At 41.9% G+C, this 104,955-nt stretch overlaps 3 protein-coding genes across 5 annotated transcripts; 2 read left to right on the top strand and 1 right to left on the bottom strand.

Annotated features, from left to right (window-relative positions):
* Positions 1-1,371: 1,371 nt before the first annotated feature.
* LOC146992184 (retinol dehydrogenase 8-like) lies at positions 1,372-8,399 on the bottom strand. The gene is made up of 6 exons (XM_085784336.1): positions 8,186-8,399; positions 4,309-4,470; positions 4,027-4,206; positions 3,683-3,776; positions 1,939-2,122; positions 1,372-1,832 (listed from the first exon to the last, which is right to left on the bottom strand). The coding sequence occupies exons 1-6, from the start codon at positions 8,289-8,291 to the stop codon at positions 1,605-1,607; spliced, it is 954 nt and encodes a 317-aa protein (XP_085640462.1). The 5' UTR covers positions 8,292-8,399; the 3' UTR covers positions 1,372-1,604.
* A 2,237-nt stretch (positions 8,400-10,636) lies between these two features.
* LOC146992183 (uncharacterized) lies at positions 10,637-59,250 on the top strand. 2 transcript variants are annotated; one of them, XM_085784301.1, is made up of 66 exons: positions 10,637-10,997; positions 23,431-23,598; positions 23,697-23,788; positions 24,536-24,657; positions 24,956-25,118; positions 26,158-26,280; positions 27,281-27,400; positions 27,897-28,025; positions 28,156-28,203; positions 29,696-29,737; positions 29,829-29,891; positions 29,992-30,066; positions 30,646-30,729; positions 30,863-30,919; positions 31,595-31,648; positions 31,747-31,800; positions 31,892-31,945; positions 32,038-32,091; positions 32,182-32,235; positions 32,326-32,370; positions 33,077-33,130; positions 34,070-34,114; positions 34,194-34,247; positions 35,154-35,198; positions 35,281-35,334; positions 35,462-35,506; positions 35,640-35,693; positions 36,270-36,314; positions 36,465-36,626; positions 37,341-37,394; positions 37,505-37,558; positions 37,651-37,695; positions 38,780-38,833; positions 38,938-38,982; positions 39,070-39,123; positions 40,017-40,070; positions 40,214-40,267; positions 40,406-40,513; positions 40,605-40,694; positions 40,777-40,830; positions 40,978-41,085; positions 41,240-41,347; positions 41,461-41,514; positions 41,608-41,661; positions 44,260-44,367; positions 44,482-44,535; positions 46,001-46,054; positions 46,138-46,191; positions 46,275-46,328; positions 46,463-46,570; positions 47,319-47,372; positions 48,466-48,519; positions 48,630-48,683; positions 48,917-48,970; positions 49,056-49,163; positions 49,272-49,325; positions 50,351-50,404; positions 50,488-50,595; positions 51,139-51,192; positions 51,282-51,317; positions 51,421-51,474; positions 52,617-52,950; positions 53,599-53,816; positions 54,043-54,111; positions 55,907-56,140; positions 58,286-59,250. In XM_085784301.1, exons 1-66 carry the CDS (start codon positions 10,919-10,921, stop codon positions 58,430-58,432), a joined length of 5,346 nt encoding a protein of 1,781 aa, XP_085640427.1. In that variant the 5' UTR covers positions 10,637-10,918; the 3' UTR covers positions 58,433-59,250. The 2 variants fall into 2 exon arrangements, with proteins under 2 accessions (XP_085640427.1, XP_085640438.1); XM_085784312.1 differs by having other exon boundaries at positions 10,639-10,997; positions 53,704-53,816; positions 58,286-59,249.
* Positions 59,251-62,439: 3,189 nt separating this feature from the next.
* On the top strand, positions 62,440-97,875 carry LOC146992182 (noelin-2-like). 2 transcript variants are annotated; one of them, XM_085784291.1, is made up of 8 exons: positions 62,440-62,798; positions 73,443-73,592; positions 77,446-77,601; positions 84,968-85,187; positions 86,749-86,855; positions 94,203-94,379; positions 95,433-95,606; positions 97,430-97,875. In XM_085784291.1, exons 1-8 carry the CDS (start codon positions 62,739-62,741, stop codon positions 97,748-97,750), a joined length of 1,365 nt encoding a protein of 454 aa, XP_085640417.1. In that variant the 5' UTR covers positions 62,440-62,738; the 3' UTR covers positions 97,751-97,875. The 2 variants fall into 2 exon arrangements, with proteins under 2 accessions (XP_085640417.1, XP_085640408.1); XM_085784282.1 differs by lacking the exon at positions 62,440-62,798 and adding an exon at positions 66,855-67,151.
* Positions 97,876-104,955: the final 7,080 nt, after the last annotated feature.

Below are 104,955 nucleotides of genomic sequence, written 5' to 3'. Positions count from 1 at the left end.
TTTTAGTAGTTTTTAAGAAAAGAAAGTCAAAATTCTCTGATTTCAGCTTCTTAAATGTGAATATTTCTGGTTTCTTTGTTGCTTTATGACAATATACTGAGTCTCTCTTTGGTTTGTGGACAAAACAAGACATTTGAGGACGTCGTCTGGTGGTCTGAGAAACTTTGATTGATATTTTTCAACATTTTCTAACATTTTATTGACCAAACAACTAATCGATTAATCGTTTAAATAATCGAAAGATTAATCGATAATGAAAATGATCGTTAGTTGCAGCCCTACATGGCAGCACTGTAAAGATCAAACAAGAAACATCCCAAGCCATACACAACACAAACAACAGATAAATAAACACGTGGTTAAGGTGCAGTAGTGCAAATAGCCAGTGCTGTGCTGGGTCAAGGGGGTGACTGTTTTGCTATAGAAGCTATTTCTAGTTTTGTTTTTTTATTGTTCTGTATCTCCTTCCATAGGGCAGAGGAGAGAACAGAGAAGGTCCAGGGTGAGCGTGTTTTAGCTTCCTGAGGAAATACAGGACTCCAGACTTGTATTGTGGTGGAAATCTTGTGAGCTGGATGAAGGAGTTTTTCAGGACCGAAAACAGATTTAAGTATTTATTACTTGATGTGAGGAGATAGATGGGCAATGCACAGTTACATTAACAGATAAAGTAGTTTACTGCCGTCTCAAATCTGAAGCTGCCCCTTGGAACAGTACAGGCTATATAAACCTACATTGTATAATTTTAAAACAATGAGTTACACTCACTAATAAGTCACATTGCATAATAAGGAATCTCTAAGGAGGACTGTGTTTGTCTGTATCAGTAGATAGATTAAAAATGATGTTTACAAGGGCTGACACTGGTGACCGGGCCTTCTCATAAGCTTAATACCAATTAAAGACAGAAAGTATGATGGTATTGCCTCTGACTGAAATCAAGTGCTGGACAGCATAGTAAATGTCAGGCACAGCGACAAGAGCCTTTACTACAGAAAGAAAAGTGAGGACACTTTTATTAAATATCACAAGTAATGCGTTCACAACCACATTTACTGCATAAACCACCAGAAGCACCAACACAACCCACAACACAAGGTGTAAATTAACATTTTAATGCCAAAATAGTTGTACCAACAATTTCACAGAGTTTGATAAATGTATAAATGGATGCAAATGAATAGACTACAAATTGAACAATGACATCAGGCTACAGTAGTTGTTTAATTGGTGCAAACCTTATTTGGCACGCTGGGTAATATGCTACGATACATTTTAAAACTGTTGTACTATTTCAAAGTGTTGTATTCTGTACAGTCATAAACTACAGTTTTCTACAGAAATATACAGATCAATACAGAGAAGACTGTTCATAACACAAAAATCAGGAAATATGGCAGGTCACAAAGCCCTTTGAAATTGTTGTATGGATTTGTTAATTAATTGTCTTTATTTGTAACAAATTGACTTTTGATGGTTGCCTTGGGCAGCTATATGTTTTTGTGAATCCTCTGACAGCCTAAGCAGAGGTAAATAAAGACCTCCCAGTCATTATTGTGGTCTGCAAACTTGGACAGGCTTACAGACAGTGCAAGAGTTTGTTTTTAGTTTGGTGAGATTGTCCTGCTCCTCAGACATCCACATGTGAGGTACTTCATGGCGGTCATGCTGATGTGCATGAGGGAGCCGAGGTTGAAGAGCATGTGGTAGAAGGCATGGACAGACAGGCCTCCGGTTTCATCAGCATATTTCAGAGCTACGATCGGCGTGTACATGGGGTTGGTCAGATTACGGAAACGCGGGCTGCTGGCTTCAATCACTTTCTTGGTGCACTGCAGGAAGATAGGACAGGAAAGACACAAGATTTTGCTGTCAGATTTACAGGTTAAAGCACAGTGGAGCTGAGCCACAGAGTCGACTGCTGCTGGAGAAACTTACCCTGGCGATGTCGTCAGGTGTTTGTCCCAGCACCTCAAAGATGTCAATAGAAGAAGGGAGGTAGACGTTCTTGAAGTAATGCACCGTGTCAGGATCGGCCCCAGGACACTCCCTCTGTTTCACCTCTTGAATCATCTTGGCCTCAAACTCTGTGTGCACTGGACCCGGCTCAATCAACGACAACCTGAGGAAGCAGACACCAGAGCTCAACAACACATTGTGGTCAGATGGAGAAGGTGTTTGCCGGGTTAATGGGTAACACTAGTGCTGAAATCAACCATTCAATTATTTGTTTTATGAGTTTTATGAGCCATTTTAATTTAGTCCTGCTCTCAAACTAAAGAATAAAAGCAACTTATCAACTTTCTCATCACTCCTAGTCCCCGAGATATTTAAGCCACCCTGAGTGGTGTCCTACAGTGGTCAGGACTGGCCAGTAGGGGACGGCACTGAGGCAAGAGAGGGACGTGCATGAATCTTCAACGTTGTGGCTTTGTTTGATGACGAGCAGTTGATCAAGCGATATTTTTTGGACAGATCAGGTATTATCCTTGTCACAAATTTAATAAGGGCCGTCATCTCACCAATAACCTCTCGCAGCAAAGCTTTCACAACAGAATTAAAGGTCATCACATCACAATGCTTTGATTTCTTGCCACTGGAAAAATGCAACAATGTAACACTGAATTATTGAACTGGAAAGATTAGGAAACATTTGTTTTTGATTGGCTTATATATTGCGATTATTATTTGGTAGATTCTTGTCAAAATAGAGATATTTCGGGGCGGTGCGTGGCGCAGTGGGTAGAGCGGCCGCCCCATGTAGAGGCTACAGTCCTCGCCGCAGGCGTCCCCGGTTCGAATCCCGCGTCGGGCAGACCTTTCCTGCGTGTCATTCCCCATTTCCTGTCTATCTCTACTGTCATCACTATCAAATAAAGGCAAAAAGCTGAAAAATATACTTTAAAAAAAAAAAAAAAAAAAAATAGAGATATTTCTACGTATTCATAGATAAGGGATTTCATTCAGCGATTGGTCATTCCTATGGACTTGGAATTGACGTCATCTAATATTCTATTTATGGCACATTCACCCCGTTTACATCTAGCATTAACATGTGTTCAGTGATCAGATTGCAATTGGATAGTGCTCGACCACTTGAAAGTACAGGTGTAAACACACCCAAGAAACATTGAGGACGGACTGCGATCCAATCAGCCAAACCACCTCAGAACATAGTCAGGGACGCACTGTGACCACATTGAACAGTGTAAATGGTAATGCATCCTGTATCTGCATACAACTTTTTTCTTTTTTAATTTACCTGTGCAAATATGTAATCGGATCTCAATCGGATCTCAATGTCGACACTGGAAGCGCATATTAATGCCAGGTGTAAATGCTATCCGGTCAAAGATACAATCTGGATACAAGAAGCATGTTAATGTCAGGTGTAAACGCGGTGATAGTAGCCTACTGTCGTAACTCAGCTCTGATACTGACACTTGAGATTCAGTCCTACACTTTGCTAAAAGTGTGAGTAAGACACTTGATAACTAACTTTTATGTGCAGCTTTCAGCAAGGATTTTTAAGTCAACTCTTGGTAGTGTTTTTTGGAGAAGCTTGATAAATACGGCCCCAGAACTGTAGCAGCGTTTGATTGGACTGAGACTGATTTTAGTTCCACCAAGTCAGAGTTTTGATTTGTCCACTTTCGATGAAATTTTCCCCAATGACACTTACGTGACGTTAAACTTCAGGAGTTGCACAGCCAGACTCTCACAGAAACCCTCCATGGCAAACTTGGAAGCTGCGTACACGTCATTAAACACGACACCTGCAGGGACAAAGTAAGTAAACGTTGGAATTCAAACCCCCGCTGACAGCACGAATAGAGACATGCAGCTGCTCTCCATTAGTCTGTCTTCGCCCCCTCCACCGCCATCTCTTCATCTCTCCGTCATCCACCCATCCATCCATCAAACCGAAGCAGACAAACCTGTACTTTCTCCCCTGTACCATTTACCGCCCCACCCCGCCTCCTCTCCTCTCCTCTCCACCTGCCACACCTCCCTTCCTGTGTTCACCTTGCAGTCCCATCACGCTGCTGACCACGATGATGTGTCCTCCTTTTCTTTTCTTCATGTCAGGCATCACCTCCTTTATCATGCGGATCACGCCAAACACGTTGGTCTCAAACACTTTCTTCATCTCTTCAATGGGGATGCTCTCCACTGGACCCACCAGGCCGATACCTGCGTTATTGACTGGTTGAGAGAAGACGAAGTGAGGAGGAAGACAGAGTCTAATTTCAGTCATTACAACAACCAGAATCACATCGTGTTAAGGATGCATTTATATTTACTCACTAAGGACGTCCACATGACGATCTTTGATGCCGTTGATACACTGTGTGACGGACTCATCGCTGCAGACGTCGAGCACAGCCAGAGACAGAGTTTTCCCATACGTTTCCCCCGCTGCTTCTACCAGCTTGTCTTTACGTTTCAGGTCCCGCATCGTGGCTATGACTGTGGACAATTGGAAAACAAAGGACAATGAATTACTGTTTGATATTACAGATATAGGCTAGACCACTTAAAGGGATAGTTCAACATTTTGGCTAATTGGCCCATTGCCATAATCCCTATAGTCATAGCAGTAGGTTCGTTACCTTTAATTGTCGGTGCAAGCTATTTTTAGAACAGCGGAGCAGAGCCGTGAGCTGCTCACAGCTACGCTACGGAGGCTCATGGGATTTCTTGGTTTCCCTCATCAAACTCATCAAATACACAATCCAACAACTCCAAAACACTCTTGTGGACAAGTTGTGACCTGCACAGTCACCACGCTATGAGATAATAACAGAACATTACTAGACATAGTTGTTTTCATAAATTCATGCAAAACCGCTGATGCGCGTTCCTGTTGGGGGCAGTTTTTCGACAAGCAGTCTCTGCATTTGCCTCGAAAACAACTCAGTTGAACTAACCTTTTAATATTGTACATGTATCATATTGTCTTGATTAATGCAAATTAATTCAAATTTTACTTTCCACAACATTAGTAGAAAGTTGCCCATTTAACTTATCAGTGGTTGTTTAACATGTTTATTTTCAGTCTCTGAACAAACTCCAACAAACTCTTCATCCAACACGGGAGGTTCAGTGAATGAATGATAAGGCAAGGCAAGGCAATTTTATGTGTATAGCCCGTTTTTACAAACAGTTTGTCTAAAAGGGCTTTACATGTCTCAAAGGGATAACAAGTCTGTCACACAAAATGCCCTTGAGCAAGGCACCAAACCACTAACTCCAGTGATTTTTGGTTTTTCATAGACAATTTCAGAGAAAGTGTGGCAGCTCCACGATGACCTTAAATCACAAAGTAGTTTCATTCCCAAACACATTATCTTAAAGACATCTTGACCCATGTGCAGAGTGGACTCTACTCTTTTCATGAGTGCTGTTTCCCAATAACTATGTATAATTCTGCTCCATGTGTTTCCATTGGCAGCCTCCATGTGTGAGTTTGTGATGGGATGTAAGTTACACTACTCCCTCTCTACATACGACTCTAGCTCTGTGCCTTCAGTCTGCTGTTGTTGAGTGATTATGTGATTAGGCAACCTGCCCAGGTAAATGCATTTCCAATAATCTATGGTTTTGTTTTTGGAGACTCATACAAGATAAACACAAATTTGATATGCCGAATAAGCTCCTGTGCCATGGTATGTGGTGTATTAAATGTTTTAGGAAGTTATGGCAACTGCAAGGAGTTTATTTTCCATCCTGAGTGATTCTGTCTTTGTGTTTAATCCTTGTTTTAGGAATAAAGGGAAAGAAAGGAATAAAAGTCACAGAGAACGGGGAAGGAGTTGTGACAAAAATATTGTCAACAAGGCAAAAAATGGCAAGTGAGAACAGAGGATGAAACACTTGACACACACACTGAGGAGTCTGTACCTTTTCCTGAATGAAACAATGAACTGTTTGTCTGGATAAACTGTTTGAGTACATTTCTTAAAGAGCACAAAAGTGGAACTGCAGCACTAAACGTAGTCATTCACGTAAAGACATTAAGACAACCCTAAGTAGCCTTAACATAGACTCTGTGGTCATAACCAGTCCTGTTACAGCCACCAGTTTACATATCAGTATTAACGCCTCATGGCACCTGCCTGCTCCAGGAAAAGCCCTTTTTCTAGCCTCTCATCCACAATGAAGCGGTACGAGCCGGGCTATAATAAGCCACACCAAGGCTGTGCCGTGGCTTTAGCTATTGTCTGGTGTCTTAAGAGTGATAAGGTTAAGTTGGGATCAGAGACATAACTATGTGTTGGAGGCACAGAGAGGTCAGAGGTTTATCAGAAGCTACGAAACTGCAGTGATCCCTAAACACCTCCTCCACCAAGGATGCACATAGTGATCCTACAGCTATGTGTTTACAAGTTAGTTAGTTTCCATTTGGAATGATAGCCAGATAGTTGGTTAGTCATAGATGATCATTATTTGACAATTCAGTAGTAGGTTGAGTTGCTCTACCTTCCTCATAATGATATGTAACTGACTCATATGAAAACAAAGGGAAACAAATTGAACAGCAGCTGAAATATATTCAGATATCTAAAACATTGGAGCATATTTCACCTCCATCCTCTCCTCCCAAACCCCACTCATCTCCCCTATCCTCCCTTCCCATCAGCCCCCTCTCCCTTCTAATGACACTTCTCACCCCCAACTACCGTTATACTTGTCTGCTTGTGTTGTCCTCTGTCCCTCTCCCTTGTCTGTCACTACCCTCCTCTTGTCTTTTGTAATGCGGCTTTGGGTCCTTGAAAAGCGCTATAAAAATCCAATGCATTATTATTATTATTATTATTATTATTATATTTTACTTAATGATTAAAAGTTTGAGTTTATGAAGTTTATTATCATATACACAGATGTGAAAAACCATGCAATTAAATTCTTACTTGTATGCATTGCCTCCCTTCACATTACAAAACAGATAAAATAGGATAAGAAATAAATAGAAGAGACAAAGAAGACAGAAAAACTGGTTAAGGAATATGAGTGGAGGTCAAATAAAAATAACTCAGTAAATAAGCTTAATAAGCTTGTATTCACTTTTTTTGGCCACCATCTTCATTATTTACTTCATATTGGGAAGCATGAAACTCACATATAAATGTTGTTGTGTGGGGATACGATTTGCAACAATATGAACTGTGCATCTGTTTTGGAAGATGATTTAGATTTGGATGTGACAGACGGGGAGTGGGAGCAGCAGACCTCTGGAGGACTGTACACAGCCTCTTTACAGTCTTAATACTGTATTGACTTAATTTCTCTGCAGTAAAAAAACAACAAAGACAAATTGTTTTAATATGGTCTCTATTTGTCTCTCTTGTAAGCTGCCTCCTGTCTTTCTTCCCAACACGTGTCTTTCATGAAGCCTTCAGTGCTGGAGATCTGTTTCCCATGCAGACATAACATTTTGTGTAAGTGGCACTGGCACAGCCTGATTAATTGATTACAGTAGTCTACAACTTCTGTAAGTCTATTAGTTCTCCTGAAATAGAAGAATCCACCCTGTCTCATTTTATGGCTCAGAGATGTGATGCAGTAATTACAGAATCTTGACATTTTCTTAATTATGCAGCATTTTTCCATAATTAGACATAGTTGCTATGAATTTGACATATAAAATCTACCAAAAAGATTGTCCTGAAAGTATGTGATCGCAAAAAACTTTAATATTTCAGTAGGAAACACAGCTTGAATTTGTCCTAGTCTCCATTAATCAATTTATTCCAGCTCATTTTCTTCTGATTTGAGTCTTGTTATTGCTTTTTGGTTAAGTCTGAATGTATTAATGTATTGCATATATTAAATATAGAAAACATTCATCAGTTGGTTGAAACTGTGCATAAACATGATTGTGGACTGTAATACTCTTATGTCAGCTACTCTCCAGTCCTGATGTAAGCATCTTATGTATAAACACTATAGCTGAAGTAGATGTGATGATGAAAGTATGTTTATGAAGATTTTAGCAAATTATGCTTTGAATAAAGTCAGAAGTTGTATTATTTTATCAAGTAATGTATCTGTTTATTGTGTTTATCACACTATATTCCTCCTCTGGATGCTTCAGTAACATCAATCTACTCTATTGCCATGCAATGCAAGTTAAGTTAGATAATAATTATCTTTCTCTCTCACAGACACAGAGTGGACCTACCATGGTAACGCTGCTGTTCATCCTTCGCCAGCATCACGGCCATCCTCAGGCCGATACCGGAGGAGCAGCCGGTGATCAGCACCACTTTCTGCCCGGGACTCGCCATGGCTCCTCTGCCTCTCTGTTATCACACACACACACACAACTGAAGCGCCAGCCTACGACCAGCTCTGCGGGATGAGTGGTGATTTGAGGTAAGAGCCACTGTAAGAGGATAAGAGAGACCGAGAAAGAGATGGAGTCACATGGTTCAGAGCCCACAGCCACAGTGCAGATCAGCTTATCTAAAGGGTCAGTCCCTCTTGTCTGTTGTCCACACATTTTCTTTACTTCATAACTGAAAATACCCACCAGGCACCACTGCAACACTTCATAAACCTTCTGATTCAGTTGTGTTTTGTTTTCAAACAGCTGATATCACACTGTAAAGGACAAAATCAATGAGAAACCAATGAAGTTACATATCAGCAGTGGTTTGGTGCCACCCAGTGGTCAATGATTGTTACTTCAGTTGAGTTCATTCTAACTGTGACTGAGTTGCCTTTGACTTTTACCACAGGATTTTTTTTTAAACACAGCAATGCTTGAGGATGTGTTGTTTCTTTCATTTTAATCAAAGTCAGAAAAGTTATTATTATGACTGACAGAAACAATCACTACAGACACAACACCGTAGGCACAAGTACAAATCTCTTTAACACACACACACACACACACACACACACACACACTTGAAAGCAAGAGTACAGCTGCCAGTCATAAGTTAAGGACAACCTACTCAAAGCTGGAGGCAGGACCATTGGAAATATGCCTGGAATCTATTTTCTTCTTGTTCTTCAGTGTCAGTATGTACGTACGTATGTCTGTATGAGTGCCAGGGTGCAACTTTCTTTTCTTTTTCTTTTACAGTTGATACCAAAATATAACCTGTAAAGATAATTGAAAACTACATTTACACATATCTTAAAACATACATTACATTTTTACCATCTGGACAATATGGTTGTTCCTAAATCATATCTCAGTATAATCACAAAGACATGAAAAAGAGTTTGCGTATCCATTCATGAGTTAAATGGCTGGAAGGCATTCATACCTTTGCTGTCATCACATAAAAACAATGCTATGGGCAATGTTATGCCTCCATAATAAAACAACACTTTTAATCCAGCACTCTTACTTTATGTGCACATTTCATAGTTTGTCATTTATTGATATGTCCCAAAACACTCATACAATACACAATTGAATGGCACATTTTGTTTCATTTTAAATCCATTTTCTGTCAATTATTTAGTTTATAAACAGCCTAAGTTTCTCTGTTGTGCAGTATCAGGTGCATTTTGACTTGTAGGCATGTTTACAGTAGCATATTACTATATAAACATATCGAGATTTGATTGGGTTTTATTTGATTGTGTTACCACCTTTTTCTGCTGTAAGTGATCTAAATGTCTAGACAATCAAGTCAAATGTAAATGGATGTTGCAGCTTGACAGGAGAGACCTGGCTCATATAGGTGCTCATGTAGGTGTAAGCATGTGTGTGCATGCACCGAGCTCAGATTGTCTCATCCTTTTTCAGCTATAAAAACTAAGAACTCCTAAGGTCCCTGAAACCTCCCAGTGAGCTGCTGCTGCTGCTGCTGCTGCTGCTGCTGCTGGCTTCCTTTGACTTTTCCACATCAGAGATAAAGAATGATAAAGCCTCGAAATAGACGCCAGGGAGTACATTTAGGTTTTTATTGTGCCTATAGGACGAATATAGTTTGTGTTTGAAGAAGAGTGGAGTGGGCAAAGACAGACAGGCACTGGAATTTGGAATCTGCAGCAGCATATTTTTATTAGCTGGGCAGCACCGTTGTCCTGTCCCAGCATGCTTTGTGTGCGTGTGCGTGCGTGTGTGTGTGTGTGTCTGAGACAGAGAGAGAAAGAGCACCTACCTAATTGAAACCCTGCACAAGCCTTCATTGTTCACGTTGAGTGTTTTGTATTAAAACTTTGCTGGCAGGCTTATATTATATTGAAGCCACTGAAAATGTGCAAAGTGTAGCTACGTGCGTGACAGTTGTGTTATTCTAAGTTTACCTTGCACGCGCTGGGACACACACACACACACACACACACACACACACACACACACACACACACACACACACACACACACACACACTCGCGCGCGTGCAAATGCGTGCTCGTGCGAGGGAAAAGAACAGTTCCCTATAAATCATTCAGACAATAATGATGTAAATAATGACACGCGCAGTAATTATGTTTCTGCAACAGCTCCACGAGCCTGAGGAGTCTCCGGGGAGGGAGGGGTCACCCCGGGGAGGAGGAGGAGGAGAGGAGTGGGAGTCAGGGAGGGGAGGAGGGAGGAGGGAGAGAAAGTGGAGAAAGTGAGGAAAGTTCTCTGTGGGTGAAGGAAGAGAGAGACCATCCAACACGAGTGGATTCTTTCCCCCCCGCCGGTCTCCGTTCTTCCTCCGTCCATCCAGAAGAACAACAACAACCGTGAAGACAGGAGCTCATGGGCCGCTGAAGATCAACTCAACTCTCAACTCTCATCCATTGCGCGCGCGCTCAATTGGCAGCTGGCGGAGTGCGCGAGACTCTTCCAACACCGGTAACGTTGTCGCGAGCGGAGCCGAAGTTCCTCTGACTGCAGGTGTCCCGCGGAGCGCGCAGGAGCCACGAGGAGAGAGATATTGGCATCGATAGCTTCAGATGCCACATGATGGATCGATGGAGACCAGTGCACGAGGCTTGGCTGTTGTTGCTGATTGTCGCGGTGGTTCACACCTCAAGGGCAGGTAGGCCGATTATAATAATATGATTCGTATTTGTAGCCTATGTCTTTATGCAAATTGTCAGCTTACACTTTATTTACAGAGTCTAGAGAGAGTTTTAGAGAGTTTGCAAGATGTTTGTGACGTTTGACCTCTCTGTTAATCTTTAATTAGCCTAATGTTCAACAATGCAAACCAACCATTTGGTTATGGTTTTTTTAGAGGGTAAAACTTTCAGAAATACTCTGAAAACTCTGTCGGCTGACTGTACAAGTAAAGTGTTGCCACTAATTGACTTCTGTAATTGGCCAAACTCAATTAACATTCTTTGTAGTGGTTGTAAAAAGCTGAAGTTTGTTCAGTCTGTGGTTCCTCCTTCTCTCTGTCCTTCTCTCCTCCTCTACTCTGCCTGTGTGACATCAGCTCCAGTCACTCACCTGCCCCGAGGCCTGATCTGATGAAAGCCAAGTTTAAACTCACCCTGAGCATCATTTTAATCCATCCTAGCAAACACACTCACTGATGGCCATTTGTGCATCTACCTTCATTTTGATTTGTTGATAGGAACTTCATTAGTTAAGCACAGGTCAGTGCCTAAGGACCCCCCTCCCCTCTCCCCACTAAAAGTCTCCGAGTTATTTTCCACTTAACATCCAGAAAACCAGACTTTGGTCTTCATTTTTGACAGATGATTTTGTCATGCCAGGTCATGCAGGCCTAAAGCTTACTGAACTGAACTGCCTCGTTCTGGGCTCCTTGAGCCCACTGCACATTTGCTAGACAGTGGAAAGGCATAGGCCTATATGTCTAGACTTGTTCTGCCATACCTGCTGCATCAGCCTGTGCTCTCATACAGCAGTATACAGGATATTTAACAGCTGGGTAATGGAGAACAGACTGAGGCGAATTAAAGTGAGCTGTACTGGGGATGCTTGGTTACTTATAGCAGACCCTGAAGCTGCACTGGAACCATGTGAGGAGACTTAATTCCTCTGAGGCTTTTAGAGCTTGGTGTCATTGATGTTTATCAAGATAAGCGCAAGTGCATCAATACATTACAGCAGGCAGGATGTCTGGTCTTATCATTTTTATAGAGTGGTAAATCTTCAGAAAATAAATCTCACAGTAGTTTATTTGTAGGGTCACTATCTTAAATCACCTCCACTGAGTTATCCTGCTGAAACACTGCCATGTCACCTTGTGGTAGTTGTTTTTCCACTTATGATCACACACACTGAGCTGCTAAGATCATTATTGACATTGGAAATAACATCAAACAACATAGTGTCACCTCAGTTAACATTTAGTAGCTGCTATGAGCTTTCAACCATGATACAAGATCTTCATCAGTAGATGGAGTTGGTTGGCTCTCCTGGCATTGTAGATGATTAGATTTTCTATGGGCACTTGAATGAATCCTGGTCCACATTAGCTTCAAGGAACAGTTCAACACTTTGGGAATTATACTTTTTTTTTGTTTTATCAATAAGAAAGACCAGTAACGCTTCACATCCTGCTTGATAAATACAAAGATGAAAACCAGCAGCAGAACTTAGCATTAGGCCAGAAAACAGAGGCGAAGGTAGCAAACTCCATCGACCAGTAGCACCTTTGAAGCTCTCTATTAACATGTCATATCTTGTTTGTTTCAGCTGTTGGGAAACAGGTAAAAAAGGACACTTTGTAGTCTCTTGGGGGTTTATGTACTGTACCATCCTATTTCTTGGCCTGGCACAGTAAATTCCTGCAGCCTTGCCATCACTGTGAGGTTGTTAGCAAAGAACTTCAAAGTTGAAACAGCAGCAAAGCAAAGTCAGGTCAATATGGCATCTGCTGAAGCTCATGTGATATGATTTAAAGGTTCAGAACAAGCACTAAAAAGATCCTTGAGCTGAGGGTATTTTATCAGTCACATATCAGGGCTCGTAAAAATTCAAGCAAACACACAAAAGCACGAGAAAAAAATCTCTTTAAAGGAACTAATTGCGAAAGCACACACCATATTAATTTTCTATACATCTGTTGTTTTCCTCATTTAATGGCCGTTTTATTTGCAAGTCAGCATAACACCGTGTTTGGGCACAAGACCACACCAACAATTCTCTGTGAAAAGAGTCAGAAGCCAGGTGACTTGGCAGCAGCTCCACCATGTTGCCTCCATCTGCTCCGTCTGAGAGGATGCTGAGAAAGCCAAAAAAAAAACTATTAATGTTTTGTCCCAATAACCTTTAAGCAGTTATGAACTATTTGCTTTGAATGAAAAAAAATGCCTGCAAGCCATAAACTATAGTTCAAGTAATGAGGCGTTAATGATACACTGAGATTTTGATTTAATAATTAAAAAAAAAGCTCTTCCAATAGTTGTCAGCCTCTTTCTCAGTATTATTACCCCCACATATAAAAAGTAAGTTACAGACATTCATGGTGAAACCTCATGCTGTCTGTGAAGGTCATTACTGAAGTGACTAATGTGACCTCTGGACCCTTGAGGTCATCTGGGATCAACCAAGGTTAGAGTGTGAACCCTGTAGCATCTCACACCTGGTGGGCAGAGAACACATTCTTGAAATCAAGAGTGTATTTGTGGATAATAACCCACCTGGTAACGAGTAACACGGATCCACGGAAAAAAAAGTGAAAACAACACAATTATACATAAACCGTTGCGCGTCCCGTTCCGCTTAAGTCCCCTGGACGAACTCTTTCATAACACCTATCATTAAACTGTCTTCACTTACATGTCTCTCTTGATTTTTTTCCTTCACTTACTGTCAAATCCCGCAACACACCTGGCTGTCAGCAAGTTGTCAGTAGTAGGGGTGTGAATTATGATCATAGACATCTGAGCAATGTGGTCAAGTTACGGTCAAGTCTGTTATAGTCTGGCCTTAGGTATTTCCGTCACTTACCTGGCTCACTGTTTGTATAGAGCTTGTGTGCTCAGGTAGCTAAACGTTGACCCGAGCTATTTATTGCTTCTGAAGAATTTCCTAAAACCGCCTAAAACTGAATCTAAAATCACTCGATTACCAGTGTCAAGTAGCTAAACCCCACATTAAAACCTTCCTGCCCCTTGTTCTCAGCAAGTTGCCTCCAGATCGACATTCATCAATGCTCGGGCATCGTTTCGTGATCAGATAGCAGAGTAAAAACATATATCAATGTCCTATGAATAGATCAGCCAGGAGGCACAAGTTACTGAGTCTGTTCACCTTTCCGTTGTGTGTGTATGTGTGTGTTTCTCATTTTTCATTGTCTGGCGCTCAACAGCGAACTTTCAACTAAGCTTTCCTCATAAACTTAGTGCAGCATAACAAGAGTTACTGAATACGTTGCAAATTCTACAAAAAATCCTCTCCTGGTCGCACCTCAATCGGTGATGTAACAGCGAGTGTTTTTGATTTGACAGACGATAGGAAACACCTGCTGTGACATCACAGATTGGGAATTGGCCAGAGGTGCAACACGTTTGAAATTTTCAACGGAGTAGTCGCTCACCTAGCACGTGTGGTTCAATGTGGAAATCATCTATTTTTTTAGATATTTTTAGCCACGTTTGCTCCATGACCCCCGGGGTTGGGGATGTTGATGTATCAGTCGGTACACCACTTCGTCTACATCTGTTGGATGGATTGCCATGAAATTTGCAGACATTCATGGTTCCCTCAAGATGCATTATAATAACTTAATTTGATCTCTTCAATTTAAAGGTCCAGGACTATCACATCATCCCAAACTGTGCACCTTAGACACTCTAAACGAATATATGGAAATCTTGTTTTGACTGAACACTAAGTGCAGAAGTCCATTAGTTACCATACGCCTACCCTGACCAATCAGGAGGAGTTTCTTGTGTGATGACATGTAAATGATCCCTCAATAAAGCCCCATCCACAGACATAATCAGTGTTTATCGTGGATCAACCGATTATCGGAATGACCGATAATATCATCCGATATTTGAGATTTTTACGATAATTGTTTTTTTTCACTGATATTGGATGAGATAAATCTATTTTAAAACAGGATTTGTGTTGGAGTTGGTGTTTTTCTACAAAACTTTAAGGTCTTTTTATCACAGATTTTCACAGTGTACAAAAACCAAACAAACAGTAAACTGTATTCAGTCTAATCCCAAGTGTGTTTTTCAAAAAATGACACCAAAATCATTTTATATTTACTGCAACTTAATATTAGTTCTAAGTATTGGTTATCAGTTTCCTTGATTACGAATCGGTATCAGCCCTAAAAAATCAGTCGATCCCTAGTGTTCAGACTCATTTTCTATTTTGTGGTGAAGGAGACCGTTAAATTGACCTTTGAGTTGAGACACAATGACAGTTCTTTTTGTTCATTTCCATAACCAAGATGGAGGCACCAATGCCTGAAATATAACCCCGGTCTTTATGTTGGTGCTCATACTTAAGCGTCTGCTTCCTCAAAGATTATAATATAGCGAAATGTCTGTTGATGAGTGAAGTACAGTGTTTATGGTACATATGTTTTGGAGTTGTTTTTCCTTTTTTGGCAGAATTACCAGAGTTGAAGCCAAACCACAGCGATCTAAAGTTCCTGTTTAATCCCCCCCCAAGATGTGTTGGTTTCTTTAAACAACTACAATGGCACACTGGGGGGGAAGAATCTGAAATCTGAGATTAAAATTAAACATAAAAGACATAAAAACATCAACAGTAAATCAAGAGTTGTATATTTTAATAATTGGATGTATCAGTTTTCTTGCAGTTCAAGTAGTCTGGAAGCATTGTGATTGACGAGGGCATTGTTTCTGTTTTGTTTGTTTTTTTCCTTGTGTTTAGGAAAGAGCACATGTGTTTGATTTCTTGTTAGGTTGAACTGTAGCAGGGGGGGACAATCCTTCTCTCAGCTTTAGCTAAACAACATGTGTGGAGTTGCTTCCTCGAATGACAGATTTGGAAAATGTCTGGTCTGGTGTGGTGATTGATGAGAGGTGCCTTTGTAATTGGCTGAGCAGAATTGTTTAAATGAGGTGATTTAGGTCAGTTACAGCAGTGAGGAATGTCTGAAGGCGTTTCTCCACAACACACTTTTACAACAGGCGTGACAAGCTGATAATGACATGGAGACGTTTGAGCTCCAGTGATACGTACGTACGCATCGGTGCAGCTGGATGCTTTTGTCATTGTGCTGACAAAATTGAGTGGCAGCAATATTTCAGCCCAATGGTACTAAAAGATGATGGAGAAGAACCTATGAGCACAAACAGGGCTTATTGATTTAGCCATAAGATTAGCACTGTAACTTACAATTATTTTCTTTTCTCTATTCATCGGTCGTTGTCCATCTCAATTTCCCCCAAGTCGACATCTTCAGTTGTCTTGTTTTGTCCAACAGCTGGTGCTGGAGGCATGATGTTTCCGAGTTCTCCATCAATCCCCGTTCTCATGAATAGGATTTCTCAGGAAGGCCTTGAGGGAACTTTGCACCCAAGGATGAACTGCTTAAAAATGTTGTGGTCAAAGATCAGAGTTCAAGGTCACTGTGAGTCTGTGACCTCACAAAACACATTTTTAGCCCACGACTCCATAATTCCTATGGACACAATTTATCCCACGTTTCTTATGATATAATGGTGAAGTGATGGCTTGAGTAGTACAAAGTCAACAACATCATGATGTCCTGCAGTAGATACCTGCAGAGTTAGAGCCACACTAGAGGCATGGCTGTAGGGATAGCAGTGATGGACTCTTTATAGGGTTAGGGTCCACCCTGGCTGGAAGTCCACCACTTTTATCCAGCCTCAAATATCAGAAAAACTATTTCATAGATTGCCATTACATTTTCTACAGGCATTTATGACGCCCAGAAGCCGAAGCCTAATGACTCCAGTAATCCACTGACTCTTCCTCCTGTGTAACCATAATCATAATTTGTAGTTTTGAATGAGATGTTTCAGCAGCTACATGGATTATCATGAAATGTTTTACACATGTTCATCATGCCCCTTCACTAAAGACACTAAAGCATTCAGCTCAATGTACCAGTTCAACCTCATGGAGCTGTTTGCATTCACTTACACTTGTTTTGACACATTAGAGCTAGTGCCATTTATTAAACATTTTTTTCTTTATTATGCTAAAATTGAAGTCAGATTTGTCCTAGTTTGGAGCCAGTACAGTTGGTGTGTATTGTCAGTCTTTTCCCAGTCAGTGCTCAATATGTTTAGGACAAAAACAAGACCCACCAGTGAGAATAGAGTGATTAGAACCAGGTTTACCAGTGTCTGTAAAGATAATTGGAGCCAGGTTTAACACTGTCTGTATAAATAAGAGACTCAACTGACGTGAATATGTATAAAAGCCGTTAAATCAAAGGGGACACCTGGGCGTTTTTTCAGCTAATAATTTATTGACAATAACTGACCGGCAATTAGCAATAAAAGTCTGAGGTAGTCGAGCAGCAGCAGGAACTGGATGTATGGAACAATCAGCTTCACTTCTCAGTATGAACTGTTGTGTTATTGGTTCTTTGGTTGTTTCCACAAGGAACCCAAAGATTAATCTGGTTTGGTGCCCAGAGTCGAACCTTTTGAGGTCTGTGTTTTGTGTTCATTAAGTTTGATGAATAACACAATGAATGGCTGCAAAACACAACTGATTACTACACTTGCAACAACAAGAATGAAAAACGGCAGCTTTTTCCCCCCAGTTTGTGATTGGGTTGTACAAATTTGACTTGACATCAAGTATTTCTCTTTTGATTGATTTCTCTGATCAAATGAAAACACAGTTTTAACAGTAACATCGAGTCTTTCCTCACTGCTCTCTCTCTCTCTATTCATTTCTTTTCTTTTTTCACTCTCTTTCTTCTTCCTTCTTTGGCGAAGAAGTGTTACTTTTCATCATTTAGCACAGATTTTGCGATCTGGCATGGTCTGGTCCGTGTCCTGTAAATCTTTATGTTCAAAAATAGGCTCACTCTTTGTTCTCCAAAAAATCAAAGTCTACGTGTGATGCAACATCCAAGAATAATAAGAGGCACACGGAGCCACATCAAGCCCTGCGTAGCTGTCCGAGAAGTGCTGCAGGCCTGTGTGCTGCGCCTGACAAATATTGATGTACTTTGATCTGGTGTTGGAGAGGAAGACGGGACTTTGCGGGAACGACCGTGCGCGACGCCCTTCGTTGTTCATTCGAAGCGAGAGGAGAAGTGATTACAACCGAGAGGCTTAGACCAGAGATGAGCTGTGATTTCAATGCGAGTGCCACAGATTCCTCGAAGGTGATAAGAAGCACATGTGGTTCAGCCTGCAGGTTTCTTATCCCCTCTTCTCTTCAGCTGATATTTAGGATTCATTTAAGCAAATGCATGTGTGTGTGTGTGTGTGTGTGTGTGTGTACTGTACTGCACAGACTAGGCTGTTTGTGTGTGTGTCAGACAGCAGGAGAGACTATCCAGTGTGGTTCTTTGATCAGAGCCAGCTGAACAAGGAGGAAAGAAAACATATGGTCCCTCCATCCTATTGTCCTTCTAGCCTCTTCTTCTTTTCTTCTCTTCTCTGGTTTTCATCTCCCTCTTTTTATGATTGGTCAGGTTGAGTCTCTGAGGAGAGACACGTCTGATGTCTGAGAGGGACGCTTTTAGAAAAGAGAGAGTGAGCAGGAGAAAGAGGAAAAGGAGGTAAAAGGACTGTAATGACAGGCTCCTGGGGCAAATCCTCTGTGGGGGGATTTGAACCCCTGTGTGGTGTCTGTTTTATGTGTGTGTGTTTCCGTGCCGCGGCGTAGGCAGCTCGGCTAAACATTAGTTCTTGTTTCTGCAAGAGCCATGTTATTGCATTCTCAGCCATTATTGAGATAATGACAGACTCATCACAAACACACACACACATGTACACTAAAGAACCCCTACCCAGCTTTCAGTCATTCACAAACACACACACGTACACATGCAGAAACACACGAAAACAGACACACATCTGGTTTCCAGAAAATCCATAGTCTTTCCAATATGATGCCCATTAAGTTGTCTGACTGTGTATGTGTGTGTGTGTGTGTGTGTCAGTGTGTCGCTCCACATATTGCTGTGCCTTTTACTTATAAATGTGAAACCTTAACCCATTAAAACCAGATGCAACTTGGATGGATATCTGATGAAAGTCTCTGCCTCCACTTAGACTGCACCGCTTCACTTTTTTTTGTGTCAGTGAGCAATTTTTTAATAGACCTGTTTATCCGGCACTTGGATTGTCCGTCCTTAGGCGACAGTGGGGCTGCGATGATGATGATAATAACGCCATAACGGCAATTACACAGTCATGTGATGCCTACTGCAGGGTTGAGCTCATTACTGTCATTAGTGGGGTTTTTTTTCTTTTCTTTTTCCTGCTTTTTTGCTTTTCATGTTTTTGCAGGTGAAGGTTTCATGCAAGCACTTGCATGGTGTGGGAGGCGGGGGGGCGGGGGGGCGGGGGGGATTGTCCACTTGTAATATGATCACAGATTATGTTTTTCACTCGAGGGCTGGAGAGCATGGAGGGTTACAGTCAGACAGGTTATAAGCAAGCCCAGATTACCTTGTCTGCTTTTATTTGAAGGTAAAACTCAGAGTGAGTGAATCCTGAAGTACCTGCAGTAGCTACTAGCTAATCCCTCAAAGTGGAAGTCGACTCGAAGCAGGAGGCCTGGAAGTGACCTGTGATGGATGTTTACAATGGACAGTTTGGGGTCACAGTTTCAACAAACACCTTCATTTATTTTCTCTTCCGAGTAAATCAAAGAGCTGTCTACTCGACTGTCACAGTGAAATCTATACGTCTCAGTGGTGAAGTCGACTTCACTCTGGTGGATCTTTCTCTTCAAACTACGGTTGTTCTGCTTTATGTCGAAGGCTTTACATCTGACATACTCTGCATGTGTGTGCATGTTGATGGTAGTGCCCCCCCTCACGTTGAAGTTTAGAGCCTCAGGTTAAGAGCAGGAGCTGATAGAGACCAGAACATCCCCCCGGTGCATGTGCAACACTATATATACATATATATAGTGTGTGTGTGTTGTTATGTGTGTGTGTGTGTGTGTGCGTGCTCACATCCACATTATTCCATTGTCGTATTGTGCTTGGACATGCACATGGATCAACAGCGTGGCGAAACATTACCTGATGTGTTTCAGTCCATATAGAGTTTCCATGTCTCGTCTTGTCCTCTGCTGCATTCATGTGTCAGTGCTGCCGATCATCTCATGGTATGTGTGCGTATGAATGAAACCCTGCGTCCTGTACACACTCCTCGTACGTCTCTAACATGTGAGCACCAGGAGTGTGGATGTATTTAAGAAAAGCATGTTGGCAGCGTCTCGTGCTAATATGATATGGTAGAGGTAAAGGTAAAAGTTCTTTATTTGTCACATATACAGCTAGTACAGTGAGATTCTGAACTCCCATAGCAGCAAACATGTAACTCCTAACAAGGCGGCTGTGTTGTAGTGTTTTTGATATTGTATTGCATTACATGGCACATGTGTTTCTATTTTTCTGACCACTTTGCACATTTTTTGGTAACATATGACATCAACGCAGCGCACAAATCAAACAAGTCATTTCCTAAATGTCAGCTTTTTTCTTTGGAAGATGTTTCTCAGCCCTTAAAATTAAAAACAACGAAAAAAAAGGCACTCATGAGATATTTGCAGCCTGAGCAGGTCACACCAAATCTATTGAGTTTCTTTTCTTCTTTTTTTTCGCACATTATTAGCTGGATTAAGTAAATAATGTGATGGTGAGGTCATGACGGACTTTAGTTACAAGCTGACTGGAGGACAGCCAGACACGCTGGACAGATGGACAAACAGATTGACAAAAAAAAAAAGGGCAACAAATACATCTGGTGCTCAGACTCAGACGTTTGTGCCAACCTCGTGTGTGTGTGTGTGTGTGTGTGACTGCATGTGTGTGTGTTGAAAGGTGCAAAGCAGATGGAGGTTTACGTAAGTCTCAGAAATACGTGTGAAAAGAAGCAACACCAGTAGAGGCATGCCCTCCTCTCCCCTACCATCTATTATTTCTTCTATTTTCCCTCTTTACCCCTGTCTCTCTCTCTCTCTCCCTCTCTCTTTTCTTTTCCCTTTCAATATGCTACACATTTCTCTCCTCTTTTTTTCTTTCTCTCTCCCTCTTCCCCCAGTTTTCTCGCTTACATCCCATCTTTTACTGCTTAGTCCGTCTCACAGAGCTCTATGACCGTTGAGTCCCCGGTCGCCAGAGACATGTGTGTGTATGTGTGTGCAGTGTATGTGTATAAAGAATGTCGTGTGTGTGGTGCATATGTTGAGCATTTCTTTGCCAAACTACAATCTGCATCTGGAGTGTTTCAAATGTCTCTCAATGTGTTTCCTTGTGTGTGTGTGTGTGTGTGTGTGTGTGTGTGTGTGTGTGCCATTGGGCTGGGGCATTGTCAGAACACATGTATCCTTTATGGCCGCCTCTTGTACGAGTCTTTGTTGTGTGATACCGACTGTGTGTTGTGTCAGTGCCAAGAAGGGCGTTATCATGTGATTACAACAAGCTCCTGCAACAAAGTGTGTGTGTATGTGTGTGTATGTGTGTGTAGAGAGGCAGAGAGAGAGAGGCAAACAGACAAGGAGCACTTGATCTTACTGATAAAGGTCATATATTATAATATATCTGCAATTATACTGTAGAGGGTTGTTGTGACTTTATGTATTCAGATCATTGCCAAGTAATACACCTTTTGATCTTCATGAGCGGAGCAATTACTCTGTCTGCCTTTTTAGTGCTGGGTGGGAAATGCTTCATCGGTTCATCAGAGGCTGTTTGCTCAACAACAGCTGTCGTCTCTGCCTTTAACGGGTTCACATGAAAAAGGTTCTGAGTCATGAAAAAGGTAAAAGAGCCTGAAAATCTTTGCGTGTGTTTGGTCTGTTGTTGATATAAACACCAGGGATTAGAGCAGTTTTATAAACAGGACACACACTCACACAACAATGGTTTCCACCAGTTAACCCTCATCCTGTGGTGATCGTGTGTGAACGATCACCATTAACTGTGGTAAGATTCCTAAATACCATAACTTGCCAAAAAAGATTATGTCCAAACCATTGGTGGGAATTTAAATGTTAGTAGTGTGTCATTTGTAATAATAATAATAATAATAATAATAATAATAATAATAATAATAATAAAGAAATTGTATCTTCTCCCTGCTCCTTTCCAACCAATGAATAAGAAATATTGTGATTTGCCATGATATTGTCAAACTGTGAAATTTTCTTGGCTGGAATAAATAGAAAGAAAGAAAGAAAGAAAGAAAGAAAGAAAGAAAGAAAGAAAGAAAGAAAGAAAGAAAGAAAGAAAGAAAGAAAGAAAGAAAGAAAGAAAGAAAGAAAGAAAGAAAGAAAGAAAGAAAGAAAATAAATGCAAACATCCGGTATAGATGACACATAATGACTTGAATATTTCAAACATTTCCCCTGGGGGATTAATAATTCTTCCTATATTACATTTTTTGTGTGTATAATCAGTAATTTGAGTATATTTTGACTATATTTGATTTTACACATTCATAGTTTTGTGAAATTAATTCATGCATACTAATCGTAATGCCGTTATTATTGCTCTGACAATAATCGCACCAAGAAAATCTATAATCGTCACATTGTCAATGATAACAATGACGTGTGGCAGGAATGCAGAACAGCAAAACTTCTGTTTCAGTGTACTGTAAAAACAAAAGTAATGCAGAGAGGGATGGATGGTTTAAATAATACTATACTTTTCAGTGAAATTAGTATCTATACATCTCTCATCACCCAGACAACTCCGATCCTAAGCCTCTTTACTTTCTCTAAACCTTCACGCAGACATCCTCCCTGTGTGGTATGAAGTAAAGAAATACAGTGCAACAATATCGTTAAGCCACAACTGAAAACACACTTAGAGTCATTTTCTTTTCAACTGTTTCTTCTTTCTTGTCTGAATGCAGTTTGAAGTGTGCATGCCGATGGATTGTGTTGTTGAGTGAGTGCATCTTTTTCTTTTTTTGTTTTCTGTCGCTGCTTCCAGTCCTCCACAGAGGCAGTAATTGTTAAAAGTGTCTGTCAGACTGTGAAGTGGCAGCTCTGTGGCGGCGGTAGCTGTAGAAAATAAAAGAGGATGTAGCAGCAGCCGCCACGTTCTCATGAACAAGCACAGATAACTGCAGATGGAGGATGTTGAACGTCTGCCTCTTCCTTTTTTGTGGGAAGCAGAACAAGGTGCTCGCCAAACGTGTGATTGTGGACAGACGTGTGTAGGATACTGCTGGCCAGGAAAATGTTTTTGTTTCAGTTCTAAACGTTCATTGAAGTTGTTGGCAAAGTGAACGCCAACATCTTTATTCAAGGTTTACCCTGCTTTTTTTTCTTTTCACCAACTCGGCACCTGTCCTCTCCTCTCAGCTGTAACGTTGTTTACCTTTTGGCAGCCGACCCCGTGGACGTCCTGAAGGTCCTGGAGCTGTCGGAGGACATGGAGGGCGTGTCGCTGGAGGCCGGGCTGTGCACCAGCAGGACGGGCAGAGAAGAGACTGACCTCTCCTTTAAAATCGACAAGAAGATCCAGCTGAGCGCGCCCACCAAGCAACTCTTCCCTTGTAAGTTTCAAAGCAGTCAGAATAAACTGAGTGTGGGTAATGGATGTATTTGTCCTAATGTGTGTGTGTGTGTGTTTGTGTTTGTATAATCCCACCAGATTCTTCATTCCCTGTGAACTTCTCTGTGATGACGACAGTCAGAGCTGCGAAAGGCTCACAGGTCTTCCTCCTCTCCCTGTATGACTCACAGGTACGACTCAAACACACCACACTATCTCAGATAACATAAAGATTCAAGATTCAAGACTACTTTATTAATCCCTTAAAGGTCCAATTGCATTTGGTGGCTCGCAGTCGCACACCATGCTCATAGCACAGACACATAACAGCATAACAGCACAAACACACACATAACATAACAGAGAAACCAGGAAAGAAAGAGAGTTGGCAGCTGTGTGCAAAGTCTGCTAGTAAAGAGCCAGAATAACACTGAATAAAAATGTACGGTAACCCTTTAATTTACAGGCCGCTAATTACGTGATAATTACATGATAATGTCAAGAAATAGCCAAGAAATAACAAGTTATTGCGTAGTAATGTCAAGAAAAAAACCAGAAATAAAGGTCAATTTCATAGTAATGTCATGTTTTTCATTAAGGCAAAAGATTACACATGCTTTTCATGCTTTGAATTTTTTGGGAAAGGTCAGAATTTTTCTCCACCAACTCCTTGTAATTGACTGATATTTCTGGGCTATTTCTACGCAATCAATTGTTATTTTCTTGTCTATAATATTTCTCGACATTACTATGAAATTGACCTGTTTTTCTAGGCTATTTCTAGACATTATGACGCAATTAATTGTTATTTCTTGCCATTATCACACAATTAGCGGCCTGTAAGTTAAAGGGTTACCAAATTTACTGATTTATTTTTCCGTGATTGTTCTTCCCCTCATCCGTCTTTCCTTCCATCCTCTACTCTCTACGTCTCTCAGGGCACGCAGCAGCTCGGTCTGGAGATTGGCCGTTCTCCCGTCTTCCTGTATGAGGACCACGAGGGTCAGCCGCCTCCCGAGCTTTACCCCACCTTTAGGAAAATCAACCTGGCTGATGGCAAGTGGGTAACCACACACGCACACACACACACAGTTTCATACACACACTTTTGTGTTCGCCTTTGCATAAAAGACACTGAAATCATTTGAAGGCATCCGGAGCCATAATGACAAGGAGAAACAACATGCAGGGAATTATTATACGACACTGACAAGTGATATTTAGATCATGCAACACGTGCTGCAAAATTTCCCATGAGGGCGCGACAGGATCTTAGAAACACACCTTCTCAAAAAAGAACTGTCGTAAAATAAAGAAATAAAGATCCTTTCCTCCTTCTCTCTCTCTTTTCCTCCCAGGTGGCACAGAGTAGCCTACAGTATCGACGGCCAGTCTGTGACTCTCTACCTGGACTGTCACAAGCTGGACACCCTGGACCTTCTCAGAGGTCGCGACCCTCACATCAGCACCGACGGCGTCACCGTGTTTGGAACTCGCCTCCTGGACGAAGACGTGTTTGAAGTAAGAGCATCAATAAGTGCATTTATCTGTATCTGTGTGCGACTCAGGGCGTTATGTAATATGATGTGGATGTTGAAACTGTTGCAGTTTGTAGACACTTAATAAAGGGAAAAGCCAGACTCAATCACTTCCAAGTCAGTTTCTTTGTTAAGTGAAAAGTTTAGCTTTAGTAAAAACTAAACTAAAAAAAACTTGGCAAAAAGTACAAAGAATAAGACCACAGAGTGTGTTACTGCTGTGTGTGGTGAGGAAGTGTCTCTACTTGTTGCTGCTTGTTTGATTAATCCATCAATTTGTGAAGAATGGATCAAAGCTTTTCTCCCTACACTGCCATCCAGTGGCTGTTTGGGTGTAATGCATTTCCACCACTGCTCCAATACATTCAGTGCCAGAGCTGTGCAAGTTTTTTCAATGTTAGACTTGATTATTGTTATTTTTATTAGTGTTTGAGTTTTGCCACACGAAAAAAGGCGTATTAACTGCATAAAAATCACAAAATTGTGCAAATTATTGACAACAAGTGCAGGAAAAACTGAAGCAGTGTAAAATCTTTATGAGTTGTGTTTCTGCAGTGTGAGGTAATTTAGACAGATTTCAAGTGTGAACTCTGACCTGTGTTTTCAGTGTCAGGTGGTCCATCTGTTTAACTGAACCACTCCCTGCCCGTGTTTGGCTTTAGCTTCCCTTTCCATGTCTCTGAATGTGTGTGTGTGTGTGTTTGTGAAACAGAGTGAGAGGGAGAAAGAGCTTACGACTGTGTGTGGACTTAATGTGCTGGCACCACTCGAATCTGAGAGTCTGGAGCTGATTAACTGCACATTGAGGATTAAAACAGCCTGTTGTGTCACTTTGAACTGATTAAATGAACAAATATAGTAAAAAGATAAAGACTCAGGAGACACGTTGATGTGTGACAGGTCGTTCCTAGTTACGACATATTAACATCCATCACTGAGTGACACTTTATGTTCGTTCCTGCTGCTCATAAGGTTTCACTAACTCTGACTCTGTCTCATCTGTGTGTCTCGTTGCGACACAGGGAGACATCCAGCAGCTCCTGATCGTCGATGACCCCCGAGCAGCAGAGACCTACTGTCAGGACTACATCCCAGACTGTGACGCAGCTTTACCCTACGACAGTATATTAACAGAGGCTCAGGAGGTGAGTCTGCTTTGAAAAAAAAACATATATCACACTTGAAAACTTTTTTTTAATCAGCAAAATGGTCAGAAATCCCATCAGCCATGTGGTTATGTTGTAACCGCATCCCCATTCCTCACATAACCCTCACTGGGAGGCATCTCAGGTGCTGAATGTAATAAATCCAGACAGAGGAGGGGGGGTTGAAAAGTGAAGGAGCCCCGAAGGTCTCATTTGTGTGAGGGGAAAACTATTACAGGTATTTATGGACAGTTTAGAAGCAGATATGACAACAAGATGAATGGTTTGATTATTTTCAGTCGTATATATAGAAGCCTTCTGGGCACTTTGAAGAAACGTCTGCGATATTTGCATGTGCAGATTATGTCTTTTTTTCTTCTTCTTTTTTTCCTCAAATGCACGCACATATGAATGTCTTATAATGAGTTGCAGCATCCCACCACCACCGAGCTCTCACCCACTCCCTCTCTGTATCCCCTCTCGCTTTGTAGAGTAAAATACTCCACATAGCTCCATGATCCTGTCAGTTCCCTGAGCCAGGCTCTTTGTGCCAGTGCTCCACACTCCTGGGAAAAGTTTCAAATCCTCTTCCGCTACTTCTGTTTGATTCATCGTCTGGCTCGCTCCAGGATTTCTGCTTTATTGTGTTCAGAAACTGGATTTTTTTTTTTTCTTTTTTCTTTTTTTGTAACAATCAGCTTGAAGAAGTTAATTGAAAACATTGAGGACTGAGGCACAGATGAAGCTGTCAGGCTGAAATGTGCAAACCCTGGAAGAAGCCAGAATAAGATTGTTGAGCCACGTTCAGCTGTGGTTGTACAGGAAGAAAACCGTTTCACATTTGGATATTTCATGATATTCTTAAATCACTGCAGCCTGACAGTCTGGAAGAAAGTGTCTCTGGTTTCTCAGCGGTCGTCCGTTACGTCCCCACATGTTGTCTGATGCCTCATCATCTGTTGCTGGGCTCATGTGTTTCTGTTCTGTCTTGGTTTTTCAGGTGGAGAGAGCACCGAGGAAACACGTGGTCGAAGAGTTCGAGGAGTTCGATTACAGCGACCTCTACGACGACATGGCCGTCTCCACGGTGACCGCAGGCCCTAATGTCACAGAGTACGAGGTGAGGCTAGCGGCTAGCAGCTAAAGCTAAGCTAACGCTAACTGTATTTAAAAAACACATCTGAATCATTTCACACTAACTCACCTGCAGACGAACCCGACAGACCCGCAGCATCACGCCTGCACCGGAAATGTTACAGTACCGGCTGACCGTTAGTTAGCATTAGCATTAGCACGATGCCATTTCTCCACAGAGCTATCACGATCTGGGCCCTGAGCTCCGCCTCACGTGACATCAACATACTAATGCTGTTGACGCAGACTTTGGACCCGCCAAAATGTATAAAACAACTATTTATATGCTATAAAAATAAAATAAAAAAATGTCAGGAAAATGTACTACTTTTATTCTGCACCCTAGACGTTCTTTATATTTTTGAAAAATGTATCGTTTTGATGAAAAAGTTGTAGCTATAACCTTTAACTTTATGTCTGTGTGAGTTTGTATTTCCAAAGTTTTTTTTTTCCTGTCCCTCATCATGATGTCTTTTGAGCAGATTGTAGAGTATGAAGACTACGACAACACCACAGATTACTACCACGAGAAGGAGTATGAGTACGAGGAAGAGTACGACGGGCGTTACGGACCGGCTGAGAGGGAAGGGGAGTTCTCTCTTAACACACAGGTACCAACCAAAACATCATATACTAACGCTTTATTCAGCTTTAGATTAACTGGATCCTGTGTGGAGAATAGAAGACTTCTCCTCGTCTAAATTAATGCCTGGTTTGTGTCTGTCCATGTCCTCTCATTAGGATATACCAGAGAAAGGAGAGAAAGGAGAACCAGGCATTTTGGGAGTGGTGAGAAAAACAATATTCATATTTTAAGTGTTGTGCTGATATTTCCTGTTTTAAACCAGGAAATCAGATTCAGATTCATAATTTATTGTCATTTCCACTGTTTTTTAAAGACACCAACACACATACACCACCAAAGATTAACATAAAAAACAAAACATAACCAGGCAACGTACAGAATAGGTAAGACATAGAAGAAAAGAGCTGGCCAGTCATTATAAAGAGTACAGTTAATCACCATAATTGTTTAGGTAAAGTTTGAAGACAGACATGCATTGGGAAGTTTAGCAGACTTTTCCATTGTGAAGTGGGTTTTTGTAGAAGAACAAGTGTGTATTTCCTAACATTAGGTGTTGAAAAACTTACAGGTGAAACGCTAGATATTATCTGATGACAGATATCAGACATAGCAGATGTATAAATCCTACATGTCAGCAGACAATTAGAAAAATGCGTGACACTCGGTGAGTTATTCTGTTCACCACTGACGCATACAGATGGATGATATAATAACCTACCGGAATGAATGATTTTGTTATAGCGTATACTCTGGTAACTGTTCCTTTAATATCTCCGTGTCTCTGTGCTGTAAGTCAGTGATGAGGACAGTTTTATAGCAATGATGGATCAGATTTTTTTTTTCCGCATTAATGTGATTAAGCACTTGGATTTGTCCAGACAATTTAAAAAAATGTTTTATTCTCATCTGCAATAAAATGCCAATATTGTATTTCATATAATGAAAAACACTTGTGTTGTAGCATCAATAATTTTTTACAGATTAGTTTATTGCTCCACTGTTAAATATCCTCCTCTGTACATGCTCCAAATTCTACAATAACCAAATTAAAAGTCTCCTCTTCCAAAACGTTTATTTGCTAGCTTCATCTAATATGTTAGATCCTCTTTTTTAAAAGCTATAATAACAAAATTGATAATAAAAGTCCAGTATTTCTCTGGAACAGGGTTAAACTAAGACTAGAACTGAAACTAGCAGTGAAAAAATAATTTAGTAAACTGAAATAAAAATAGAAATAGATAATACAACTAAATAAAAACTGCAATGAACAATGCAAAACTAATTAAAACTAAACTGAATTGCAGATTTTAGTTTTAGAAAACGCCACAGCTCAATATGAGACGACAAGTTCCAGTACGACCCACAGGTAGATGAGAGTGAATGTTTAGTTTAGTGGGTTTATTTTGGTCTTGTAAAAACAAGTGCAATAGACAAATATAAAAGTATAGATACAAAACAAAACAAAAAACACACACAACAAAGCAATACAATGCACTTTGACCGAAAAGGTGTAGGCTGAAGCATCAGCTTATGTTGCCTACTCTTCTTAATGTAACGTGATGAGGACTGATGGGAACATTTAGGGGATGCAACTAAAAGGGAAAAATCCCACAAATAAAAATAAAAAATAAGAAAATTTTAAAACTATAACAACCTTGATCGACGCTGTGATCAAAATGTCCAAAATGTCTGCAGGGGACGCTGATTACGGGACCATACGGACCCCCAGGACCTCAGGTCAGTGAGTGCATTTTACCTGAATCCTCCTGTTTTGCACGTGAACATGAACTGACTATATATTTTTTTTTTTTTTTGCCTGTGCTTGCAGGGAGAGGCCGGTTCTCCAGGAATCACAGGACCGGTGGGACCTCGAGGAGACCCCGGGGAGCTGGTGAGGACCGTCCCCCCTTGTTTACAATTAGTCCGCCACCCGGTTGTTGTCGCCGTCTCTCTGTGTAACTGTCCGTGTCCTCTCTCCTCTGTCCTCTCAGGGCCCTCCGGGGCGGCCGGGCCTCAGTGGGGCCGATGGGATCCCAGGTCCCCCAGGCAACATCATGCTCATACCGGTAACACCAAGAGAGACACTTCTTCTTCTCCTTCTTCTTGTAGTTGCCCCAGGCCGCACAAACTGCAGTGTTGTTGCTGCTGTGTGGAAGTTATTTGGCCCTATTAACCCGTAACAGAGCCTCGGGGCAAACGGGGAGTGTTTGTATAGTCTCACTGAGAAACAGGCCGGCTCACATCGCATCACACAAATCAACCGTTACTTTGTCTTTGCTGATATCACCTGCTGCTCTTCCCAGTTTACCAAGAAACCTAACAAAGTGTGTATTCTGCACGGTTGTCAATCAAATGCAGCTCAGTGCATCAGGATTTAATTGTTTACTTTACAACAATCTGTTCACTGATAATTAGGCGTGGGTTGAGGCTGCAGCTTAAACAATGCTGTTAGTTTAGTTAACCCTCATGTTCTGCATATGTTTTGTTTCTCCACTGTTTTCTTTTAATTTCATCCATCTGCATGTTCTTATGCAACGTTCAAATAGCAATGCTGCATATCGGCCACTGGGTGGGGTATTGAGTTTGATACAATATCTGTGTGTGTGTGTGTGTTTGTGTTTGTGTGTGCGATTGTGTGTGTGCAGTTCCAGTCAGGTGGTGATCCGAAGACAGGTACTGTGGTTTCTGCCCAGGAGGCCCAGGCCCAGGCCATCCTGCAGCAGACCAAGGTTTTTAAATCACCTCTTTTACATCCTCATCAACACATAGAACAACGAGCTGATGTATAAATACTGCAGTTTGTGTGTGTGTCGGTGTCTGACTCCTTCCTCCTCCTCCTCCGTTTCCTCTTCCTACGTGTAGCTGGCTATGAAAGGACCTCCAGGACCACTCGGCCTCCGGGGACGACCTGGACCGTTGGTGAGTGAGGCCACATCAGGTTTTCACTTTAGTACGTTGCGCATGGACACCTGCTCCTCTGTGTTTCTCCTGAGTCAGAAGAAAGTGGAGTGGAAGGGTGAATAATCTGCTGCAGAACAGACTGCTCAGGGTTTTTCTCTTCAGGATGAAACATTATTTAATGATGTAGCGCTCGGTTCTCTAATACCTAATGAGATTATTAGAAAAAAACTCACTTACTCAATTACTCACTCATAAAAAATGCTACAAGACTTAAAAAAACTCACACATACACAAAGAAGTGTAACTGGGAAATATAACTGAACTGGCAGTGTCAGAAAAACTCACCTCTGATCCACTGAATCAGAATATCTCTTGGTTTAATGTTCATCTTTGCAGTGGCTAGTTAACCCTTAGAGGTTTGAGCCTGTTTTGTTTTTGAATACTTTTTATTTTGTCTTTACATACCACATAAAAAATGTTTCACATGCCCATGCTTGGTATCGTTTTTCAGCACAAATTCATCTCTTTGATCTGATTTTTGAATTGTTTTTTCACTTTAACCTACCTTATCAACACATTGGGTCCAAAAATACAGAGAATACACAGAAAGCATCAAATCCGGATTGATCTTATCTTATCTATTTATCTTTATTAGTTGTAGTGTTGCATTCACATACTGAATGTTTTTCCCAGGGTTTGCCAGGGTCTTCTGGACTGAAGGGGAGCAGCGGAGAAATGGGGCCACCGGTGAGTTACCTGGTCGTCCTGGCAACACAATCAAACAGCATCTCACAGATTTGAGGTCTATCTTCTCTCTTACCACCTGTTATTTTTCTATCCCCCAGGGTCCTCCAGGTCTGACAGGTCTCCCAGGTCAGAACGGGCGTTTGGGGAAAAGGGTGAGACTATTTACTGCAACATTTAGTTTATAAATAGCTTCTTGTAATCTACCGTGTCTAACCGTGTGTGTGTGTGTGTGTGTGTGTGTAGGGTCGATCCGGTACAGACGGAGGCCGCGGTGCAATAGGAGAGCTTGGAGCAAAGGTGAAAAAGGGCTGATGACATACTTTCACTCACTTACTGCTCTGTTATTTCAAAAAATATGAACCCATCTGTTTGTTCTTTCAAAATTTCAGGGGGATCGAGGGTTCGATGGCTTGCCCGGTCTCCCCGGAAACAAAGGACATAAAGTGAGTCAGTGGGGCTGAAGCCGTGAGTGCTGTTCAGCTCAGAAGTCATGGAAATAATGGCCAACAACATCTCTGTGTGCATTTTCTCAGGGGGAACGGGGGAAGCCAGGTCCTGTTGGTCCGTCAGGAGAGCCGGGAGAGAAGGTCAGAGGTCACGATGATGGCAGGTGCTCATGTTTATGCAGGTCTGTGTTTGTGTTTGTTGGTATTGACGCCTGAGTTCTTCACTCACAGGGCTCTGAGGGACCAGCTGGGCCAAGAGGACAACCAGGGGATGCTGTGAGTGTTTACTTGTATTCAAATGATATTCAAATCAGCTCTACACTACACTATATGTGAAGATCAGTTGAGTTGTCATTTTAATTTGGTCGTGGGTTGTGGGGCTCATCTTTATTTAATGAAAGATACTAAGTTACATAATGGTAAATGTAGGGTCCAGTGTGATTCATACTACAGACTCAATAGTCAGGATATCTGTGCATCTGCTACAGCCTCTTGTGAATCCTCCAACACTATGAAAAAACAACATTGTATCAAGTCTTCAGTGGTGCTTTAAATTCCCAATAAATCACTTTGTCATTATTTCATGATAAAAAACAAGTATAAGTTCAGATTTATTGTCTTCAAATATACCAAAACTCTACTCTTGGACTCTACGCACTACACTTCTTTATTTATAATCTAATCTTCTTACCTTTGCTATTCTTAACCTTCTTCCTTTAAGGTTAAGATGTGTTTAATGGAGCTCAGGCTGGGAAGTTAATATTACAGCGGCAAACATTAACACACGGTGCAAATAGAAACAATAAGAGAAGAATCAAATAGAAACAATTTGAGTAAAAATATTTTCATCATTTACAAATTGTACAAATGAAAACACCTGGAAACCAGATATTTGATCCTCAATTGACTCAATCTTCACATAAACACACACAAGCATGACTTCAGTTTATTCCATTTTATGTAACTGTGATTTGTGTTTCAGGGCTCCAGAGGTCTGAACGGTCCCAGAGGTCGTCCTGGTCCCCTAGGCCAGCCTGTGAGTGTGAACGTTACAGTTTGTTGCACAAACTTCTGCACACACACACACACACACACACACACACACACACACACAACATTCACAGCCGCACACATTCATCTCTGCCCCTCCCCTCAGTAAAAGACATAACATAATTATCCTGCTATCTTGCTTAAGTGCTTATCCATGCATTGAAAGTTAGCGCTCTTCTCTGCAATAACATAAATCCAACCACAGTGTCTCTATCAGATCATTTCATATGATAATTTCTTAATCACAATGTAACAGAGGTTCTGCATTTGTCAAACACGACGTTATGTAACTCTTATCTCCACTGAGAAAATGACAGTCGTTCTGGCAAATACATCACGTTTCCAAACACCTGAAGCAGATTCCTTCTAGTTTGCATAATTTATGTTCGCAGCGCCGCGGCAACACAAGCGCGCACTTGTCGGCATCTGATAACACGTCGAGGAAACTTTGTTTAAATTACACATTTATACCTGGATGTTGGTTTGTTCAACATCAAACACCAGAAGGAGTAAAGTGGTGGTAGCGCCAGCTCACGGCTGATGATTTCTAGTTCCACTTAGATTCAGTCCCAGGAGGCTCACGTAACGAGCCTCGGGGAAATTTCTGCTGAAGATATAAGTCATGTCTTCTCTTTAAAGTCAGACAGCGAAAAATGTTTTAGGAAAACATTCTTCATGTGACAGAAAAAGACACAGCCAGAAAAAGAAGCCTCGTATGGGGAAATTAAAACATGCATTATAAAGCTGGCAGCTTCACTGTCGGCTATTAAAACCCATACATCCTCCCACACTGTCCTGGCATTGTGTAATAAAAAGCTGCTGTCATTTCCTCAGTGTTTTAATACGGAGGCCGAACAAGTGCACTCAAGGACGCAGAAGAAAAATGAGTCCCTTCTATTAACCGTGCTCTTCTCTCTGCTAACAGGGCATTCGAGGAATTGATGGGGTTCAGGGCTCAAAGGGAAACATAGTGAGTATAATAAAGGTAGCAGACAGAAGAGCCTGATGACAAATCACTCCCCCGTGACATCATTTCCTTTATGCAACAGGGACAACCAGGAGACATCGGAGCACCTGGACAGCAAGGCAACCCCGGCATCGTGGTATGAGCAGATCGAGCGCAGATGCCGTAAATTCTCAAATAAAAGCAGAGTCTCAAATAGACTCCGGTCTCCCACAGGTTTGAGCAAATAAAAGCCGGTTTTAATTAGAAGCCGGGTCTATTTTTCTATTTTCTGCAGCTTCTTGTGAGTGTAGGAAACCTCTCAAAGAACCACGATCGCCTGTTAGAGCACTTTCTGAGCTGCTTTATTCGTGCTGTAGTTCTCAACGGGCCTGAAAATTAAGACCAACCGGTCCGACCCGCAGGTGTTGAAGCTTAGACCCGATGCGGTCGGACTCATGAGCATTAATATGCGGCCAAAAAAAGGAAGCCCGTTGTCCGGCTGACCCGAGGTAGCCTATGTTTTCGACCCAAGGAAGTTGGTGCTGATTAAACTAATAAATGAACGCGTTTTCTGGATCCACGTATTTCCCTCTATTCTCACAGGCAGGTTGCTCTAACTTAAATAAAAAGGAAGCGGATCAGCAAGCACTCTCCCAGGTAATATACGATGGTTGCACGGCTCGAACAGGCTTTAAAGAAGTTAAAGGGCTTTAATGTAACAGGTGATGAGGTACAAACGTTTCGACAGTAGTCCTCTTCAGTGTACCAAGAAGATGACACTGAAGAGGACTCCTGTCGAAGACGTTTGTACCTCGCCACCTGTTACATTAAAGCTACCTAAAGGACACTTTGCGAGTGCTGGCCCTTTAACTTCTTTCTAACTTACCGGTAAATAAAAGCCTGCCCCATATAGACGCCTGTCTCTAATATAAACCGGGTCAGTTGAAGCAAATAAAAACCCGCTCTTCTATTGGAGAATTTACGGTATTCACCAAAATAAACCTGCTGCATTAATTCACACAGAAATTTACACAGAAATACTGACGCTGCTCCTCCTCTACAGGGCTTCCCTGGTCCCCAGGGGCTTGTGGGGCTGCCAGGAGAGAAGGTAAGACACTCTCTGTTGTATTTTACACTTTGGGGCGCAGAGCACATGATCGATTGTCTGGTCTTTTTTCCGTCTGGTTTAGGGGCCTCAAGGGAAGAAAGGGATGCAGGGCTTACCTGGAAACGATGGGCCTTCAGTGAGTATTTCACTTCCATCTCTCAGAGGACTCTTATTGACATAATACATTCCCTAGTAGCACCTAATCCTCGGCTTAAAATTACAACTACATGCCTAACTGCAGTAATGCCCCCCCTCGTAAACAGGGTCATCCTGGGAGGGAGGGTACTCCAGGTGAAAAAGGGCTGCCGGTAAGTTTGCCGTACAACATTCATGAATCTGTGTGTACAGTGTGTGGATTTGTATGAGTTGCTGCTGCTGCTGTAGCTACAGTTACAGAGAAGGTGCCATCCATCTTAATGTGGAAGTGTTTTTCATTTGTAGGGTCCTCCAGGAGTACAGGGGCCTGTTGGATACCCAGGACAACGAGGAGTGAAGGTAGAAAATACAAATCACAGGATCTGGTTTGACACTGAACACTCGGTTACCACGTTAATATGTGTATATGTTTCAGGATATCAGAATCAGCCTTTATTGTCACTATACAGAAGTACAGCGAAATTACAGCAATATAGTATGATATCCAATAGGATGTGTTGTTTTTCATCAGCTATATTTCTGAAATGTATCCTTGAGCACCAGGAAATCCATGTTCAAGAAACATACTATTATATGAGTATGGAAATGTTCGCTGAAATGTATAAATGAACCTGATTTGAAACCATGAGGGGAGAAGCTGTGAGTACACACACAGTGCATCCCAGACTTTACATAATCTGACAGGAGAGGGAGATAATATCAAGGTCATAAACATGGCGTCCTCACCCAAGTGTTTAAATTTCAATTAGCTGCTTATCGTTGATAGAGATGAACTGATATGAAGGTATCTATCAGCATGCCAGCAGATTTATATACATGCAACCATCACGTGTCTTCTATTTTCTTGTTGAATCCAGTTTTGTATTTTATTTTCCTGTTGAATCCGTTGTTGTTGTATCTCTTCCTGTTTGTCAGGGAGCAGATGGAATCAGAGGATTAAAGGGAAGCAAAGGCGAGAAGGTGAGAGAGACGGGGAACAGTCTGTGCAACCTTCAGGATGTTTTGTTGTCTGTTTAACTACAGTGTCATGCAACGCTTTTCTTACTCCCATCTGTGTTTTTTATGTTGCCCTGTTAAACTCGGTTTTCCTCCGCTTTGTTCTCTCTGCAGGGGGAAGACGGTTTCCCAGGGGCCAAAGGAGAAATGGGAGGAAAGGGAGACAACGGAGACAACGGACCTGCAGGTTCCCGTGGAGAAGATGGGCCTGAGGGGCCCAAAGGCCTGATGGGTCCTCAAGGAGAAGCTGGCGGCTCTGGTACCGCTGGAGAAAAGGTAAGAAGCTGTATGTTAGCAGGTAAAATGATAGTTATGATGGATAATTGAAAAACTTCCACAGGAGAAGGCACACTGTCACGTTTACATGTGCATTTTTTCTACAATCTGATTATAATCATTCTGATCGGAAATTCCAAGTTTGTTTACATGGACGCAAAATAAATTGATCCAATTAAAACACGTGTGTACATGCATCAAGCAGTTAATCAGAATAAATTCACTGTGACATGCGCAGTGAAGTTTTGCCGGTCACATTTGTTGAAAACAGTCCAAGAAGAAGCTTTTCCTTCCGTAATCAAACGCCTGCCCCACCTCTCCCCGTGCTCACCTTCTCCCTCTATGTGCCTGTTGCTTCCTCTGATCAAATCCACACGATATGATCCAATGGATCTATATTACTGTATGTGCTGCAAATGTCACTTTTGTTTCAGGTTTTCTATTTAATTAAGCTGCAATCACAACAGTTTATACTTCTCCTGCAATCTATGCGAGAGGGTCGGCTACAGCAGGACCCTCACTTAACAGTTAACGGTTAATTGAAAAAAAAACCATCAACCGGGTTAAACCACCCATTTTGATCAGAAATAAATTTCTTTCTGAATGAACTCGTTCGGATTAAAATTTTCCAATCAATATGTTTACATGACGCAGTTTTATTCAGATTTTATTCCTATTTTATTCTGATTATTTGTTTCCATGTCACTTGTTTAGGGTAAACTGGGAGTTCCTGGGCTGCCAGGTTATCCAGGACGACAGGGGCCTAAGGTAAATAAATATGATGATCAACACTTGATCGAATGAATGTTACATATTTAGTTTGTATCCTTCATACAAAGTGAATAATTCCTCCTCCTCCTCCTCCTCCTCCTCCTCAGGGTTCGGATGGTTTCCCCGGTGCACTGGGAGATGCAGGAGAAAAAGGGAAAAAAGTGAGTGGGTTTAAAAATCACTGATGATGACCTGTGAGGAAATAAGTGCTTTGTCCACTAATGTCCTGTTCTTTTGTGCTTTTACCCACCAGGGTCCCACCGGACAACCAGGAACTGCAGGACAGAGGGGTCCAAACGTGAGTGCTGTGTCTCTAAACATTTCCCAGTTCAATAGGTAATGATCAGGTTGTCCTTGCCCCCCCCCCACCCCTTTTTTGTTTTTACCTTTCCTCTCTTCCATTAGCTGTTGTAACTCAAGGAGCTTCTTACTCAAGGTCTTTTTTAGTGTTTATTAAAAGCTGAAACATGTTTCCTCCATGTTGTCAGCTACAGTGCTTTTATACTGCACTGGTGAGTAAAAAACAACACATTTTTCATTTCAACAAAGATAAAAGGATTACCTCATTAGCATTCGGCTACGGCTTCAATGAAGATTTGACAATGTAACAAAGACTTATGGGACATGTCGTTGTTGAATGCTAATTGCCTTTTATCTAAGTTAAATGTGTTCAGCAGGAGGCATTACAACCCTGTTTAGATCAGATATGAACATTCATGCAGATTACAGAGTGGCCTCGATGCACTTCTGCTTCAATAAAACACCCACAAATGTGAACATTTTAATGGCCGTGTGTATTTAAGCCATGCCAGAGCCGTCTCTCTAGGGACGTTGGTATGATGGATATTGTTATTTTTGAATAACATTAAATATCTCAAACTATTGGATAGATCCTCCTGTGTTTTTACAGTTTCCCTCTGATTTACCAGTTCACACAATCACACCTAAATGCAGTGGTTCCCAACCTTTTTTGGCTCGTAACCCATCAAGATGCGCCAGCTCAGATATTTTTATATGCTGCATTTATGCAATTTTTGCTGCAACTTGATTTATATTCGAGAAAGTGAAAGTATAGAATATTGTTGTTTAAGATTGTGTGTGGTGTTATTAATCAGAATTTTAAAAAGAATAATAATTAGTTAGAAAAATACTTTTATCAGTAACTTTTTTTATCAATAACTAGACATTTCAGGCGACCCCATGTGGGGTCCCGACTCTCGACCCAAAGGTTGAAAAACTGCCTTAATGCCTCTGTGTTTATTAAACCAGTAACTCAAACCAGTGTCTGAACATTGACTTTATAAGGGGCTCAATACTTCCTGAACTGGGTTTGGATTGGTTTGAATCAACATCTCTGATTCATGTTTTTTCTTCCTCTGCAGGGTGCACGTGGTTCCAGAGGAGCAAGAGGGCCAACAGGAAAATCAGGAGAAAAGGTCACATGACTCTTCCTGTAGCCAATAGAAACACCCCATCCCATCAGCCTTTACTGAGGGACAACACTTACTCTATTATCTTCGTTCTGCTTATGTTTCCTTAGGGCACCTCCGGACATGATGGACCCCCAGGATCTCCTGGAGAGAGGGTAAGAAAAACAATGTCAATAATTACAGTAATTGATTGATTGACTGAGTGATTGTCCATTAAATTGGCCACATTGTGCTTTTATTAGGGACCTCAAGGGCCACAAGGGAGGAACGGAGAGCCAGGACCTAAAGGATCATCCGTGAGTGGCATAAACATAAACATCACAGATGAACTTATAGGGAAGAGAATCGTTCAGAACTGATCACATCAATAATACCAGTTCCTAATGATATTTTCTTAACATGTAAATGTATTTGTGTGAACAAACATTCAGTCGCCTACGTTGTTAAATCTTGGTCCAAGCATCCGGTGCACTTTTACTGTTTTCACTCCACCATTACACCCATTCAAGAAGATCATTACATCGTTAGTTTTATTCAAAGTAGGACCAAACAGGAACACATCATGTCCATAAATCAATCTAACATCTAACAAAGACACATTTAGTGAAGGCCAAAGACGTTAGCTAACAGATGTTTGTAAGCGAGTATCTGACATCCTCCAATCCCAAAATCATTCATATGATCCCACAATGGCCCGGAGCCAGTGTCTAAAACGAGGAGGGGGGTAGTGGGCACCGGTAGTTAATAAAACATTTGTCATTGTTTTCTGTTTCTGGCTTTGAGGGAGGTGATGATGTTGTGTTGCAGCGCTGGCTGCATGATACTAATATCTGACTGGGCCGCAGGTCATTCTTTCATCAGAATATTTCAATTCTTCTGTCTTAGTTTAAACATGATATGAATCCTCGTCATATGCTATGAGTCATCTACAGTGGCCTGCAGGGGCCAGTTCTTGTTTCTTTTGACAGCTCAATGAATAGAAAACAAGCAGCAGAAATACAGCAAGGTCCCTCTGATAGTTCAGACTGTGTTTTCTCCCTCAGCATTGACTTCACAGATGTTATTATGAACCCAGGGGCCCAGGTTTTTGTCCTGAAACATCATTAATTTCTCACCTTGGTTTTGGCGTGCATGTGTGTGTGTCTGTGTGTGTGTGTGTGTGCATGAATGTATGTGTGTGTGTGTATAGGGTCCAGCTGGGAAGGACGGACTCCCAGGTCACCCAGGTCAAAGAGGAGAGCCGGTGAGTGAGGTCACACAGGAGATCATCAGTTACTTAACTTTTTCTTCGAGATATGGTCTTCACCGAACACACACAGACACACACACACAGACACACACACACAGTGATATATTTCTCTGACTCTGACATCTCTGTGCCTGCAGGGTTTCCAAGGGAAGACGGGGCCTCCCGGACCCACAGGTGTTGTGGGGCCTCAGGTGAGTTCAACCATGTGAATCACTGTTGTTATGTAATATTTCTCTTACCTTGTCATTCATGTCTGTATCGGCGTCACTGACCAAATCTCTTGTGTGTGTGTGTGTGTGTGTGTGTGTGTGTGTGCGCGTGTGTTTCAGGGTAAATCAGGAGAGTCCGGCCCACCAGGCGACCGAGGTCATCCAGGGGCACCAGGTGTACCTGGGGAGCACGGTTTACCTGGCGCTGCTGGGAAGGAAGGTGGAAAGGTGGGTCCACACACGCTGACCATCATCATCGCATACGCAGGAGTTTGTGTAGTTTGTGTCGTGATTCAACAATGTTTTTTTTTGTTCGCAGGGTGACCCAGGTTTATTCGGGACGTCAGGGAAGAGCGGTCCTTCAGGACTTAAAGGGTTCAGGGGAAGCAGAGGAGCTCCAGGAATTATGGTAACACACAGAAACATAGACCACACGACAAAGGAATAACTTCACCTCTTAGGACTGTAAATGATATAAGTGATGTTTCCAGGGGCCTCCTGGTCTGAAAGGAGGATCAGGACCCACAGGAGCCACAGGAGCCATAGTGAGTACTTCTTCTAAAACCTGCTGTTTGTTTGTGAAATGAAAACATAGTATGTAAATTGCATCAGTATCTTGCCTTGTATTAGTGCTTTTATTTGGAGAAGATGAGGAGGTGCATGGGCTAATATGTTATAATCTCTGTCCACAGGGGGCATCAGGTGAGCGGGGTCCTTCAGGAACAGCCGGGGCCATAGGACAGCCTGGTCGGGCTGGAGCAATCGGAGGACCTGGACCGATGGGAGAGAAGGGGGAACCTGTAATTAACTATTCATCCTCCTATTAGACCTCACACCCATTTGGAAAAGAAATGCCACATCAAAGTTTTGTTTAGGAGCATTTTGTGTTTATTGTTTGCACAGAATACCATGTATCAAATGTGTGTGTGTGTGTGTGTGTGTGTTGTGTCTCAGGGAGAGAAAGGTCCTATTGGACCAGCAGGTCAGGATGGAGAGCAGGGACCTGTCGGGATGCTCGGAGCCACGGGTCCTGCAGGGCCTCCGGGAGACGATGGGGATAAGGTACATTTTCGTGTGTCTCTGAGAGTCTGATAGGCAAAGTGAAAGTATGCGCGTTTCTGCTTCGATAATTAAGAGTGTGTCCTCTGCGTGTGTGTGTGTTTGTGTGTCCACAGGGAGAGCAGGGAGGCCCCGGACAGAAAGGCAGCAAAGGAGACAAAGGAGAATCAGTGAGTTTACAGAAATACATCAGTGTGAATTGTACTCAGTGATCAGAGTAGCTCTTATCTGGTCTGAATCTCTCTCTCTCTCTCTCTCCACAGGGTCCTTCAGGTCCAACCGGCACTCAGGGGCCCATCGGTCAGCCTGGACTCCCCGTGAGTCTTCTGCTCTCTTTGTCTTCTCAGTGTCCTCATCCGTCCATTAGCTCTGCCACTCATTGTTCGATAGAGCCCGGGGGTGTAGCGAGCCCCAGGCGGATGATGATGATGATGATGCTTCAGTGTCCAGGTGTCATTATGTTCAGCCGATGGTTTTATTGAGCACTCCAGTTTCTGTGGTTACCTTTTCCTCCTCAACACAGTAAGAGCTGAAGAGCCAACCTCAGTACATCAAAGTGAAATAAAAGATAGGAAATCAGACATTAAAAACTGTGATTTTAACCGTTCAGGGTTCACCAGCCCCTGTTCTGGCTGTGTCACCTGTTGTCAGAGATAAACAACTATTCACACTCCCATCTATACCTGTGGGTCACCAGTTAACCTAACCTGCATGTCTTTGGACTGTGGGGGGAAGTCAAAAAACCTGGAGGAGAGACAAGGAGAACAAACAAATCCAAGTGAAAAGTCTTAAAAGTTAAAGGTAGAGTAAGGTTAAAGCAGGCTATACATTTTGAAAATACAATTCACTTCTCTCCGAAGCCTCCAGAGCAGAGGAACGCGCAACGCTTGTTCGTTTTCCTGCCATAACGTTGCTGTAACTTCTTGTTGAATTTAGCAAAGCTAGCATAAGCTCTGGCTCTGACATTTTCCGTATTGTAAATTGTTGAAGACTTACATGCGATTACGACGCATCACCATCCAGTGAATTTGTTCGTGGCGTTCACAATGACTGCTTTTACAGGACTGTCCGTTCCACTGGTGACTGACTTTTTTTTTATTTTTATGAAAAAGCGCTTGATTAATTGGTTGCAATCAGGGTGTGAAGAGGATTTCAAGCAATAACAGTAAAAAAAAAAAAACAATGCTCCAGAAACAGATCTCCTCCAGGACATTTAAATATCTGAAATGACACCACAGCACAGACGGTGACAGTGAAAGTTAAAATGTGATTGAAATTTATTTTTTTGGATAAACCCTATTGAGATGAATCATCTCGTTTTCGAGGGGGTCCAAACATATAGACAAACATGAACTCATCGTACAAACATGTTCTCAACAATACAAAAAAAAAAAAGAATAAACGAAAGAAAAAAAACAGTCTGCAACAATAAAACAAACAAATAAACAAAAAGAAAAAGGACAAACCACAGTTTACATAACGACATTGGAACAATACAACTGTAAGAAGGCCACAATGGCCAACACTGAGACTGAGATAACAGTATATAATGATTACTATCAATTCATCAAATAAAAAGAACATGCAGCTTCAATGAAAACAGGAGCAAGACAGAGCATGCTTGAAGATAGCAAGAAAGGAACTGGATCTGATATGAGCAGGAAGGTTATTCCAGTCTACTGGTGCTTTAAACATAAAATATCTTCTACCAAATGATTTATTGACATTCGAAACAGAAAAATAGAGCTGAGAAGAAAGTCTGATATAATAACTTGATGTATACTGTATGGTGTAAGATACTGCAACTAGACAGGATGGGTAATTAAAGTAAATGCATTTATATATCAGCTATAACCAGTGCATGTGTCTTCTCGTATCCAATGAGGGCCGATTGAGTCTATCATGTTATATATTAAAAGACTGAATTGTTTTCGGACACTCAGAAAGACCAAGGTACAGGTTAGTTGAGGACACGGTTTCATGCAGCGTAGTAACCCGGTTTAACCAGGTTACTGTAGTTACTGCTCAGCGTTCAGAACCTAATTCTGTAACAATGCCTTTCCTTACTTTTTGCAGTTTCCGTGATAGAGGCTCGCTCCTTCCTTTGAGTCTGAATTTAAAATGTCAAATGTTCAGAGGCAGAAACTGACCTATTTAACCCACCAGAGGCTGCTTTGTGTTCTGTTACAGTTTTTTAGCCGCATTTTGTGTGGAACAGTTTTAAATGCAAGAAAGTATCACTATGTGCGGTTATTGCTTCTTTTCATCCTCTGTTGTCATAGCAATAAGTTCTCTGCCTGAAGTGTCTGCGTTGCACACGTGTACTTTAAGCCGAATGAAAGCAACAAAAACATGAAGAAATCAGGTTCCTCTAATCCCTGACCCCAATTAAGGAAACATTGTGTTACATTTGCATGACATTTAAAAGATCAGATAGGACATAAAGAAAGTTAAAAAGCAATATTATAAGTAGAGCAACTACAGAGGCAAAGACATTAAACTCAAGTGTTGTATTGATTGTGTGGGAGACATTCAAGCCGACAGTGAGTGACCTCGATGGAGAAACATGGATGAAATAGTTTCTTGAAAATGCAGCGCAGCCACAATGCAGCTATTTCCTACAGGAAGAATGTATGACACAGATCAGCTCTGGACCCACATCTGGTCCACTTATAGGTGACAGCTGTGAGTCTGATCATTGTGTTGTTTTAGCTGTGACTCCAGACTTCAGTGTAGTTCAAAAGGCTTTTCTGATAAACCACAGAATTACGTTTATTCATGATCAAACCAATTATTTTTGCTTTATGTCTCCACATCTCTTATGTCTTTGACCACTGCTTCATTTAACCTTTAACCACGTCAAAGCTACAAAAAAAAAAACATTGTCTTTATCCTTCTCCTCCGCTGTGTCGTAGGGTGCGGATGGAGAGCCAGGTCCCCGGGGCCAGCAGGGCATGTACGGTCCCAAAGGAGACGAGGGACTCCGCGGCTTTAAGGGCTCTAGAGGACCAATAGGATTACAGGTGAGATTTGTTCACAAGTCGGGCCGCGGAGCATTGAAGTGATGTCTCTCTGAAAACGATGGAGTGACCTTGGAGCGCCACACTAATCCTTTAATCCTGTGTGTGTTTTCCAAGGGTATGCCAGGACTGCCAGGAGAGAAGGGTGAGAGTGGACACGTGGGACTAATGGTGAGTTTGTAGAAAACTGTAAATGTAAAAATCTACCTTTTATATATATACAATATACTATATACAATGCCATACAAAAGTTTGGGCACCCCTGGTCAACATTTCTGTGAACAGTTAAGCAAGTGGAAGATGAAATGATCTCCAAAAGGCATACAGTTACAGATGACAGATTCCCTTTATATTTCAAACAATATATATATTTTTTTATTTTCATTTTTTACATTTTGAAAATGACAGAAAAGGAAAAGGGCCTGAAACAAAGGTTTGAGCACCCTGCATAGTTAGTACCTACCTAGTAGCCTCCCCCTTTGGAAACTACCACAGCGTCTAAATCAGGGGTGTCAAACATGCGGCCCGCGGGCCAAAACTGGCCCGGCAGGGGGTCCAATCTGGCCCTCAGAATGAATTTGCCAAGTGTGAAAATTACATAGAAGGCAAAAGAGGCATAATATTGTTGAAGTTGCACATGTATTTTTATCAAGAAATTTCAGATTGTTCATAATTATGTTTTGTAAAAGAATAGTTCATTAACTGTAAACATCTTATAATACAAAGGGAAAAGTTCTTCTTTTTATTTATAGCTTATCATGCTATTATTTTAATGGTCCGGCCCACTTGAGATCCAATTGTGCTCTTTGTGGCCCCTGAACTAAAATGAGTTTGACCCCCCTGGTCTAAATAGTAAATATCTTGTCTGAAACCTTGGTCAAAGTTATCTGAGAGCTCAAGTCTCCTGGGTTTCCCATTATTTTTGCAGGCTGCTGCTTTGTTTCCATTTTTCACTCTAAAACTGTCGAAAACAAAAATAGTAGTAGTAGTAGTAGTAGTAATTTATTTGTCCCCGTAGGGAAATTGAGTTGCAGCAGATCACTTGACATTTCATCTAAAAAAACAACAACAACACAGATAAAAACAGCACAGTACAACTTTCACACAGATTAACACTCATCATTAACACTCGTCATCAGTGGGTCAGCTTTATGTTTATCGCAGCCTTAACCTGGTCAGACTTAAGGCTGCGATAAACATAAAGCTAATAATACACTGATATTGCTTAAAATATTGCAAAAGAGTGTTTCATGTTTAACTTTATGCCTTTTGGAGATCATTTCATCTTCCACTTGCTGAACTGTTCACATTAACAGAAATTTTGACATTGGGTGCCCAAACTTTTGCATGATGCCGCTGTTTATTATTTATTATTTTTATTTTCCTTCATTTGCACACAGACACATTAGTTAGAGAATCACTCGTCAACATGTTGATGGACCGAGTGCTCACCGTCTTTGAACGCCTGTAAAGTTTCACGGCTGCTTCTTGCTCAGTTGTGTTGCTGTCCTCACACAGACAGACGTGTGAACACCTGCCAAAGCACTAAAACTGCCTCTGTGCAGCAGCAGGTGTCTCACTCTGCCTGCAATGACTCACTGTTATTTCTCTCCCTCCTTCACATACCTGTTTTTAGGGTCCACCTGGACAACTAGGGCCCTCTGGACCTCAAGGACCTGTTGGGGGACAGGTAAGTCTGACAGATGCATCCTCACTCAGTAAAAGCACTTGTTTTGACTTTTGGAGAAACATTATGATGTGTTTGCTGTGCAGGGTCCGAGTGGGCGAATAGGAATGATCGGACAGCCAGGTGTTGTTGGAGAGAAGGTAAAAAAATAAAGACTGCACATTACAATGTTCAAATAATTCATCTTTCTGCATTAAATAAACTCCATTTATTTCTATATTAGGGGGAGGACGGTGAGGCAGGTGACCCTGGGCCGGTTGGTTTGGCCGGAAGAGCTGTGAGTTTGTTTGATTTCTTTTTTCTTTTTAAATCAAAGAGCCCTTTTAACTGTTCTACCCTCAATCACCAGTTCTATCATTGTCTACCCATGGCTTCGTTATGACTCACACTGCTGCTCCGTTATTACCTCAGGGACTAAAAGGAGAGCAGGGGGAGAAGGGAGATACGGGAGCTCCGGGGGCAGCTGGTCCTCCGGGAGCGAGAGGGACCCCAGGAGAGGACGGAGCCAAGGGCAACGCTGTGAGAAACACACACGATATCAAAAGCAATAACAGTCTTCATTACCATGCTGTTATCGACGATGCAATACAATGCAACACAAAGCACTTAACTTTTGTACAGTCTATGGTAGAATAACTCAAATGCCTCCGAGTGAACACCCAGCTGCACTGCAGTCAGATAAAGACAAAGCAACAGAGCTGTAACAAGTGGAGGATAGTGGGTTTCATGGCGGCTACAGCTTCTTTAAATCTAAATGTACTAGTGGTTTTTCCCACTAAGCTCTTTACTAGCATGAATGAAAAATATCTATTTTGCTGAACTGATGTCTGGTCTTAAGTGCTACCATTTCAATTGTATATAACTTTTTATATTGATTTGACTACACAATAAATGTTAATAGTGGACAATCAGACAGACACTTAGTAAATAGAGAAATGCTGAATCACTGTAAGCAGAAAATAATCAAAATAGAAAAAAAACTCTCAAATAAAGTAGTAAAATGGACATGAGAGGTGAAAGAACATATTTTCTGAGCAGATTTCCTCTTCATCTTTTTTTCTTCAATGAAGATTATCCAATTTAGAAAATAGTCAGCCTCAAAAAAGGCACAAAATAAATGAAGAAACAAACTTTATGTCTGTTTGTTCCTGCTCTACTTCTTCTGCAGTTCGTTTTCTCTGCCTTTGTAGAGTGGTACATGATTCACTACTTTTATAGCCTGTTCTGTCGCACACTATTAGTAACTCCAGTCTTTTTGCTCCCTCAGGGTCCCCCAGGCCTCACTGGGGACCTTGGACAGCAGGGAGAAGCCGGACCCAATGTGAGTGCCCTCTCTTTTTATTCATCCTCCTTTTTCCCCTTCCTAATCCTTGTCTTCTAATTAAAAGTCTTTTGGTAGTTATTGAACTGCCGTGTCCAATTGCCAGAGCAAAGGCTGATCAAAAAGATCCTTAACTGGGATTTCCCTTCATCTCAGGAATGTCATACTTGGTGTGTAATATAAAATCCATAAGGATTTATAGGAAACCCTGGTTTGAGAAAATGAGCAAAAAGCCAGACTTCAAAATGAATGTATATCAAAGATGTGCACATAGAACTTCTATACTGTATATTCAACTTAGTTTGGAGAGAAGGCAAAGTCTTGTGCAAAGTTTGGGTGAAGTAGAAATTCAATTTTTCGTTTTAACTTGCACTTGAACAGATAATGAGTCAGTATTTGGAAGTTTTTAGTTACAACGTCTCCTGATTTTGTTTTAGTTTGTCATATTTTGAATTAACCTTTAAAAAATGAGATGAGATGTTTTGTGAGTATCTTGTCATGGAGCTGTACATCTCAACTTACATGATGCTACATAATGGCCTGGTTGCTGTTGTTTTCTACACAGGTCAATCAAGAAAATCTCCATCTCTACTCATTTTACCTTTAAAACTCCCTTAACTGTATTTTCTGTTCGAGGATGTGTTTTTTATTTATCCATACGGCCCTACTTGGGAAGCTTCCATCGTATTCAACCTCGCTTTTAAATCTCAGCTTTACTGGTCTCCATACACGCTTACAGTCCCATATCAGTCTGAATATTCACCTTCTATGCACCACACCGCTGGAATAAACCACAGGACTCAGTGAAACTTAACAAACTCATTTAAATAGAGGCTTTCAAAGCTCTGCTTAATGTTGCGGTCCCGAATATTCAGCCTTGTTCTTGTTATTCTTCGTCTGGTTCTCTATTATATTTTGCACTTTATATTCCTGTACTCATGTATTGCATTGACGTATTGTGATCTGCAGGAACGTCCTTGAAAAAGAGAGCTTGCTCTCAATGGACCTCCCTTTTAAAATAAAGGTTAATTGAAAAAAATGAAAAATGTGTGTAGTTTTCCTCTGCCCACCTTTTTTTTTTGTCTCTCCTCAGGGTGTGGATGGTTTGGCCGGGACTAAAGGAGACACAGGAGATCCTGGAAATGCTGTGAGATCCTCTCCTCTAACATCATACACTCTAAATATTTCCAATTACTAATTGATTATTCCTTATTTATATCAAATATATGATGTAACCTACTTCCTTAAATTCCTTAGGGACCACCGGGAGCAACAGGGGAACCTGGACCATCTGGACCTCCAGGGCGACGGGTGTGTGTTTAGTTGTGTTTGTTAATTTCTGTAAACACCTCTGATGCACTTGTTTCTGTTTCCTGTGAGATTAAGTAAAAAAAGTGAAACCCTCTTCTCCTGGCTGTTTGAGGTCGGGACTATTTTTCTTAATGCATTTCCACAGTGTTTGTTTGTGTGTGTCTGTGTGTGTGTATTTGTGTGTATTTCTATGACAGATTCAGGTTAAAATGTTTTACAATGTTGTTCTTCAGGGCCACTTGGGTAAACCAGGGAAGGAAGGGAAGGCGGGCCTGAAAGGAGTGAAGGTGAGCGTCAGGAAACAGCTCTTTGAATCATAACTTCTGAGTCATAACAGTGTCTGAAGGTCATCCTGCTCTCTCTTCGTTCCAGGGGGCTCCCGGTTTCGAGGGTCCCATCGGGAAAACGGGGCCTGTGGGCGCCCAGGGGCATCCTGGCAAATTCGGCCCCCAGGGTCTAAGAGGAATCCCTGGCCCTGCAGTACGTTGGCGTAATAATAAAAGCAACAGAATGAATCAGAGAAGCACAGAAGAAGACGGCGGTTAATACTAAATCATTTCTGTCTGTGTGTGTGTGTCTTCATCTCAGGGTGAGCAGGGTTTAAATGGACCACCTGGACAGACAGGACCACCAGGCCCCATGGTGAGATGACATTGTCAGACATCAAAATTTCAAAGGTTTTTCATTACACAATGGAGAAATGGGAAGAGTACTGATGTCAGCTACAGTATCCAGTTAACTTAGCTTAGCACAAACACAGTTACAGGGAACAGTTACAGTACATTTAGAAAGTGAGTGATGTTTAATAAGTTAGTTAGTTAGTTAGTTAGTTAGATACTTTAATAATCCTTCACAGGAAATGTTGGTAGTTACAGCAGCAGCATTCACATGTCATTCATTGCATCAATAATAAAAAATAAGAAAGATAACAGCTCTATCTAGAGAATTGCAGACCTGAGTATAAAATTAAGCTAAGCTATAACTCCCAATAACCTAATAAACCTACAAGTAGAAATGCCAATGCAATACATATAAATAAATACATCAGAGGTAAAAGACTAAAACTAGTTAATTATAATTTAAAACAACAAGTTCTGTTTTAAAAGGAAAGTAGTAGTAGTGCTGGAGTGCTGGAGTATTACACATTAGGCTGAGCTATTGCACATTGAAGAGTTTTATGGCGGCAGGGAGGAAAGACTTCCTGTAGCGTTCTGTCTCTGGGTGGAATCAGCCTGCCACTGAAGCTGCTCTGCCGAAACACCTCCAGAGCATGAAGTGGGTGCATGTCGTTGTTCATAATGGTTTACATTTATATAACGCTTTACTACTGATACCTGATACCCAAAGCGCATACAGAAACCATCATTCATTCATACCACATTCACACCGGTGGTGGTGGTGGTGGTGGTACATGCCTATGTAGCTCACAATATTGAGTCTGTTTCCAAATATATAGAACTATTAAAGAGAAGAGATTAAGATTTTATTGTTGTTTGTTTTCTTATTGAAATTATGACAAAATTGCTCTGCTCATTTCCTTCGCCATAACAATAAAAATAGGTGGGGTGATGATGTTATATCTCTGACAGAGTAGACGATGAATGTTTGTTTTTATGTGCATTGTTGTGCATGTTTTTGACCTCGTTATAACTTCATCTTCTTCTCAGGGTCCACCGGGATTACCAGGGTTTAAGGGAGACCCCGGCAAGAAGGGAGACAAGGTGTGTGTGTACACATAAATATCTGCTCTGCCTTCTTTACTGTGACTGTAGCCATGATGATCTCATCAGTGACGTCTGTGCAGGGTCACGGTGGACTCATCGGTCTGATCGGACCTCCAGGAGACATCGGAGAGAAGGGCGACAGGGGACTGCCAGGAAACCAGGGATTATCAGGCCCGAAAGGAGATGAGGTACGGTAAACGCACACGCACACACACATACACACAAAAGGAGTACCAACCAGGCGATATATAGATGGTCCTTTCATGTTAGCTGGTTCATGACAGTTTAATTTCATGCCTTTATTAGAGCTCCGCCTTTCTGTTCCTGCCGCTGTACGTGAAATTGAGTTCCCTTTATACCACGGCACAAACATGAAATACAATTTCTTTGATCAATGAAATTTTACTATAACATTTCACAATGTTATCCCAGCCGCTGCTCGCAGGTTAATCCATGTTTAAAAGATGAGGCTGCCGATATTATCTGTCTTTGTAATGTTCCTCAGATCCCAATGCAAAGATCAAGAAGAACATTTTCCTATTAAGTGTTTCCTTGGATCTTGACACTAAGTGTAATAGTCGAGGTAGAGAAGTCGGAAAGTTTTGAGAGACAGTTTAGAGATAGTTTGTTTTGGTCTTTTCATAGATTTTGTCAATGATAGACAACAATCTCACTCTAGAAAGTAATGTCTAAGAGTCACAACTTTGTTTTGTCTTTGTGTTTTCTATCAGGGCCCAGTCGGCCCAGCAGGTCCCCACGGTCCTCCCGGCCCCTCTGGCCTGTCTGTGAGTACACAGGATTATATTGGATACACATTAACATGTAATATTGTTGTTGAAGTATCATTGATCCCACCTTTGTGTCGCTCTCTCAGGGTGCGATTGGTCTGAAGGGCTCCAAAGGAAACCTGGTGAATATGACGCTCGTTGTTTTATTCGATTTTGTTTTTTTGTTTTTTTTTCATTACACGACAGCACAAAACTGATCACGTTGCTCTGTGTGTTTATATTTAGGGTCCGATCGGCCCCAGAGGAGACACCGGGCCTGCAGGACCTCCAGGACCACCAGTGAGTAAAACCACCACCTCAACAAGACTCATTTATTCACATTTATCTGTCTGACACCTCCTTTCCTCCCTTCTCCTCCCGTTTCTTCCTGTTTCCTTTCCTGTCCTGTCCTCTCCTCTCCTCTCCACTTCTCTCCTCCTCTCTCTCATCTCCTCTCCTATTGTTTCCTTTCCTCTCCTCTCCTCTTGTTTCCTCTCCTCTCATCTCCTTTCGTTTCCTCTCCTCTCCATTCCTTCTCTCTCCTCTCCTTTCGTTTCCTCTCCTCTCCATTCCTTCTCTCTCCTCTCCTCTCATCTTCTCTCTTCCCCTCTCCTCTTCTCCCCTGTCCTCTCCTCTCCTCTCCTCTTGTTTCCTATCATCTCTTTTCCTCTCCTCTCCTCTCCTCTCATCTTCTCTCTTCCCCTCTCCTCTTCTCCCCTGTCCTCTCCTCTCCTCTTGTTTCCTATCATCTCTTTTCCTCTCCTCTCCTCTCCTCTCCTCTCCTCTCCTCTCCTCTCCTCTCCTCTCCTCTCATCTCCTCTCCTCTTGTTTCCTCTCCTCTCCTCTTGTTTCCTATCATCTCATTTCCTCTCCTCCCTTCTCCTCTCCTCCCTTCTCCTCTCCTCTCCTCTCCTCTCCTCTCCTCTCCTCTCCTCTCCTCTCCTCTCCTCTCCTCTCCTCTCCTCTCCTCTCCTCTCCTCTCCTCTCCTCTCCTCTCCTCTCCTCTCCTCTTGTTTCCTCTCCTCTCTTTTCCTCTCCTCTCCTCTCCTCTTGTTTCCTATCATCTCTTTTCCTCTCCTCTCCTCTCCTCTTGTTTCCTATCATCTCTTTTCCTCTCCTCTCCTCTCCTCTTGTTTCCTATCATCTCATTTCCTCTCCTCCCCTCTCCTCTCCTCTCCTCTCCTCTCCTCTCCTCTCCTCTCCTCTCCTCTCCTCTCCTCTCCTCTCCTCTCCTCTCCTCTCCTCTTGTTTCCTATCATCTCATTTCCTCTCCTCCCCTCTCCTCTCCTCTCCTCTCCTCTCCTCTCCTCTCCTCTCCTCTCCTCTCCTCTCCTCTTGTTTCCTATCATCTCATTTCCTCTCCTCCCCTCTCCTCTCCTCTCCTCTCCTCTCCTCTCCTCTCCTCTCCTCTCCTCTCCACCCCTCTCCTCTCCTCTCCTCAGGGACAGCCAGCAGCCGGAGTCGTCCCTCTGCCAGAGCGAGGACGGAGAAGGAGGACCCACGAATCTGTAGATGGCGCGGCTCTCCACGAAGCGGCGGAGGAGGAGGAGGAGGCCGTCAACGGAGGAGGAGAGGAGGAGGAGTGGATGCAGCGGGACCAGGCGCAGCCAAACGGTTGGATGAAGGACAAGGAGGGCCAAGGCATGGAGGAGGTGTTTGCATCTCTGTCCTCTATGAAAGTGGACGTGGAGGGTCTGCGTAACCCACAGGGGACGTTCCACAGCCCCGCCCGCACCTGCAAGGAGCTGTGGCTCCTCCACCCGGAGCTCCCCAACGGTACAGAGTTTTTATCCACAAAGTTTATCATAGCTGCTTGTTTTCATGTTTCATTTAATTTCATTTAATTTTGATTTATTCCATTCATGGTATACATACTTCACATGGTTGCACATATTTACATAATGTACACATAGTCACCATGAATGAAAAGGAGCAGGATGAAGAAAAACTTATAGTACCTGCCCCTCTCTATTGTTATAATTGCATTGGCTTACTATCAACACCAATATTATACTCTATTTCAAAAAATTAAAGATGATGAAACACATAATAAGAACAAGAAAACTAACAAGCAAAATAGCAGTGGACACCACTCGTCTATCTATCTTTTCTTTTTTCCCTTCGTTTTCTCTTTCTCCTTCTTCTGTTTCGTAGGCGCTTATCTTTTCTTTTTTAAACATTTTCTTTAACTGAGATATACTTGTACAACTTTTCAGTCCCTTGCTTTGTGAATGCCATAGTTTTACACCTGCAACAGAAATACACATTTGTTTTAAGCTTAGCCTTGCAAATGTATGTTTAAAATCAAGCTTCAGTCTGTTGTCCTCTTCCTCGAATTCAGATTGATTCTCTCTCCCTGTTTTTCTCTTCTTCAGCTCTGTGTGTTTGTTTCTTCTCCTCATTTACTCTCAACCGTCTCTGCAGAATTTGTCACTCTTTTGTGTTTTTGTTGTTGGGTTGTTGTGGAATCAGCCTTGAGTTTTTTTGACCCCTCTGCCCTCCCTCCTCCTTCTCTCCTTCTCTCCACAGGTGAATACTGGATAGATCCGAACCAGGGTTGCCATAGAGACTCCTTCAAAGTGTTTTGTAACTTCACCGCAGAGGGAGAGACGTGTCTGCACCCCGACAAGAAGTTCCAGTCGGTTAGTTTGCATAAACACACAGAAAGACAAACACTCACACACACACAATTGTAGCTATTAATTTATTCATTCATGAGTATTTGATGAACTTTACAAAGCTCGCAGCAGCCTTTGCCAAAAGCTGCGCGAGTTAGAGAGAGATTAAACATTATCTAGTCGTCATCCTCTGTATGTTGACTCTGCGAACACCAAACAGACTGTTTGTTGTCGTTCTGTTTGTCATCAGGTAAAATTAGCTGCCTGGAAAGGGGAGAAGCAAGGCACGTGGTACAGTAAATACAGGAAAGGAAAACAGGTAAGCTGTGATAATTCTGCATCCTATCAGCGTAGCTATCGGGTTTTTTTTTTTTATACAGCCACTTCACGGAGGAGGACTTTGTGAATGTGAAATTGTTTAATCAGAAGTATAAACACTGCTGAAAGCGTGAGTGATATTTGGTTGAATGCCAGATGGAAATCTAAAGAGGTTCTTCATTTTCAAAGCAGCATTTGGCAGACGCTGTTTCCCAGAGTGTCTAAAACTGCTGCTCGGAAAAAGATAAAACCATCACATCACATCGTCACAAATTGACGTTAGACGTTTGGCAGCAATCAGATCATATTAGACGATGAGCACACCAGGAGCTGTTGTGTTTTTCCATTTTTTTTTACTAACGAGCTTCAGCTAATTTTCGTTGATAAACAACAAGGGGTGCGTCGATGCCACGAGGGTTAGAGTTCCCTTTGTACTACCACAGCAGAGACACGGCGCTCGACTCGGCGGTGGCGCGTTCGGCTCGGCTCGTCCTAATGAACAAACTCAGCAGTGTTCAAAGGAAGGAAGCCTGCGAGGGTTCTTGTCCTTGTTGCTCCGCTGCCTGACAAACTTAATTTAAGTGCTAAGCGGTAGCTCGGTGGGAAGCACAAGGAGCACACAAGTTAAAAGTAAATTTGAACACACAAGAAAAAACATGATGACTGTGTTTAACGCTGTGCAGTAAAGTTGGCAAAAACTATGCAAATCCCCCAGGTGGAGACAAAATAGAGACACTGAAGTTGGATGAATGTTTACTGTATTTAGAGTAGGTGATTATAAAACTAAGAGAAAATCTGGTGACTTTGTTTTCATGTATTCAGTTTATTTTGTTTTACTTTGAATATGGAATGACAGAGTAGTGAATAAGGGATGGGAACTGAAAAGCTTTTCAAGCATATATTGTTTATTGATTTGAATATTGGTCTTGTTTTTTGGGACGCTATAACACATGTTTTTTATTTTATATGTCTTTTCTTTTTCTCTTTTTTTAAAAACTTTTATTGCCTTTAATGCACATTAACAGGCAATGAACATCACAAAAGAATACAAAGAATCATCTTGAGATTGGGTCTCATCTGTCACACAGAGATAGCACTGTAAAGGGTATAGCACATATCGTATCTAGTTCTGTACTCCAAAAAAGGGATATTTTAGATAATAAAAAAATAAAAAATAAATAAATGAATAGAGTATAAGTGTACAAGAGTCCTAGGCATCCTTCTTTTAGGCGACCTTCTCCTAAAAACAGATACTTTTAGCTGTAATTGGGCAGTCATATATTCCATCATTTAGACATGTTTTACTTTCTGTGATCATGGGGTGGTCAGGCTTCATCCAATTGATAGTAATACTTTTTCTTGCATTCATCAAAAAAAAATGTAATATATAACATTGTTCTGTGGTAAACAGATGATCGGGAAACATATCTAATAAAAAAAAATGACAAAGAATCCATAGGAAGGTCCACTGCCAAAATGTTTTCCAGTTCTTCTTTGACATTTTTCCAAAATATTTGTATTTTCGGGCAGTCCCAAAATATATGAGTATGGTCGCCGACCATACCACAGTTCCTCCAGCATTTGTTGCTGGGATTGTTCTTGGAAACAAAAGTTGTTAGTGGTGTCCTCTCTTTTTTTATATATATATATATATATATATATGTTTGAAATAAAGAATAATCAATCAATCAATCAATCAATCAATCAATCAATCAATCAATCAATCAATCAATCAATCAATCAATCAATCAATCAATATTTCACCTTTACATTGGTGCATTTGTGTCCTTCTCCAGATTTCCTACTCCGGGGCAGATGGCGTTCCCATCCACGTCGTCCAGTTGAACTTCCTGAAGCTGCTGAGCGCCACGGCCAAACAGACCTTCACCTACCACTGCCTCAACTCGGCCGCCTGGCTCCACACCGCCACCTACGGCCACGAACACGCGCTGCGCTTCAGAGGCAGCGACGGGGAAGAGATGACGCACGAGAACTCGCATTACATCACTGCACTGTACGACGGGTGTCAGGTGAGTGACACGGACATAAAGTACTGCACGACCACGATGTCTCTGCAAACCCGTAGGTCTGGGCCCCTTATGTTTTTATGACAATGTTAAATCAATGTTACAGGTTACAATTTTATTAAGTTTTATTACAATGTCAATCACCCAAATACAGATGCCAATCACCATGCCAGTGACCTTAAACTCACCATGGAGCAGGTTGATTTTACGGTCAATGATGCTGTTAGCACCGTGTCATTTACTAGTACACACCGCTCTCATACCACAACCACTGTGAGCTCAGTGTGTCTGTGTTCACACCTGCTCTTTGATCACAGTGCAGGAGTCAGACGGACTGAGGCCTTGTCCACACGAACACAGGTATTTTTGAAACAAACAATGTCATGTGCATTCCAAAGCAGTAGGTGGCGATATCACTCCTAACAGGAGAGCAGCTGTAACTTGTACAGAGAGAGTGGAGGCTCAAACAGCTCAAACTGACCGGCACCGCGAAACGAGTCCGCGCTACTAACACACCCCGCCCGTAATCTCTTGTTTATGACAGATACGAAAATACACAAATACACACATCGTAACGATAATCCATCGATCCACTGATTGAGTCTGAAAGGCTTCATTTAAAACAAATGTACAGGATGGGAGGATGCAAAACAGTGGGGAAGTGACCGCAATTTGCAATTTGATAAAAGCCTATTTTCGCCATATCAGCATTATGTTTACATATGGTGACCACACGATTTTGTATTAGTGTCCACATGTTTAGTGATTATTGATATTCACAGTAGCGTCTGAGTGGTCAGCGCATGGTCAGCGTCGAGAACTTGACGTGCTAGCAACAGTAACTAAGGGGGGGCGGGGATTTATGAAAAATGTCCGGTTTTCCTGTCCACACATGAAGCTGAAACCGGAGTTTTCGAAAAAGTTCACCCTGGACTCCGGTTACAAAAAACTCCGGTTTCAGGAGCCCACAACTGCGGTTACGTGTGGACGAAAGGCCAAACCGTGAAGAGAAACACACGGTTTCAAAAATACCCGGGTTCGTGTGGACAGGGCCTGAGACAAGAGGCACAAAACTTAAAAAAAACAACTAAGAAACACAGAACCGTCGTGATTCAAAAGAGTCATTTAAATAATGCACTTATGCGTACTGCGTGTTGGTAGGTAAGTCCAACTCGCAGATCCATGATTGCAGTCTGTTTCACTTGATCCAGCTGGTAGGTACTTTATTAATCTGTCAGGGGGAAACTCCAGTGTCACAGCAACCCAAAATACATTTACAATACACAATTAAAAATACGCAAAATACAATACAAATACATTAAAATACACAGGAACAGACACACTGGTGCAACAAAGTACAGAGAGCAAGGTGCAGTCCATAAAATCAATATGGTTATAAAGATACGCTTCAGCACCCAATTCACAGCCATTGTGTCAGACCACAGAATTAAAAAGAGGAATCAGGGGGTGGTGCGTGGCGCAGTGGGTAGAGCGGCCGCCCCATGTAGAGGCTACAGTCCTCGCCGCAGGCGTCCCCGGTTCGAATCCCGCGTCGGGCAGACCTTTCCTGCGTGTCATTCCCCCTCTCTCTGCCTCCCCATTTCCTGTCTATCTCTACTGTCATCACTATCAAATAAAGGCAAAAAGCCGAAAAAAATATACTTTAAAAAAAAAAAAAAAAAAGATGAATCAGGACACGACGCAACCTGCAGCCTGCGGGTCTGCAGACGCATTCTCCTCCACACACACACACATGTAGGGCCGCATTATGTAATAATGTAATAATTCTTCACCTCATGATGTAATAACGCCACATTTTGTAATAAAATTCTACAACGCAGTATGTAATAAACTTTGCCACATTTTGTAATAAGTTGTAACATAATGCACCAAAGATTATTACAAAATGTGGGTGTTCCACTTTTTTTATGAAGAAAATGTGAAAAATTGGTGCCTTATGTAACAACTTATTACAAAATGTATTACATATTGCATTGAAGAATTTTTTTTTACAAAATGCTGCCTTATTACAGATAAGGTGAACATTTATTACAATATTACATCATGCAACGTTATCACTTCATGTGGCGCTACACAACCTTTATGTTTTCTGACAATGTCGTTGTTGTGTTTGTTTCTGTCCTGTAGACGCGCTCGGGGCAGGAGAGGACTGTGTTGGAGTTTGACGCTCCGATGTCCAACACGCTCCCCATCATTGACGTGGCTGTGTCCGACTTTGGGAACGGGAACCAGAAATTTGGTTTCCAAGTCGGCCCGGTCTGCTACAGCGGTTAACGGAGCCGGGCGGGGAAGGGGCTAAAGTAATTTAAAAAAGGAAAAAAAAGAGCCATGGACACTTTCTACATGCAGGGAGAGAACTACATTCAAGACTTAACCTGGTGCCACATATTTATATCTCAGTTTACCTACAGCAGTGTTCTTTCATCTAAACAATAATCACGTTATACACAGTCATCCACTCAGACTTATCAGTTCATACTGTATATCCATAACACGCCGACTCACATACTGTGTTTTCAAGTTTCTATTCATGCATTGACTGTCAACCCCTCAGCTTCCTCTGAAGATTTTTCTCCTCTATGTAGGAGAGTGGTGCTCTCACAGATCCATCCATGTCTGCTCGCACACTTATTGATGTACACACAGTCAAGTCTCCAAAATGTCATTGACAGTCATTTTCAAAGGTACTAAAAAATGCAGCGTTCACCCATCCTGTTGTTCTGTGTCATCATCAAACCTCAATTTGTTGTGTAGTTTTTTTGTTTGTATGTTGTAATTTTGTTGTTATAATTATCTATTATGTAATGTATATTGGAGTGTAAGTCATCACGGTGCTATTATGTAGCTCCCCGCGGAGTACATTTCTTTGTAAAAGGGAACTGGGGCAGTGCATTTTTAAAAAAAATATTTCTTTTTTTATATTGTGAAGCCATGTTTTATATTTTTTTAACATAACAAACCAAACTGTTACGTGATTGCCTCAAGGTCTTTCTATGCATAATGTGGGGAAGTGAGTGAGTAACATATGTTAATAAAAGTACAGAGTGTACATTTTAGTTAATATGATGAGATTTACTTTTATTGAGAAGCAGACACACACACACACACACACACACCTGCAGCTGCTGCTTCCTGATTAGGAAGGACCTTTGCAGTTATTTTCTGTTTACGTCTTCACTTTGATGTGTTGTTCCAGATTTCTTGATGAACACTATATATACTGTATATTGTATTTTAAAACTATATCAAGTCAAAGCAGTGTTTGTTAGTTTGTCAGCTGATTACCACTTTGGTTTGCACATATAAGACATTTTGCGCGGATGTTGAGTGATGAAACTGACTGATCTTAGCGAGACCCTGACTTTTCATCTTGCTGCACCACGATTTTTGTCATTTGCCCACTGATATCCACTGTCCAAATGATGAGTCCTGATTACTTTTGTGATCCTCTGACTGTTTTTTTGTTTGTTTTTTTTCCCCCCTAGCATCATCAGCCAGTCAAAGTTTTTCAGACACCCGGAAAAATATCTCAATGCACAGTAGTAGACCAACCAGATTGGCAGTAAATCTTGTACAGACATTCACGGTTCCCAGACAATAAATCCTCTCAGGTAATCCCACGACTCCCATGACATCCATATCCTCCTCAGGTTGAATATTGATGGCGCCTTGGTTTCTTTTTTTTTCTTGGAGCATGTTATATTACCACATAGTCAGGCTTGACTTATTAGATGTGCATTTGATCTGCCTGTGCCCCACTATTCATATGAATATGGTTATGTGTGTGCTTGATGACCACATGTAGTGCCTTGTAAAGAAGTACATGAAAAATTGCAATCAAACAATGCACCTAATGGCCACTTAAGCACCCTTATTCTGCAAGGTCATAAAAATAGATTGGGGTCATTCCATTAAATACCCTCTAATTGATCAGTTCAACATTAAATTGCATTCATAAAACCTGGTGGAGGATGATTAAATGTGCGGAAAGTGCTCTGGATTCCAGTTAAAAGCTTGTAACTACATTTTAAAGTAGAAATCTAAGTGATATGCGAAGGAAAATTGGACACAAAAACCTTTTTTTTTAGGTCAACAGTCCAGAGAGCTGACTTTTAACTAACTTTTTAAATTAATAATCCTTTGTATATGCTTTTAAAACATCAAATTAAGCTACATTTATGTTCTATTGGCACAAAGCCAGGTTTTTCATTAACTTCCAACCATCAAAGTAAAATGTTAGGCTACATTAATGTGATTGTGTGTTTTAGTGTGCCTGTGTTTTGTATTCATTGTGTGCTACAGCTTGAGCATGCATCATTCATATATCTACCTCTCCCTCCCTGCCCCCCAGTCCCTTCTTTCACCCTGGATGTTGACCCTCATGTCTCCCTCCCTGTCTTATACCCAGACATCTGCAGCAAGCTACATCTAATGGGAACATTTTTCCACTGATGCTGAAAGTTTAATGAGAGAAGGCAGATGAACACGGCTCATCCAGGAGTGTTTAGCAGCTAATTTTCACCGATGAAATATAGATGACATGACATGAAAGTCAGTCACATCGTGTTTGACTACTAACTTACACACCACCACCGCCGCCACCGCCCAGACTGGGACCTAGTTTTCAGGGATCTGCATATTTTGTTCTCCTTAAAGTTCCAACATTTCATGAGGAAAGTCCAACACTTTAAATATTGCATTCATTTACCAGTGTACTGAAAATAGATATCAGCGTCCACAGGGACAATGAGAACACCAGGGAAAAGGTAAAAGAGAGAGACAGTAATTTATTTAAATGTATTCAAACTCGTTGTGACGTCATTAAAACGTCAGCCGACCGTTGCGACCGTTGGTTCATATTTTTGGTGAAACATCTGAATCGCTTAATGTAAAAAATTAAGATACATGCACATTAGGTTATTAGAAAATTATATAGAATAATTTAGGGATTTTTTTTAATTAACTTAAAACAGGTGGCAACAGTGTTGAAATGTAGCTGCTAAATTTACAGCGTGAAGCTAAAGTTAGCTTTCCAAGTGAGCTAACAGGGAAGATGGCGTCCAGCTGTGTAAGTTTTGCTGCTGCTACATTTTTCCTTTGTTACTCAGAGGTTAAGATTATTTTTCCTTTTAGATAATCTCGTGTTGATTTCATTTTATTACTCTTCTTTTACAAAAGTTAGCACGACCAGTCTCCTGTTTCCATTTTACAGTAGGGAGTCACATTAAAGCAGAAGTAAGCGATCCGGTCGTTTTGGCTGATGGAGTTAGCAGTCCCGCCCTCGTCCCTACATCACCACATGCACGCGCATCCCTTGGCTGCACACACAGAGAGGACTGCCCCTTTATGCCGTTCTCTCTCCTCATTGGATAAAGGTTGTAGGATACAAGGAAAGTTTTCTCCTCGGCTTACAGCAGCGCAGAGTGACTGACAGACCCGTGTTTCAGACCAAACACTCTATATAAGCGATTGCCGTCGGAAGATATAACTATTTACGACTTATATTAACACAAATATTCTGCTTACTGCTGCTTTAAGTTAGAAGGCAATAGCTGCTCAAAGTGTGTTATTATGACCTCCTTTATGAAACCTTGTTAAGAGGCAGAGAAAACTTTATCATAGCTACTCATCATAAGTCAACATTTTGGCAATTCACTTTTGTGAATGAGCATTAGACATTCAATACAAAGCTTTAATGCTGTTTTGAAATGTGTGTTTGACCAACACCATTATACTCACTATAGCTTTGTCAAATCTTGACTATGGTAATGTTAACTCAGATAGTTTTAAATCTATCTTGATTCAGATTCAGGTTGCTGAGATTTTGAGTTTTATGAGGTGATGTTCATGTATAATTCAAATGTTTGTTGTTGTAAAGTGTCTTTATCCTGTCTGGGATTATCTAGTCCAAATTTTACAGGTTTGATTCAGTGGATATGAAAAAAAAGAAGAAACTATCAAATCCTCTTCCTGTCTTTAGTCAAAAATAAAAGAAGGTTTTTTTGAAATTTGAAAGTTGTTTTCCAAACCACACCAGCCCAAGTCTTAATCAAAAAACACTGTACACTGGACTAGAAAAACCCAGAGGAGCTTCACTCTCTTTAAAAACCAACTGTACTCTCTGTCATCCAATGTGTCACTCACACCCACAAACCCATTAACCGACTGTGCATCTTCCTGCCTGTGGAGTGGACGTAACAGATAATCATGCTTTTCTCCGGCTCCTCCTTTCCTTTACGCCCCCTCTCTCACCTTCTTCAAGGCACTTATGCTCTTCCCTTGGTGCTTGTGTGGCTTTTTCCTCAGCAATGCAGCCAACTGACACCAGGACTGTGTTGTCTTTCCAAACAGCCAGAGGGGATTTGGTCACTCCAGCCCGGCCGCTACATTAGTTCATAATCCAGAGGCTAAGAAAAGGCAAGTTTACTGTCCCCACTGGGACTTGAAGTACATGTCAGAGTCTTGCAAAGTGTTCTGCAGGGTCACCGTGCCTGTTTTGATTTTTATGCCTGAGGTGAGGGGAAGCCTTGGTGGAGAGACGAGGGAGACCTGAGAGAGAGAGAGAGAGAGAGGGAAGGTGATGGGTCCACCTGAAGTCCTCTGGGTGCTGCAGCTGATGTTTACAGTCTACTCGTGTCAGGTAAGAAGATACTGTGCCCTCCAACTCTCTGCTGGAGTGTGTGTGTGTGTGTGTTGTTATGTGAAGTGACAAGTTTTCCAACTTCCCATTAGATGTTGAGGAGGCAGAAAGTTTTTTAAAGGATGTGAATTATAATTTTTGTCATGAGATGAGATGAAGAAGCCAAGTGTCTTCACTAAATTATTTGTGCTCGTGGACTTCAAAGTGCAGCAAAAGGCACTCTTTTAATTTTCACATCTAAAACATAAATATGTCTTGTTGAGATTTTCCATTCGCTGTCACCCTGGAGTCCTTTCCTACACTATGTCCAAAGAAATTACATTCTTCATGGGTTCATTCACAGCATAAAAACAGTCTAGACTCTGCCTTCCAGTTACTCCTAAAAATCACAACATAGTCATTTTGTTTCTGTGTGACTTTTGCATTCAGACAAATCTCCTTTATTTGTCCTTTTTTTTTCAATTTCTGAGCTTGAGCCTTCCTCTTGCTGATTGTTTTGACTGGTTTTTCAAGGTTTTTCATCTTATCTGCTGTGCTCTGATGTGTTTTCTACTTGGCTTTTCTTTGATTGTTCATAAGAAAATATATTGTTTTAATACAGTATTTCCTAGAAGTGCTGTAGGTAGAGGAAGCTACCTGAGCCCGTGATCGAAAAAAAATACCCTGAGGGTGATTCACACCACTCACTTGTCACGTCAGCTCTATTGTGCTCCTGCTTCTCCCGACAGCTGTGTTACCCCTAAGTGCTGCTGATTAAAATATTCATGTTAGTTCTTGGTATTTGCTGAGGGCTGTTTTATGTATAATCCATGTGTATCCTTGGGGCTCTTTACAGAGACAGGAAGCATGATCATGTAACCGCTGATAAGAACAAAGGCACAATAAAACATTTAGCGCCGGTTAGTTAAATCGACGACACGAAATTGTGCTCCAGGCGTGTGCAGCACAGGCCGGCCATGTTCGTTTGAAGTTGTGTTACACCAGAGAGATGTTCATCTTGATATAGTGGCATGAGAAACGCTGTCATACATCAATGCTCTGTAGGGGGTCCTGGACACCCCGGGTCATCTTCAACAGCTCAGAAAACATATTCAACGTTGCTTCACAGTAGTTTTACACAGAACCACGCTCCCAAATCCCAATTAAGCTTGTTTGGATTTCTTTTATTGACGTTGAGCTTAACTATAACACATTTTTGTTCACATAATAGGTGTCTGCATCAACCCAGAATAAATGAAGTAACTTCAAGGGGAGCGTACCTATGTTCCCCGATCAGCGAATATAGGACCCTCTTTTCGAAAAAGGGTCCTATGTTCCCCGTTTTTCCCCAAAAGGGTCCTATGTTCCCCGGCCGTAATACATACTGGGGAACATAGGACCCTTTTTCTGAAAAAGGGACCTATGTTCCCCACTGTTACCTGGGAATATAGGATCTTTTTTCCAAAATAAAGGTCCTATGTTCCCCGCTGTTGCTGGTGGATGGACTCTCTCTACTTATCTGGACTCTATCTATCTGGCCTGTCTAGCCTCTACCTGGTCTTTTTACTAAACTTAACCAACTCCTTTCTGCTTATTTTTTCTTTTAATTGCCTAAACCCAACCAATGGGACAATTACACTTCTCACTCAAAAATAGGCAAAAATATGCTAAGTCACAACTCCACTTCCAGGTATGGGTACAAAAATTGCATTTGGGAAAGTGGGGAACATAGGACCCGGGGATCATAGGGATGATCCCCCTTCAAGAGGGCCAGCTCAGTTTTTAGCCAAAGTGAGGCTTCAGTACTTTTATACATGGGGTTTTAATGAGGTCTGAATAAAAGAGAAACTAATTCAAAAAGAGTTCAAAGGAAAACGCAGTGGGGCGTTTTGGACAATGTGCACATCCCAATTCCCTCATTTGATTGTTTCTTGCTCCACTGTCCTCTGCTGACCCAGAAACGCTCCAGTCCTCCATCTTGAAGGCCATCATGAAGCTCTTATTTCTGCTCCGCGAAGCAACTGACACATGCGTTTATTGGTAATAATATGTGATTGTATGTGCAGATGACTGGACTGATGATGATACAACATCACAACATCAATTGTTAGTTGTAAACATTACTCAAACCCAAATGTTTAGCTCTATTTTTCACAACAACAACAACAACAACAAAAAAGCAACTAGAAAGATTTGTATTTTCAAGATCTACTTTTTTCCTACCTATTTTCCCACTGTGTACAGATGTTGTGCTGTTTTGGCAGCATCTCATGTTTAGACAGTGCCTAAATGTGTAAATACAGACTCGAAACAACAAAATTCACTACAGAGCTGCAGAATCGAACTGACAGCTGATCCAGCTTCGCCGCCATCGTCATTGGCAGACGAGTCTGAGACGAGACGACGGTTCAGAGGAAAAGGACGTCTCACATCTTTTCCTTGCATCTCTCCTCGCACCTTCGGTGGGAGGGAGAGAGGGAGCTGTGAGAAAAAGAGGCCAGTGCAAGAAATGTGGATACAGTAAAAGAAACTGAGATGTAGCCTGCCCATGTTCAACCAAACACAGGTTTTTTTTAATTACCAGAAACACCAGCCTTGTTTTGGGTTTGTAGTTTAGATTGGAATTAACCATTTATTTAATCAATTAATGAGTTTGTTTATAAAATATCTTCAACCAGTGAAACATGCTCGCCATGCTCGTGTTGAGTCCAACCAATCCAGTTGTGTTTTATTATCCTGTTAGACCAAGAAAACTGTTTAATTATGACTATTTTTGAGTGATTCATGATTTTGCTTTTGTCCAGAAAACGCTCGTGTGCTGCTGAGGAGATTAATCATCCTCAATGTGAGGCACTAATGGGAAAAAAAAAGGAGTTGCTCATGGCAGGAAAAAGTAGAAATGTAACTTAATAACAAAATCTAAACTAAAACAGTATCATGCTTTATCTAATCTTCCATCTAGCTTTTTTACTGAATTGTACTAACAAGCTGCTTTAGATCTGCTCTCCCTGCGCTGGCAGACACAGATACAGAGGTGGCACACAGGCTGTTGTGTTGCTTCCATGGAAACACTGCAGACCGATCGACGAGAGCCGAGCGTCCTCTAAACATTTTGTACCTCTTCAAGTTTTGATCAAATGTGATGATGATGAGAGGCAGGCAGGCTGTTGGCTCAGACCGGCGCCGGTGGCCTCATGGTGGCAGTGTTGCATCAGCTTGTGATGCAGCACAAAACACAAATACACAATCTGAAACACACACAGACCAGGGAGAGGTCAATTCAGAGCATTGTGCTTTCATGTAGGCGTTTGCATTTAATCAATATAAAGGCGCAAGAAGGGGGAGAATGAACAGAGAGGAGAAGAAAGGGAATGTGTTGTATGTAATGAGGATGAAAATGCAAAAAAAATTGGGAAGAAAAAATAAGAATCTGAGATTTGGCAGGAAAAGAAACAACAAAAGCAAGAAAAGAGGATAAATGTTGAATGAGCTTTTGTTACCTTATACTCCATGTTTTATGCAAATCGGATTGTTTATTTAAGCAGACATTGTTCTAAATGAGAACGAGCTCATTTGATGAAGAAGTTGAGAGAATAGGAAAGATTATAAGAGATGGAGGAATGTGTCTGAGGGAGAGAGGGAAAGAGGAAGGGAGGGAGGGAGGGAGGGAGGGGGGAGGGAGGGAGCGAGTAAGTGTATAAATGAGAGAGCGGTGCTGGCTCAGCCACAGTGTCTTACTGCCAGGCGAAGGAAGGGGTCCAGGAAACACACACACACACACACACACACACATTCACACACACGGCTCAGTCGGACAAGCCAGCTGTTTCCAGGAGGAGCATCTCTTGCAGCCTGAGCTGAGCTGGATGTTTGGATGTTTGGACTTTGGATGCATCATCTTCACATGGAGGCATCTGGAGCGTGTTGTGCTCCAGGATCTATTCTCTAACCTGTGGCACTGTTGTAGGAGCGAGGACCTCAGCAGCAGCAGCAGCAGCAGCAGCAGTGGGACAAAACCTGGTGCCTGTGGCTTTATCAGTGGGAAAACAAACAAACAACAACAACACAGTTTGGATTTCTTCATCTGCTGACGGCGTTTCAGCGTGATGTTGCTGAGTACCTGCTGGTTTTAGCATGACTGCTGTCAGCAGTTTGGATTGTGTCTGAGAGAAGGCAGCCAGAGTTTTTTGTGTGTGTGTGAAGGTTCTGCGTGGATGTGTGTGTGTCAGGATGAGTGTGCCCATGTTAAAGATCGGTGCGGTGCTCAGCACCATGGCGATGGTAACTAACTGGATGTCCCAGACTCTGCCCTCGCTGGTCGGACTCAATGGAACCATCATCTCCTCCGAGGGCACGCACGAGCGCATCGTCAGTGTATGTATGAGGCACTTACACATTTTGTGCATGCACATGAATACACTGAAGTTATTTTACATTTTTTTTGTCATCAAAAGTTACTATTGCACTCTTTTTTTTTTAGATTTATAGACAGTCTTTTCTGTCAAGTAGCTCTAAATGTACCATAGCATAACACTTCAATCAGCTGGTTTGTATATTTTACCACCCTATAAATATAATAGTAATCATTCTGATGAGTCTCAAGCTAAAGTGCTGCTTTTTAATGGCAGCCAAACAGAAGAATACTGTGTGTGTAATTAGAGAGGCCAAGCAGAGTCAAATCAATCAGGGACATTTAGGCTGCATGCAGCAGATATTTGATCTGTTAATTGGTGCAGAAAATAGAGCAAAGACGATCCAGAAATAGAAAAGAAAAGAAGCTCAGAAGCACAAATTTAGAACAATATCTGAAAAAAGAAAAAGGAAGCACAGTGGGATGGAAATGTGAAGAATAAAGAGCTCTTGTAAATAAATACATATTTATTTCTGTGAATGTGAGTCATAAAGAAAGCATGTACAGTATGCACCCACTGCCACACACACACACACACACACACACACACACACACACACACACACACACACACACACACACACACACACACACACACACACACACACACACACAGAGAGAGAGAAGGGGTAATAGGATTGCTCTTTCTCTGACTTACTGGGGAGATATTTCTCCTGGGGAAGGCTGACTCACCCGAGGGACAGCCAGTAATTTGTTGCCCTAGCAACACCCTGGCAACCTCAGACATGTATATGTTGGACCACTGCACATATAGGTTCCTTAACACTGCACTGTGCATGTTTGTGTGTTTGTGGGTTGGTGAGTGGGTGTGTGTGTGTGTATTTGTGTGTGTGTGTGTGTGCCTGGGCTTTGCATGGTTTAGCTTTCTGGCTCGAGAGGCAGCTCACAGCTGCTGTGTGGCGGGACTTTGCAAGTTCAGCAAAGTGCACGCAGTCTCACGCAAGTAGACGCCTACACACAACCACAGACAAAATGCACACACGCACACAAACACACAGACACACACAGAGACACAGACAGACACACTGGCAGGAACTGGCTGAGCACAGATGGAGATGTTAGAGGGGCAGTGATGCTACTTCATGCTACTTCAGGACACAATGGAGATGAAAGACCTGAAATCTTCCTCTGCTGTGGAACTGAAAATCATCTTGAATCTTGATGGTGTGTGTGTGTGTGCGTGTGACGTGTGTGTGTGAACATAATTGTGGACGAGATCAGAGCTTCCCAAACATTTTGTTTCTGCCGTGCCCCTACGGCCCTGTCAGATGAGTTCAGGTAGCCTTTGATCTACAACACCTCTCTTTTTCCTCCACATGGGTTATTTTTACTTGACTTTAAACTGGATGTTGTCTTAAAGTATTGATGGTATAAAAATAGATGTTGTTCAACAGTCGACTGCAGTGGCAGAAGCTGCACAATCAGAGAATTACTTCTTACATACTGTAGGCTATGTGATTCAGCCATACTTTTAGCTCAACATGTCAACAGTTGATTATTTAAAACATGTATTCATTACATTTACATTTCATTTTAGCGAACTAATTCATGGCGCTAATGGTTTTAGCCACATACATTGCATAGTTTTGTTACCTGTATGTAATACTTTTAGCTAACCATTCATTCATTACATTTAGGTAATTCAAACCCCTTATCCATTACTTTTCGCTAACTATTCAAAACATTTATTCATTACTTAAGCTAACGGTTTTGAAGGGTGCAAGTCCGGTCGCTTTTTGGCGGTTTTGGTTTCGCAGAGCATTTGATCACTGTCGTAAAAACTCGTCCATGTGCATTTGTTTTCATCAAAGCCAACAAAAAGGCAATCTGTAGAGCGAGGTGGGTAACATACATTCCAGTAACAAGAGATTACGGATTACCAGGCGTGTTTGTGTCATGGATGACGCCATAAAGCTAAATGTTAACTCAAATGTTTCTCGCAAGATGAGATCTGGGACACCGGGTCTGCGTCAGAGAGCCTCCATTCTCCACGTAACGAGTCATTTCACCAATCACAATTAGTCCAAAGCTGTTTAATTAAGGTTCAAATCTTGCATAGTTCCTCTTTATTACTTTTCGTGAACAATTCAAAACATCTATTTATTACTTTTCGCTAACCTTTCCATCTGTTAATGAATTCCGTTCATCAAACCTTTTCCTTTACCATTATCAGATGCTTTCTACTAAATATTTAAATTACTTTATGTGTTGGTTTTTGCTAATGGTTTAATCTCTTTATTATATACTTGTACCTCTCCTCTCCTCAAAAACCTCTCCTAGTTTTTGAGGATTTTCAACTGCAGCACACTGAGCTCTTAACACCAGCGTTCAGGTGCATTGAGGCATATATTTTGAATACATTTTTTTGTCAAATGAGCTCCACAATCTCCGCACATAACCCCTGGCAACTGCAGAAATACCCCAAGGGTAGAGATATCTCTGGATGGGAATCACTGAGGTAGATGACACTATCAGACGTAGATTTTTGTGAGGAAAATAAGCTGTTACACACACTTTTAGTATTATATGTTACCCTCCTTCCTGCCTGCCTCTATACTGCTGCTTGTGCTGAATTCAGCTTTATTAGCTCTGCTCTCTCTCTGTTTGCACTGATCACAATCAGCTGAGCTGCCCGAGTAGATTTTTATCATTTTTCCCTTGTGTGAAATGAACCCTAAGGTGCCATATGTCCTCTTTTGTTTAATTACATAGAGCAGTAGGCGCAACCAATGTTTACCATTCTCATCCCATCCACGTCCTCCTCTTTAAAACACACCCTCTCTCTCTCTCTCCTCCGTCAGCTTCACTGTAAACTGGACTTCAAGGTTACCGCACCAAACCCTGCTGATTGATTTATCAGATTTTTTTCCCCCCTCCAGGCCTCCACTCCACCAACCCTCCCCATATCTCCTCGCGCGCCTCCATCCTCCCAGATTTCTCTGTCGTTATTCTTTTCAGGGTTTGTAGGGCAGCGTCTCAGCCAGAAGACTGTGACAAGAAGCTGCTGTGTGCCAGCCAGGTTGAGCTCGGTAGTCGTTGTGCCTTTCTTTACATTGTGCTAAAATGTTTCACGCTAAAGTGGGTCAAACTAAAGACTCGGATAAATCTCACCAAAATGAGCTCATAATTTTAGCACTATATGTATATGCGGTGGTGACTCTGGTCCAAACAGTCAGACCCGAGGGAACAATCGCTGTCACCTCAGCGCTACCTAATGAGGTCCTAAATAACCCCCCCCCCCCCCCCCCAAAAAAAAAAAAAAAAATTAAAAACAGAAACATGTCATCATAACAAGCGAGTTGGTATTTTAAAGCTGCTAATGAGTCTATGTGTCTTGCTGTGCACTGCAGCCTTGAAAATCACCCCAATGTTGTCCTGGTTGAAAAAGTATTTCCATTAATCTTTACGGTGAAAAGATTTATTAAGATAATGACTTTTGTGGAGGCAAATAATCACATGAACATTTTCTATTAATACTCTTAGAAGCTACTTAATAAATGAAAGAATTGTCTATGAACACATCTAGAGATAGAACAACATTAAAGGGACAGTTCACCCAAAATTCAAATTTCACTCATTATCTACTCACCCTCGCGTCGACTAAGGGCTGGGAGAAGTTTCAGAGTCTTCCGTGCCTTCTCTGAGTTACAGACTCATTAATTTTTTTTCGGAACAATTTCTCATGTTGGGGCTTCAATACAAGAGGGACATTACAGACGAGCACTATGGAGGTATTTGGATGGTTTTTGGTGTGTCGACGAAGAAAATTGAGCCCCGTTCGCTACCGTCATATGGACATGCAGTGCTGCATGGAGCCCCACTGTAACTCAGAGAAGGCACGGAGGACTCTGAAACTTCTCCCAGCCCTTAGTCGACATGAGGGTGAGTAGATAATGAGTGAAATTTGAATTTTGGGTGAACTATTCCTTTAACATTTGGAGTTGTTAGTTCACACCTGAGGAATTCAAGGCCGATTTTGACTCATTTTAGCTCTAGTTTTGGTCTCCACCAAGGCAAATATCTATCTCAAGCTGCTAAATTCTTTACAACATGCATCAGTCTGCTGATTAAGGTCAATCAAAACAGTAAGATTTCAGGCCATGAGGAGGAAATGCAGTAGTCATGTGATCCAAAGTTAAATATACATATATATATATATAGTATATATCATATATATACTGATTATAGCCAGTGTCATTTCTTTTGTAATTTAAACATTCAAATCTGATTCAATATGTAGAGATTCATGTCATGTCAAGGCCAAAACACGAGTTACACAAACTGGACTTACAGCACTCAGACACCAAAATTAAAACTTAACTATCCAAGTGTCTAATTTATCTGAAATTCAAGAAGAAGTATCCTTGGAAGCAGTGATATTTTAATTTTTCATCTTGAATTTCAGCAGCTTGCTTACGGTTTTAAATAATGAACACTTCACTTCAGATGGAAGCTTTCAAAAGCGAAATATTTTAATAATATAAATTCAGCCAGGGCTATATGATCATTTTAATGTAACAAACAACCTAAATCATATAATCTAGAATCTTCTATATATAGAGATGTGTAACAAAATTAAACATTGAAGTTGAGTGTTGCCGGTAAAAAGAAAAGAGTTGTCTCAGGAAAACATGTTGATTAAATATTGATTAGGTTTGTGAATGAAATAGTAGCAGCAAGAGTAGAAGCAAAGTCCTGCATTAGCATGGACTGTGAGTACGTTAGAAATGTTTTTTTCTTTGGTTTTGTGCAGCTTTGTGGGAGCTCTGGGGAGCCCGTGACTTTTTGCCAGAGAGAACAGCAGCCCCGGCTGTGTAGGCTCAGGGTGGAAACCATCCAGTTTTGCTGCTAGCGTTCCTGGACACAGACATGTGGAAGATGTCACAGCTGATTTTATCCACAAATGAGAAATATCCAATTTACACAAGAATGTCTATGGTGCAGTCAGACGCAATAAAGAGCAAAGATCAGGCCTTTGCACGCCCCCTTTTTTGTTTTATTTTGTTGTTTTGGGGGTTTTCTTTACAAACAAAGGACATTTCAATTACAACACAAGCCCAGCGGAGAGCTCCTGAAGCCCTGTTGAGATTTATCAGCAAGACAGAATTAGACAGAAACCTTTTCAAAGAAAAATATTTGTCCACCTCTCTGACTGCAGCCTGACCCGAATAACACGCTGAGACGCTGCGCAAATGTGTGCGGCGTTAGAAAATGGACAGAGGAAACTGCTTCAGCTGGATGACTCACTGGGTCAAAGAAAGAAAAAAAAACAATTTTACACAAAAACAGATAAACAACACCAAACTCGTCGAGGGCTTTGAGTTTGAGATTCAAGTGTGACTGCATTTCTGTATCAAAGAGGCGCAGCTGTCTCTCTGCTTTGGTTATATTAAATCATGTGTTTTCATAGTGACACTGTATCACATTAAGGACAATTTACAATCACTACTGCTGGGTTTTTTTTCTCCACGTGAAGACAATATGAACACGATATTGAACACAACATGATGCATGATTTGTATGCAGGCTGAAGGGAAGCAGCTCCTTGGGGTTGTGATTCAGGGCAAAAATAATACATAACACCCCTGCCAGTGTTCATGGAGTTCATGGCGTTCGCACGTGATGAATATGATGATATGATCCGAGCGCGTTGTCTTATTTGGTTTACAAAGTGGAGCTCCAATTGTTAGGCTATATATATATATTTTTTTTTTTACATATGGCATGATATATTTATATACGTATATATCATGAGCACATTATATATTCACTACAGCTCCAACGAATGATACTATTTCATCATCTGTTGATGTTCTCATTCTTTTCTCAGTTAATCACATTATTGCTTAGTCTATAAAATGTCAAAACCAGACAATCCAGCGGCCAAAGATTAAATAGGAGAAATGGTCAATTATCACATTTTGAAGCTGGAGCCTGTGACCTTTTCTTTCTTTTTTTCTTTTTTTACCATATTGACCTGCCAATCAAAACATAATTAGATAGACTTATTAATTGTTTTAGCACTGTTAGACTTTATGCCTTAAAGGCCATAAGAGCCGATTGGAGGAGTTTGGCTTTTAAATTAAACAGAAATCACATTGTCGTCCTCATAAATGTTGAACTATTAGAAACACTCTCTCTATCTCTATCTCTCTCCCTCTCTCTCCTCTATTGAATGCCCAGCCTGTGTTGTTCATGCGGCGTCCTAATTAACACAGACGGTTTGTTTGCAGGGTTTGTACCCGGGCTCGGAGGAGGGCTGGCAGGTGTACAGCACCGCCTCAGATCCCGACGGCAGATGTGTGTGCACGGTGGTCGCCCCGGCACGAAACCTCTGCAAACGAGACCCTCGGAGTCGACAACTACGCCTGTTGACTGAACAGGTGTGTGTGCACGTGTGTTTGTGTACGTGTATGTGTGTGTTTCCTGTCCTTGTGTGTGTATGTGTGTGCGAATCTGACTCTGCGTTCTTGCACGTTTCAGTGGTCAGCATTGCGATGCAGCGCAGGCGAAGTGCAGCGTTCTGGAATGAAATATTCACTGGACTGTCTCTTTGTTTTGACACTTGCAGAAACACACATGAACACACACATAGACGCACACACAGACGCACGCACGCACACACACTCAGGTTTCACTGACAGATGTATCCCTGATACATCAGTAGCTGTATCCTCCACAGACTCCCAGTCACTCAACATGCCAAAAGAGTTTAAACTCAAAGGAAACCCTGACAGATGGGTGGGAAAGACTCACTTTGTTCTATATTGCAGGGTGGAGCTTTGTGTATGAGTATTCATGCGCTCCACACACACATCGAGGTTCATGAGCTCATATATGTGACGATATGGATGTGGATGTGTGACTGTGTGACTTCCCCCCTCTCTTTCTCTCCGTCTCTGTCGACATATATACAGTATCCGTGTCCTGAGAGAGGAATAAAAGTGATTTGTGACAGAAGTTGATGAATTATTGAACACCATCAGGCCAGCAAACATTTCTCAAAGCGTGTGCGTGTGTGTGTATATACTGCATCAGAATATACATGTACACATCCTGCACCACCAAGGTAGGATTGAGTCACAGCACTGAAAAGACAAACATCATGATTATAACTTCTTTTCTTTTTTTTCTTCTTTCCAACCACTGGTGGTGTAACATCCTGTACTCTGTTCACATAAAAGCAGAGAGAAATCAAAAAGGTACATGAACTCTATCAGAAACACACACTCCCCCCATCTCTCTCCTCACTCTGTTCCTGTTGGGAGGTTTTTGTATTTATGAATCTTAATTAGCTCAGCGTGTCTCTGGAAGTGACACCTAGATCCTGCTGTGAGAGTGAACGTGTGTGTGTGTGTGTGTGTGTGTGTGTGTGTTTGATTTTTCCACTCGTCTCCGGCCTTCACAGCAAGTGCTCAGTGAGATGTGTGGGTGGCTTTTTTTTTTTTTTTTTTGTCTATGTGAGTGTTTGTTTGTTTACATGTCATTTTTGGATATCTGGGTCATTTTTGTAATAGCTTCTCTCTCTTTTTTTTTTTTTTTTTTTAATTCCCATGCTTGTTTTCCATTCAGTAGCGAAATAAATTTGAAATATCTCGTAGCATCTCAGGAGGGTTAATGAGAAGAAGCGTGGGAGTGTTTGTTTCTTTAGAACGTAACATACTTTAGGTGAGAATCTCGTGTTTGAATGGATCTAATGAGATGCTACTTCAAAGAGAAATGCGAACGCGCGTCTTCGCATTATGTAGGTGAAACCGAGGTATTTCCGGCTCTTGAGAGTCCCCTCACCTTTAACATACAGTAGTCTGTACAACTACAGAAACACATTTTCTCACACATCTGTCCCTGAGATTTCTGCCTTCTCCTTTTTTTAAAACTCAGCTGAGAGGGATTCTGTCTGTGGTGCTCGCAGCTTTACAAAATTACATTTAAAAAATTCAGTAGCAATGAGTCTCCCCAGAACCAGTTACGCCCTCATTTCGGATGATGCACGGTCCGCACTGCAAAGGGTTTAAACTGGAACCGATTTCTTCACTCCCATAATATAACTCTTGGATACATGAGAGCGAGAGATCGTTCTCTTGCCAGGGGATATGACACATTAAAAGACATAGTCACAATTTTAAAACATGATGCATATTAAAAAGATAAGAGTAACACATTTACAAGCAGAGAGTCATATTCACGGTGTCCTTCACTGTGTGTGCAGTGTATGATCCAGTAGCTCAGCTCATCATCTCTGTGCTATCTCCTGGCGTCAGGGTTTCTTCATAATTTTAGTTCACACCAGGTGAATGGTTTTTTATCACTGTGACAGCCTGATGTTTATCTGTGCCCTGTTTAAAGACTTCATTCTGAATCATTAGTAAATTTAATTTAAAACTTAACCTTTGTAGTTTCAGTGATTTTCCACAGCTTCCAGGAGTCACCTGTTTGTATCGTAGACTGATCTGTCTATATTCAAGGTGCCTGATAACTCTGGATCATTTCCCACCTGGTCTTTATCCAGTCCCTCACTTAAAAAGGAACTATGCAAGATTTTTTTTACGTTAATTAAACAGCTTCAAAGTAATTGTGATGGTTAAAATGTATGACCTGTAAGAATGGAGGCTCTCTGGCTTCCATGTAATGTCTTTTGGCCGAAAACAAACCTTGCAAGATCAGAGCCTCTGACTCGGTGTGCAGCTCTCGTCTCGGCAGGACCACGACACGAACACGGCCTGTAATCCGTCATCTCTTGTCTATGACAGATATGACTACCCAAATATACACATTACAACATCTTCGTTGTAAACAAATGCACATGGCCGGAGGGGGAGGGGTTAGCAAAACAGCGAAAAAGCAACCAGACTTGCATAGTTCACCTTTAAAGGGATAGTTCAACATTTTGGCAAATTGGCTCATGGCCATAATCCCTATAGTCACAGCAGTAGGTTCGTTACCTTTAATTGTTGGTGCAAGCTATTTTTAGAACAGTGGAGCAGAGCCGCGAGCTGCTCAGAGCTACACTACGGAGGCTAATGGGATTTCTTGGTTTCCCTCATCAAACTCATCAAATACACAATCCAACAACTCCAAAAAGCTCTTGTGGACAAGTTGTGACCTGCACATTCACCTCGATATGAGATAATAACAGAACGGAGGTAAATTCATGCAAAACCGCTGATGCGTGTTACCGTCGGGGGCAGTTTTTCGGCAAGCAGTCTCTGCATTTGCCTCGAAAACAACTCTGTCTTGTAACGTTCCGTTATTATCTCATAGCGTGGTGAATGTGCAGGTCACAACTTGTCCACCAGAGCGTTTTGGAGTTGTTGGATTGTGTATTTGATGAGTTTGATGAGGGAAACCAAGAAATCCCATTAGCCTCCGTAGCGTAGCTCTGAGCAGCTTGCGGCTCTGCTCCGCCGTTCTAAAAATAGCTTGCACCGACAATTAAAGGTAACGAACCTACTTCTAAGGCTATAGAAATTATGGCAAGGGCCAATTTGCCAAAATGTTGAACTATCCCTTTAAGACCTAAAGCTGGGGACACTCCCCTCATCTTCACCTACAGTTTGCATTTAATGCTAATTAATAAACATTAGCATGTTTACAGGAGGGTAAACTAAGATGATGCAGTTCAAGTGGCTGTAAACTGTTAATCATGTCTACATTATATCAGGCCAATATTGTAGTGAATCAAACCCACTCAAATCATACAGCACTGGATGTAAGTCAAAAACATGAAAAAAAACAACAACCTGAAATTAAATATCTGAAAACTATCAGACATAAATAATACCTGTGTGTTCTTTGGATTACTGTAAGTAAAGAAACAGGGACACTGTTCCTGAATAGACACAAAGTCGTTTTCCAGTGCTGTAAGTAGCAGATATGAAATTCCATCTTTATCGGAGTTGCAATGGGATGGAAGCAGGAATCTCATAGATGGATATCTCCTGGGTAGATAAAACCAAAACCACCTGCATGGCTCGATACCACGAGAGAGGTAGCTATCTGAGAAAACACGTTTGTATTTATTTATTTTGTGACTCTAGTGCACTCACCCTCAGTCACGTCGTCGTCACCACACAGCCATCACAGTCTGACACCACAACAGGTGTTCGGAAGCAAATAACAGGTGGCAGTCTGACAGGAAACAACCACAACCAATCAGACTCACTTCGGGCCATGTGGCTGGGTAATGATAATCTCTTGTATCGTGTGTGTGTGTGTGTGTGTGTGTGTGTGTGTCAGGTGCAGAACGTGAGCCAGTCCATGGAGGTGGTGGACCTGCGGACGTCCAGAGACCTGCAGTACGTCCGCGACTCTGAGCCGCTGCTGAGAGGAGTGGACGGACGCTTAAACACTTATGTGTCCAGCCCCCGCAGTCTGACAGCAAAGGGCCTGCAGGTACATGCACACAGACACACACTCAGAGATAGACAGACACACACACACACACACGTACACACATACACACACACAGTGTAAGACGGTAGCTGTAGGGAACACATAACCTTTGGTGTGAAAACATTGATTTCACGCATGCCAAGCCGAAGTTTCCTGCCTGCGCTCAGACACGCGAGCATCTTTCATGATGGGGACAAAATTTGTCTTGAAGCCGTCAATTTGCTGCCCTCAAGTCGGCTGGAGAAAAGTCTCATTCAGGAGGTACCAGCAAAACTGCAGCATCACTGCACACATTAAGACTCGGATCTGTCCAAAAAAAAGAAAAAAAATCTCTCTGGATCGACTCTGATAAATTTCTGTAATGACGAAATTTACATAGTATTGATGCACCGACAACAAAAGCAGAGGGAGTTTGTTGTCGGTGCTTTAAATTCGCTAGAGAATATATAGTGCATATACGATTACCTTGCTGGATAAGTATTCCCTTTCATTGTGGGAATTTTTCTAAATGTATTTCACATCTTAAATTAGGAGTGCTAATCTCATCAGGCATGGTGCTTTCTGCCATGATGCTGCTGGCGGTAACAAAGCAGCAGGGTAGTAGGAAGATTATCTGAAGAGCTGCAGAGAATGAGAGCGCGCGGAGCTAACGAATGAGGGGTGAATGATCTAAACAGTTAAATAAGCTGTGAAACTACTGGTTTAATGTCTGCAACTGGCAGCTCTGGACTCCTAATGACGCTGAACTAAAAGGTTGTAAAACCCTGTTCTCTGTTTACACCTGCATGTAAAGTGCGCCTGTAAACATTGATCTGGGGAGTTGTGTTTCGGTGCATGGACAGGTGAAAACTGGGCAAAGCCTGGCTGGAAATAAAAAGGCTTTTTAGATATCGAGGTGACATTTAACAGTTATTATTACAGCAGCACCAGTGTCTGTTGTTTGGATGATGTGCTTCACAGCTAATTAGCTCAGTTTTAGCCTCGCTGTCTTTTGATGTGTAAATCACCAAACCATCAGTGTTTACTGGGTCTAATTGAAGGGGCAATACATACAGTAAAATACACAAGACTAAGATTATCAAAAGAGTGTGGAAAAACACTTTTGACATTGACAAAGACGGCTTTGTATTGAGCAGTTGCAGAGATATCTTCTGTCTAGTCAAACTGATTTCAGATAGAGGGAGTAGCAAAACAGTTTATCATCCGTTCTTTCCATTTTCAATTGACATCAAAACCGATATCAAACGATAAAAATGTGACTGACTGGTAATTCTGCCATTTGTTTTTCAATCTAATACCAAATAAACGAAAAAGGCCTTGTTTGTCATACTTTCAATTTTAGGCCCAGATCAACAATAAAAAATGAAAAATAATTTTCTTTCATTTATTTTTATTCACATATCAATTTAAAAGCCAACTGTAACAAAAAAAACAAAACATAGTTGTGTTATTTAGCTAGGAAGCTAAAGAGCTTTTTGAGATTTTTACCACTGACTACGAGGAGTTTTGGAAAGCGAAGTGTTTTCACACTACATTTCCCATGAGCCTCCGTGCGCACGGTGAAAAGGCGGACGAAAGCGAAAACATTTGCCAAGAATGTTTTCATTCATCAAGAACGAAAGTTGGATGTTCGAAGACGATCAGATACCGTTGTAGTTCCGACCATAAATGGCGATCTGGTGGCGTTATTCCCATGACCCACTGGGCAGCGTCTAGGAAACCGAAAGTAGGAAATGCTGGACGAGTCGACCCCTAAATAATAATATCAAAATAATTTTAAAGACAAAACGATATATTTATCACAAATGGACCCATTAACAAGTGTGGGTAACGCAGATTCATCCACATTAATATGAGACTCTTATATAACCAAAAGCAAACTCCTCTGGGTCTTTTTGGTCAGGTTTACGTGACCCGGAAATTGTTCTGCGTGTGACAGCCCGGGTAATGCAGTGACAACACATGGATATCGGCTCCTACAGATCTATTACATGATGATATAGTATACTGAGTATAGGCTATATAGAGTTTACAGACAATGGGGGACTGTGATGGAATTAAAACCTTGGATGAGAAGCTGCATCATTTCTTGGTTTCACTTGGTTTGTGTTGTTCTTAGTTTGTGCTGCCTTTATTCAGGCTAGTTGGAGTTTCACCTGACCAGTCCTGGTCTCTGACCTCTGACTGAGTTACTATAGCTACAGTCCAGCTCACTTCACACATATAATAGTTCAAGAAATAGAAAATCCAGTATAGGCTATAGGCTACTATTTCCTTCAGTAGACTGATGTAAGATCTGGAGAGTAGAGATGCAGCCAGCAGCTGGTGAGGTGGTAACTTTAACCTCACGTAAACACTGAAAACAGAAACAACAGACTCTTTTTAAACAGCAGAATCCACCTATAAACAGAACTGATGCTCACAGATTATTATATTAGCTACATCTTGTTTGTTTAATCTGTAGACAGAGCAGGAGTGTGAAAACAACACTTGGCCGGCGTCCCTCGGAGGGTAAAGTGCCAGACCACGTTCTCGGCTCGGAGCAGTAACTGGCATGAATCTCCCACTGTTTACCCCGGCAGCTGCTAAGCTACCTAGCTGCTAACCACAGCGCTTTGTGTCCCTGCACATCAAGGAAAGTGAATCAGCACATTTCTGACACAACAAACAGCAAGCATCAGTCAGATAAACTTAAAAATATAATCGCAAGCTCATAAAGCAAACATTTAGCACTAGATGCCATCGAATGAACCTGACAGACACTCAACGGGAGGTCCACACACACACACACACACACACACACACACTATCGTCTACATCCCCAAATAGAGAAGCATTGCCGCCTCCCCACAAATCCATTCTGCCTTTCATCTTGTGCCGAGCATCTTCTTAACAACATCGCGGGGCTCTGGGGTCTGTTTTAAAGTTTTTATACAGTTAGCTTTCATGTGTGTGTGGATTTGTGTATCTGTGTGTCTATCTGTGTGTGTGTGTGTTTGTGTGTTTGCACATGTGCGTGCGCTTGTTGTTCCTCAGGGGGTTTTCACACTTATAAGCTTTTGCCTTTGCACTGAGAGGTAGAGCTGGTGAATATTTATGTGCAACTACAGTATGTTTATCAATAACTAAACAGTATTTTGATCCCACGGGAGGAGGGGGAACAAGGGGAGATGGAGAGGGGGATTTCAAACAGAAAGATTAAGATGAAATGATAGATGATTGATTAAAGGATTGGGAGAGATGATGACGAGAGGGGGGAAAAAAAGAGTTATACAGAGAAAGAAGCTGTTTCATTGCATATTACCATTTTCCCCTGTGAGAAGAATGAGCAAATAATTGCAGTAAGAGGGGAGGTAAAGGTCAGGAAGAAGAGAAGAGAAGGGGATGAAAGAGAGCGAAACTGGGAGGGGGAGAGATTAGAGAGATGAAGATGAAGGAGGAGGAGGAGGCATGGCAGGGGTGGGATTAACCAGGTAAAGTGTTTATTATCTGACGAGGCCGTGACATTTACTGCATTTTGTTGGGATCAATTTCAATACATATTTAATGAACTTTGCAATTATATGCAAATAAATGATGCCGATACCAGCCAGTCAGTCAGGGAGGATGAAGCAGCCAAATTTAGGATGAACCCAAGGTGCCCCGGATGTGTCACGCTATGCTGTTACGACACGTAAAAAAAAAAAAAAAAAAAATGGTGCCACAGCTTCAGAAAGTGTTTTGAAAGTGGTGTCGGAGAAGTATTTAGGTCCTGATTTTAAGATAGCAACGGGAGGGATTAGACACACAAAGTGTCTGACTGACTGCCAAGCCTCTTTTCTGGTTGTATTAGTGTGCGAGGGTGTGAGATGTTCTGAGGGGATGATAAGATTTTTGTCTTTGCTGTTTGACACTTTTTTGAATCTTCTTTTTTTTTATTATATATATATATATATATATATATATATATATTACAAATCCAGCTCCTCTATTTCTTACAGAGCAGGATTTAAAAAGGTGAGACGAAAAAACCCAACCGTGGTGAAGGGCAAACCAGGGGCTAAATAAGAAAAACCCTGCTGCTTTAACACACACACACACACACACACACAGCTGTACATTCATTCATACACCAAATATTGATCATCCTTCAAGCTGCTTTGCAGAAAGTGTCTTGTTGTCTCATCTCCAGCCACATGCAGGCTCAAGTATATCCAGTGTGAGAGCATTTTGAAACAGATCAATTTTCAAGTGTTTAACTGTGGATGTGAGGCCAAAATGCGAAAAAAAAAAAATCATCTATCCATTTTATGCAGCTTTTCTGGGTGCAGTGCCAGCGAACATTGTAGAGCAGCCCAGATACACTTTCCTCCAGCCACAGCTTCCTCCTCCTCCTCCTCCTCCTCCTGTGGGATTGTGCAGCGTTCCCAGGCCAGATGGGATATGTAGCCCCTCCAGCATGTTCTCAGGGTGGAGGGGGGGGGGCGGTGATGGCGACGACTGCGACGGCTTTCCATTTGGCCCGCAACATAGCCCGCTGCCTCCCTCACTTCACTTCCTTGCATCTTAGCTCCTCGGAGAGATGTAAAGAAGAGACGCATGGATGGAGACGGCAATTGCTCATGACACGCATCATCTTTAATGTTAAATGTGTAGATGTAATTACGCCGAAGAACAAACATTATCCTAAATTTAAAAAAAAACAAACAAAAAACAAGTTTAGAAAAGAGAGAACTGAACTGGGTTAGACAAGTTCTGACCTGCACATTCACCACGCTATGAGATAAGGAACGTTACCAGACAGAGTTGTTTTCGAGGTAAATACAGAGACTGCTTGCTGAAAAACTGTCCCTGAAGGCAACGCGCATCAGCGGGTTTGCATGAATTTACCTCGAAAACAACTCTGTCTCGTAACGTTACATTATTATCTCATAGTGTGGTGAATGTGCAGGTCACAACATGAGAGCGTTTTGGAGTTCTTGGATTTGATGAGTTTGATGAAGGAAACCAAGAAATCCCATTAGCCTCCGTAGCGTAGCTCTGAGCAGCTCGCCGGTCTGCTCCGCCGTTCTAAAAATAGCTTGCACCGACAATTAAAGGTAACGAACCTACTGCTATGACTATAGGGATTATGGCAATGGGGCAATTTGCCAAATGTTGAAGTATCCCTTTAAATGTGTAGGATGTAATTATGCCAAAGAACAAACATCATCCTAAACTAAAAAAAAAAGTTTGGAAAAGAGAACTGAACTGGGTTGGGTTGTGTGCTACTGTACTGTCCAAAAAAAAAAAGTACAAAAAGAGTTTGCACACCCGACTCAATGAGACCGTTCCCTTTATTCAGTTTTCAAAGAGAAGCTGAAACACACGGGGGAAATTCACAGATGCCCCTCTGACTGTGCCTTCTTCACGGTGCAATAGTCTTTCAATTCCTTTTCCAGCCCTTTTAACTTCTCACCATCAACGAGTGCCCGTCCACCGGTCACCAACAGTAAGCCACACTGTGAGGCTACCTGCAGACCGGCCTCACTGCAGCACACGCAGAAGGAACCAGCGTTTTCTGCCCTGCTCTAAATTTTTGACATTTAAAAAACTTTGATTGATTGATCTAATTGACCTCGCAGTGTCAACGCATTTTTGTACTCATGAGAAGTAATTAAAGGTCACACACTGAGATTCCCATTCGCTTTTTAGATTATAAAACTGGTTCTGGCTCTTTATTAATACTGTGAATCTATCAAAGTCTCGGTCCTCAGAGAAATGCACACAGCCGGTGTTCGGAAACTCTTAGAAACTTGAAATGAGCTTCTGTAACTTTGTGATGTCACAGCCATGGGTAATTTCACATTTGAACCGATAATATACTGATACACGGTTTGGTACTCGTATACAACAGTATATGTTTTCAGTACTTTTTGTGGATATATGTGGTAATTTAAATTATTTTGTATGAAACAAATTAATCAAAATTTCTAAATTTTGAATATTTATTCCTCAACAACATCACAACTTGTCAGCCTTTAGGAGTATTTTATGTTTTAGGGCTGTGCAATCGAATACTCATTCAATGGAAAAAAAAAATCGAATAGTTTATGATACCATCGTCTTGTCTGAAAAAACGTAGGCTACATGTTCCCTTTATACATTATAGAAGGAGAAACATGGAGAGACTCCTACATCCATCAGAAAGTTCTGTGGTGTCATAAAAAACAAATGAAATTGAGGTGGTCTCGTATTGCCAAGAGGAGACTTCGTCCTCATTTAGACGTGCTCTCATTCCGAGATGAGGACTTAATTGAACGGCACCGCTGTGATGAGAAGCGATACCGTTACAATATTCTCCGATACCGATTCTCATAACAGTCCGTGATTTCATTTTTAAATGACGGACGTCTGTTTTTCAGTCGCTGATTTAAAACGACAGACTGGATTTGTTTTCTCTTTGTGTGTACCTAAAAGCTTCCACATTTATGTTATTAGATCTTCGAGGTATTTAGTCGGCCAATCAGAGGCAAGTGTGAAAGCCTGCTCTCTTCTGATTGGCTCACTGGCCTGTTGTTGCTTGAGCTCCAGAGAGACGCCTGACAGAGGACCATTATAGGACAGTAATTGGACAATGGTAATAACAGTGACTGTGGAGCTGCATCTTTCTCCTCAGTAAGCTGTAAGATGCACCTGGAGCAGAAAATAAGAGAAGAAGGAAAGAGGGGATAAAAACAAAGACTGAGGGATAAAACACAAGACAAAGGTTTTTACGATTCAGTCGTTGTAAAATTCATCACATTTAATCATTTTTATTATTCAGTGAATAATGAATAACACCTCCTTTTTGTCTCCATGGGTAGTTTGTTTCTGTGCTACAGTGTTAAAAACCACGCAATTAAAATGAATATTGAGAGTAATTACATTGAAAACCCATTCACATCGACGGGGTTGATGCTCTCCGGTTGCAAATGTCTTTACACAATACAATACACCTGTGGTTCCTCTCCCGATGCTCCCGTGGAGAGACTTCCTCTTTCCTCGCTAGATCAGTTTCCAGGTCACAGGCTTGTGAGATGGAGGAGTGAGGACAGGATGAAGCACATAATTAGGTGGATGAAAAGCACCCTGACTCCACTCAGGGGTCTCCTCTCAGCGAGACAAGCCTAGGCTTCATTGACACAGGGAGGCGGTCGCACTCCGAGGACGTCCTGACCAGACGCATAACTACATCAATTGGCTGCGAAGGATGGCTCCGCTCCAAAGCAGCTACCTCGCCCAGCCCAACCCAGCACAGACAGAGAGAATTATAGATGCTGTATCCGACTTAACCACATTAGTGTGTAGCGTACCCCCATCTACTCCCCCTGACTCGCTTTCCTTCCTGCCTGTTATGCGCCCACAGGAGCTGAAGGGCCAGATGTCTCAGTTACGGCCCCTTCTGTCAGTGGTGGAGCAGTACAGATTGGACCTGCAGACGCTGGCCACCCTGCGCCTGGAGCTGCTCAACCTGTCAATCATCTTGACAGCCATTCAGGAAGAGATCGGAGCGTACGACTACGAGGAGCTTCAGCAGCGGGTTTTGCTGCTGGAAACCAGGCTGCACAGCTGCATGAACAAACTGGGTATGTAACAAGAAGGGAAGGGGAAGCACTATACTAATCACTCACCAATACACAGTGACTACGTTTACATGCAGTCAATAACCCTTTCATAACCGGAATATTAGCAATAACCCAGTTGCGCACAGCCATGAAAACACGAATAACCCTTTTGAAAAACCCCAATATGCTCATATTCCGGTTTTTAAAAACCCGAAAATGACCCCTGGGTTACTCCTTTTCTAACCCGAATATCTGGTCATGTCTACACCTATTGGGATATCCCCATCGAAAGGAACATTCATTTGTGTTCTGCGCATGTTCTATTCGCAAGGACTCTTGGTCTTTTGAGTACAGGAACTACTTGTTGCAAATTATACAAATTATATTATATTGAGGTGTACAGGCGTTTAATCAGCACCTTTCAAACTTCTAATAAATAAATGTGTCCCACGGCCACAGACTGTAGGCTCCGGCTCTTCCCTTTGGTCAGTTCGAGTACTCAACATGACCGGACCTCCGACTCAGGCCGACTGCGAACTCTGATGAGGACAGAAGCAGCTTAGAAATTGCTCAAATGGGCGATCGTGGGCTATGACACAAGAACTTTAAGAAAATAGAAATATACCCGGCTTTTATTCTCTCGAACAGTGGTGAAAGACAATCTCGGGATGCGGGTGGGGGAGTCAAGTGTAGACAACACGCCAAAAAACACGCGACTACCAATATTTCTAAGCGACTTCACAGAAAAACAAGCCCAAAGTCGTTTATAATAAGCGGACTTGGCAACTGTGCCGCTGTGCTGCTGCTGTTGTTCTTGGTAACAGGAAGAAGAAGTGGAAATGATGCACATCTTCCGTCATGACATTCTCCGTGCGTCGAGACGTTGTCCGTACGTTGCTGTTTTGATCAGGATATCCCAATTTATTACAATCACCATGTAAACACGAATAACCCTGTTTGCTCACGCATGTAAACGGGTTATTCCAAATGATTCAGAAACCGGAATATCGACCATAACCCGAATATTGACTGCATGTAAACGTAGTCAGTGAAGTGAGGTATCTCTGAACCTGGAGGTTGTATTTTCAGCCAGATATCTAAGCAAAGGCTGTGAAAAATAGTCACTATTAAAATTCATTGCAACTGCTGTGAATCCAAGTCTCAAATCTTTTTGTTATGGACCAACAAGAGGAGGCTTTTACCCAAAATCCAAACTGATTTAAAAAGGCAGTCATGAGGCGTCGAAGTGGGACATAACCAACTGTTCTGACTGACTGCTTCATTTTTTCCCATTTCAACCTGTTTCTTTATTCTCCCACACTTATTATGTGAATAGACTTCATGAATTGCCGGTAAAATTGAGTCGAGGCGGCAGGTGATTAGATGAATGTCATAAACAGGCCGGCCAGGGGGGGTGACCTTGACAGACAGCATCACTCATTCACTCACTCATTCACTCACTCACTCACTCACTTCACAAACCAGAAAATATGAACACACACCATTTAAACCTCCTCCTCCTTCTCCTCCTCCGCTACTGCTGCTGCACACTTAATACGGCACATTCATCATCTGTTAACAGGTTGCGGTCGTTTGACTGCAGTTAGCGGCCCGATCACCGTGAGAGCCTCGGGATCCCGCTTCGGCTCCTGGATGACTGACGCCATGATTCCCAGCTCCGACAGCAGAGTAGGTGTACAGTGTGCTGCTTACGTGTTTATGTGTGTGTGTTGTGTGTGTGTGTGTGTGTACGTGACAGGTGAAGCAGGTGTTCAGAGGGAAGCCACGCTCCGTAGGCGAGACACTACAGGCAAAAACACTGCACTGATCAATTTTGAGATTTTGGGCTATTTTTCTCCCTTAACATCTTTCAGAAAAGTGGAAAGAAATGGTAGAAAATCCACATTAAGGTGGTTATTTTACTTCATTTTGCCTCTTTTGTCAGTAGATTTCTCCTAAATTCACCAAAAGTTATCATGCCACTGCGACAGTCATAGTATTAGGTTAGTTACCTTTAATTGTTGGTGCAAGCAATTTTTAGAACAGCGGAGCAGAGCCGTGAGCTGTTCAGAGCTACGCTAGGGAGGCTCATGGGATTTCTTGGTTTCCTTCATCAAACTCATCAAATACACAATCCAACAACTCCAAAACACTCTGGTGGACAAGTTGTGACCTGCACATTCACCACGCTATGAGATAATAACAGAACGTTACGAGACAGAGTTGTTTTAGAGGCAAATTCATGCAAAACCGCTGATGCACGTTTCCGTCGGGGGCTAAAAAAACTCTGTCTCATAACGTTCTGTTATTATCTCATAGCGTGGTGAATGTGCAGGTCACAACTTGTCCACCAGAGCGTTTTGGAGATGTTGGATTGTGTATTTGATGAGTTTGATGAGGGAAACCAAGAAATCCCATTAGCCTCCGTAGCGCAGCTTTGAGCAGCTCGCGGCTCTGCTCCGCCGTTCTAAAAATAGCTTGCACCAACAATTAAAGGTAACGAACCCACTGCTATGACTATAGGGATTATGGCAATGGGCCAATTTGCCAAAAATGTTGAACTATCCCTTTAACACAAAAAATACTTGTCTTCATGTAAGCGATAAACTTGATATCTGTTAGTTAAAACTTTTACCCTATTCACCTGTAGTTTCCCCTTAATGTGCTTCCTCTGCCTCTCTCTGCCTTATACTTTCTCCACTCTGCCTCTGCTCACTACAAGCTTCACCCATTTCCTTTTCGAACACACATACTCTGTTCAGGGAGCGCATATTAAGCTAGTTGTCAAGGCGACTGTCTCCCAGTTGCCAGGTGTGATTTATATCGCCATGGTGACCCTTGCCTGTTCCCTATTAGAGCTTCTCCCTGGCGATGAGAAGGAGCTATACACAGTGGAAGTATCCCAGTTATTGCCTCATCTCATGTTTCCCAGTTACCAGTCTGACTGTTGTGGAGGCTTATGAGAATAGGAACCTCTTTTTTTCCTTTCTTTTTCTCTGTCTCTCTCTCCTTTTGTCTCTAAATCTGTGTATGAAGAAGCTCGGTTTTATTCAAACGCACCATACGCTCCTACTGGATTTGTATTATAAATAAAATATCTGTAATTTACTGAAGTCACTTTTATCCTGCGTTCTTAAAGGAACCCCGTGGAGTTTTCTTGTAAACAAACAGTCGTGTTTACATTCAGTGTCTCGAACCAAAATGCACTCTGAGTTCCTCCGAGGCTCGCCGAATCTGTCTGATGCATCTCCTGCTTTCTCCTAAAACATTTTGCAGAGATGGTTTTTCTGATTTCTTTGTTTGGTTTTGAACATTGTGTTTATTGGATTTTGAAGTATATTGTGAACATATTTTTTCAACCCAAGCCCTCCTCACCCTCCCTCCCCCCATTTCCTATTGTAGGTATATACAGAAATATACTTAAAATTTAAATTAAAGTACAATAAGTTCATGACATAAAATAGGCAAAAATAGATGAATAATAAATAAAACAAATGAAGAAAAACACATTGTGAAAATACATAGATAAATTGGTAGAAGTTGGAGCGCCAAGTGGTGCAGGAGGTTAAGCAGGCGCCCCATGTGTTGAGGCTGAAGTCCTCACTGCAGGCGGCCCCGGTTCAAATCCCGTGGGCGGCCCTTTCCTGCATGTCATTCCCCCTCTCTCTGCTTCCCCATTTCCTGTCCTGTCCTCTCAACTGTACTATCAAATGAAAAGCCCAAAAAATATACTTGAAGAAAAAAAAATATATATATTAGTTAAAGTAAAAAAAATTGATTTTTCTGATACTTAAAAAAAAAAAAAAAACCTGCATTGTGCATCCTGCATCACCCATAGTTACCGATGCAGCTCCTCCACACACACTGAAATCTGCTCCCAGTGCAGCAGTCAGCACCTTGCATGGTCTCAACTATGAGTGATTGAGGATAAAGGATGAAGTCATTATGTAAATATAATGTAAATGTAAACTTAACATAGTTTTTAGGCCATATTAGACATATGAGGATTCACACAATGCGTTCAAAGACGGCACTTCGTTCAGCTCTGTGAAACAGAAAACCACACCCGTTTGTAAATACGCTGCGTTTCCTGCCACCTGATGAAAAACCTGCTGCAGGTCGTCTTATACAGAGACAGGTGCTGCTGTCTGCGGTTGTGTATTTTACTGCTCTATAAATATGATGTCATTGACATTTCCTGTACAGTCGGCTACTACAAAGGACACAATAGTGTTTATTGATCTCTCCGATAACAAACAGTGATGTAACCAGGTTATGTGATCACTGCCGGCTGCTGATGTCCTTTATGTGGTGATAACCTTGAAGGCCTTTGATATTTCATAGGCTCTGATTATTATGGGGCTGCTGATATTGACCATCAACCACCAATAATGGCAAATATGATTATTTCTTTTCTTTTTTTTTTTCTTTCATTTCTCCTGTGAGTCAAAAATAAGTGAAGTCATTCTCATACAACCTTTGGTATCCATGACTACAGTGTCTGCACAGGGTCCCAGTTTGGCATTTATGAATTCTTCATTAGCTCATCGGTGTGAATGTATGTGTGTGTGTGTGTGTGTCTGTGTGTGTGTGTTCACAGATTATACTTTATACACTCAAACACACACACACACACACACACACACAGAAACAAGCTCACGCCTGCACACACACCTGTCGGCGTATTTGAGAACAGCTGCTGAGGTGTGGATATCCCCTGATCTGTCAAGATGTCTTTGCTGATAGTGTGAGATCGAGAGAGGGAAGAAGAAGAAGAGAGCAAATAATAGAGAGAGAGAGAGAGAGAGAAGTGATGGTTGGTGAAGAGGTGGGAAGAAGGGACAGGAGAGGCAGGAAAACGAAGAGGGGGTGGACAGAAGGAGAGAGAAACAAGGAGCGGGCGACGGTTCATCAAACAGTCAGGGAAGAGCGAGTGGAGACAGGTTGTGATAGACATTAAATATAGGTTTGGATGTTTTCATATGGCGTCACCTCCCCCGGGATGTTGCATGCATCTGTGTTTGTTTGTTTGTTTGTTTATTTATTTGTTTGTCAGCATTGCATTGCATTGCATTGAACGCAAAAAGTACTGAACTAATTTGCAGTGAACCAGGACTGGATCCATTAAAATTAAAATTTAATGCAGATCTGGTTTAAGAGGCAGATTCATGTTTTGTTTGTTTTTTTAATCGCTCTAACATGCAGAGAGGGGATTATTTAACGCTTATTTAATGCTATACAGTAATGTTTGGAGTTTGGATAATCAGACATATTGATGGTGTGGTGGTGACCTGGCCTTGTGACGTTGTGGGTCACTGGGCATTAAAGGTGGAGTCTGCAGGATTTTCATGAAGAAAAAACATAGACTTATGTGACCGATGTTGTTCTGTGACCTGCCCTGAGTGGGTTTTGAAACCGTTTTGCCAAGAGGTCAATGACCACTTGGCAAGTGGATTAGCACGTCTTTTATGGGTGAGTGAGTTTAACTTAAGTAGTATAGACCGACAGTAGTCCGTTGGTGTTGTTACGTTACGTCCATAGACTGTATGCATCCAGCGGTGTGTCTCAGGTTACAGGTGAGAGCGGTGGGGGGTATGACATCATCCTTTCACAAAATATCTGTTTTGGGTGTCTACATGAAAACATTGAAGCAGTGTTTTTAGATAAAATACCGTTTTCACCCCCTCAAAACGCCTTTTCTGTCTGGACAAAACGCCAAAACGATAAAATACTTATGCGGTGTCATTAAATCTGTATTCGTGTGGTAGTGAATAGCGAATAAAGTGGAGAAGGGTTCAACAGCAGTAGGACACGGGTCAGTCCTGACAACTGCCATCAGGGGCAGATTGAATGTTGTGTTTACAAACTGCAACAAACAAACCCACAGACTCACCTACTCTTTACCTTTAAGACCAAAACCTGGTGGTCATTGTTTGATGTATCAGCGGGATGAAGAAAAACAAAACAATCCTAAAGTCCAGCTGGAGTAAAAAGTTGTAGATCTGTGTGTTTATCAGACGCCCCAATAATACTGCACATTGGATTATTGGACTGTTAGGGGGGATTTTACTGTCCTGAAAACACAATCACTCTGTTCTCCGTCTGAGTGATCAGGAGGTAAACAGTAGAGTAATTACCATGTTTGCATTAGGTCCTGAGCACGCCTCTCTGAGCTAAGAGAGTGAACACAAGGTCGTCAGGGGGACGTCTGCGGCCGGCCACTCTTTTATACTTCAATTCACTTCACTTCACTTTAAAGTCTGAGGAGTTTGTTTGTTTTTTTTTAGTGCGGAGTGGAAACAAACAGCCAGAGCACAGAGTCAGCAGCAGCAGCAGCACAACATATTGACAGGCACAACACATTATACTTTAAATACAAATAGTATTACTATCCAGCGCAGAGCTGCATGCGTAATGTGTGCACGATGCAAGGATTATGAATAATACTAAACATGGTTTTCAGTTTAATCTGTACGTGATGTTTTGGTTTTTTTGGTTTTTCATCTTCTTTTCAAACCTGAGTCGAATCAACCAATCAGCTTGGCCTGACAAAGGTCTGCATATGGAAATGTGAAGGTCAGGCAGGTGTGGTCAAACATTATTTCACCTTTACAAACTAATCAAGCAGGACTGGGCATTTGAATTTAATAAGCCTTCATATTGCTGCACAAATTGAGCCTAGGTCTTTTCTTTCCAATGAATATATGTTCCTAGCATGATTTACTCAACAAATTGCCTCGTAGCCATGGTAACACGCATGCAGTGAAACCTGTCGGTCCGTCTCTGCAGGTTTGTCGATGTTCGTTTATGTTCTCCTCTGTGACACCGGAGAACATAAACGAATGCATGGAGATTCATAAGGCGTTGAACTCCATAAATATTTGCTCAGACAGAGGACGGAGGATTTTCTATCCCTTATGTTTAAGAGGAGCGGATTACGCCGCAGCGAGCGACCACAGTGATTATTAGGATAAAATCCAATTCTATTCTTCAGGGGAATGAGGTGGGAGGGAGACGGGAGAGGCACAGAGAGAAAATCAATCTCTAGAACTTAGTTGTGAGTTCAAAAACATCATCCCTCACTTTTTTCTTTTTTTTGGTTTGTTGAGTGCGTGCACGGTTCACTGTACAATAAGTGTCTGGAGCTTGTTTATCTAAAGCAAATGATGCATTCAAATGCAAGAGAAAAAAAAGCTGCCACAAAAAAACAAAGGGACTCCAGCTCCTTTGAAAACACCGTTTAAAAAAAAGGGGATTAAAGCGGAGAAGTTTTCATCAGATGAGCCGGTCCAATAGGAATATTTACACCAGAGAGAAGAGAGAGAAGAGAAGCGTTGGTGGTGGTGAAAGAGAGAAAGAGCAATCAGTTTGCTTCATTGTCTTTCCAAGGCACAAGCTGAGTCTCAATTAAACACTGTTATTGAAGGACAGCAGAATCACAGCAATCAGTTAAACACTGTGACTACAAATTAACTGTAATTTAAAAAAAACACACTGCTGCCGGGAGATTTTCTTTTTCTTTGACCCATGAAAGAAAGATCCTTTTCATCTGCTCACTCTTTTTCTGGCCCGATGTACTTTTGTCTGTTTACGGAGGGAATAACGAACATCTCGTCCCACCACTCTCTGCTCCTTCATCTGTTTCACCTCTCGCCACTCTTTGGGTAATTAATCCTCCACGCTGTTGTTGACGCTCAATTTTCTCCTCATCTCAGTCCTTCTTCTTCTTCCTCTTCCTCCTCATCTCTCTGCCTCTGTCTCCGTCTGTTTGTTTCACAAGTGCTTTTCTCCTTTTACTCCTCTTGCCCTATATTTACACCTCTTCTCTTTGCTCTCTGGTTGCAAATTTTCATTTTGGCTGAGAGCGTTAGAAGGAAAGAGAGGGAATCAGTCTTTCAATACCTTGGATAGAATCAGATTTATTACCTCTCTAATTTTCTATGTTTTATTAACTGGAGAAATGTATAGAGCAAAAAACTGCTCCTCAAACACCATTATCACCAGAGAGATAACTTTTAAAGTTCAGCATATTAGAAAACAATATTACAATCATTTATTAACTTAATGTACTTTTATATCTTTTTTATCTATCTATGTGTTCTTGATTTCAGACAGTTATATTTAAAAGAAACGTCATTTCTACCAGGAAACCATTCGTTTTACAGTTGAACAGGACAACAGACTGTGCTCATTGGTCAGTAAATATCATTATCTGTAGTTAGCAAGTGTTAGATAAAAAACTCTAAAATCTCTGGCTGACTCATTTCAAAATAAGATCTCTGTTAAAGGATCTAAAATATGCGCTCGACGGCAACGTATTGTGCCGCGTCCTTGATGTGGTGCTAAAAGGCAGAGGCTAAATCATCGCCATTAGTTGATGATTCATGTAGGAGACATTGAAATGAACAAGGAGCATTTGTTATATAACATAACCCTGGTCGGTTGGTTATCAGGGAACAAAAGGAAAAACTCAGACAGAAAAGAAAGAGTAAGTAACACAGATGTTAGATTTTTTATATTTTTGCTTTAGTGCTAATATGTTCATACTGAGTTTCACTTCTGGTGACGTCCGGTCCATTAGTCTGAGAGTCAGCGTGAGCAGCGTGGGTTAGAGCAGATGGACAGGAGGCTGCTTTTGGTTTTGGACATTTAAAATAAAAAAAGAAAAGAAAAAAGATAACCGCTCTCTAAACTCATATTGCATAAGGAGTGTCTTTCATACTGCAGCTCCTGTTGGGCTTGTTGAGAAACCTAAAGCTTGACAGGCCCGCTGTGCTTGGTTACGGTTGCTAAGCTGTGATTGGACAGCCGACTGTTCAGCCGAGGGGCTTTATAGCAAGACAGACAGCCCGAAACGCCGTGCACCATGTCATTATCTAATCACATTTCTGGTGAGCGTGGCAGGTGTCCGTTATGACTCAGTCTGCAAATGTAATGTCACTGGACGCCAGGTGGGAGTCGGTGTTACCGTACGTCCTGAACAAGCTGCCGCTTGTGAAATCAGAGATGAAACGTCTGCTCTCTCTCCTCCCTCAGGTGTGGTCGATGGACGGCTACTACAAGGGGAGGCGTGTGCTGGAGTACAGGACCATGGGGGATTTCACCAAGGGACAGAACTTTGTGCAGCATTTGTTGCCACACCCCTGGGCAGGAACCGGACACGTGGTCTACAACGGGTCGCTGTACTACAACAAGCACCAGAGCAACATCCTGGTAAGAGGCCGAAGAGGCCGAGGGTTAATGGTCCAGCGGGTAAAATGGGGGGAAAACCGTCAGTTCTAGCGTTCAGATTCTAGATTGAACCCCTCCCGTCGGCAAAGTGACGGTGGCCTCTGAGGACAAAAAAACCTGTCTTCCACGACTGGGAGTATTTCAGGAGCATCGAGCGATGAGGGGAAGATCTAAACCAGGAGTTCTTAACCTTTTTTAACTTGAGGCCCAATTTTTTTAGGACAGATTGGCTTGGTGCCCATGATACAGGGATAGTTCAACATTTTGGCATATTGGCCCATTGCCATAATCCCTATAGTTTTAGGAGTAGGTTCGTTACCTCTATTCATGGGATTTCTTGGTTTCTCTCATCAAACTCATCAAATACACAATCCAGCAACTCCAAAACGCGCTGGTGGACAAGTTGTGACCTGCACATTCACCACGCTATGAGATAATAACAGAACGTTACCAGACAGAGTTGTTTTAGAGGCAAATACAGAGACTGCTTGCCGAAACTGCCCCCGATGGGAACGTGCATCAGTGGTTTTGCATGAATTTACTTCTAAAACAACTCTGTCTCATAACGTTCTGTTATTATCTCATAGCATGGTGAATGTGCAGGTCACAACTTGTCCACCAGAGCGTTTTGGAGTTGTTGGATTGTGTATTTGATGAGTTTGATGAGGGAAACCAAGAAATCCCATTAGCCTCCGTAGCGTAGCTCTGAGCAGCTCGCGGCTCTGCTCCGCCGTTCTAAAAATAGCTTGCACCGACAATTAAAGGTAACGAACCTACTTCTACCTACCTAGACTATAGCGATTATGACAATGGGGCAATTTGCCAAAATGTTGAACTATCCCTTTAAATCCAGATGCTTGTCCATTTTTCCTGCTTCTTACTCATCAACTTTGAGGACAACATGTTCACTTGCTAATATGTCCCACCCACTAACAGGTGCCATGATGACGTGTTATTCATATCAGTGGTCGTAATGTTATGCCTGATCAGTGTGTGTGTGTGTGTGTGTGTGTGTGTGTGTGTGTGTGTCTCCAGGTTCAGTACCACTTCCGCTCCCGCAGCGTGTTGCTCCAGCGCAGCCTGAGTGGAGCCGGATACAACAACACGTTCCCCTACAGCTGGGGCGGCTCCTCCGACATCGACCTCATGGCTGATGAGACGGGACTCTGGGCCGTCTACACCACCATCCCCAACGCTGGAAACATCATGGTACAGTTTGTGTCTGTGTGTGTGTGTGTGTCCTGCATTTACTCCAAACTAAATAAAAGGCAAAGAGCTTGAAGCTGTTTCTTTTTTTTTCTCTCTCTAACTGAATTTTATAATTGAAGTTTCTGCAGTCAGCAGGTTTTGCTTTACCTACCAGAAGTCATAAACCCCTACGGTTTTTAAAAATCCATTAAAAAAGCTGACAGAGACATTGTTGCGTTGAACAATGCCATCTAACATAATGAACAGCAGTTTCACCCAACACCATTTTAATATACGGCTAATTTTCTCCATTACTGCGCTTCTGTTACAACTCCCTGCATTTACCCAGGGGACAAATAAGGTGTGTGTGTGTGTGTGTGTGTGTCATCCAGGTGTTACCCATGTTGTGGGGACTGAAATCTGGTTGTGACAAGAAATAACATGAATCATGGAATCGTAAAGACGTAATTCAAAGTTCGGTTATCAGGTTAGGTTCGGGTTAAGTTCAGGTTTTCCTGTGGAAGAGAGAGAAACATAAATATAAAGACCGACTGACTGTTTTTCCAATAAAATAAAATCAATCCAAAAGGCAGTGAAAAGTCTGAGGGTTGGCAAAAAAAAGCAAAAAATAATAACAAAATACAATTCTCCTTTCTCCAGTAATTAAATTACACCCTCAAAGAAAAGTTAAGATATCAAACTCCCTGTTTCAGCAAACACAGAGGAATAAAATGTGGGATGAAACGAAATTACAACCAACTCCTTTTACTTAAGATACAACAGATACAGATACTTTATCGTGTTATCAGTTTAACATTGATTTAGCACAAATTTTTGTGTGTGTTTGTTGTTTCTTTTGGTTTGTTTTTTACTCATACCCCTGACACTATCATAGCATCAGGGTGTAATGGATAGTGATCATTAATGATTATTGGTGATTATAGTTCATTTACCCCTTAATTGGTATGGCATGGTGATGTGAGGCAGATAAACCAATGTGTACAAGTATGTATATGTATGCGTATATATATTAGTAGTACCAACAAACAAATATCATGAGACAGAAAGCACTGGACTACTTTGGTTATTGTATATATCCTCACATAGCCTCTGTTGTTCTTTTTATTACTTCAGTTACTTCATTTAACAATGTCAGGCGCTGTATACCCATTTTGTATGAAGGTTTTTTCTATTTTTTGTAAATCAAAAAAGTTAAAGTGAAATATTAAAAAAGAGAGAAGAAAATGTGAATTATTGCACATTTTCGTCCCACCACTGTTTCACAGCAGCGTTCCTCCAGTCAGAGGAAGAAGCTGCAGCGTGATCGCAACAAATTAAGAGCTCCAGTTGAAAAGATGTTGAAAACGTGAAGGAAGGGAAACATGAACGTTATCGTCTCCTGGCTGCTTCACACAGACGTGATGTTTCTGTCTTCTGCTGCTGCTCAGCCTCTCTGCAGCAGCAGCAGGAGCTTTACTGAACGTTTAAGTCACATGCTTCCTGTGTGTCATGTTTTATTCAGCAGCTCTGGTTCCATTGCTTTGTCACATTGTGCTTTTATCAGCACATCCAGTTTTTCCGCTTGAGCTAAATGTGAAAAAAAAAAAGAAATAATAAATTGTTTGATATTTTTCGTTTTATGTGCAAATAGAAAATAAGCATAAAAGGGGGGTAAACAGGTTTTTTTTTATTGTCTTTTGTTGCCAGAGCATGTGATTATATTGACTTAATTGTGGTCTATCACCAGAGACGACAAATAGTTGGACCACGTGCAAAAGGCTTCTTCTCATTCAGGAGCTCAGATCTCTCTCTCTCTCTCTCTCTGTCTCTGTCTCTCTCTGCAGGTGAGCCGTCTGGACCCTCGCTCGCTCGACGTGCTCCAGAGCTGGGACACGGGGTTTCCCAAGCGCAGCGCGGGCGAGGCCTTCATGATCTGCGGCACCCTGTACGTCACCAACTCCCACCTGGCCGGGGCCAAGGTGCACTTCGCCTACCACACCAACACGTCCACGTACGAGTACACCGACATCCCCTTCCACAACCAGTACTCGCACATCAGCATGATGGACTACAACCCCAGGGAGCGAGCGCTGTACACCTGGAACAACGGACACCAGGTGCTCTACAACGTCACGCTGTTTCACGTCATCCGGAGTGACGGATAGATAGACGGCATGTAGGAAACGGGGTTAGAAAAAAAACAAAACAAAAACACACAAATACAGCAGAGATGGAGGTGGTGGGTTATCGGAGGGTGCTGCAATTCACAACACATACGCATACAGACACATACATACACACACACACACAAGCCATGGTCATTCATGCCAACAGGAAAGTGAGAACCATCAGTGTTTGAATGTGAATGACTTCCAGACTGCGAAAAGCTCGCCGAGCTAATAACTAGACACAATACACGGTTGTCAAACACCAGTGTAAAGGTCACAGACAAGAGTATTCATCACAGCCAAGATGAAAATTAACTGTCTGTGCCACAGGGACGGACGCTGATAGAAAAGGAGGAGGAGGAGGAGGAGGGAGTTGTCAGACAGTTTGAGCTCATCCATTTTCTGTTGCGTTTCATTTCCACCTGTGTCTCGAGAAGTGATTTTTTTTTTGGTGGTAGGGGGGAGGGGGAGGGGGGGAGTTGAGGTCAAATTGACGAAAATATTTTAAAAAAGAAGAAAAAAAAAGAGAAACAGTCAAAAACGTCGAGCTCGTCAGACCTCAAGCCGTGACGACGACCCTGACGGAGATATTCTAGGGTTTGTGATGTGATCGTGGACATATTCAGTCAGCATGGTTGTTCATTCAATAAACATTACTGTCAAAAAAAAAACGTGGCCGAGGCTGGTTGTTGTTGTTGTCGTCGTTTTCTCTGGCGCAGTCTCACTTGTTTTTTGTTTTGTTTTTTTAATACAAACCTGCATGTTTCTGTCTGCACGTCGTCATCGTCGTGGGCTGAAAAATGGACACGTAGGTTTGATTCTGTGTTTGTTGAAACCTGTTACGCAACAATAAATCGACAAAATACCTGAATAAAAAGAAGCAAGACTAACTTGTAAATCGGAGAAAGGGAATAAGAGTCACCTCCCACCGCCCTCACCCCACTCTCACCCCTCCCGTCTCCCTGTATCCTCCTGAGTCTAAATAAGGAAAGGTAAGAGCCAGACCCGGCCAGACAGAACAATATATAAAGCTCACCTTACTGAATGAAATCCGAAAATAGGGCTGCCAGTGACCTTCACACCAAATCAAGAGTGAAATAATGACAACATAACAAAAGGTCTTCCTGCTGGCAGAGAGATGCTCTCTCCCTCTCTTTCTCTCTTTCTCTCCCTCTCTCCCTCTCTATGGGTCCACTCAGCCTGTGCACTTTGCAGGCATCCAGGCTTTAACAGCTCAGGTGCTTTCTATTACCTGTCAGGGTCTGGAGAGGAGAGGAGAGGAGAGGAGAGGAGAGGAGAGGAGAGGAGAGGAGAGGAGAGGGGAGGAGAGGAGAGGAGAGGAGAGGAGAGGAGAGGAGAGGAGAGGAGAGGAGAGGAGAGGAGAGGAGAGGAGAGGAGAGGAGAGGAGAGGAGAGGAGAGGAGAGGAGAGGGGAGGGGAGGGGAGGAGAAGAGAAAAGAAGGGAGAGGGGGGAGAAATGAGAGAAGAAGAGAGGGGAGGGTACAGTAGGAGAAGAGAGGAGAGGAGGAGGGGAGAGGAAGAAGGGATAGAAGAGGAGAAGAAGGGAAAAGAGAGGGGGAGGGAAGGAGAAGAAAGGAGTGGAGGAGAGGAGAAAAGAGAGGAGAGAGGGAGGAGAAGAAAGGAGGAGGGGAGGAGAAGATGGGGAAGAGAGGAGAAGAGAGGGGAGGGAAGGAAGAGGGAGGAGAAGTAAGTAGGGGAGAGGGGATGAGAAGAAAGGGAGGATAAAAGATGAGAGGAGAAGAAGAGAGAGGGCAGGGGAGGGGAGAGAAGAGGAGAGGGGAGGGGAGGATAAGAAAGGAGAGGAGGAGGGGAGGAGAAAAGATGAGAGGAGAGAAAATAACTAAACAAATGAGGATGGATGGAAGAGGAAGAGGAGGAAACACCAACAAAGGGGCCGACATCCAACCGCCAGGTAAAACACAACATCATCATCATACTCGGGTGTTTAAAATATAACATCTGTCTCCCTCCACATTTCCACAGCAGGACGTTGAGGCTCCTGCAGCATCATTGATAATATTAATGCAAATTTACTGAACAGCAGCGAGAGGAAACTGCAGCTCTGTCCCCATGGAGACAAACTGCAGCGTTTATATAATATAACGTACACACACATGTACATCACTGTTTTACACCTCCAACGTATCATCTACCTGAGGGAACTTCTATCTACAAATGTAGTAGTCGTGGCTATCTTACTTTCTTTTCTTCGTTCTTCATTTCTTACTCTTTTAACCAGTCATGAGAAATGACATGATACCATTTTACTCGTTGAGCTGGCTGGGTGCCGACACAGACGTTAAAACGGCCGTGTTGCTTCGCCATCTTCTCATTTATTCAACACATTCAACACGTTTTTCCACAACAACACGTTCTTCACAACAACACCTCACTTCCTGCTTTCTCGACAGGAGCCGCACGAGACCTCAACCGTAATACAACATACTCAAAACTTATTCCTCATCAGCATAAATCAGTGCAAATAGCTAAACAATAATAAATGGAGCTTACAACAAACTTGGCACAAATGTTCACCTCAGCCCAGAGATCAGATTCACCGAAGAGATTCACCTCACAAACCATGTTTGTTTTATTTTCAGCCTTATGAACACAATATCTCCAGAGAGCCTCAATGGACATTTTTTGCACAAATTTTGAGCTTGGACTCGACGATGCCAAAGAACACACTTTGGATAAACTGAATGTGCCAAACAATCATGTGGTGGTAATAACTGGCTAATTGATTATCAGGAGAGACTTTGACCTCATACAGCAATTATGATGCAAGTATTTCACACAAATAGATAAGATTTTATGTGACTGAATAAACAGAGATGCAACTAGAAACTGGTCTGAGTGGCGGAGGCGATATTTCTAATTCATTATTATAAGAAACCTTAAATTATTCTCTGCCAAACTATATTTCCCTGTGTGAGAATGGGATCCATCATCGTCATTTTCTCCCATTTATCTGCCCCAGTGTCTGGCCAGTGCGGCCATTTAAATAATTAATATTGTAATGTTTAATGTTTGGTAATGACAGTCCTCCGCCTCTCTTTGGCTGACACAGCTTTTCCAAATCTTTCCTCCATCTCACAGAAAGTGTTTTATAATTTGTTATATCTCAGTAGTAATTGTTGTGGAATACATAATGGCATCACTCCAGGGAAGTAATTTATCTGTGGAGCTGTAGATGTAGCCCCCCCCCCCCTTCATAAACCTCAAACATAACTCACTCCAATTATCCAGATTAAATTTATTCACTAATGTTTCAATATTGGTGGTAATATTTTTTTAGTTCTGTCCAAAATTATTATTTACACCTTTTGGCAAACATTTCAAATTAAATGCAGATGGTAAATTATAGGGAAACAGGTTTGAGACAGTGACGTAGCTTCTGATTTAGGCCAAGTAAAATTTGTTATTGTGCACGTATTCTTCTTCTTCAAAAAAGGCAGGTCGCTGACTCAGTACCTGAATGTCGTCGGTGTGAAAAATAATAATTTGTGTTCCCTGCCGCTTCCAAACATCCCGCTCTTTAATGCTGTTCCGTAATCTGTGAGCAGGAAAACACGACTAACAACATGAAGTGAACACAACAGAGCAAAGTTTGTCAGGATGAAGAAGAAATAAACTGACAGTAATGACATCACTTCCTCTTTCAGAGCCTCTATCGAAAATCAACATTGAGTTTTTAACAGTTAAAGGGATAGGTCAACATTTAGGCAAATTGGCCCATTGCCATAATCCCTATAGTCATAGCAGTAGGTTCGTTTCCTTTAATTGTCGGTGCAAGCTATTTTTTAGAACGGCCGAGCAGAGCCGCGAGCTGCTCAGAGCTACGCTACGGAGGCTAATGGGATTTCTTGGTTTCCCTCATCAAACTCATCAAATACACAATCCAACAACTCCAAAACGCTCTAGTGGACAAGTTGTGACCTGCACATTCACCACGCTTCACCAGTTGTTTTAGAGGCAAACTGACTTTTTTCATTTTTGTGAAAAAAGCTTTTTTTTTTTACTTGGTTGCAATCGGAGTGCAAAAAGGATTTCCAATTTTTTTGTAAAAAAAAAAAATGCTCCAGAATAGGATCTTCAACCCTACCTTTAAACAACAACACCTCAACCAAAACATTTCTCATACCTGGGTGGCACGGTGGCGCAGCGGTTAGCACTGTCTTTTCACAGCAAGAGGGCTACAGGTTTGATCTTTGGCCTTTTTCTGTGTGGTGTTCGCATCTTCTCCCTGTACCTGCACACAAGATTGATTGGTGACGATAAAGTACCTAGTAGGTGTGTGTGAGAGAGGTTGTTTGTCTCTTTATGTGATAGACTCTATTGTCTCACCCCTCCTACATGGATTAGCCGTGTGGCCTTGTACACGTTGGATGTTTTACTGTCGGGTTCAAGGACTAAAAGAAGGAGGAGGAGGAGGAGGAAGAGGAGGAGGAGGAAGAGGAGGAGGAGGAGGGCGGCTTTAGGAGCAGGAAACCACAGGACTGAAGGCTTCACTCGTTCCCGACCGCCCGTCGTGGCTGAGTAGGTCCAAACATGCGCTCATTACACGGGCGTTTGGTAAACAACCGAGTGCTGCAGGGCAGGCTGATTTGAACAGCGTGACCCGACCGAGGAGTTACAAAGACACAGATCCCTTCCACATGTAGAGCTAATGGCTCCTGACAATAACATTTCACTCGGACCTAATTTTATCTCACACAAAGGGCCTCTCTCTCTCCTTCTCTCTCTGTGAACTCACTGTTGATTGTGAGTTGTTGTCCCTTTGTGGTGACGGTTTTTCATTGGCTCCCTAATTGATCCCAGCGGTTTCACAAACGATGTGTGTCGTTTTGAGTTTGGGTCAACCACAGCTGCAGAGGTTAATCTGCTCATTATTATTTAAGTGACTATTATGAGCCGACAAGGGGGGAAGGAGACGTCCCCGGAGATTGTGTTGTGCAGAGAGACCAACAAACACACAAAAGCATGTATGATTTGAACACACACACACACACACACACACTGATAAAAGAAGAGGCAGCAGGTGTGTGAGGCGATGGTCTCATGGATGATTGAATGAGTTCAACACTGGATCAATAGAAAGCGAACAGGGGACAAAAAAGATGCTCTATGCGATATGTGAATCTAACTGTGCACTCATCACAAATAGCCACGGTTTCTATGGTGACTGTGATGATGCGTCTAACTATCTCGAGTACGGGTCACTGCCTCGAAAACATGATACGTCTCCACATGCTTCACTTCCTTTCTCCAGCCACCTAATTATTTAATTTGATGCATTTAATCAACACAGCGACGAAATATGTGTATCTCAACCAAATCCTTTAAAAGAACAACAACACGTTAGTTATACTAATATTTAAAGGAGGGAAAAAATCCAATCTCATGTATCAATAAACTGTGAAGTTCACAACATTTTCCTCCACCTCAGTCTGAGTCACTGGTTTGTTCATTTGCAGATGCTTTTTTTTTTCCAGGCAGCAGCAGCCTCCAGAGAGAACAGGTGTGAACTTGATGCATCCGTTCATTTCCTCTCCAACACAGAACAAGGCGGCGCGTCGGTGATTACAACAGTTAAATGACCCAGAACCGGGTTGTTTTAACTGATTTTGGCACCAAGGATCGCCCACATCAGTCTCCTTTTTAACAATTCAGCTTCATACTCTGCCATGAAAAAAAAAACGTGATTTGTGAATAAATACAGAGTCATCACAGGGAATAAAGAGTGTGCGTGAGAGCAAAGCTGCAGTTTTTGTCGGCCGGCGGAGTGAAATTGTACAAAATAGGGTGATGACACACTGCTACAATAATGACTTTCCCAGTTCAAGCGCAGTGTGACACAGTGTCTTTATTGGCCCACCATGCAAATTGGCAGGTCACAGTTAAACACGGGCCCGAACAGTTGGCCGGAGAGCAGAGAGAAACAGGAAACATCTGCCTCATTTTGTCACTTCACAGGTTTCATTTGAAGTCAATGAGAGTCATTGTGAATTTTCACAGATATAATGTGACTGCACCTGCTCATTTTGCTGCAACATTTAATTTTTTTTTTTTTTTTTTTAAGTCACACATGTGCAAGTCTCAAGTGATATACTGTAAGTCAAGAAGTCAAGTAAGGTCACCTTATTATTGCAATTTTACCTGCAGAACCGGATCTTAAAGGGATAGTTCACCCAAAATTCAAATTGCACTCATTATCTACTCACTCTCATGTCGACTAAGGGCTGGGAGAAGTTTCAGAGTTGGCTTTTTTTTAACGTTTTTTGGTGTGTCTTTTTATTACGAAGAAAAGTGGTATCCATTTGCAACCGTTGAACATGCACTGCTACGCCGAGACCCCCTGTCACTCAGAGAAGCCACGGATAACTCTGCAACTTCTCCCAGCCCTTAGTCGACATGAGGGTGAGTAGATAATGAGTGCAATTTGAAATTTGAGTGAACTTCCCACTTCCTGTATCTTTGTTACAGATCTACAGAAGCCGTACAGGTCGACAACAACAAAAACAACTCAAAAAGCTCAAAACACACATGAGTGAATGTGCATAAATGTTTAACAGTATTACTTAAAATTTTATTGAAATATTTCCTTATTCTAATCAAATAATACCATATAACAATATAATTAACTTGTCAATGATAAATGGCGCTTACGCAACCTTGAGATTAGGAACCAAGTGACCCAATTACATCTTCACTACGATCAGTATCAAGTCACGCAGCTTTCCAGGAAATTATCAGGAAGTGACCGACCTGTAGTTTCATATTATCTAAACATGCAGCAAAATTAGCCCCTTAATTGCGATGCATCGATTCTCCTCCTCCTCCTCCTCCTCTTTTCCCTGTTGTCTCACTGCAGCCTGTTACCCACCGTGAACCAGTAGCCCACCACGTCTTAGTATTGCAGTTTGTGATGTTATTCTTGCAGACATGTTACGTAACAAGTTGGCACACATTTTCACTCTGCTCCCTGGCACAAGTGAGCATATTGTTGGATTCACATTGCAGTGACAGACTCTATATAGACTCCCCGAGAATTTACTTCGATTTCCTTCCATCCCTTTGAGCTTCTCTTGCCTTTTTTCTCCCGCTCCCTCCCTCCTTTCCACCCTTTCTCTCTCTCTCTCTCCATCTCTCCGTCTCTCTGTCTTCTTTATTTGCCCACCT

Source organism: Trachurus japonicus, chromosome 1, assembly GCF_045865225.1.
Source record: "Trachurus japonicus isolate A0001 chromosome 1, Traja_1.0".
NCBI lineage: Eukaryota > Metazoa > Chordata > Actinopteri > Carangiformes > Carangidae > Trachurus > Trachurus japonicus.
The sequence above is the reverse complement of the archived record's forward strand: the minus strand, read 5'-3'. Positions and strand labels throughout refer to the sequence as shown.

Excerpts from the sequence above, each read along its gene's own strand:
- LOC146992184 (XM_085784336.1), bottom strand. The coding sequence starts at position 8,291 with ATGGCGAGTCCCGGGCAGAAAGTGGTGCTGATCACCGGCTGCTCCTCC. Across the intron at positions 4,471-8,185 it reads TGAACAGCAGCGTTACCATG|TCATAGCCACGATGCGGGAC; the intron begins GTAGGTCCACTC and ends AATTGTCCACAG. Across the intron at positions 1,833-1,938 it reads CACCTGACGACATCGCCAGG|TGCACCAAGAAAGTGATTGA; the intron begins GTAAGTTTCTCC and ends ATCTTCCTGCAG.
- LOC146992183 (XM_085784301.1), top strand. The coding sequence starts at position 10,919 with ATGATGGATCGATGGAGACCAGTGCACGAGGCTTGGCTGTTGTTGCTG. Across the intron at positions 34,248-35,153 it reads AAGGCAACCCCGGCATCGTG|GGCTTCCCTGGTCCCCAGGG; the intron begins GTATGAGCAGAT and ends CCTCCTCTACAG. Across the intron at positions 48,684-48,916 it reads CTGGACCTCCAGGGCGACGG|GGCCACTTGGGTAAACCAGG; the intron begins GTGTGTGTTTAG and ends GTTGTTCTTCAG.
- LOC146992182 (XM_085784282.1), top strand. The coding sequence starts at position 67,008 with ATGAGTGTGCCCATGTTAAAGATCGGTGCGGTGCTCAGCACCATGGCG. Across the intron at positions 77,602-84,967 it reads TGACAGCAAAGGGCCTGCAG|GAGCTGAAGGGCCAGATGTC; the intron begins GTACATGCACAC and ends ATGCGCCCACAG. Across the intron at positions 94,380-95,432 it reads AGCACCAGAGCAACATCCTG|GTTCAGTACCACTTCCGCTC; the intron begins GTAAGAGGCCGA and ends GTGTGTCTCCAG.